Source organism: Oncorhynchus kisutch, linkage group LG26, assembly GCF_002021735.2.
Source record: "Oncorhynchus kisutch isolate 150728-3 linkage group LG26, Okis_V2, whole genome shotgun sequence".
In the NCBI taxonomy this organism is placed as follows: domain Eukaryota; kingdom Metazoa; phylum Chordata; class Actinopteri; order Salmoniformes; family Salmonidae; genus Oncorhynchus; species Oncorhynchus kisutch.
In genome coordinates this window covers 4,820,328-4,964,506 of record NC_034199.2, presented here as the reverse complement: position 1 = coordinate 4,964,506, position 144,179 = coordinate 4,820,328, and the positions used below count along the sequence as shown (strand labels likewise).

Here is a 144,179-nt window from a genome sequence, read left to right as displayed (position 1 = left end):
GTGCAACTTATTATGTGACATGTTAAGCACATTAGGCTTGCCACAACAAAAGGGATGAATACATATTGACTCGACATTTGACTTGCGATTGTTTATTAATTTGAAAATATTTGTAAAAACAGAATTCCACTTTGGCATTATGGGATATTCTGTGTAGGCCAGTGACACAATCTCACATTTTTCCATTTAAAATTCAGGCAGTAACACAACAAAATTTGGAAAAAGTCAAGGGGTGTGAATACATTCTGAAGGCACTATAGGTATGACAAGCTGGGCCAGGGAGAGGTTTACAAATGTCAGTGAAGACACTTGCCAGCTGATCAGTGCATGCTCTGAGTATGCGTCCTGGTAATTGTCCTGGAACCTTGTGAATGTTAACATGTTTAAAGGTGTTACTCACATCGGCTATGGAGAGCATGATCACACAGTCTTTCAGCACAGCTGTTGCTTTTTTGATGGTTCGTCGGAGGGCGTAGAAGGATTTCTTATAAGCGTCCGGATTAGTGTCCCACTCCTTGAAAGCGGCAGTTCTAGCCTTTAGCTCAGTGCGGATGTTTCTTGTAATCCCTGTTCTGGTTGGGATATGTACGTACAGTCACTGTGGGGAGGACGTCATCGATGCACTTATTAATGAAGCCGGTGACTGATGTGGTAAGCTCCAAAATGCCATCGGATGAATCCCGTAACCTATTCCAGTCTGTTCTAGGGAAACAATCCTGTAGCTTAGCAACAACTTAATCGCGTCACTGGTACTTACTGTTTGAGTTTTTGCTTGTAAGCAGGAATCAGAAGGATAGAGTTATGGTTAGATTTGCTAAATGTATGCGTCTCTGTGTGTGGAGTAAAGATAATTGAGAGTTTTTTCGCCTCTAGTTGCACAGGTGACATGCTGGTAGAAATTATGATTTCAGTTTCCTTCACTAAAATCACAGGCCACAAGGAGCGCCGCCTCTGGGGGAGAGTTTTCTTGTTTGCTTATGACACTATACAGCTGGTTGAGTGCGGTCTTAGTGCCAGCATCTGTTTGTGGTGTCAGTAGACAGCTACAAAAAATATAGATGAAATAGTACGGTCCACAGCTTTTCATGAGGTATTCTAACTCAGGCGAGCAGAACCTTGAGACATTCTTAATATGCACATGCTGCCGTTCTGTCTTGCCGATGTATAGAAAGAACAGCTGAGTTTATATTTTCAGCCACAACTCGGAGAATCGTTGAATATTACAGTTCTTAAGATCACGTTGATAGGATAGACTTTAATGGAGCTCATCCAGTTTGTTCTGCAGTGATTGCACATTCACCAATAGGACAGAGGGTAGAGGCTCAGCCAAAGCAGTCTTGTCAGGTATCCTGCACACTGGTCTCTATAATGCTGCCTCTTCCTCCTTTGAATGTCAGGGATTTGGGTCTGAATTGCTGAATTGTTTAATGTACCAAATCAAACATTAAACCTCAAACATTTCATGGTAATTCATGGTAACCTCAAACAACTAAATTAGACCCAACGTTTATTTAAAACAGTCATTTATTTGCTGAAATGTGTGCCATTCATTGCTCGGCTATTAAAAGGGACAGGTGGCTCTGTGATTCATTTAAGTTTTACAGTACAGGATTTTCTGACACAATTGCATAGTTCACTGCCTGTAAATACACAGTATAAGCAAGAACAATGTGAATGTCTTCATCCAGTTCCTGCACAGGGTAGGCCCAGGACATCGACGTCTGTTGGCTTGTCATTGGTACCGCTGTGAGGAACGCAGAAGATTAAGACGGGTCTTCCTCCATGTAAGCCGACAGCGTCTGATGACCTTCAAGGCTGAAGGCACGCCGACTTCTGCCTCCTGGTCCGAGAACAATGGAGGAGCATAGCCAAACTGACTCTCGTGCGGGGACATACCAGTGGAGGAGGAGCGCAAGGTGTTGTGCTCGGCCCAAACAATGAAGGACGACCATGTGGACGGGTTGTTGGAGGCCATACATATGAGGGCGGTTTCCAGCTCTTGATTCATCCTCTCGGTTTGGCCGTTGGACTCCGGGTGGTACCCTGAAGATAGACTGGCAGTGGCCCCTATGAGTTGGCAGAAGGCCTTCCAAAACCTTGAGGCGAACTGGGGACCTCTGTCGGAAACCATATCTTGAGGAATGCCGAAGACTCGGACACATGGTTAATTACCAACTCAGCCGTTTCCTTGGCAGAAGGTAACTTAGTCAAGGGGACGAACCTGGCCGCCTTAGAAAACCTGTCGATGATGACTAAGATAGTAGTATTACCATGGGACGGAGGAAGGCCAGTAATAAAGTCCAACGAGATATGGGACCAGGGTCGATGGGGAATTGATAAAGGGTGAAGGAGTCCTTGAGGGCGGAGGTGAGAAGATTTGCCCTGGCAGCACATGGGACAGGCCTTGACGAAAGTGGCAACATCTTCTTTTATGGTGGGCCACCAGAACTTTCGCTGGATGAACTCCAAGGTGCGACCTACGCCCGGGTGACAGGTGAGGCGAGAGGAGTTCCCCCACAGAAGGACGTGGGTCCTCGCTGCCTTAGGGGACAAAACAACCGATTGGCAGGACCTCCTTTCTGACCCGGTTCAATAGCTTGAGCTTGTCTCACGGCATCCTCAACTTGCCACGAGATCGGTGCCACGATCTTAGCGGCAGGAAGGACAGGCTTGTCGGTATCTTCTCGAATGGCAGGAGCGTAGACTCGGGACAAGGCATCCGGTTTGAGATTCTTCGGCCCGGGCTGATAGGCGAGGATAAACTGGAATCGATTGAAGAAAGAGACCATCGAGCTTGTCTAGAGTTCAACCGCTTCGCCTGCTGGATATACTCCAGATTTGTGTGGTCCGTAAGCACTTGAAACGGTTGAGAAGCCCCCTCGAGCCAGTGTCTCCATTCCTTCAATGCCATCTTAACCGCTAGGAGTTCACGATCCCCCGCATCGTAGTTCCTCTCGTCCGGGGTAAGCCGGTGTGAGAAGAAGGCACAAGGGTGGAGCTTCTTGTCTTCACCCCTCTGAGACAGGACAGCTCCAACACCAACCTCTGATGCGTCTACCTCCACCACAACAGGTTAATCCGCAGTCGGTAGTGTCAGGATGGGAGCAGAGAGGATGCGCTGCTTGAGTCCTTGGAAGGCCGTCTCAGCTTCTTTTCCCCACAGAAACCTTGCGTTGCCACCCTTGGTTAAGGCTGAGAGAGGGGCTGCCACTAAGCTGAAGTTCTTGATGAACTTGCGGTAAAAGTTTGTGAAGCCCAGGAAACGCTGAACTTCCTTAAAAACCTCTTGAGGATAGGGAGACGCTAGCGTCTCAACAGGCCAATTGCCTGGGGAAATGGAGAGCGCCAGATTCAAATAAAATGCTATAAAATTCAAACTTTCATTAAATCACACATGTAAGATACTCAATTAAAGCTACACTCGTTTTGAATCCAGCCAACATGTCAGATTTTAAAAATGCTTTTCGGCGAAAGCATAAGAAGCTATTATCTGATAGCCTGCACCATATGCACCAGCAGTAAACAAAGGAGCTAGCGTAGCAGGCGCTACACAAAATGCTGAAATAAAATATAAAATATGCATTACCTTTGACGAGCTTCTTTTGTTGGCACTCCAATATGTCCCATAATGTCCCGTTTGATCCATAAAAAAACAGCTTAGAAAAACGCAACCTCACTACAAAATATTTCAAAAGTTGCCTATTAAACTTTGCCAAAATATTTCAAACTACTTTTGTAATACAATGTTAGCTATTTTTAAACGTTAATAAGCGATCAAATTGTAGACGGGGCAATCTGTATTCAATACATGAACTAAAAGACGTCCCTGCACGGGACAGTGCGTTTCCCTGGAGCCCAGGAGACGTGGAGCGGAAATGGCCCAGTTTGCCGCAATATAGACAGCATCGCTCCCTCATCCGGCGGTCTCTTTCAGCCTGGGAGATGCGTCCAATCTGCATGGGTTCCTGTGGAGCTAGCGAGGATAAAAGTGGGGACTCGGAGATGGGACCGATAGGAGCTAAGGGCGAGAGGTCTACGGTTGAGTTCTCTGTCTCTCAGACGCTGGTCTATGCGCGAGGCCAATTTGATCAGGGACTCGAGGTTGTCCTGTGGTTCCCGAGTGGCCAGTTCATCTTGGATGGTGTCGGAAAGCACACTGTGAGGGCCTCATCGTTCCAGCCACTCGCTGCTGCCACCGTGCGGAACTGGATGGCACAGTCCATCACGCTGCGCTGACCTTGGCGGAGAGTCAAGAGATGTTTGGTTGAGTCAGGGCTGCTGGTAGGACCTTGAAACACTCGCTTGAATTCCTCAGGAACGGCAGAGTAGCTGGCACAGCAGGGACTTTGGGCATCCCACACAGCAGTAGCCCAGGCCAGGGCTTTTTCCAACAGCAGGGTGATGATATATGCGATCTTGGACCGGTCGGTGGGAAACGACGAGGGTTGCAGCTCGAAGGAGAGAGAACATTGGGTGAAAATCCCCTTACAAGCACTCGGATCACCTGAGAACCGGTGGGGAGGCGGAAGACGAGGTTCAGCCAGGGGGTTAACTGCCAAGGGCACTTGAATCTGAGGTACTGGGGCGGGAGCGGTTACCGGGGGAAGTTGATCAGATATCTGCTTTATGGAAGTCAGCATCTCCAACAGAAGTTGAGAATGTCAGCCATTAAGGCCTCTTGCTGAACCAGAGTGGCTTTGTGGCATTGGACAGTCCCCTCATGGTGGGACAGCGTGGCAAAAAGGTCCTGGGAACTGGCTGCCTCTGGGTTCATATTGGCTCTGTGTTTCTGTCAAGACCCGGTTGCGAACTCGGGTCTCCGGTGTGAGAAACAGTCACTTAGCAAACTGAGCCACTAATAGTTGGCAGAACCCAGAAGATGAGGCAGACACAGCAGTACATGAGATGGTGTTTTAATAAAGTAAAAAGTAAAGTGCTTCAGGCAAAAATATAAATCCACAACGTCAAAAGTAATTCCAAGAGAAAAAGATAATCCTCCAAGTCAAAAGGTAAATCCACAAGGTGGTAGGTACAGCAGAAAAAAGCCTCAAAAGATAATCAAAAATAAATAAACGAGAACAAAAACAGAGTACCACAAGAGAGTCCAACTGGAGCAACAAATGTTCACAGCATCGCTGGGGCTGGGTGCTAACATTCAAACACAGAGCAAAGAACTGAAGAAAACTAGGGGTTTAAATACATTCAAGGGAAACGAGGCACAGGTGCAAATAATAACTGGAAACTAGGGAAAACAAAAGGGTCAAAAAGCACAATGGGGGCATCTAGTGGCCAAAACCGGAACAATCCTGGACAAATCCTGACAGCTCTACTACAAAATATGAAGAACATATTAGTGTCAGTGGATTTGTCTGTTTTTATGGAGATGCTTTCTGTTAGTTTGACCAAACTGCGCCGCTGTTCTTTACATGTGTGTTAATGAATGCATGCATTTTGGAATTCCAAACTTTTTAGAGGGGATGTTGGCGCTTGAAAAAGCCATATCCTCAATATTTAAGTTTTTACATGTATTTCTATAGCGAATGAAAATTACAACCTTTTCGGAAATAGGCTACATTTTCTTAGATCAACTACCATAGAATGTGGATAACAGTCCATGCATAAGATATTTAGTATGTTGATCATGTCTTTAAGATAAACATTTCATTTCAAGTCGGTTGAGAATAAAAAATTTGGAACAATTGGATAAATAAGTTAAGATTTAGTATTTTTTCGGATCATTAATTAGTTGCTGTTGAGGGATCGGCTACTCCTCCTGGGGTCCAAACACGAAACAACATAATATACATAAATATACATAGCACAACATTTATATTACAATTTTGCCATTTAGCAGATGCTCCCATCCTGAGCGACCCATGGCTAGTGCATTCGTTTTAAGACAACCATATATCGCATACATAATACAATGCAAAACATACTGAACAAAGATATACGCAATATGCAATAATTTCAAAGATTTTACTGAGTTACAATTCATAAAAGGAAATCAGTCAATTGAAATAAATGTATTAGGCCCTAAACTCTATGGAGTTCTCATGAGTGGGAATACAGATATGCATCTGTTGGTCACAGATACCATAAAAAAAGGTATTTGTGGATCCGAAAACCAGTCGGGAAAATGGTATGACCACCATTTGCCTCATGCAGCACGACATATCTCCTTCATATAGAGTTAATCAGGCTGTTGATTGTGGTCTGTGGAATGTTGTCCCACTCCTCTTCAATGGCTGTTTGAAGTTGCTGGAAATTGGCGGGAACTGGAACATACTGTTGTATACGTTGATCCAGAGCATCCCAATCATGTTCAATGGGTGACATGTCTGGTGAGTATGCAGGCCATGGAAGAACTGGGACATTTTCAGCTTCCAGGAATTGTGTACAGATCCTTATGACATGGGGCCTTGCATTATGCTAAAACATTAGGTGATGGCGGCGGATGACTGGCACAATAATGGGCCTCAGGATCTCGTCACTGTATCTTTGTGCATTCAAATTGTTGTCCGTAGCTTATGCCTGCCCATACCATAACACCCCCACCACCATGGGGCACTCTGTTCACAATGTTGACATCAGCAAACCGCTCGCCCACATGACCCCATTCACGTGGTCTGCGGTTGTGAGGCTGGTTGGACGGTACGTCCAGATTCTTCAAAATTACATTGGAGGCGGCTTATGTTAGAGAAATTAACATTAAATTCTCTGGCAACAGCTCCCTCAAAACATGTGACATTTGTGTTGTGTTTGTGTTGTGTTGTGTGACAAACTGCATATTTTAGAATGGTATTTTATTGTCCCCAGCACAAAGTGCATCTGTGTAATGATCATGCTTTTTAACCAGCTTCTTGATATGCCTCACTTGTTGGGTGGATGGATTATCTTGGCAACTGAGAAAAGCTCACTAACAGGGATGTAAATAAATGTGTGCACCATATTTGAGAGAAATAAGCTTTTTGTGCATCTGAAACATTTCTGGGTTATTTTATTTCAGGTCATGAAACATGGGACCATTGTTGTGTTTTTGTACAGTGTACAATACAAAATCATAAAAATGTCTGTGTCTCTTCACAGTCACCGTTGTGCCATAAGGTGTTCTTTTCTTTGTTGATGTAATCTGATTTTATTGCTAGCTTGAGGTGGCAGAGAGCTCCATTTAGTCATGGCTCTATTTAATACTGTGTTTAATACTAGCCTCTGTTCTGGACCTGGGAATTGTTGCATGTCTTGTATGTTACCGATGAGTGTCCAAACTGTGTGCTAACTGCTTGAACAGACAGTTCGGTAGCTTCAACACATCCACACCTTGCACAAAGACCAATAGCGATGCAGTCCCTCCTTAACTTTGAGCAAAGAGAGATTGACATGCATGTCATTGACATTTGGCCTCTGTGTACATTTAAGTGCAATATGTGCTGCTCTACATTTTTTATTTTTTTATTTAACCAGGCAAGTCAGTTAAGAACAAATTCTTATTTTCAATGACAGCCTAGGAACAGTGGGTTAACTGCCTGCCTTGCCAGCTCGGGGGTTTGAACTTGCAACCTTCCGGTAACTAGTCCAACGCTCTAACCACTAGGCTACCCTGCCGCTCCCACATTAAGGGTGTCAGTAATTTATTTTACTTTTGCAGCCGACGTGTATGCTGAGTTATCAGTGTACATGGACACACAGGTTTTATTCAAGGTCAGTGGAAGGTCATTAGTAAACACAAAAAACAACAATGGTCCAAGCCAGCTGGCTACCCTGGGGTACAACACACTCATCAGAATTTGCATTAGAGAGGCTTCTATTAAGGAAAACCCTCTGTTCTCAAACGCTTTCATGTTTGGGAGTAAAACCTGCTATTTTCAAGCCTTTAGCAAGTCCCTCATACTCACTTTTCTGCTTTTACCGGGATTCTACCCAAGATTGTGCTGTAAACAATGACAACAGATGTTCATTTGGGGTAAGTAAAACAGAATAGAATATGTTTCTACACTAATGTGGATGCTACCATGATTACGGATAATCCTGAATGAGGGTAAAAATCATACCCCCGGGCCTCCCGAGTGGCGCAGCTGTCTATGCATTGCAGTGCTTAAGGCATCCCTACAGACCTGGGTTCGATCCCAGGCTGTGTCACAGCTGGCCGTGACTGGTAGACCCAGGTGACACACAATTGGCGCAGTCGTCCAGGTCAGGGGAGGGTTAGGCCGGCTGGGATTTCCTTGTCCCATTGCACTCTAGCTATTCCTTGTGGCAGGCCAGCACCTGAAAGCTCAAACTTCGGTCTCCAGCCAGTACAGTGTTTCCTCCGACACATGGGTGCAGCTGGCTTCTAGGTTAAGCGAGCAATGTAATAATTTTTGTAACTTGTTATTAAACCAAATCTCTTTCTCTGAGCAATTGTATTAGTATAAAATAATTTCCCCCTTTTTTGCATACAATATAGCTCAGTATTTGAATGATTTATTTTCCTCATTCATTATTGCGCACCTTTATCAACGCTGTCAATAATTTCAGACCTCTGAAAGCACAGTTTTGTGTTTCCCCCAGGTCTGCCCGAGTGGAAGGTTTTGTTGAATTTTTTGTTAATCATAAAAAAGCCCCTGCACATCCGAAGTGAAACTGTTTCCATGTGGGATGGTGAGTCATAGGTTACACTGAGACTGGGACCACAAAGAGTCCAAGAGGATGTGGGAGATTGGAAATGGAGAGATGAGAAAAAAAAGAATGTTAGAGAAAAGAAAGGCTAGAGTTAGGAGAGAGAGAGAGCAAAAGCAGTGGGTGGAAGAGGGGGAAAGATGGATGAGTGGCGAGAGGGAGGGGAGAACATCACTGATTGGAATGATGGAAGGGGAATGAGAGATGGAGAGAGAGGGAATGGGAGTAGCAGGACTTCATTGGCCTCAAAGTTGTAACTGGGTCCATTTTATATGGCTGTAATCCGAGGGAGCTGTTGGTTCTGGCTGGGGAAATTTGTGCACTGTGTGGAACAGGATCTTTGAAGTGTTCCACTTTAACCAATGCAGATGTTGCACAAAGCAAAACTAAAATAAATAGTTTTTAGCCAAAACGGCTATGCCTTGTTAATTTTGTTTTACTAACATCTGTAGTCATTGTTTACAGGGTAACGGAGCACAATCTTGGGTAGAAACCCGGTAGAAGCACAAAAAGTGAGTATGAGGGACTTGCTAAAGGGCCTTGAAATACCAGGATATACTTCCAAACTCTTGAGAGTGATTTTCACTAAAGGGACATTTTTTATATATAGTTTTTGTCATTACAGCATAGAGGTAACTGTCAAAATAATGTAAACAAAGTCTACTGAAAGCAGGCGATTCCACACAGGTTTGGTTTCTGAGTTGATTAAGCAATTAACCTCCCATCATGCTTAAGGTCAGGTTAGCTCAGTGCTGACACCCCTCATTGAGTAACTCAAGTTGAAGACCAACCAGGGGTATTGCAGGCTGCCATTAGCAACTAAATTATCCTCATAACTTCTTCTGTGTGCGATTAAACATTTAAACGGTTCAAGGACGTACAGTATTCACAGCACTTTTTCCACATTTTATTGTGTTAGAGCCTGAATTTAAAATTGTTTACTTTTTACTCCATACATTTTCCCTGACACCTAAAAGTACTCCTTACATTTTGAATGCTTAGCAGGACAGGAAAATGGTCCAATTCATGGGTGAATCAAGAGAACATCCCTGGTCATCCCTACTGACTCACAAAACAGTGTTGGTGCATGCCCCTGGCTAGCTGTAAATTAAAAAAAACAAGAAAATTGTGCTATCTGGTTTGCTTAATTTAAAGAATTTGAAATCATATATACTTCAACTTTTGATACTTAAGTATGTTTTAGCAATTGCATTTACTTTTGATACTTAAGTATATTTAAAACCAAATACTTTTAGAGTTTTACTCAAGTAGTATTTTACTTGGTGACTTTCACTTGAATCATTTTCTTTGAAGGTATCTTTACTGTTACTCAAGTATGACAATTGGGTACTTTTTCCACCACTGGACATTTGAATAGCAACTGAAGATGAGTAAAAGCTGCGAGTTGCTCACTGAATTTCTACGGTTCATGGATATGAAGGGCCTGGTCTGCTCTTAAAATTCAACATTTCTAACAGCATCCCCTTATCAGCATCCTATCTTGAATGAAAAAATGTGCTACTGTATTACATTTGGCTAAGTATCTTTCTGTGTTTAAGATGGGACAGTGACCTCTTCTCCATCCTCCTCTTGCTCCATTTGATCCCCCCCTTCATCACAAAGCAGCAAAAGACCTGGCAAGGTGTCTGACTCTCAAGTTGAGAAGCATCTTGTCATATACAGAAAGGTTTGCATTGATCTCCTTATCTGACAACCCAGTGTCATGGTTTATTGAATCCAACCCACTATACTATTGGTGAATTTGAAATAATGGTTGTTTATTTAGTTGTTTTTGTCTCGAATGAACCTGTCACACGCTGATCTGTTTCACCTGTCTTTGTGATTGTTTCCACCCCCCGCTTCCCCATTATCCCCTGTGTATTTATACCTGTGTTCTCTGTTTGTTTGTTGCCAGTTTGTGTTGTTTGTCCAGTCAACCAGTAGTTTTGTCTCAGCTCCTGCTTTTCCCAGTCTCTCTTTTTCTTGCCCTCCTGGTTTTGACCCTTGCCTGTCCTAACTCTGAGCCCACCTGCCTGACCACTCTTCCTGCCCCTGCTTCGTGGTTTTATGGAGGGAGTCCAAACGTTGGGTGAGCGCCATGACCGGGCATTGGACATGCTGCTGGACAAATTCTGCGGGTTGTCTGGGGGCAGCCTTCCACGGTGGTAACCCCACCGCCCATCAGTAACTCGCCCCACCGGCCATTTCACCTTCTCAGGAGCCCCGTTTACCTCCCCCGGAACGCTTTAATGGAGAGCGAAGCACCTGTCGGGCGTTTTTTAGCTGTGTGCCCTCATTTTCGAGCTTTAGCCCTCCTCCTTCCCCTCGGATCGCTACAAGATAGCCTACCTCATCATGCTGATGTCTGGGAGGGCTCTCACCTGGGCTACTGCCATATGGGAACAACAGCCGGCCATGTGCGTGAGTCTGGAGGGGTTCGTGGGAGAGGTGAGGAAGGTTTTTGATGCCACATTCTCTGGGAGAGAAGCTGGAGTTACCGATGAATCTTGACTCCCTCATTACTTTGACCATCCGCATCGATGGGCGGTTGCGGGAATGACGGATGGAGTGGAAATTCGATTTTGTTCTCTCGTCCAGCAATTCCACCTCGCCTCCGAGTCATCCCCGGCGGTCCCGTTGCCAAGAACGACGAAGGTTTCCTGACCTTCCTCGAGAGTTACCCAAGACAGCCGAGGCACTGTTTCCCAAGCCTATGCAACTAGGCAGAGCTGGGCTGTTTCCAGTGGAACGGCAACACAGGATCAACACAAGGAGCTGTCTGTATTGCGGGACATTTTGTGTCCTCTTGCCCGGTAAAAGACCAGGCTCACCGGTAGGAGCGAGTACTCTGGTGGGCCAAATGGAAAAGTGTTCTGCTTCCATTACTCACACCCCTTTTCGTGTCATTGCTGTGGGGAAACCAGTCCAAATCTCTCTGGGTCTTCATTGACTGGGGCCGATGAGAGCTTTTTGGACGCCACACTGGCTTCCGAGCTGATCATCCCCACTCAGTCCCTCTCAATTCCATTGGATGTTAGAGCGTTGGATGGGCGTTCTATAGGTTGGGTCACCCATGACAGCACTCCCATCAACCTACGTGTGTCAGGGAATCACAGTGAGACCATTCAATTCCTGCTCATCAAGTCCCGCCAGATTCCTGTGGTTTTGGGATTCTCGTGGCTCCAGCGACACAATCCCCTCATCAACTGGTCTACGGGTGCTATCATGGGTTTGGGTCTGTTCTGCCACGCCCATTGTCTGAAGTCAGCGCAACCTGGCCCAGGACATCTTCCTGGGGGCTTGGAAGTTGCTCTGGACTTCTCCGCGGTGTACCAGGACCTACAGGAGGTTTTCAGCAAGTCCCGGGCCACTTCACTTCCGCCGTACCGCCCCTATGACTGCGTGATTGAACTTCTCCCTAGCACCACGCCACCCTGGGGACGTCTGTACTCTCTGTCGGGACCAAGGCTACATTAGGGACTCTCTAGCTTCAGGATCTATCTATCTCTTCTCCTCTCCCGCTTGGAACAGGGTTCTTCTTCATGGAGAAAAAGGACAAGATCCTGTGCCCGTGCATTGACAACCGGGGACAATGACATTACTATGAAGAAACGTTGTCCGCTACTACTAATTTCCTCTGCCTTCGAGTCGCTCCAGGGGGCCACTGATTTATCCAAGCTGGATCAACGAAACGCCTACCACCTGGTGCTGATACGAGAGGGGGACGTGTGGAAGACCGCCTTCAACATGGTCAATGGCCACTATGAATATCTGGTCATGCCCTTTGGCCTCACCAACGCCTCTGCCGTGTTCCAGTCTCTGGTGAATGATGTTCTCCACGACATGTTGAACCGGTTTGTCTTCGTCTACATTGATGACATCCTCGTCTTCTCCCGCTTCCCCCAAGAACACGTGCTCCACGTCCGACAGGTTCTCCAGTGCCTTCTGTCATAAATAATCAATAATATTTCAACAGGACAAAAGCTTCGTCAATAGGAAAGGAGAAACAAGAAGGTGCGTTCACGATCAGGGCGCATGGCTGATGAATGGACATTTCCACTGGCCACTGATTGAAAGTGCTGTAACTCCCTCATTTTACAGAGTAAAAGCCTGAAACAATGCCTAAAGACTGGTCACATGTTGAGGAAGCCATAGAGCATGTGAACTGGGTCCTAAGTTTTTGTATGGGGGATAGGCTTTCAATGTAAAAACAGCCTTTCAAAATAATAGTTCTTCCTGGTTGGATTTTCCTCAGGTTTTCACCTGCCATATCAGTTCTGTTATTCTCACAGATATCATGTTAACAGTTATGGAAACTGTAGAGTGTTTTCCATCCGAATCTATTAATTATATGCATATCCTATCTTCTGGGACTGAGTAGCAGGCATTTTAACTTGGGCACGCTTTTCATCCGAAATTCCGAATGCTGCCCCCTACCCTAGTGAAGTTAAGCTGCATCCCTGCGCCTCAATGCCATGGAGAGGAACTACGATGTGGGCATTGGAGGAATGGAGGCACTAGCTAGAAGGGGCAGAACATCCATTCTTTGTGTGGACAGACCACAAAAACCTAGAGTATCTCCGCACCACCAAGCGCCTCAACTCCAGGCAAGTGAGATAACCAGGTGTTTGTGCCTGACGCTGTCCGCGCTGCAGTCCTGGAGTGGGCCCATTCCTCCAGGCGTGCCTGTCATCTGTCATCCCAGCAACTGGTATGTGTTGAGTACGCCAGCAACACCCTTCCTTGCTCTGCCACGGGTCTCTCGCCCTTTGAGTGTTCCATAGGATATCAGACTCCACTCCACCCAGAGCAAGAGGAGGAAGTCAGCAATCCCTCTGTCCAGATGTTCATCCACCGCTGTCGCCGTACCTGGAAGAGAGCCTGGGCCGCTCTTTTGCAGACCACTTCCAGGTATAGGCGACAAGCGGATCGCCACTGGACTCCTGCTCCACACTATCGGCTCTGGCAGAGTGTATGGCTCGCAGAGGGTATGGCTCGTCCCGTAAACTTTCCCCCAGTTTCATCGGCCCGTTCCCCATCTGTAGAGACATTAGCCCCACTGCTGTTCGTCTTTTGTACCCCATACCCTCTGCATTCACCCTACTTTCCATGTGTCTAGGATTAAGCCCGTGTCTCAGAGCCCTTTGTTTTCTGTTTCCAGAACCAACTCTCCTCCCTGTGACATGAATGCCCATCCAGCGTACACGGTGAGACACCTTCTGAGTGTTCATACCTGATAGAACTAGTATCCAGGAACAACTTTCTGCCATTGTCCAAAGTAGTCTACATCCTTGCTGTCGGGACCAAAAGGAGCAGCATCCATAATTACTTCATCATCCTGGACAAGCACGCTCTGCCATGCAACTCTACAAGCACTCTTGGTGCCTTTGATGAGCTCTTCAAGACACACTTTGTGTTTGGGACCTCTTACAATCTGATGCTGCACAGGATGCACACTTTCATACAGACAACTGTGTACAAGATACATTTTGAGAGGTTAAGGACAGTCCATGTGTTGCAGAGCTTAGAGATAGATTTATACACTAAAGCAGAAATATTGAGTTCAAATATGATTTGTTTTATTTGTAATACTAGTCATGGGAGTAGTAACTTGCTTATCACTAGCTCTCAAGTTGATTCATGGACATTGCCGTGGTAAAAAACTTAAGCTGAAATGTGGTCAAATAGGTTGTTGTGTTTATTTGGTACTTTTTCAGGCTTAATGCATGGTGGTCTTTAAAAGTGCTTTCCTCACCATCTTAAATAAGCATTCCCCATTCAAAAAATGTAGAACTAAGAACATATATAGCCCTTGGTTCACCCCAGACTTGACTGCCCTTGACCAGCACAAATACATCCTGTGGTGTTCTGAATTAGCATCGAATAGCCCCCGCGATATGCAACATTTCAGGGAAGTAAGGAACCAATATACTCAGTCAGCTAAGGCTAGCTTTTTCAAGCAAAAATTTGCATCCTATAGCACTAATTCCCAAAAGTTTTGGGACACTGTAAAGTCCATGGAGAATAAGAGCACCTCCACCCAGCTGCCCACTGCACTGAAGATAGGAAACACTGTCACCACCAATAAATCTACGATAATCAATCATTTCAATAAGCATTTTTCTATGACTGGCCATGCTTTCCACCTGGCTACTCCTACCTCGGCCAACATCGCAGCACCCCCTGCAACAACTTGCCCCCCCCCCTTGATTCTCCTTCACCCAAATCCAGAAGATAGCTGATGTTCTGAAAGAGCTGCAAAATCTGTATCCCTACAAATCAGCTGGGCTAGACAATCTGGACCCTCTCTTTCTAAAATGATCCGCCGAAATTGTTGCAACCCCTATTACTAGCTTGTTCAACCTCTCTTTCGTATCGTCTGAGATCCCCAAAGATTGGAAAGCTGCCGCAGTCATCTCCCTCTTCAAAGGGGGATACACTCTAGAACCAAATGGTTACAGACCTATATCTATCCTACCCTGCCTTTCTAAGGTCTTCGAAAGTCAAGTTAACAAACACATCACCGACCATTTCGAATCCCACCGTACCTTCTCCACTATGCAATCTGGTTTCCGAGCTGGTCATGGTTGCACCTCAGTCATGCTCAAGGTCCTAAACAATATCATAACCGCCATCGATAAAAGACAATACTGTGCAGCCATATTCATTCATATGACCAAGGCTTTCGACTCTGTCAATCACCACATTCTTATCGGCAAACTCAACAGCCTTGGTTTCTCAAATGACTGCCTCGCCTGGTTCACCAACTACTTCTCAGATAGAATTCAGTGTCAAATCGGAGGGCCTGTTGTCCAGACCCCTGGCAGTCTCTATGGGAGTGCCACAGGGTTCAATTCTCGAGCCGACTCTTTTCTCTGTAAATATCATTGATGTCGCTCTTGCTGCTGGTGATTCTCTGATCCACCTCTACCCAGACGACACCATTATGTATACATCTGGCCCTTCTTTGGAGACTGTGCTAACAAAACTCCATGTTAGTAAAACTAAGTGCATGCTCTTCAACCAATTGCTGGCCGCACCCTCCCGCCCGACTAGCATCACTACTCAGGACGGTTCTGACTTAGAATATGTGGACAACTACAAATACCTGCCCAATATTTACGGATTTCTATAAATGTGAGTGAAATATTTTCCCCTGCATCATTCTTTGTTGGAATATTGGGTGGGTATATACCAGTCATTACAAGAGACTGTCTTTGAGAAGGCGTGGCATGAAATATATGGGGTATTCAGTTGTTTGTTTCAGGGTGGCTGCTTCATGTAGAAAAATAATAGACCCTCTGCTGGACGCTCCTCAATTACCCCAACACAAATATTGCCGACCACAAGAAGTGAAGTAATACTGTGCAAAGGCTGTCACGTGACCTGAACTTGTCAGTTTTTCTTCCACAGGAAATTTGACCTTCTAGCTTTGTTCTTGCCGGGTTAATCAAAACAGTTCCTTGTTGCTTGAAACAAGCCAGGACTGACATACTCCTACTCTTGTTCTTGCCCTGTCTGCGATTTTTGAATTATGACATTTTCTAGATGTTTGAGTAGATGGAAGACCAAGACACTGACCAGAATGTTTTATAGTCCTTTGGCTGTTATTCTGCACTCACATAAACATGATGTCCATATAAGAAAGTAGTCCTCCCCTACTTCTGAAGCCAGAGAATGTTTGTTTGTCACCTTTTAGAGTGCAGTTTCATTTCGCTCCAATTTCTGTGTAAGTGATTTTCTCACGTGATCAAACCAACCCGGACTTTTACTCACTCTCGGAGTGCCTGCGACAATGATTCCTAAACATACTCATTACCCCAACTCATAATTTATAAATTTCGACCATAATAACGAAAAACACAAATTTAAATGTGTGCTCAACTCTCAAAAGCTTTCAAAAGTGTATTCTTTCGGACAGAGTTCTCACACTTAGAATGTATGTCTCACATTCGGATGTTTCCAATCCATTCATTCCAGCATCTCTTTGAGGTATTTGAGGTCTATGTTTGCATGGTCAGACAGTTTGTCTGGATACGCATTGGTGGTGTTGTTGATATTGTTGTCATCGTCAAATGTTCTGTCTCTGTAATTGTCGGGGTGTCTTGGTGGTCGTTAAACGCTTCCATTGATCTGTATGCCATGATACTGTCTCACTCTCCTCTCCTATTCTCTGCTCTCATAAACCACCCAATGTAATCTTGTAACTGTTGTTGAGACTGAAATCTCACTATACTAGCCCAACAAACTTAAATGGATTTATAGTAACAGGTGGATCGGAAAAAACATCCTCAGAAATGGTTACGTCTAGGTCTAATGCATTTAGAATGGACCATGAGATTGTAGGGTGCTAACTTTGCATTAAAGTACATCATTATGCATTTCGGAGAGACTTTAGTCACAGTGGGAAGGCAACATTCACCTTCATGATGAAACTATTTGAAGGCAATTACAGAATACATAAATCGTCACTTGGCCATGTTTTTCGAGGCCATATGAGTAATGTTTTTTTTTGTAAACCTGACTCATTTGCTTAAAGTGAGGAGCTTTTTAACGGGGGCTTTAGAAATGCTTGCCGCAAGGGCTACTCTCGAGTTGGAGTGTGCTTGAGTTAATTTAAGTTCAGAGGAGAGCAATTACATGCAACCATGGCCTGACAAAGATCCTCTCGGTTTAATTGAAAGGAATTTTCAAATATTTAAAGTCCCAATGCAGTTGTTTCTTATTCAATATCAAATCACAGATTTTTCTATATACAGTATACAGTGCCTTGCGAAAGTATTCGGCCCCCTTGAACTTTGCGACCTTTTGCCACATTTCAGGCTTCAAACATAAAGATATAAAACTGTATTTTTTGTGAAGAATCAACAACAAGTGGGACACAATCATGAAGTGGAACGACATTTATTGGATATTTCAAACTTTTTTAACAAATCAAAACTGAAAAAATGGGGAACGGGCAGGCCAGTCCATAGCATCAATGCCTTCCTCTTGCAGGAACTGCTGACACACTCCAGCCACATATGAGGTCTAGCATTGTCTTGCATTAGGAGGAACCCAGGGCCAACCGCACCAGCATATGGTCTCACAAGGGGTCTGAGGATCTCATCTCGGTACCTAATGGCAGTCAGGCTACCTCTGGCGAGCACATGGAGGGCTGTGCGGACCCCAAAGAAATGCCACCCCACACCATGACTGACCCACCGCCACACTGGAGGATGTTTCAGGCAGCAGAACGTTCTCCATGGCATCTCCAGACTCTGTCACGTCTGTCACATGTGCTCAGTGTGAATCTGCTTTCATCTGTGAAGAGTACAGGGCGCCAGTGGCGAATTTGCCAATCTTGGTGTTCTCTGGCAAATGCCAAATGTCCTCCACGGTGTTGGGCTGTAAGCACAACCCCCACCTGTGGACGTCGGGCCCTCATACCACCATCATGGAGTCTGTTACTGATTTTTCTAACAAGTTTTTTATTTTCTAAGACAAGTTTGAATTGAGGTGTGTTCCGCCTCATTCATTCACATAAAAGTAGTCATTTTTACTTTTGCGGACCAATAAAGTTTTTTAAACATTTCTGACCCGGACAAAATTCCCCAAACACTTCCCAATTGTTTGTGCAGTTCAAGTCTGCAGACATTTTCTTATCTCCTGTCCTGCACACACGTGTTCCAGATTTCCATCTGTTGCCTTCATCGCAGTCATAGTTGTTTTCATTACCAATAATAACTTAGGAAATGTGTGTGTTTCTATCAAAGTAAGTTCCGTTTTATGTTATAATAGTTTCTGCATGTCGTGTTATGTTGTTTCTACTGTAGCATAATATTTTCGTGTATATTCCTTTTACCGCGGACACGCGAGGTAACGTTACTCATTTCATAACCTTTATGGTGTTATACTCAATGCTTAGGTAGTTAGCTACATTCTTCTATTAGCTCTGGAAAACAATGCTAATTGCGTCAGAGAAGTATTAGCATGTGTTATATTTTGAAGCTACCATGGCCTTGTGACTCCCAAGTGGCACAGCTGTCTAAGGCACAGCGTCTCAGTGCTAGAGGTGTCACTACAGACACCCATGTTCAAATCCAGACTGCATTTCTATCAAAGTAAGTGCCTTATTGTGTTATAATAGTTTCTGTATGTCGTGTTATACTGTTTCTACCGTAGCTCACTGTGTGTATGGAGCATAATATATTTGTGTGTATGGAGCATAATATATTTGTGTATATTCCTTATAACCGCGGACACGCAAGGTAACGTTACTCATGTAGCTAGTTACATTCAACTATTAGCGCTGTAAAACAATGCTAATTGCGTCAGAGAAGTATTGGCATGTTGTATTTTGAAGCTACCCTGGAAAAATGGAAAAATATCTTCTTATACCACTTGGTATAAGCACTTGGAGTGCATTCCACAAAGCTGTTTATCATGTCCGTCTTATCCACTGCCCCCATTTTGAGGTTATAGTCAAACACGCAGTCTGGTTTGATATTTCTTTCTCCCGTCAAGTGGTCCACCTTCCCTATGGCCGACATGGTTGCTGTATGGACAGTGGGGAGGACATGGATGTCTCGTTTGTCCTGCCACTTTACTCTTAGCTGTTGACATTTCTTATTTTGTTTAACAGGTCATTTAGGATGGCAGTAGCATTGTTGATTAAATGCAGTCATCGCAGCAGAACTAGGAAGCAGACTTGGGAGAAGAGGGTGGCAAAGAAGGGAGTTGCAAACATAGGATCTGTGCTCCAGTATTCTCTTAGGGAGTTCTTCTTTACTATCCCCATGAGAAGGACTGTCACCAGGAAGGTATACAATTCACTAATTGTGGTTGTCCCCCTCACTCCTGGCTCTCTCTTCTCCTGTAGCTCCAAGGCATAGCGATTGGTCTCCTCTACTGTGTCTCCCACCAGCTCCTCTGTCAGAAACATCTTGAAGCACTCTGTGTCAGATGGAAATGGCAAGGGGCATTGCACTCCAGACTGAGATTCCTCAAAGCAAACCGCAGGGCCAGGAGGGGTGAAATGGCTGGCAGCCTTCCAGCTACCACAGAACTGCTGTACTTCATCCACTGTCGGTCTGCCTCCATCACCACCAGCATCTTCAAAGGGAACTGGGACTTTGCCTGTGGACAAGGGGTCCTCAGATTCAGGGTTCTCACGGGCTGGGGGGAAGCTCCTCACTGTCACTGTCAGAATCTGATTCCTGACTTTCAGACTCATTGTCAGAATTTTTTAAATCTCCAGAATTTCCGCATTTGTGAGTTGTCTCCTTTTGAAAGACATTGCTAATGTTACAGCTTAGCTCACTAGCTACATACTAACAACACCACTGAATGGCTCAGAGTGGGAGTTAGAGGTTACGTGATTGACTGCCTGCACGCATCATTTGTATCAATAAATCACTATCAGAAAATGTCTTATGTGGTAATTATTGATATGTTTACTGTTTTATTCACGTTTTTCAATTACCTTTGATAAATCATGCATTCCGATTCTTGCAGAGATTGTAATGGGTACGTACTATGTGTGTAAAATACTTTTTTGAAGGTTGTACTGATTATGATGAGCTAAGCTAATTCCAGCTATATGTGGAGCCATGTTTGTTGACATACAATGCATTCTGGGTTTCACGTAATCGTCTGTCGGACCAAAGATGCTATAACAAAATTCACTGATTTTTTGAGAACTTCAGAAAATGAATGGTGCATGGTGGGATGTGAACATGGTAGACAACACACCCCTTCAACATTTTTGATAATTATAAAAAAGCCCCTGCACATCCGAAGTGAAACTGTTTCCATGTGGGATGGTGAGTCATAGGTTACACTGAGACTGGGACCACAAAGAGTCCAAGAGGATGTGGGAGATTGGAAATGGAGAGATGAGAAAAAAGAAAGAATGTAAGAGAAAAGAAAGGCTAGAGTTAGGAGAGAGAGAGAGAGAGAGAGAGAGAGAGAGAGAGAAAGCAGTGGGTGGAAGAGGGGGAGAGATGGATGAGTGGCGAGAGGGAGGGGAGAACATCACTGATTGGAATGATGGAGGGGGAATGAGAAATGGAGAGAGAGGGAGTGGGAGTAGCAGGACTTCATTGGCCCCAGAGTTGCAACTAGGTCCGTTTTATATGGCTGTAATCAGAGGGAGCTGTTGGTTCTCACTGGGGAAATTTGTGCACTGTGTGGAACAGGATCTTTGAAGTGTTCCACTTTAACCAATGCAGATGTTGCACAAAGCAAAACTAAAATAAATAGTTTTTAGCCAAAACGGCTATGCCTTGTTAATTTTATTTTACTAACATCTGTAGTCATTGTTTACAGGGTAACGGAGCACAATCTTGGGTAGAAGCCCAGTAGAAGCACAAAAAGTGAGTATGAGGGACTTGCTAAAGGGCCATGAAATACCAGGTTATACTTCCAAACTCTTGATAGTGATTTTCACTAAAGGGGCATTTTTTATATATAGTTTTTGTCATTACAGCATACAGGTAACTGTCAAAATAATGTAAACAAAGTCTACTGAAAGCAGGTAGTTCCACACAGGTTTGGTTTCTGAGTTAATTAAGCAATTAACCTCCCATCATGCTTAAGGCCATGTATAAAAATGCTTGGCAGGCCATTATTTTGGCTACCATGGCTATGCCACAATGACTGTATATATGAATGGACAAATCCATTGATCACGTGACACCATTCATTCCTATGTGAAGACTCAATAGCACATTGAAGCCAATGAAGTCGGTTAAGATGGCGTCTCATGGAGACATAACATTCGCAGTTTGAGCTACTTCAGGAAGTGACATTGCAGGTTAGCTCAGTGCTGACCGCTCTCATTGCGTAAGTCAAGTTGAAGACCAACCAGGGGTATTGCAGGCTGCCATTAGCAACTAAATTATCCTCATAACTTCTTCTGTGTGCGATTATAAATATAATCGGTTCAAGGGCATACAGTATTCACAACACTTTTCCCACATTTTATTGTGTTACAGCCTGAATTTAAAATGGATAACTATTTACTCCATACATTTTCCCTGACACCTAAAAGTACTCCTTACATTTTGAATGCTTAGCAGGACAGGAAAATGGTCCAATTCATGGATGAATCAAGAGAACATCCCTGGTCATCGCTACTGACTCACGAAAACACAAATGCTTCGTTTGTAAATGGTGTCTGAGTGTTGGTGCATGCCCCTGCCTAGCTGTAAAAAAAAATGTAAAAAAATTGTGCCATCTGGTTTGCTTAATTTAAGGAATTTGAAATCATATATACTTCAACTTTTGATACTTAAGTATGTTTTAGCAATTGCATTTACTTTTGATACTTAAGTATATTTAAAACCAAATACTTATAGACTTTTACTCAAGTAGTATTTTACTTGGTGACTTTCACTTGAGTCATTTTCTATGAAGGTATCTTTACTGTTACTCAAGTATGACAATTGGGTACTTTTTCCACCACTGGACATTTGAATAGAGATGGAAGATGAGAAAATGCTGTGAGTTGCTGACTGAATTTCTACGGTTCATGGATATGAAGGGCCTGATCAGCTCTTCAAATTCAAAATTTCTAACAGCATCCCCTTATCAGCATCCTCTATTGATAAAAAAAATGGAGTTTGATTGCTTTGGCAGTTTCATAACTATTGTGCTACTGTATTACATTTAGCTAAGTATCTTTCTGTGTTTAGGATGGGATAGTGACCTCTTCTCTATCCTCCTCTTGCTCCATTTGATCCCTCCCTTCATCAATAGGCTGCAACAGACATGGCAAGGTGTCTGACTCTCAAGATGAGAAGCATCTTGTCATATTCAGAAAGGTTTGCATTGATCTCCTTATCTGAGTACCCAGTGTCATGGTTAATTGAATCCAACCCACTATACTATTGGTGAATTTGAAATAATGGTTGTTCCTTTTTTTTTTGTCTTGACGAATGAACCGGTCACACCCTGATCTGTTTCACCTGTCTTTGTGATTGTTTCCACCCTCCTCCAGGTGTCGCCTATCTTCCCCATTATCCCCTGTGTATTTATACCTGTGTTCTCTGTTTGTTTGTTGCCAGTTTGTGTTGTTTGTCCAGTCAACCAGTGGTTTTGTCTCAGCTCCTGTTTTTCCCAGTCTCTCTTTTTCTTGCCCTCCTGGTTTTGACCCTTGCCTATTCTAACTCTGAGCCCACCTGCCTGCCCACTCTTCCTGCCCCTGCTTCGTGGTCTTATGGAGGGAGTCCAAACTTTGGCTGAGCGCCATGACCGGGCATTGGAAATACTGCTGGAGCAATTCCGCTGGTTGTCTGGGGGGCAGCCTTCCACGGTGGTAACCCCACCGCCCCTCACTAACTCACCCCACCGGCCATTCCAACTTCCCAGGAACCCCGTTTACCTCCCCCGGAACACTTTAATGAAGAGCCAAGCACCTGTCTGGCGTTTTTAGCTGTGTGCCCTCATTTTCGAGCTTTAGCCCTCCTCCTTCCCCTCGGATCGCTACAAGATAGCCTACCTCATCACGGTGATGTCTGGGAGGGCTCTCACCTGGGCTACTACAACAGCCGGCCATGTGCATGAGTCTGGAGGGGTTCGTGGGAGAGGTAAGGAAGGGTTTGATGCCCCATTCTCTGGGAGAGAAGCTGGAGTTACCCACAAATCTTGACTCCCTCATTGCTTTGACCATCCGCATCGATTGGCGATTGCGGGAATGACGGATGGAGAGGAAATTTGATTTTGTTCGCTCGTCAAGCTATTCCACCTCGCCTCCGAGTCATCCCCGACGGTCCCGTTGCCAAGAGCAACCGAGGTTTCCTGACCTTCCTCAAGAGTCACCCATGACGGCCGAGGCACTGTTTCCCAAGCCTATACAACTAGGCAGAGCAGTGGAATGGCAACACAGGATCAACACAAGGAGCTGTCTGTAATGCGGGACATTTTGTGTCCTCTTGCCCGGTAAAAGACCAGGCTCACCGGAAGGAGCGAGTACTCTGGTGGGCCAAATGGAGAACTTTTCTGCTACCTTACTCGCACCCCTTTTCATGTCATTGCTGTGGGGAAACCAGTCCAAATCTCTCTGGGTCCTCATTGACTAGGGCCGATGAGAGCTTTTTGGACGCCACACTCGCTTCCTAGCTGAACATCCCCACTCAGTCCCTCTCCATTCCCATGGATGTTATAGAGCGCTGGACGAGCGCTCTATAGGTTGGGTCACCTATAACACCACTCCCATCAACCTACGTGTGTCAGGGAATCACAGCGAGACCATTCAATTCCTGCTCATCAAGTCCCGCCAGATTTCCGTGGTATTGAGATTCTCGTGGCTCCAGCGACACAATCCCCTCATCAACTGGTCTACGGGTGCTATCATTGGTTTGCGTCTGTTCTGCCACGCCCATTGTCTGAAGTCGGCGCAACATGCCCCGGGACATCTTCCTGGGGCTTGGAAGTTGCTCTGGACCTCTCCTCGGAATACCAGGACCCCCGGGAGGTTTTCAGCAAGTCCCAGGCCACTTCACTTCCGCCGTACCGCCCCTATGACTGCGGGATTGAACTTCTCCCTAGCGCCACGCCACCCTGGGGATGTCTGTACTCTCTGTCGGGACCAAGGCTACATTAGGGACTCCTTAGCTTCAGGATTTATCTATCCCTCTTCCTCTCCCGCTGGATCTGGGTTCTTCTTCGTGGAGAAAAAGGACAAGACCCTGCGCCCGTGCATTGACAACCAGGGACAATGACATTACTGTGAAGAACCGTTATCTGCTACTACTCATTTCCTCGGCCTTCGAGTCGCTCCAGGGGGCAACTGTTTTCTCCAAGCTGGATCTACGAAACGCCTACCACCTGGTTCGGATACGAGAGGGGGACGAGTGGAAGACCGCCTTCAACATGGCCAGTGGCCACTACGAAATATCTGGTCATCCCCTTTGGCCTCACCAATGCCCCTACCGTGTTCCAGTCTCTGGTGAATTATGTTCTCCACGGCATGTTGAACCGGTTTGCCTTCGTCTACATTGATGACATCCTCGTCTTCTCCCGCTTCCCCCAAGAACACGTGCTCCACGGCCGACAGGTTTTCCAGTGCCTTCTGGAGAACCAGTTGTTTGTTAAGGTGGAAAAGTGTGAGTTACATCGCTCCACCATTCCCATTCTGGGCTACATCATCTCTGCTGGGAGTGTCCAGATGGATCCCGAGAAGGTAAGAGCGGTGGTGGATTTCCTGGGGTTTGCCAAATTTGATTGGCGCTTTATCCTGGGTTACAGCATCCTGGCCTCCCCCTGTCTGCACTCACCTCTACCAAGTTTCCATTCACGTGGTCCTCTGCCACTGACCGGCGTTCCGGGACCTTAAACACAACTTCAGAACTGCTCCTATCCTGGTTCATCCTGAGCCTTCCCGTCAGTTCGTTGTGGAGGCCGATGCTTCAGATTTCGGATTGGGGGCTGTCCCGTCCCAACGTTCTGCCCTGGACCTTAAACCTCTCTGGTAGCGTCCCACGCTAGCGTTCCACTTCGACAACAGCCAGTGAAATTGCAGGGCGCCAAATTCAAAACAGCAGAAATCCCATAATTAAAATTCCTCAAACATACAAGTGTCTCATACCATTTTAAAAGACAAACGTCTTGTAAATCCAGTCACAGTGTCGGACTTCAAAAAGGCTTTACTGCGAAAGCACACCAAATGATTATGTTACGTCAGTACCTAGTCACAGAAAAACACAGCCATTTTTCCAGCCAAAGATGGGAGTCACAAATAGCAGAAATAGAGATAAAGTTAGTCACTAACCTTTGATGATCTTCATCAGATGGCACTCATCTGGCTTCATGTTTACACAATACATGTATGTTTTTGTTCGATAAAGTTCATATTTATATTCAAAAATCTCAGTTTACATTGGCGCGTTATGGTCGAAATGCATTCTCTCAAACAAACATCCTGTGAAAGTGCAGAGAGCCACATCAAATAACAGAAATACTCATCATAAACATTGATAAACGATACCAGTGTTAAGCATGGAAATATTGATAAACTTGTCCTTAATGCAACCGCTGAGTCAGATTTCAAAAATGCTTTACCGCGAAAGCACACTATGCAATTATGTTAGGTTAGCTCCTAGCCACAGAACCAAAGCCATTTTCCAAACAAGGAGAGGTGTCACAAAAGTCAGAAATAGCGTAAAAATGAATCACTTATCTTTGATGATATTCATCTGGTGGCACTCTCAGGTCTCCATGTTAGACAATAAATGTTTGTTTTGTTCGATAATGTCCCTCTTTATGAGCAAAAACCTCCTATTTGTTTGCGCGTTTTGTCCAGTAATCCGAATGCAGAAGGTGCGTGCACTAATTCGACAATTTAAGTTAGTACAAACATGCCAAACGATGTTTAAATCAATCCTCTGGTTGTTTTTGTCATAATAAATCATATTTCAACCGGACTAAAGCTTCGCCAATAGGAAAGGAGAAGAAACAAGAAAGGCTCGTTCACGATCAGGGCGCAAGCCGGATGAATGGAAATTTTCACTGGCCACTGATTGAAAGTGCTGTATCTCCCTCATTTTTCAGAGTAAAAGTCTGAAACAATGCAAGACTGGTCACATGTTGAGGAAGCCATAGAGCTCGTGAACTGGGTCCTAAGTCTTTGTATGGTGGATAGGCTTTCAATGTAAAAACAGCCTTTCAAAAGAATAGTTCTTCCTGGTTGGATTTTCCTCAGGTTTTCACCTGCCATATCAGTTCTGTTATCCTCACAGATATCATGTTAACAGTTTTGGAAACTGTAGAGTGTTTTCCATCCAAACCTATGAATTATATGCATATCCTATCTTCTGGGACTGAGTAGCAGGCATTTTAACTTGGGCACGCTTTTCATCCAAAATGCCCAATGCTGCCCCCTACCCTAGTGTAGTTAAGCTGCATCCCTGTGCTTCAATGCCTTGGACAGGAACTACGATGTGTGCATTGGAGGAATGGAGGCACTAGCTAGAAGGGGCGGAACATTCATTCATTATGTGGACCAACCACAAAAACCTAGAGTATCTCCGCACCACCAAGCGCCTCAACTCCAGGCAAGTGAGATTATCGGGTGTTTGTGCCAAACGCTGTTCGCTCCACAGTCCTGGAGTGGGCCCATTCCTCCAGGCTTGCCTGTCACCCGAGCTCCCGTTGGACCCTGGCCTTCGTGCAACAACACTTTTGGTGGCCCACTATGGTGCCGCATTTGTCGCCGCCTGCACAGTCTGTGCACAGAACAAGACTCCACGGAAAGCTCCGGTTGGTCTTCTTCAAACACTGCCTGTCCCTCACCATCCCTGGTCCCATATATCCCTGGATGTCATCAAGGGTCTCCCCCCATCTGAGGGCAACACCAAAGCCACCCACTTCAATCCTTTCCCCAAACTACCACTGGCCAAAGAGAAGGCCCAGCTTATGGTGCAGTACATCTTCTGGATCCACGGACTCCCGGTGGACATGGTCTCTGACCAGGGTCTGCAGTTCTCATCCCGGTTCTGGAAGGCGTTCTGCACGCTCATTGGGTCGTCAGCCAGCCTTTCCTCCGGATTCCACCCGCAGTCCAATGGCCAGTCGGAGTGAGCCAACCACCGACCATTTTGAATCCCACCGTACCTTCTCCACTATGCAATCTGGTTTCCGAGCTGATCATGGGTGCACCTCAGTCATGCTCAAGGTCCTAAACGATATCATTACCGCCATCGATAAAAGACAATACTGTGCAGCCATATTCATCCTATTCAACCTTACAGTTTACACATATGCACAGACCGCCCCTCCTCGTCTTACCGGAGTGTGCTGTTCTATCTAGCTGGTGCAGTGTATATCCCGCTAGCTGAATATCCATGTCGTCATTCAGCCACAATTCCATGAAACATAGGATATTACAGTTTTTGATGTCCCTTTGGTAGGATATTCGTGATCGTACCTCGTCTAGTTTATTGTCCAATGATTGCACGTTGCCGAGTAGTATTGATGGTAACGGCAGCTTTCCCACTCGCCTTTTCAGGGTCCTGACCAGGCATCCGGCTTTTTGTCCTCTGTATCTGCGTTGCTTCCTTTTGCAAATAACAGGGATGTTGGCCCTGTCGGATGTTTGGAGAATGTCCTGTGCATCTTACTTGTTGAAGAAAAAAATATTTGTCTAATCCGAGGTGAGTGATCGCTGTCCTGATATGCAGAAGCTCTTTTTAGCCATAAGATACGGTAGCAGAAACATGATGTACAAAGAACATGAAAAACCCTCACATAATAGCACATTGGTTGGGCGCTGCTGCCATTTCTTCCGGTGCCATTTTAACATTTAAATCCTTTAGTCATCGTTTTAGTCAAAGTATGATATATTTGGGGTTAAAGTGGGAAATCTGTGTCAATCCTGTGTGTTTTCCCCTATGACATGATGTGGTAATACTTTTCAGTCTGCCTTTCTTTTCAAGGCTGGATTTTATTTGAATGTTACCACCCACCAGCATGGCATTGTTTATTCATCAGAAATACCTGCAAAATTCTTCCTGACGATCCGGCTGAGGCCCGACGTGGGATAGGCGCCTTAGGAGCCAACCGGGGCAAGGAACTGACAAATATAGGGGATGTAATAAACAGGTGATTGAGTCCAGGTGAGTCCAATAATATGCTGATGCACGTGACGGGGAAAGGCAGGTGTGTATACTGATGGTGGAAGGAGTGCATAATGCTGGGGAGCCTGGTGCGGGAAGGAGAGCAGGCGTGATAATTTTGGCATCTTAAAAGGCAGAAATTGAGTTATGCCTTATATGGCAATTCATATTATTTTTCCAAAACGAATTATTGTTACACTAAAAAATGCTAGCTTAAAAATAACCCAATTTGGGTAATTTTGACAACCCAGCACTGGGTCAATATTAGACTAATTCAGCATTGGGTTAAATAAACCCATCAGGTCTGGGATGTGCTTTTAACCCAGTGCCTTGGGCTGAGCGCTTGACCCAACGGCTTTGTAAATTAGACTATAATGCTAGGTTAAAACAACCTAGTGTGTTCAGTTGTGACATAAACCCAGCACATTGGGTTGAGGGATGGACCCAGCAGCTGGTTAATTAATATAATCCTTGGGTTATTTTCAGTGTCATCCTATTTTCAATTCAATTAGCATATTTTTGCCTTCTCCACCACCCCCACCCCCCTTTCCTACACACACAATCAAGATACAATGTTGTGTTTCAAATAAAGATTTATATTGCCTGCATTTCAGAACATACATCACGTCAGTGTTACGGCTGTCATCGAGAGACCAAGGTGCAGCGTGGTAGGCGTACATTTTGAATTTATTAAATGAACACCAAAAAAACAAGAAAGATAAACGACAGGTAAAGTATTGTAGCGCTAAACCAGCAACTAACAAAACCAAGATCCCATAACAGAAAGTGGAAAAAAGGGCTACCTAAGTATGATTCCCAAACAGAGACAACGATAGACAACTGCCTTTGATTGGGAACCATACTCGGCCAAAAACAAAGAAATTGACAACATAGATTGCACACCAAATCACAAATCACAAATAAAACGGCTCTCTAAGGTCAGGGTGTGACAGTCAGAGAATGTACAATATACAATTTCTTTGAAATAGCACATTGAAACAAAGCCCTATTGTCTAAATGTGTATTATTTCACAAGATAAGATTTCATCAAATAGGTTTGAACATAAGAATTTATTAATATTATTTCATAATATCTGATTGCCATCTGAGAAAAACAATGAATGCGTGTGTGTGACACTGTCTGTCTCAAGTGTTATTCACACAGATCCTTCTATCCTTCTAGACCGTGTCAGAGCTAGATATTCACATTCACTGACACACTTCGGCTATCTTAGGTGACAGCACACACAAACACACCATGCTGTTTTGCTATACAATAATGGTCTACATGTGGGGTGAGTTAAAACATTGTTACACAGAACAAGTGTAAAATTGTACATTTGAAGGTCACGCTAATAAGGACATGGACTAACAACTCATTACTTAATTCTTAAAGCACATTTTACAATCTCCAAAATGTCATATTTGTATTTAAAATAATATGGGGACTTGCGCAATGCATGGAGGCACTATGGTAGACAAATTACAAGATTATGTTAAAATACTGTTTATAATATTGAATGGTTGTTTTATGCAATAGAATAGGGTTCTTTAGAACCCTCTCATATGTGTCTTTGTGAACTCACCAGTGAAAAGGTTCAAATGTATTTAAAAAAGAATAATTTTGCAGTCAATAGAGGGGCCTCTAAAATGCTTTGCCTCGAGGTGGCCCCCCATCCAAATCTCAGTTGGGGCCACCAAAAGGTTAGAGCCAGTCCTGAGTGTAACGAGACCTTCCATGCCTGGATAGAGGTACTGTACGTTTTCAAAACACTTCACTTGAAGTTCCCGAGGAGCACATTTATTGGCATGTGTTCATTACGATTAGAAGGAAGACCATTCCATTTAGTTGTAATGTTATCGCTAGTGTCTGTCAACGCCAATTCATACAACTACAATCTGTACAATATAAGAAATAGAGTCATAGAAATGACCTGACAATGGCACGTGATTTAAGTTGTTCCTTGAAATTATAATGTTATCCTACTAAACCACATCCTGTAAATGTCGAGTGGAGAGGACAATCAACAAAAAAAGTAAACAATCAAGCAAATGCATGACATATTATTGTCAATGGTCCTGAAACCTGTCCTCCCACTCACATAACATACTAACTCGCCTACTCATACTGTACAAGGTTACCATGGATACAGTGGAAACATTGCCGGTCTGCATCAAGAGCCCAGTTCACTGCTTTAGCCAGACCTGGGTCCTTCAGGAAATTTCTGTGATGAAAAAAGTGACCGCTCCCTGACTTACCTCACCAAATAGTGGAAAAATGGAAAAGAAAATCAACATAGAAGTGTTGGCTGTTTTTCAAATGATCCTGCTCCAGTATAACTCCAGGGATGTGTTAATTTAGGGCACACCCTAGCAAAATGTTTTGCAACGGAAAACAATTGTTTCTTATTGGAAAAGCACATAGTACTTTCCCGTTTCACTCCATTGCAGAGAGTTATCTTCCATTACGTGCCTACTAATCACATTCCAGTATAATATGATCTGCCCTTTTGTGCTTCTCTACTTCTATGTCTCTACAGTCAGTGTAGTAATAAGCTGGAACTGAGACAGAACTGACCAGTACAGAGGCTATTCATCTGAGGGTCACAGCTCATCGCCTGCTCTGTCACTTAGTCCTGGACACTGGGCAAGTCTGTCAATTCCTAACAGCTGGAGGTGGCTGAGGTAATGCTATCCTGCCGGTAGAGAATTCCAGCAAAATAAAGGAAGAAAACAGGTTTCAGTTGAGGAATGACAGGTTCATTCCAGGTAGAGACTGCAAGGTTCAACCTAAAAAAGATGATTGTAACAGTAGTATACTACGACTATAGAATATATGTTACCATCACTATTGCTACGTTTTGTAGTTGAGGTTGTTAATGGTGTTAGTGGTGCAGTAACACTGGTGGTACCATAGGAAGTGGTAATGATCGGAAAATTAGTTTTCGTGGCTGTTGTGGGGTACACTTAATCTTTGTCTGGGAAACTGGCCCATAAAGTGTATAGAGTGAACCTTCTAACTGCATTCTATCACAGTATTATACAGTAAGTGTTAAGTGCTAGAACCAAGTTAATGTTCTGTAATCATGTCTGGAATACAGAGAAGTGTAGGGCACAACATCACCCAATAAACTCAACAAGCCCTGTACAGTGCATGAACCTACATACGACCGTACAGTACAAATACATGTACATACACATTTAGGCCTACAGTATGCCTTCTTATGATTGGAAAACTGTCATACTTACGATATGCTGATATTGTGATTATCGATATTGTAGCGATACGATATGCTGGTTGATTTTGTTGGAGTACTCTGACCACCATGATAAAACAAGTCACTCATTCATCCACAGGTATACGTGCTACAGTTACCTCTATTTTCTGAAGCAGTGTAGTATAACGCTGCATGATATGGTCAAAATATCATACTGTATCACAATATTTTTCAATTCTTTGACAATATTTTATGTTTTTGAATAATAAAAGTTCTAAATATGCTTCATGAGTATTGTATTACCTTAGGGTGGCAACACATATATTAGGAGTTAAATCCAACTTCAACCCAAAATTATTTTCGGCGTTTTTCATAAATTTATGCATGTCCTGCACTTTTGTTATGATTTCCACACTGTGCCAGGGCTGCATGATACGGGCAAAAAAATCTAGGCCTAGATAATTGGTAAACTGTTGTGTAAGGGATTTCCGCCTCTTCGGAAGAAGAGGAGAGGCGAAAAGGATCAGAGGACCAAAATGCAGCGTGGATAGTTTTGTGCATCTTTAATAAAGATGAAAGTACAACAATCTACAAAACAAGAAACGTGAAAAAACCAAAACAGTTCCATCTGGTGCCACAAACATAAAGACAGGAACAATCACCCACAAAACCCAACACAAAACAGGCTACCTAAATATGGTTCCCAATCAGAGACAATGACTAACACCTGCCTCTGATTGAGAACCATATCAGGCCAAACATCGAAATAGACAAACCAGACACACAACATAGAATGCCCACCCAGCTCACGTCCTGACCAACACTAAAACAAGGAAAACACTCACGAACGATGGTCAGAACGTGACATGTTGGAATCATGGAAATAGAATGATTATTAAAATTATATAGTGGGAAGCACCTTGAATGCATTTTTGTTTGACATGACAAGGAATATCATCACGGTCACTGTCATGTCGTTGACTATCATTAAATGTGAAGACTGTATATTAACAAATCAATTCGTAACCTGATCCTTCAGATCGTCACAGAGGAGTTATGACTGTCCCCCTCTGGTGGGTTCAATCTTGTAATTATCCTGCAAATTGCAAACCAACATAATAATAAAGGCCATGTGATGTCCTGGTTGTGGACCATTGTTGCAGTCCCCCTCTGGGGGTTGACCTTGGGAGGCTCTCTGAAAGCGGAGCAGTCCGCCACAAGGATGGGCAGTAGATGTCCGGTTAGTGATCCCCGTTGCGGTCCCACTCTAGTGGTTTACCTTGGTAGGTTTCCTGGAAGCTGCAAAGTACCACAGGAATGGCCAGGGATGGGCAGTGGATGTCCGGTTGGTGATCGCCGTTGCAGACCCCCTCTGGTGATCGACCCAGGTAGGATTTCTGCAAATAGAGCAGGCCGCCACAAGGATGGGCAGCAGATGTCCAGATGTTAACAACGCATACACACTCACGAAATACATAATTCGATTTCTTCTCAAATAAGAGGTGTTGTGGCGCTAAGTGATGGTTGTATGGGGACTTTGTTTCTGTCTCTATTGCTAAGTGGCAAAGGAAATTAAATGGAATAAAAGCATAAACAAAAGATAGCGTCCCACATTAACGTCCCACCTGGCCAACATCCAGTGAGATTGCAGAGAGCCAAATTCAAATACAGAAATACTCATTATAAAAATTCAGAAAAAAAAACATATTTTACATAGGTTTAAAGATGAACTTGTGAATCCAACCACGGTCTCAGATTTAAAAAATGCTTTACGGCGAAAGCATACTCTACGATTATTTAAGAACATAGCCAGGCAGACAAATCATTACAAACAGTAACCAGCCGCCAAGTAGAAGAGTTACAGAAGTCAGAAATAGAGATAAAATTAATCTTACCTTTGATGATCTTCATGTGGTTGCACTCAGAAGACATTCATTTACTCAATAAATGTTCATTTTGTACGATAAAGGCTCTTTAGATGCAAAAACCTCTGTTTTGTTCACACGTTTTCTTCAGTGATCCACAGGCTCAAACGCAGTCAAAACAGGCAGACATAAAAATCCAAATTGTATCCGTAAAGTTCATAGAAACATGTCAAATGATGTTTATATTCAATCTTCAGGTTGTTTTTAGCCTAAATGATCTATAATATTTCAACTGGACAATAACGTTGTCAATATAAAAGGTAAACAAGAAAGGCACTCTCTCTGGGCGCGCGCATGAAAAAGCTCTGTGACATGGCAGGGTCCACTCATTCAGACTGCTCTTACTAATTTTTCAGTACAAGCCTAAAACAATTTCTAAAGACTGTTGACATCTAGTGGAAGGCATAGGAACTGCAATTTGAGTCCTAAGTCAATGGATACTGTAATGGCATTGAATAGAAAACTACAAAACCAAAAAATAACCTACTTCCTGAATGGATTTTTCTCAGGTTTTCGCCTTCCAAATCAGTTGTGTTATACTCACAGACACTATTGTAACAGTTTTGGAGTGTTTTCTATCCCAATCTACCAGTTATATGCATATCATATCTTCTGGGCCCGAGAAGCAGGCAGTTTAATTTGGGCATGCTTTTCATCCAAAATTTCGAATGCTGCCCCCTACCCTAGAGAAGTTAATCATCTAATTGGACTGTATTCTACATACGATCAAGGTCTTGGCAAAATGACCCTATCATGGCATTGTTTAATGTCCTATCTAGGGTGTTCCTAATTTGCAGTGTGTTGCCTAGGCCAATATCCTAAATCGATAACTTCATGATAAGTCTACAGCTGCAAGGCACCAGCTTTTGTGCAGTCTACAGGGATGACCTATTGACCTCTGTGGAGATACTGGTGAGTACTGTAGCTGTAGAGTCAAAGGCCTCAAAGTACATTTTCAACTTTACTAAGGCTGGTATTTTGCTCGGACCCTTAAGTGATACAAGCATGAATCCTCATTAAAAGTTATGTTGTACATGTGCGTTTATGCTTACATAAGCGCACATGTAAAGGGAAAGAAAACCAAGTATCCTGGTAGGCTGCAACCTGTTCAGAATGAGTCTGACGTCATCAGATCATTTCCAGGTCAATGCCTGGAGGTCGGTAAGAGTTTATGTCGACCTCAAGCAATATGTTGGGGACCTGTAGTAGTTTTATTACACGTCAATGTGTCTTACACCATTGTAGCTGTGGTAGGTATGAAGGAGTCTATTTCATAGCTATGTTAACCTCACGAAGGAAGTACTCTCTAAGCACTGAACCAGTCGTAAGCGTTGTGATCATGGTTCATGACTTCTAATAACTGTTCTCCTGAATGGAGGGTTCTATTTATTAGTGGCATGTGTATTGTCCATTACACGTGTTGCAATCTGAGTGACTACTAACTCCTTTGTCGCAGTTATCAATAGCAATTTGACTTGTGAGGTCTCTAATCCTCTTACTGATTGCTGCTGGACTGACTGTGCTGACATTGTTACTGGTACTAAAGGGGACCAGTTATCCTACCGATTTATTCTGAAATATTATCCTAATTGAACAGATGATTAGAGCACTTTACTAGTTGTATTGTAGTTGAACCTACACTTGGCAAGGCATTACTATTTTTGCCATTTGTTTTGGAGGTGTAAGTCCCCTGGACTTCTTCTACGACCAGTGTGGTAGACCCCAGTAATATCTTAGAAGTGTTCTAAGATTATCCCTGTCTAGGGGCCTATCTGCTCCTGACTGTTCTCATAGGGGAGTTTACAACTAAATTTGTTTTCTGCTCTGGCGGCCTTGAACAGTGTTGCACGTAGTCTCAACACCCCACCGGCTTCGATGAGGCTCATCATGAGTCTGGGCTACTATTCCCCCCTTTGTGTCACGGGAGCCCCCCTATCAGCGGTTGGTGTTGGTATCCGAGGCACAAACGAAAAGGTCGAACCCTATGTACGAGTTGTGAGTGGCCACGTTATGAGAATGGCTGTAACATTTCAACCAAATCTCCTGGTGTTTGTGCTTCAAAACGCTCAGTGGCTGTCGAGGCCTGTCAGTCACCACCGCGTCTGCGTGTGGCAATCTCTTCAGTACCTGCGAACTGAGACTGGGATATCTGTCTGTGATATTGCAAGGTGTTTCACCAGTGGGAATTATTGGGTCAGTTGCGAGACTGACGCCATTAGTCTCATTGTAAGGGGTGACAGTCCCCACCCCAAAGCGGAAGTAGAGTATACTCTGCGCATCAATGTTTTTCTTGCTGTGACGGCTGCAGTGCTTGCGGAAGTGTCCGAAAGGGCACGAGAAGTTCATCTCAATTACAGTATTGCACAACTTCAAGGAGGAGGTTGCTCATTCACAGAGACAGCTGTCTCAAAATCATGAAAATAATGGTCAATCAGGTTAGCTGATGAAATGTGTCGAGATATCGTAATATCTCCTTGGATCGGAATCTGCACCAAGAGGTTACGAAACGTCTTTTTCCCATGGGGTGCTTTTGATACCCCTCGTGAATGACTGCATTGCAGCTAGCATTAGGGGAAGACAGTGTGGTCAGTGGAAAAGGCACTGTGACCATACATGGTTGGTTTTCCTATCCATCAGTGGGAGTAACCGATCCATCAAGTCTGCTCCGAGTAGCAGGGGTTTAGATTCGAGGCTGGTAACATACATAGGGTAAACGAGCGATACGTCCTGGAAGTGTAGTTTCAGCATGATTCTCAATGTGAGAGGCGACGTAGTCTGAGTGAAACCTCGAAGTGTAGTTTCACATCGTTCCACTTCAAAGCCATTTTGAGATCATTGAACAATGTTTGAGAGATGAGCGATATTGTCATGCCCAATTAGCACATGACAAGTTAAGCAGTCTTCCAGGACTGTTTCCAGGTATGGCCGCTTAGATTTGCGTTTAGTGAACATATTCCCCACAAAGTGGAGTGGTTGTTCGTAACGACGTGATGTACCAGTTCTGTTCAAGTTGAAACAGATCGACGTTCAGGATTTTGACTGGGCTTGGCTTTAGCGAAGCTTTTGACCTTTTTCTTCGCAACCTTTGTATCAGTGTCTATAGACAAAAGCCTGTGGGCTTGTTTCTTGATCGAGCAGGCCCTGTATAGGGTCTCGAATGAGAGAGGGAGGAATTCGATTTTTAACGTCCTTGCTAAGTGTGTTAATTACTGTGGACCTGGTGTTTATCAATTCCCTGTCCAGTTCTTGTGACTAATCTTTTACCCTTTTCTAATTTTTTTTCTGTCTTTAGTTCATCACGTAGAGGGAACTTCTAGAGGACATTGGTATCCATTTTGATCGTCCTTTAACCCTTCGTTACTCTTGTGCTTTGACACTTTGTATGTGTCGGGTACAGGAACGTGGCGAACAGGTAGTTTATAGCGGTAGTCATTTCGATGGCGCTTTACAGTTGTTGCAAGCTCTTTGAGTTGTAAGATAGGCAAGCCAACGTGGGCTGTAGGGCCCAAGTAGGTAATGAAGATGGGATACATGTTCGACATGCTGTAGCTCGTGACCGTTCTGGAATTCCACCAGATTGTACCTAAGGATGGTATTCTGCTGCAGAGACTGGATCAATCCGGCTATTGTGATAGGGAGTTTGATGGTGAGGCATATATCTGTACATGAGGAAAATACTTTGTGTTTTCCTGGGGCAAAAAAATCAGGATATCACCAGGTTGCTTCCCGACGGCTCTGTGTCTGTCACAAATCAGGATATCACCAGGTTGCTTCCCGACGGCTCTGTGTCTGTCTGTCACTGTGTCTGTCATCTGGGACTTACACTATCATGGTTCAAGTGGGGTTGAATTACATCGTGAAGTGCAGCTCAGAACAGCTGAATATAGATTTTAAAGAACTGATTGGGTCACTACTTGACACCAACAAATGTCCCATAATATCTGGCCATCTGCCCTCCCTAAATCGTGGAATTGAACAATTCAGCAGACTTTTAGCATTCCATAACTGGCTACAAGATGATTGCAGCTCTGTTGGTGTAACAATTATTGACAATTTTGATACCTTCAGGAAGAAAAGCACCCATTATAAGGATGATGGGATCCCTCCAGTCATTTGGGTTCCTGGATCTTTTCACAGCATTATAAGGCTGTGTTGAGACAATAACTTATATAACTCTACCATAGTGTCGCTGAGTTGTCATTATGCTTCAGCAAAAGTACATTATCCCAGGGCTGTTGGAAGACACAATGTAAGTAACCTACTGCCCTAATTGCCTCTCCTGATCCTACTAGTAGTGCCTGCAACCTGCAGTGATCATATGCCTATGAACCAGTGTTATACTGTTAGCACTGAGGTGGTGTGCCCTAGCAGGAAGTCCACTGTGTGCAGCTCACCCTGCACTAATATAGATAACCTGAGCATGTTTACCTCTGCTGATCTTACCAGTAAAGCAAGAAAAACAATCAAGCATTGCAGAGAAGTGTTATAAATGGCCCATGTTAACCTATGTAGTTTAAGAAACAAGGTTCATGAACTAAATAATTTGCTAGTTAAAGATGACATTCATATTCAGACAATCTCTGAAACTCACCAAATCCAAGATAAAACCTTGGATGATACAGTGGTAGCAATACATGGTTATAAGATCTACAGAATAGACAGACATGCAAAAGGTGGAGGTGAGGCAGTAAATATGCAGAACCATATTCCTGTAAAGATTAGAGAGGATCTCATGTTAAATACTGTTGAAGTAATATGTCTACAGGTTCATCTGCCTCACCTAAAGCTCATTCTGGTGGGAAGCTGCTATAGACCACCACGTCCTAACAGTCAGTATCTGAATAACATGTGTGAAATGCTTGATAATGTATGTGATATCAATAGAGAGGTATATTGTCTGGGTGATTTAAATATTGACTGGCTTTAATCAGGCTGCCTACTCAAGAGAGAGCTTCAAACTGTAACTAGTGCCTGCAACCTGGTTCGGTTTATCAATCAATCTACCAGGGTAGTTACAAACAGCACAGGAATGAAATCGTCAACATGCATTGATCACATATTTACTAATGCTGCAGAAATGTGTTTGAAAGCCGCATCCAAATCTATTGGATGTAGTGATGACAATATAGTAGCCATATCTAGGAAAACCATAGTTCCAAAGGCTGGGCCTAATATAGTGTATAAGAGGTCATACAATACATTTTGTAGAAATTCCTATGTTGTTGTTATAAAGGATATTTGTTGATCCGTGATGTGTAATGAGGAGGAACCTGACGCTGCACTTGACACATTTATGAAATTATTCCAGTTGCTAATAAGCATGCACCCATTAAGAAAATTATTGTAAAAACGGTTAAATCCCCATGGATTGATGAGGGGGAAAAAATGCATTGTTGAGACGGATGAGGCAAAATAAATGGCAAATAGGTCTGGCTGTACAACCAATTGGCAAACGTACTGCAAATTTAGAAAACATGTGACTAAACTGAATAAAAAGAAGAAGAAACTACAGTTTGAAACAAAGATAAATGACATAAAGAATGATGGTAAAAAGCCATGGAGCACCTTAAATAGAATTTTGTGCAAAAAGGCAAACTCAATCGTTCATTGAATCAGATGGCTCATTCATAAGCAAATCCCACTGATATTGCCAACTACTTTAATTATTATTTTCATTGGCAAGATTAGCATACTTAGGCATGACATGCCAGCAACAAACGCTGACACTACCCATCCAAGTATATTTGATCAAATTATGAAATACAAGCTTTATTATTTTGAATTCCGTTAAGTAAGTGTGGAAGAGGTGAAACAATACAAGCCACCGGGGTCTGACAACTTGGATGGAAAATTACTGAGGATAGTAGCGGACGATATTGCCTCTCCTATTTGCCATGTCTTCAATTTGAGCCTACTAGAAAGTGTGTCCCCTCAGGCCTGAGGGGACACAGGCCAAAATATATTCCCCTACCGAAGGATAGTAAAGCCCCTTTTATTGGCTCAAATAGCCAACCAATCAGCCTGTTACCAACCCTTAGGAAACTTTTGGAAACAATTGTGTTTGACCAGATACAATGCCATTTTACAGTAAAAATAATTGACAACAGACTTTCAGCACATTTATAGTGAAAGACATTCAACAAGTACAGCACATACACAAATTACTGATGATTGCTGAGAGAAATTTATGATAAAAAGGTTGTGGGGGCTGTTTTGTTAGACTTCAGTGTGGTTTTGACATTAACGATCATAGTCTGTTGCTGGAAAAACGTTTGTGTTATGGCTTTACACCCTTGCTATATTGTGGATAAAGAGTTACCTGTCTAACATAATACAGAGGGTGTTCTTTAGTAGAAGCCTCTCCAACAAAATCCAGGTCAAATCGAATTCCCCTGTCTTACTATCCGTCATGTTTGGGTGTTGCTTGTTTTCGTAATATTTGTCGATACATTTCTCTAGTCTTAAGATTTGTTTTGTGTTGTTATCCAGATTGAAGGTTATCACCCACCAGATTGTGTAGTGCTAATATTTAGTCTAATTTACTGATATTGAATATTACATTTCAATCTTGAGGTGCTCTACATAACTACATTCAGTCCACCATCTTCAGTCCGCCATGGTGGTCTGATTTAAGTTTCCCTACATTAAAGTCCCCGGCCACTAGGATGAGCGTTTTCCTGTTTGCTTTTGAATACAGCTCATTGAGTGTGGTTTTAGTGCCTGCCTCGGTCTGTGGTGGTATGTACACAGCTACGAAAAATACAGATGAAAACTCTCTTGGTAGATAGTGTGGTCTGCAGTATATCATGAAATACTCAACATCAGGTGAGCAAAACCTTGAGACTTCCATAGATATCGTGCACCAGCGGTTGTTTACATAAATGCATAGGCCCCCGCCCCGTTTCTTACCAGAGGCTGCTGTTCTGTCCTGCTGATAGAGTGTATAACCCGCCAGCTGTATGTTCTTAATGTCGTCTTTCAGCCACGACCTTGTGAAACATAAGATATTACAGTTTTTAATGTCCCGTTGGTAGGATATACTTGCTTTCAGTTCAGTTTTTTTCCAACGATTGAACGTTAGCTAGCAGAACGGAAGGCACGGGCAGATTAGCCACTCGTCGCCTGATCCTCACAAGGCATCCTGATGTCTTTCTGCAAAACCTACACTTTCTTTCCAGCAAATCACAGGGATCTGGGCCTGGTCAGGCGTCCGTACTATATCCCTCGTGTCCGACTCATTGAAGAAGAACTCCTAGTCCAATTTGAGGTGAGTAATCCCAGTTCTGATGTCCAGAAGCTCTTTTCGGTTATAAGTGACGGTAGCAGCAACATTATGTAGAAAAAAAGTTAAGAACAATGCAAAAAGACAAAAAAAATAGCATGGTTGGTTAAGAGCTGACACTGAGAGCTAACATTAATAATATGCATGTCAATCTCTCCTGGCTCAAAGTGGAGGAGAGATTGACTTCATCACTACTTGTATTTGTGAGAGGTGTTGACATGTTGAATGCACCGACCTGTCTGTTTGAACTACTGGCACACAGCTCAGACACCCATGCATACCCCACAAGACATGCCACCAAAGGTCTCTTCGCAGTGCCCAAGTCCAGAACAGACTTTGGAGGTTGCACAGTACTACATAGAGCTATGACTACATGGAACTCTATTCCACATCAAGTAACTCATGCAAGCAGTAAAATGTATTTTAAAAAACAGATACAAATACATCCTATGGAACAGTGGGGACACTTTGTGAAGCAACACAAACATAGGCACAAACACATGCAAACAAACACACGATAACATACACACCGCACACACAAATGTACACATGGATTTTGTGTTGTAGATACAGTGCCTTGCGAAAGTATTCGGCCCCCTTGAACTTTGCGACCTTTTGCCACATTTCAGGCTTCAAACATAAAGATATAAAACTGTATTTTTTTGTGAAGAATCAACAACAAGTGGGACACAATCATGAAGTGGAATGACATTTATTGGATATTTCAAACTTTTTTAACAAATCAGAAACTGAAAAATTGGGCGTGCAAACTGGAGCTTTGCTGGAGCGAAATTGGAGTAGCCAAGAAGGCCGAGGCTCCAGCCTTTGGGAATCTCGCTCCACGCTCTTGTCAAATTGGGCACGCTCCTCGATCTGCTCCAGCTCCACTCCAGCTCCCTGTAGCTAACATATTCATACTTTCCCTATTTCTCTCTGATTTACAGTAGTATACAGACAGTCAAATAGACAAATAGTGTAATTATAGAATGCTTGTGGAAACCAGCATGTCACCAACATCTTGTTGCATCTATCTACCTCCAGAAGGCAAAGTCAGTACAGGTGCATCAAAGCTGGGACCAAGAGACTGAAAAACTGCTTCTATCTAAAGGCTATGTTCAATTGCCATCATTAGCACAGAGAGGCTGCTGCCTACATACACAGAAATCATTGGCCACTTTAACAAATGGAACACTAGTCACTTTAATAATGTCACTTTAATAATGTTTACATATCTTGCATTACTCATCGCATATGTATATACTGTTTTCTATACTATCTACTGTATCTTAGTCTATGCCGCTCTGACATTGCTCGACCATATATTTATATATTCTTAATTCCATTCCTTTACTTAGATTTGTGTGTATTTGGTATTTGTTGTGAACTTGTTAGATATTGCTGCACTGTCGGAACTAAAAGCACAAGCATTTCGCTACACCCACAATAACATCTGCTAAACACGTGTAGGTGACCAATACAATTTGATTTGATTTGATCTGACAATGCAGACTGCAGAGTAAACGGCAAGAAAGTGCTCCATGGTGACTCCAACTGCTCTCCTTGAGTGACAGGGGGCAGGGCTTGGTTTGGGAAGCAGCTAGCAGCAGCAGGAGCGGGAAAAGATGACTCAAGTAGCAAACAGAGTAAACTATAAACACTGACATTACATGTGCCGGAGTTACTTATCACATTTAACAAACCAAATATTGAAATACCGTTATAGAAGATCAAGTAAAATCCCAAACCGGTCTGTGCATCAATAGCAGTATATAGTAAAATACAGTACACTGCCCATCTCTAGTGGTCTAAATCAAATCAAATCAAATTGATTTATATAGCCCTTCGTACATCAGCTGATATCTCAAAGTGCTGTACAGAAACCCAGCCTAAAACCCCAAACAGCAAGCAATGCAGGTGTAGAAGCACGGTGGCTAGGAAAAACTCCCTAGAAAGGCCAAAACCTAGGACGAAACCTAGAGAGGAACCAGGCTATGTGGGGTGGCCAGTCCTCTTCTGGCTGTGCCGGGTGGAGATTATAACAGAACATGGCCAAAATGTTCAAATGTTCATAAATGACCAGCATGGTCCAATAATAATAAGGCAGAACAGTTGAAACTGGAGAAGCAGCACGGCCAGGTGGACTGCGGACAGCAAGGAGTCATCATGTCAGGTAGTCCTGAGGCATGGTCCTAGGGCACAGGTCCTCCGAGAGAGAGAAAGAAAGAGAGAATTAGAGAGAGCACACTTAAATTCACACAGGACACCGAATAGGACAGGAGAAGCACTCCAGATATAACAAACTGACCCTAGCCCCCCGACACATAAACTACTGCAGCATAAATACTGAAGGCTGAGACAGGAGGGGTCAGGAGACACTGTAGCCCCATCCGAGGACACCCCCGTACAGGGCCAAACAGGAAGGATATAACCCCACCCACTTTGCCAAAGCACAGCCCCCACACCACTAACTTCACGCCTCTTCAACCACCAACTTACCATCCTGAGACAAGCCCACAAAGATCTCCGCCACGGCACAACCCAAGGGGGGGGGGGGGGGTGCCAACCCAGACAGGAAGATCACATCAGTGACTTAACCCACTCAGGGTCTACAGTGTTGGCGGTAAAGAGTCTCATGGAGATTAGCTGAGAGAACACTAATATATATCAGATTAAACGGTACTGTCGAGCTGGATGATTTTGACAGGATTTGAGGCCCTGTGAAACGAACTACTGAAAACTCATCCAGCACATGCAAACCAGCTCCCTATTTTGGTGGGGAATAGCTCTGTAGTGGGGAGGAAGAGGAGTGGAAAATATTTTCAGAGCTTGTGAAGGTTTTCAATATCCATCACCCCCCATACTCTATCTCCATTGATCACCTAACGTGACGTTTCTCAGTCCTAGTCCTGGGGATCCCAAGGGGTGCACATTTTGGTTTTTGCCTTAGCATTATTACGTTACACCTGATTCAAATGAACAACTCATCATCAAATGTAATTATTTTAATCAGGTGTGTCGTGCTATGGCCCCTGTTGGGGGTTCCTCAGGAACTGAATTGGGAAACTCTGACCTAACCCAATCTCATGTATATCAAGGCTGAAGCGTCTGTGTTAGTCGGCACTCGGTGGAAGTCTAAAGGAGAGGTGGTGAGTCATTTATAAGGTGCGTGTGTAATTTAGTGTGTAATTTATGATGTGCTGTATCTGTAACATATTTACTTAACTGCATCCTGCTGAGCTTATCTGATTCTGTCCAACACATGAAAGAAGCAATGGCACACCTTCAGCTTTGAATGCTTTGTTTTGATTAAATTTTAGTAAACATACATTCGTTTTTGGTAGTAGGCCTACACCCCCATGTTTCCAGTCATATGAACTTTAAAGGTTTTTCAATTATGGCCAACCGGACATATTCTTGTCATCTTTTGCAGGCTTTTGTTGAATATCTTTATTTTCCATAACTCTTTCAATGCGTCATCAAATACAGTCGAGCTGGATGGTAGGTTCCTATTCACAACCGATGCAATATCTATGTCCCTGCATCAGAAAACAATTATATAGATGAGGAATTCTGAGTGAATAAAGAAATAATCACAAAACAAATCTAACTGTGCTTGCTGGTCATGTAAGAATCGGAAACTTATAAGACTACAAAGACTATGGTTCCTCTCTGATCAAGGGCATTTCCACCCACATGAATAAATAATATTGTCTTGATGATCTACGAAGAGCCTTGAGGCAACATGACCTTGCACTTATCCAAGTTAAAATGTAAAGACAGAGCCGCTGGAAATTGTGTGACGAGACAACATTTGCCCTAGTACTTTTCAATCTGGACTGCCGCCGCTGCACCACTTTCAAAGCAGCAGCACAGAACAAGTTTACCAGACATATTCATTAGTTCATGTATTGCATTGTGAAAGAAAGCAGGCATTTCTTATTGGACAAGTTATTATAGTACCTCCCCCAATTTCAGCCCGTTTTCCTCTGTTTTGTCTAATGAATGCAACCCTGATCCTGCGATTTCACGCGGTAACTCCCACACTGGATGAAACAGATGGATTCACTTGTCAGTCACAGTTATCTTCTAGCTATAGCCTACAAAACCTCATCAACAATACCTATCAAGAACTATGTTTGGTTGCACCAACATCTCGTTGTTTGACTCTGCACCTGGTTTCTTTCTTCGCTCACGCTCCTCTACTGCATGTCTGTTGAGAGAGCGACACAAATGTTAATGGGAAACAAGGTATGTGTAAATAAAAGCAGCTTAGTCATCCTCTAAAACTAGCTAGAATGAGCCAATCTATAGCTAGCTAACAAAACTACTAACATTGGCTAGCTAGTTAGGTTGATGCAATCATGCAGCCAGCAGCTAACATTAATAAATAAGAATCACTGAATAAATGTCTTTGGCGTGTTGCTGCTACCCAAGGCCAAGGGATTTGGAAGTTCCTGAAAAGGTTAGTTAGCCAGTTTGTTAGTCCAGTAATGTTGACACATTATTATTTTATTTCCACTGCAGGTGATTATGCGTAAATGTTTGGGGTGAAAATTCCACCACAGAGTCATCTACGCAGACAATATTAACACATTTGTGTAACTGTAAGATGTATGGCTAAGGCAGAAAGAGATAATTTATTAATTATATCCCTACAATAACTTTCACAAATACAGAGACAAGCAGCCATCATGGAGTCTTTTTCGACTAGCTAGTGCATAGTGACACCTACTGATATGAACTGGTAATGAAGGTTTGGTTAGAATAGAGTGTAATATAATGAGTGACACTCAATAAAATCTACTTCATGAAAAGGGGGGTATTATTTTCAATGAACATTGGATAACATGTAGTTGATTTAACGATTGAGTATATGGATTTTACAGGCAATCAGTTCCTACATTGAGCGCCAGGGAACCAACCCAGAACAACACAAGGTTTATTTTCTTTATTTTATTCTGTTATTCTGTTATTAATTTTTTTATCTTTATTGAAGAAAAACACATGTACAGTTGTGTCAATGTGGGCATAATTGGGACAGTTTACCATAAGTACAAGATAAATATTAACAAGCAAATGAGAAGAAAAAAATCAATAATAACAAAGGTTGAAGAATAAAATAACATTTCTTTACACTTTTGTTCTGATTCCGTAGTACACTGAGATCTTTGGGACCAAGGACTTTATTTAGTCATTGCTCTCCTGCTACCCCCTGCTATCTGGTGTGGGGCCACTGTGCTGTAGATCACATCATCTGGTTCTGCTGCATTTATTTGTGTTTTGTTCTTGGTGACCACGGTGCTGTATGTCACTGCATCATCAGGAAATGGGTGCTGTTCAAGTCACTGGGGCTTTCATGGTTTAGGGCCTGTTGTGCTGGTCCTCTAGTGTGACTCACAGTGCTGTAGGAAATGTCCTGCTCAGGGTCAGCCGGCTGTACTTACCCTAACAACACAAGGTTAGAGGTTTTATAACTTACACATATAAAACATGTTGTTACAAGTCTACTGCCTATCAACAGTGTTAAATGTAACCCTGCCTTGTAATAAAGTCTACTGTGTATAGTGCTAAATGTAACCCTGCCTTGTTACAAAGTGTACTATGTATAGTGTTAAATGTAACCCTGCCATTAACTGTAATCAGATGAACAAATAATAGGTTTTATGACATACAATTTAAATACTTTTCTACATTCAAAACCTATCATCTTTATTATTTTTCAAAGTCCACTACTTAACATTGTGTATGTATAGAGTGAAATTAGTATTTAAAGGTCCAATGCAGTCATTTTTATCTCAATATCAAATCATTTCTGGGTAACAATTAAGGAAGTTCCTTACTGTGATTGTTTTTTAAATGGTCAATAAAAACATGAATTGCTTCTTAACAAAGAGCAATTTCTCATGCAATAATTTTTCTAGGACTGTCTGGGAGTGGTCTGCGGGGAGGGGAAAACATGAAACTAGCTGTTAGTGGCGAGAGGTTTGGAACCATAGAGATCCTAATCCTATGTTTGGAACTCTCTTTCTTATTGTTGTGTTAACTGGTGATGTCACCAGGTAGGTCAAAACTACATCTCACCAAAACAGGTTGAAATTTTAGGCGGTCTTTTCAAATAGCTCTTACACTAAAAGGGCATTATCAGAATGTATTATTTCAACTTCCTATTGTGTAAATATATATAAAAATGTGGGAAAATAATGTTTTTGATTGCACTGAGCCTTTAAAGACAGTGTAACCATTCTTTGCATCATGCTCAGCCCTGCAATAATAGTTCACTATACTACCGAGTATGTTTTCCATTGAAGTTGTTTTCTCTGGCTCTTTCAATATCCGATTCAGGAATGGTTTGATCCACCTTAGGCCAGGAGTGTTTCCAATTCACATGACCTGACTAGAAAAACCCCAGCCGTATGCTCATAGCACAGATGAAAAGGGAAGAGATGTCTGGCGATTATGCCTGTTTTACAGTCGGCATTCCATTTCCTCCCAAAGGTGTTTGATGGGGTTGAGGTCAGTGGCTGTGTGCAGGCAAGTCAAGTTCTTCCACACCATTCTCGACAAACCATTTCTGTATGGACCTCACTTCGTGCACGGGAGTATTGTCATGCTGAAACACGAAAGGGCCTGCCCTTTCCACAAAGTTGGAAGCACAGTATCATCTAAAATGTCATTGCATGCTGTAGCTGTTAAGGCTCTCGTTTGTGGAATGACCGGACCAAGGTGCAGCGTGGTAGGCGTACATCATTATTTTTATTGATGACACCAAAAGCAAAATAACAACGACAAAAACGAAAGCGCACAGTTGTGTAAGGCAAAAATAAACTATACAGAAAACAAGATCCCACAAAACCCAAAAGGAAAATGACAACCTATATATGATCCCCAATCAGAGACAACGATAGACAGCTGCCTCTGATTGGGAACCATACTCAGCCAAAAACACAAAGAAATAGAAAACATAGATTTTCACACCCTGACCTAACCAAACATAGAGAATAATAAGGATCTCTAAGGTCAAGGCGTGACAGTAGCGTTAATATTTTCCTTCACTGGAACTAAGGGGCCTAGCCCAAACCATGAAAAACAGCCCCAGACTATTATTCCTCATCCACCAAACTTTACAGTTGGCACTATGCATTGGGGCAGGTAGCGTTCTCCTGGCATCCGCCAAACCCAGATTAGTCTGTTGGACTGCCAGATGGTGAGGTGTGATTCATCACTCCAGAGAAAGCGTTTCCACTGCTCCAGAGTCCAATGGCGGCAAGCTTTACACCACTCCAGCCGATGCTTTGCATTGCACATGGCTGCTCGGCCATGGAAACTCATTTTATGAAGCTCCCGATAAACTGTTCTTGTGCTGACATTGCTTCCAGAGGCAGTTTGGAACTTGGTAGTGAGTGTTGCAACCGAGGATAGATGATTTTTACGCGCTACACGCTTCAGCACTCGGCGGTCCCGTTCTGTGAGCTTGTGTGGCCTACCACTTTGAGGCTGTGTCATTGTTGCTCCTAGAAGCTGAGCCATTGTTGCTCCTAGAAGTTTCCACTTCACAATAACAGCACTTACATATGACTGGGGCAGCTCTAGCAGGGCAGAAATCTGACAAACTGACTTGTTGGAAACGTGGCATCCTATAATGGAAATTGAAAGTCACTGAGCTCTTCAGTAAGGCCATTCTACTGTCAATGTTTGTCTATAGAGATTACATGTCTGTGTGCTCGATTTTGTACACCGTCCGGAATGGGTGTGGCTGAAATAGCCGAACCCACTAATTTGAAGGGGTGTCCACATACTTTTGTGTATATATAGTGTATATCTCATAATACACATTGTACTATGAATATCCTATGAGCTAACATGGCTGTTTTTTAGTATTGTTATACTAACAACAATTCTTCCAATATTGTCCCTCTGATGAGAGGAGATACGAATTTATCAGATTATCTGTGTCTGGTTATGTCTTCAATTTGATTAAAATCAGGTCTGAGGATGCTTGTAAACCCTTGGGTGACTCAGTCTGGAAGGAATGCTAAGTAGGTCTCGTTCCCTTACAGAACCTCGGGTTTGGGGTAAAAACACAGACCTATGATGTGGGTTTATAGCTTTTGGATGCGCCTGGATCAGCATTTCTGATTATTAGGGTCAGAAAATGTACGTGGAATGGATTCAGCTGAAAATAAGCATTGTATATGCGTTGAAAGGACCCTACACCCCCTTTATTAACAAATTCTTCAACACCAGCCAACATCCATTGTCATTAAATCTTCTGTCTACTAATATTCATAGGCTGTACAGTTTGTGAATCTTTTCTAAAATAATTCCACATTTTAGGTAATATTTCAGGTGGTCTGATGATAAGAATAACATTTGAGTGGAAACATTTGAGCTTCTCTCAGGAGACACTGCAGAATGTAATGAGTAATGATTTCCTCCTATCAGAATGTGTTTTTAAACTCTTTCCCTGGCTCTAGAGATTCAGCAGGATTCTTCCCTAGATGACAAGATATGATACCTTAGTTGAAGCTCAAGGTACTTCAATGATAAAACTTGCTATGGTTGATACAATTCCCTCTCTTTCTCTCTCTCGCTGAGCTCTACTCAACAGGTGAATGAATACCTGTAATTTTGGGGCAGTACACTGTTTCAAAAACCTAAGGGAATACTTAACCTGCCATGGTGAAACTCTCAGGATGAATATAATGAAGAACAGACAAAACATCTGTTCTTCAAGTTTTTGAAACAGTGTACTGCCCCAAAATCAGGGGTGAGCAAAATTGCAAAAAGTGTCACGGTTACATATCATTCCAGGTGTATGGTTGCATTGTGTTTATGCATATATTATTACTATTACAAAGTTGTATGTTCACAAAGGAATATAGCATTCCTTTTCTCTGTATAAAGTTTCTAATCAGAATCTTCTTTCACTTGACTTTTAACAGTACAGTGGCCCTCACTGCCTCGTTTGTCTCAGATCTCCAAGCCCTCCCCACATCTTACTGTTTTTCTTGGCAGAGTTATGGCAGTGGCCAGTCCTGGGAGTTTTGCCGACTTGCACACTCAGCATCGGGGAAGTCCAGGAGGAGAATGGCGGCTGACCGACTGTTTTTGGTTGTGCCACAGGATGCCTGCCCTCAAGGGGATCGATGAGAGAAAGAAACAGTTTGGAGTCTAGAGAGAGTTTCCACTGTGACTCAGCCCTGCAGATAAATTAAGTGTATTTACAGCTAGGCTGCTCAATGTGAAACCCATTAAGGGTCCAGGCTTTTATGGCTCCTTTGGAAAGATGGCGAGCCAGAGGAATGAATCACCACCGACCGTTGTAGCTTTGGCATGTGTGGTGCTGCTGAGCATAGTGGTGGAGAGCTATCTCCTCCTTTCTTTATTTCTCTCTTTCCCACTCCCACTCAACCACAGACATTACTACCAAGGCAGAAGATCTCTTCCCACACTCTCAGTTTAACCTCGACACATTCATCATCTGGAGCACGGACTGACACTGACATACCACAAGTGCACGAGGACTTTTACCTTGATGCTGCACGGTATTGCTTAATGGCCTTTTGACGCAATTTCCTTCAGTGCAAAGACATTGCTTCTTTCCACTTCTGAGCCCTAGAGGAGTGTTATGTGGATGCTCCAGCCTCAATCAAAAAGTTGAGGAAAGACACTGATCGAACCTTAGGTTTGCACAAGTCACGCAACCTTAGAGAACTGCTTCAGTACTGTAAGTTCTTGGCCCATAACTGAAATATCATTGACCCTTCCTCTAACAATGTCTACACAGTCTCATGACACTCTATGACTCATCAGGCTGAGCAGAGGGGAACAGACCACTGTGTTGGCATAGCCAGCATACTGCAGAGCCAACAGAGTCAGTTTGAGGAGATCTCTCTTATACTCAGTCTAAATGGTTTCAATAAAGAACACATCTGTCACGGTGAACAAAGGGAAAACGACACGTGCAGACAGAAAACTTGAGCACTGAGCATACTTATATTTAGGTGCCATAATTCTTCCTGGTCAGGTCACATGGTCAGGAAAAAATTGGAACCATTGCTTATACATAAAATAATTCCCTTTCTTCAACTGAATGACTAATGTCATTTATTTGGTTCAATTTGTGAGAAAGCCCTGTCCTTTCCTAGTCTCAGTCATGTGACGTCACACGTTGAGCCACAAGCCTTCAAACACAACATAGTAATGAGGCAAATACAAGTGGTTCACAAACCCAGAAATGTTGTTCCACTGATCAGCGCTCTCTTTACTTGACTTGAGTCTGTTCATGCCAGGTTTGTATCATTACAGGACTTGCCTAGCTACTGCCTCTGTTGATTAACCAATAGGTTGGTAACTACTTAGTAGCCTAGTGTAATTTGTCCCCTACCAACATTAATCACAGCCTTTACCAAATTACCAAAATGTGGAGCTCTGTGACAGCATGAATACACACCTACCTTTCAAAATAAGGTTAACAGTAGTATAACATGGTTTTAGACATAATTTATTTAACTAAATGTATGGTTTTAGACAGGGTTCTTTGTGACCCCTGTCACATTTATTGTTAAATGGAAACCAATACCATGATTTGTGTGGTAAATGTAGTTAATTAATTCGGCAGATGGTGGTATCATAGTGGCAAGGAAAGGGACGTTTTCTTTGGCCCATGCTGAATGCCCTGCAGTACGCCACTTAGTCACTCTTCGTGCCCAAAGGAAACTCTGACACAGTTGGTGCCAGTCTGGCCTGGCCCTCGTTTCTGTTGTACATGGATGGCTGACAACTTAGAAGTTTGCACTGCCAGAGTTCTTCTCTCCCAGGATGAACCACACCTCTTGGAGAATCATGGAGAAGCTACCTAACTCGGCTGTGGCAGCAGAGGAGAAGGTGTTAAAATCCACACGCCGCTTATCAAGTTCACATAACCGCACTGGGAGCCATGTTAATGTTAAACTGTGTGAGCCCCTCTTAGATATGTGATACGAGGTGACACTTGGAATGTGTGCTGGTTATTTATCACAGCTTAAAGTGTTAATCAATGCAAACAGTGGATTGCAGGTTAATGGGTTGTAATTGTGATGGGGATGGATATGTTGTGATCGTTTTACAAACAAAGAGCATGCCGAGCAAGCATGAAAAACAGAATGGAGCTTGTATCCAGTATGTGTATATGTGTCAGAGTGCATAACGGTTTTTGTGAGTGTTCGTGTATTTGTGCAAGTCTGATTCCATGCCATTAGAATTACACACGTACAGCCAAATACATTTAAACTCAGTTTTTCACAATTCCTGACATTTAATCCTAGTAAATATTCCCTGTCTTAGGTCAGTTAGGATCACCACTTGATTTTAAGAATGGGAAATTAATGCTTTAATTTCAATTAGTATTTGGTAGCATTACCTTTAAATTACCTTTAAATTGTTTAACTTTGGTCAAGTGTTTTGGGTAGCCTTCCACAAGCTTCCCACAATAAGTTTGGTTGAATTTTGGCCCATTCCTCCTGAGCTGGTGTAACTGAGTCAGGATTGTGGGCCTCCTTGCTCACACACGCTTTTTCAGTTCTGCCCACAACTTTTCTATGGGATTGAGGTCAGGGCTTTGTGATGGCCACTCCAAAACCTTGACTTTGTTGTCCTTAAGCCATTTTGCCACAACTTTGGAAGTATGCTAGGGGCCATTGTCCATTTGGAATACCCATTTGCGACCAAGCTTTAACTTCCTGACTGATGTCTTGAGATGTTGCTTCAATATATTCACATACAATTCCTCCTCATGATGGCATCTATTTTGTGAAGTCCACCAGTCCCTCCTGCAGCAAAGCACCCCCACAACATGATGCTGCCACCCCCGTGGGCAGTGTCTTTGGGACAATTAGGCGATGTCCTGACAACTGAAATGTGTCTAGAACATTAATATCGACAATATGTTCTGAGATCATGGCAACTATGTTCTGTGTATGTTTGGTGGGGTGTCGATGGAATATTCTCCCAACCCACAGAAAACTGGACACATGACTGTTCTTGCAACGTTCCCGTGAACATTGATATCGTTCTAGAACATTAATATCTTAAATTCTGAGAACATGGTAACCGTGTTCTGGATAAGATGTATTTGACATTAAGGGGATGATCTCTTGGAAACATTCCAAAGATAGCGTTATTAAATGACCTACTGTAATGAAATTCCCTCTTAAGGGAATGTTCTCTAAAGTTATGGAAATGCTTCCCAAAAAATGTATTTACTCACTGTCCCACAAAATCATCCTGTTGTCCCACATTCAGGTAGTCTAAATGTGGTCATCCTAGTCAAAAATCGTAATCAAACATGGGCTTGTCTTGAGAGTCTTGCATGGCCCAATCAAAAAAGCGGTTATCTTTTGATATAGCAAATACTCCCAAAGGGGTTCAAGGAACGTTCAGTCAAAAAGTTGGGACGCTGTTGCTTGTTGATTCGAGTTAGCATGGCGATCAACATTAAAAAGATTGGGGTAGTTAAATGCTTTTCCCTCCCTCCCTGATCCAAATGTCTCATTTGCATATGACTTTAGGAACGTAGTTGTGAAGGGTACAGTCCTGTCTTGGCCATCAAAACTACTGCAGAGGCAGGACATCTGGAGATACTGTGCTGAGTTGGAGAAGGGGGCCATTGACCCCTTAACAGTACTAAGTCCAAATCCATAATTCACCTCTTCCTCCACAGTCCCCGGAACAGTTTGAGCTCCTTGGACGTGACTTGTGAATGTTCAGGGTATTCTTTGTAGCCAGCATGAAAGTGCAAGACAAAATGTGCAGACTTTACAGTGTTTCAAAGGTGAGAGGCTCACTGTAAACTATTTGGACAAGGCCACCATTATCCCTGCCTATGACATGAAAGGGTCAGTTTCACTTTTATACACACAAAGGGATACTTTGGGATTTTGGCAGTTTTGATCTACTTTCCACAAGTCAGATGAAGTCGTGGATACCACTTTTATGTCTCTGCGTGAGGATTACTAACTAGCATTTGCGCAGTGACTGGAAGTCTATGGGTATCTGCTCATTGCGCTAATGCTAGTTAGCATTAGCTTGCGAAACTACCTCTAACTGGACATACATACCTTCATACTGGACACAGAGACATAAAAAGTATGGTGTACCAGTCCTACCTAGCGAGACAGGTCAAGACAAGTTGATGTTGTAATGAAGATCAATAATAGACCACAGATAAATACTTTCTCGTCACAATGAACGTGAATTTGATCACTTAGAAGATGAATGCATCAACTTAATGAGTACAGTAGTAAGCCAATCATACCACGGCAATTCTATTTTCAACAGTGGAATATAATACTTAAATGGTGCTAGTAGTCCCATCTCAACTTCTTTACTGGTTAGATGATCAATCCCTAAACTCAAGTGACTTCTGTAAGTGCTTTGCTGGACCTTTTCCTACTCCTCTCACAAATTATACAAAATTACCCTATGTTGTGTCAGTATCAGGTGCACACACACATACTGTCAGTACAGGATCTCTCACTCTGTTAAAGATATTTGTATAATTTCAGAGAGTCGTTTTGAAAGTGGTGCTCACGAGCCAAAACTAGCACTACACCATTCATTTGGTGTGATATGAATGTAACAATTTGTATGATATCATACAAATTTTGCAATTTGTGTGATATGTTACAAATTCAATTCATGCAATATGCTAGAATTTGTTGTGCTTAAGATCTTCCTTTTTCGCTTTTGGCCTTTGTCTCTTTCTTGGTCACTCTGACATTTCACAGGCCCCAAGGAACAGTCAGTACTTTACAAGGGCTTTGCTCTCAAACTGAGTAATGTACCAGATTTCCTTCAGCCTTACAGCCCAGACCCTGAATTTCCTCTTTTACACAGTCCTGTCCATTTGATTCCCATGTTCAAAAATAGAGTTTCATTGGTTTAATTCCTTCCCTCTGCATTTTCTCCAGTCTTCTGCTCTTTGATTCTATGTTTTGATGTTAGATACACAGCGTGTTGCATAGTTGGTGATTCAAGAGATCAAAAAGAAGAAATTCAATGCTCGAGTTTATTAGAAAGTCTAATTCATTTTTATTTCCCCCGTTCCCAGATGAAACACAAAGTTTAGTAAAACAAAACAAAAAACAGCTTGACAAGTACATTCCATATTCAAAAACTGGAACATGTGTTTGAGGCAGTGGTTCCAGAAGTGCATTGACGTTACATGATGAATTCCTTTTGACGCTGAGAAATTGGTTTAACTCATTATATACACACTGCCAGGTAGGATTTGTGTTAGCATCAGCGTGAACTCTGCAACTAGGAGAGTATTTGGCATGGTGAGGGAAAGTAAATTGGGGGATATATCAAATCAAATGTTATTCATCACATGCTTTGTAAACAACATGTGTAGATTAACAGTGAAATGCTTACTTATATAGTGAAGTAAAATAAACCTATGATGACCCTTTCAAAGTCATTGTGGACCTGTGTGTGTGTGTGTGTGTGTGTGTGTGTGTGTGTGTGTGTGTGTGTGTGTGTGTGTGTGTGTGTGTGTGTGTGTGTGTGTGTGTGTGTGTGTAAATAACGATTTATTGATAATCTCTGTCCCAAGATGGTCATACGCATACATTTTAATTATAAAACCTTATTCTCATGAGTTTATTATTTTATGTTAATAAACATATGGTGTAACTGTTGCAGAATTTTTTACATTACAAACACTGGATGTACTCTGCAACTCCATCAGAGAACTAAAAAACACTATGTAGCACCAGTAGGAAAAATCATGCAGCAAATTGTGTTGCTTTCATTTTGTGAAAAAGACTACTTCAAGATTGTTTTTGATCAAATCCTGTTCATGGAATCCAGTGCAGCCACCTTTCCTTTGGTATAGCTTTTCTTTGGCCATTTGAATTGGTTTTCTTCCGAATCTCAGAAGAGGAATATGTTGACAATGAATCAATGTCCTCCTATGTTCGTATTGCGGCAATGACTCCTTGGTTGACAGGTGCTGTCGGTGAAAAGCAGGAAAGAAGACAAACATGGTTTTAACATAACACCAATTCTCCCTGCATTTTGGAGTTTCCCTTATTTGATCTTGTTCTGAGGGCAGGTCTACCTCGAGGGCAGAATCAAATGTGATTGGTTAACGTTAGTCATGAAATGTGACTGGTTAAGTTTAGACATGTAATCCCAATTGGCTAAGGTTAGGGTTAGGTGTTGGGTTAAGTTTATAAAATAAATGTTATTGGTAAAGGTTAGGGGTTGTGGTAAGATTCGAAAGAGCAACTTTACATATAGAAACCTTTGTGACGCCCCCATTCTACCACCAACCTACCACCTAGCGAGCCTTTTCTTCTCTTTCCTTTCATTCTCACTCGTCGCTGTGAGTGCCGCTCGGGGCTTGCGAGGCTTTCATCCAACCAATCCCATGCCTTTTGCCCTCGAGGCAGAGCTGCCCTCAGGACAAGATTGAAGGAAAACTCCACTGAGCATTTATTTACACATACAGAATATTTGCAATAGCATGTCTGTCCCTGAGAAATTAGTTTTAGGTGGATTGACAGATGGAACATGGAACAGGTTTTTAGTAAGGCTATTCTACTGCCAATGTTTGTCTATGGAGATTACATGGCTATGTGCTCGATTTTATACACCTGTCAGCAACGGGTATGGCTGAAATAGCCAAATCTACTAATTTGAAGTGGTGTCCACATACTTTTTTATATATAGTGTATATCTAACTACAAGGAGGTGAGTTGACAGCTGACAGTTAGATTACTAGATAAATACACAGAGTATACGAAACATTATGAACACTTTCCTAAAATGGTGTTGCATTTTGGGTGGTGGACCAGTCTTGATACACACGTGAAACTGTTGAGTGTGAAAAACCCAGCAGCGTTGCAGTTCTTGACACAAACAGTTGCACCTGGCACCTACTACCACACCCGGTTCAACGGCACTTAAATCTTTTGTCCTGCCCATTCACCCTCTGAATGGCACACACACACAATCCATTTCTCACTTGTTTCAAGGCTTAAAAATCCTTCTTTAACCTGTCTCCTTCCCTTCATCTATACTGATTGAAGTGGATTTAACAAGTTCTTAATGTTTTGTATACTCAGTGTATACAGACCGATGACTAAATAGATGGACATATCGACAGTTCGACAGACACCAGCAACTAAATATAATTATTGTACAAATAGACAGACTAGATGAATGAATGGAAAAATAGATGGACAGGCAATAGCAGAGACAGACAAAGACACACACAGATATGATGACTAGCTAGACCCACCTGCTTTTCCACAGGTCTTCTCACACTCCTCTTGAGTTTCGAAGCGATTCTGGTTGCCGCCACAGCCTCCGTACCAGAAGCGTGTGCAGCTCTTGCCGAGTGCATCGTAGTGCCACTTGAGAACAAACTTTGCGCATGCGCCTTCCTCTTTGGGGAGCAGACAGATTTCCACTCCTGTCAAGGCCGCTGTGAGGGGGGCGAGAATAGGCAGGCCAATGAATATGTGTCCGACATGGTTCGAAAACCAGGGTTAAGCCGTTTAGCCAAAGCCTATGCATTGTGCACATAGGAAAGCAAGGACACCGCAGAACACTCTGCTCTGAAAAGGTACACTGTTAGGATATAATACAATGGTGTAGCTAAGGACATGTTTTTGCAGGTGTAGTGTGTACAGAACATGCTTCATGCAGTGGGAATGAACATCGAATGACATCCAACGTCAATAAACATGTTGTCAGTTTTTGTTAGTGGAGACATGTTGGAATTCATTTCAGGATAACACAAAACAGGGACATCTGTTATCCATTGACATGACATCTGTTTATGTTGAATATTTGTCCACGTGTTTTTGGGGATGCCTGTATGATCCAATAGTTGATCCAAATGGATATTAATTGTAACATAATAGAGGTGAATATGATATACAACTTGAGAGAGAGCACTGCCCACCACAAGCCATTCCTTCTTCAAACTCAAGATCTCTAATATAGTTTACAGTACTACAGATCATAATAAGAACTCTCTGCTGCCCATCACTCATTCCATACTTCATTCAGAGGCAATGGAGGGTTTATAGCCAGACACAAAGGGAATCTTTTTTTCCAAAGTGAACACAGACCGAGGAAATTGTGTTACGCAATGTATATAACCTGCTACAGTAGAGATTATATATCACTGTTTTCAACGGATCTGGGCAAGAGGACTGAATTTAAATCATGTTTCAGTTGAGAGTCAGAGTTGTCTGCCTGAAACCTAGACATGTTGGTTAGGAGGAAATGCTTTCATGTTTATGTCAGCTGAACCGCAAAGCATTTGGATGACGCACTCAACAGCGATCAAAGCCGGTCATATGTTCTACAGAGGTAGTTGGAATGGATCAGGCTGTAATGTATTAAGATGAGACCACAACTAAATGTGAGGCATGTTTTTTCCACCATAGTCTGAGAATAGTGGTCCTTTGTAGCTCAGTTGGTATAGCATGGTGCTTGTAATGCCAGGGTAGTGGGTTCGATTCCTGGGACTACCCATGTGTAAATTTTATGCACTAACGACTAAGTTGCATTTGATAAAAGTATCTACTAAATGGCATATATGTACAACACATTAGGAATATTGAGTTGTACCCACTTTTGGCCTCAGAACAACCTCAATTCATCGGGGCATGGACTCTACAAGGTGTCAAAAGCATTCCAAAGGGATGCTGGCCCATGTTGACTCCAATGCATCCCACAGTTGTGTCAAGTTGGCTGGTTATGGATCTCTACTCCGAATAGCTCGTTCCATCTCATTCCACTAATGCTCAATTGGATTGAGATCTGGTGACTGGGAAGGCCACTGCAGTAATCTGAAGTCACTGTCATTTTCGTGGAACCATTCCTGGACAATCCTAGCGTTGTGGAATGGGGCATTATCCTGCTGAAAAAAAATCTATTTGTAGATGGATACACTGCTGCCGTGAAAGGATGCACCTGGCAATGATGTTCAGATATCCTATGGCATTCAAACGTTGCTCCACTTTTATCAAGGGGCCCAATGTGTGCCATGGAAACATACCCAACACCCTCACACCACCAGCCTGCAATGTCGACATGCGGAATGATGGATGCATGTACTCATGTGGTTTTCTCCATAGCCTAGTCCTCCCATCAGCATGAAACAGCAGGAACCGGGATTCATCAGAACAGGCAATGTTTTTACAAACCTCCATGTCTAGTGTTTTCGATCCACTGCAACTGCAATTCCTTGTTTTTTGCTGGAAAAAAGTGGCACTATGTAAGGTTGTGGGCTGCCATACCGCTTTTGTGTAAAGATATTATTTTATGGGTCTTTGGGCACCAATGTTGTACTGGACTGTCAGTTGACTAACTGTAGCCGGTCTGTTGCTTTGTCAGCCTCTTTTTTTCCTCTTTCATCAATTACCCTCTTTGACTACTGGCCTGCCATTAGCTGGGTGTCCTTTGGGTGGAGGACCATTCTTGATAGCAGATGGGAAACTGTTGAGCGTGAAAATTGGCAACTCAAAAATGTCCACCAGAGCTGTTGCCAGGTAATGTATTTTTAATTTCTCTACTATAAGCCACCTCCAACATCATTTTAGAGAATTTGGCAGTACGTCCAACTGGCCTCACAACCGCAGACCATGTGTAACCACGCCAGTCCAGGACCTCCACATCCAGCTTTTTCACCTGTAGAATGTTTGAGACCAGCCACCTGGACAGCTGATGAAACTGTGGCTTTGCACAGCCAAAGAATTTCTGCACAAACTGTCAGAAACCATCATATGCATGCTTATAGTCCTCACTAGGGTCTTGACCTGACTGCAGTTTGGCGTTGTAACCATCTTCAGTGGGCATATGCTCATCTCCGATGGCCACTGGCATGCTGGAGAAGTGTGCTCTTCACAGATGAATCCCGGTTTCAACTGTACCGAGCAGATGGCAGATGTGGGCGAGTGATGTGGGCGAGTGATTTGTGCCCCACGGTGGTGATGGAGTTATGGTATGGGCAGTCATAAGCTACGGACAATGAACACAATTGCATTTTTTCAATTGCAATTTGAATGCACAGAGATACTGTGACGAGCTCCTGAGAACCATTGTCGTACCATTCATCCACTGCCATCACCTTATGTTTCAGCATGATAATGCACAGCCCCATGTCGCAAGGATCTGTACACAATTCCTGGAAGCTGAAAATCTCCCAGTTCTTCCATGGCCTGCATACTCACCAGACATGTAACCCATTGAGCATGTGTGGGATGCTCTGGATCGACGTTTATGACATTGCCTTCACAACCGCCATACCAGAACTGGGTACAGATCCCATTCTTTCCAGTTCCCGACAATATCCAGTTCGCACAGCCATTTAATAGGAGTGGGACAACATTCCACAGACCACACTCAACAGCTTGATCAACTCTATGTGAAGAAGATGTGTTGTGTGCTGCATGGTTTTCTGATCCATGCCCCTACCTGTTTTTTTTAAGGTATCTGTGACCAACAGAAGCATATCTGTATTCCCAGTCATGTGAAATCCATAGATTAGGGCCTAATTCATTTTTTTTTTTATTGACTGATTTCCATATATGAACTCTAACTAAGTCAAATCTATGGAATTGTTGCATTTATATATATTTTTTTCAGTGTATATTAATGGCTTTACTTACCGGGAGCTGAAAGGATCTCAGTCTGAAGCTGTTCCACTTGTTGCTCAGGTTCTGGTGATGTAGAATAAGAAAAAAAAGAGTTTCTGAAGTCAACCTTTTACCAACTGATCTACAACCACCCATAACACTTTAATTGAACTATATGTCATAGAGCTGTTTTTACAGTGTGATAGCATGATATAATAGATGTTGTGTACAGTCATGATAGGTGACTTTGGTGTATGTTACATGAAATAACACTCAAGTAACAATATACAAAAGTACCATGGTTAGCTTATCAGCTAGCTAACCAGGTAACATAATATACATTTGCTTTCAAAAGCATGACATGAGCTATCAGGACTGCTTAAAACAGCTGTTATTAAGCAAAAGACAGTCAACAATTGGCTACTTAGTTAGTTTTGTCAAAGTAGACCAGTCAGGTGCAAAGAGCCTCTATAAGCTTTCAGAAAACCTGGCAACAAGGACCACTCACCTGACCTCATGCAGCGTTTCAAGCACTGGGCTTCAGTCTCGAACCTATTGCCATTGCCTTCACAACCACCATACCAGAACTGGGTACAGATCCCATTCTTTCTGTCAAAGAACCACTTAGCCTGATGGTTTTTGCACGCCAATCCAGGGTCAAAGTCAAGAGAGCATGGGTCTGTGAGCTCGTTAGCTAGAACATGCAAAAACAAGACCAGTCACAAGAGGGGTAAGAGAGAGGAGAGAGGTATTAGTATGGTTATGATGAACATCACCCATCTAAAAGCATATTTGAGTTACTGTGAGCCAGTTGTCAGCCATCACTAAACAGTAAGTAATTGATATGTAATGAAATTGTTAATGGCTAGAAGTGTTTGAAAAGTGCTGGTAAATGAAACTCGTGAAAATCAATTAGTAGGACTATTGCACATTACAGTGGGTGAACCTCTGCAAGTAATATTGTGAGTAGTTTTGAACAATAAATTGTTCATTGTGAGTCGAGTGGAAAAGGTAGAAGTTGTACAGTAGCATAGGTTTCTATTGGTGAATTGTTGAGATGAAAGAATAATAGCCATATTCAATAAACTGCTCTTCCATTAACGATGTTGCTATCAGAGTTAATACATGTTAATGTTAGTACATTTTAGTAATTTATTAGGTCTGTGGCTGTGTGATCTCCGTGATATGCAGCGAAACCACCATCTGTACCTAATTCTGTTGAGCCAACTCCACAAGTACCTCTCAGGTAATGCTGAGAAAGTACATGAATTGATCCACAGTCTTGGACTCAAGCGAACCTGTCAAAACCACGCTACGATAAAGTCCTTTCTGCTTTGCACATTACATAGTGCTAGTATAGCATGTTCCTATTGACAATCAGCACAACAGTTTTCAGCTGTGCTAACATAATTGCAAAAGGGTTTTCTAATGATCAATTAGCCTTTTAAAATTATAAACTTGGATTAGCTAACATAACGTGCCATTGGAACACAGGAGTGATGGTTGCTGATAATGGGCCTCTGTACCCCAATGTAGATATTACATAAATAATCATCAGTTTCCAGCTACAATAGTCATTTACAACAGTAACAACGTCTACACTGTATTTCTGATCAGTTTGATGTTATTTTAATGGAGAATTTCTTTTCTTTCAAAAACAAGGACATTTCTAAGTGACCCCAAACTTTTGAATGGTAGTGTATTTATATAATATATACAATATATATCATATGAACATAGATCATGAATATATACAGTATGTGTATAAATAAAACATCAGCAGTCACTATGACAACTATTGTAGATGACCTCACCTCTTAGCTATTACTACCTTATATTTCTACCATAAGGGAGCGCTTGCAGTGGCCTCACTCCAAGGCTCAACATGTGAGCAATAAATCTTCATCAATGAAGTTATTTTCCACAAGACATGTTAGACTTTGTAGGTTTTACACTGAAAAATAGACTGCAGATATTGCAAGTTTACAGCTCTGATGGTCCTGCAACCTACTTATTTTAAGACCGTTTTCGGTCTCTCACTGTAAAAGCTAAAGGCACTAAAATAATACTGAAGATATTGTCTGTCAGTGAACAGTTCTGTTGTTTATTAAGTAATATTCTCCTCTGGACTTCTTGGCTCCACACTGAGTATACTAAATATTAGGAACACCTGCTCTTTCCATGATATAGACTGACCAGGTGAAATCTATGATCCCTTATCGATGTCACCTGTCAATGACTACAACGCTCCTAGGTTTTTCATGCTCAACAGTTTTCCATGTGTATCGAGAATGGTCCACTACCCAAAGGACATCCAACCAACTTGGCATAACTGTGGAAAACATTGGAATCAACATTGGCCAGCATCCCTGTGGAACGCTTTCGACACCTTGTAGAGTCCATGCCCCGACGAATGGAGGCTGTTCGGAAGGCAAAAGGGGGTGCAACTCAATATTAATGTTTTGTACATTCCGTGTATATTAAAAGCCCATTTGTTATTTTCTTTAAGGCCCACTCTGGGATATTTACAGACATATTTCATATTTTAAACTAATTATATATGAGTGGGCTTTTAACTTGAAAATAATGGAGCATCATGTGTGATAAATTAATGTGCTTTGAAGAGTGATGCTGCTCCATACTGTTGGATTAATTGTAGTGACAACAATGCTGCCAATTAAAATCCAAACACAATGAATTCTCATTAGAGACCATTAGATAGAAACAAAGGGGAAAGCTTCTCAAAAGTAGAGGCTGGCTCTTTTAGAGTTTGAATTGCAAGTTCCCATGGGACAAATCAATTATCCTCAATGCCTAATAAATCAGCTAACTGTTTAAAGAAATCCTGGTTTAAATTACGCCAACCATCTTTCTCGCTCGCTCGCTCGCTCACACACACACAAATACACACACGACAAGTGTCACTCACCAATCTCTGGTTTGTCCAGTGGTGTAGTGGCTATGATACCAGTCACCTCCATGGGAGCAGCGATCTTATGCTCTGCTGCTGCTTCTGTCCAATCAGGCATTACATAATAATGGTCAGTGGATTGGCTTTGTCTGCCAACAGGTGACTTGTTTTGTTTTGTCTTACATTAAAAATAGGTACCAATGAAATATATGAATGCCAAAAAGATATTGACGAAACAGGAAAAGTCCCTTTAATCATTGCTTGGATGTTCCACAACAATAAACCAATAGTTATTTAATTATCATAATAACAATCATTTTGAAATCTTATTTTTCAGAATAATAAAGGCCTACTGTACAGTATACACATAACAATCGATCGCTCTGGCGAAACTGTGATCATTGACTATGGATTTCAGGTTGACATCACCATTGCAGAGTAAAACAGGTAACCTAAGCACACCAGACAATCACTGTGGTGTGTTCATGGACTTACTGGTGGTAATAATGCCTTTGTGTGTGGCCGCAACATGGCCCTGGGCGGTGCGTGTGGTCACCACGGCGTGGTAGGTCTGGGCGCTCTCCAGGCCGCCTACAGTGAGCTCCGTGCCTGTCACATTCCTCCTCAGCACCAGTGTGTGGTCGCGCAGGCGCGTCACCACCACCTCGAAGTAGGCTATGAGCTTGGGGTCCGGGCTGGCCCAGCGCAGGGTCAGGCCACTGGAAGTGGTGTTGGCTACGTGCAACTCCTCTTGCTCTAGTGGTCAAACCGGGTGGTATTAACACACACGCAAAAATAACACACAAGCAGACAATAAAATCACAGTCAATAAACAAAAGACACTTGATTAGTCTTTGAACCACCACAGGAAATGGGGATTGATTTATTGAACTGGATGTAAACCCTGCTATTTCATTTTATATTTCATGTCTTACCTTTGTGCTTTCTTGGATGGACTGCCTGGTGATTTTCGTGGTGTTTTTGATGTTTCCTACACATAGAGTGGATAATTGACACAGAATATATAACATTCTACCAGTGGAGGCTCCTCAGAGGAGCAAGGGGAGGACCATCCTACTCAGTGAATTTCTGAAAAATGTAATATAATGAAACCTTAAAGTTATCCTTTAAAGATAAAACTATACGAAATATATGTTGCCAAATACCTGATTAAAAGACACTGTTTTGAAATGAATGTCTACAGTAGTCCTCTCTAGGTTTCTTCCTAGGTTTTGGCCTTTCTAGGGAGTTTTTCCTAGCCACCGTGCTTCTACACCTGCATTGCTTGCTGTTTGGGGTTTTAGGCTGGGTTTCTGTACAGCACTTTGAGATATCAGCTGATGTACGAAGGGCTATATAAATACATTTGGTTTGCTTTGCTTTGATTTGAGTAGTCTCAACAGCACCCTCTAGGTTAGCACCATGTTGTACCCGGAGGACAGCTATTTTCCATCCTCTTCTGGCTACATTGACTTCAATACAAAACATATATTGCTCATGCTGCTCACCCCCTTCCACAGACCTATGGTAATTAGGATGACTTCCAGACGACGTCCTCCAACCAATCAAAGCCTTTGCAGTATGAACTGACATGTTGTCCATCAGAGAGTGAACTTAGTACTATGTATGTGTGGTTTAGAAGCTTGGTGAGTTGGTGACATTGTTGGACAGATTGAGATTGAGAGTTGATTTTTGGGGGGATATTATTCAATTCAAATTAGGAGATGGAGGTAGATTATATATTGTTTTCTTAGTTTTTAAAACAATTTTTTTTAAACTTTAGTAGCAAGCAGGTAGTTAGCTAGCTAGCTACCAGAGTGCAGTTTTCTCTGCCAGAATGGCTAGCTAACGCTAATGACAGATCCCTTTCGTGCCAGATCCATTTCAAGCTTCTGGAATAAACCTGCATTGATCATGTGATGGATGAAGGTTTGCATCTTCAAACTGCGCAACACAACAAGAAGGTCAGAAGAAACAGGGATACAGCATTTTGGGCCATGTAAGTGTTGGCCATTGTAAACAATGGCTCATTACAGGATGAAGCAAGGGGGCACAATAAGAGGGAAAGTTCCGCTAACAAGGGCAACGATAAGGAGCTTGCAAAGATAATTGCACATTACAATGCTTTACTTGGTGAACATACGGACATTTCTACAGTCTTCTCTGGACTTTCAAAATCAATTCAGAATGATTTGAAAGCTTCCCATGCATCAACTATTGAAAGTGGCAAATGGATGAGACCACAGACATCACCTGTCACTCACAGTTAGTTATCATCAAGTATGTGGATGATCAGGGCTTCATCCAGTTTGTTGGGCTACTTTCAAGTGTCAAGTGGGTGAAATGACTTTGTTAATTCTTAAATGTCTGCGTTTAACTTCATGGAGAATCGTGTTGCCCAAACCTATGATGGCACTACTGCAATGGAATTAATCTTCTATTTGTATTTACTTCTAAGTTCCTCCTGTTCCCTGATTAAGAGGGCATGACCACTCCACTACCAGTGTCAACTCTTTGTTATGAACAGAAGTCATTTCTCATATTACCTCTCATCCACTAGCACATTGAATGTTTCCTTTCCAAGCCCTGTGACTAGCCCTGTCATTTTTCTCTCATTACTGTACGTAGATTCAATCACATAGACAAACACATTCACATTATTACACATCAATGCGAGACACTTCAGAGGATCATGCCTGTCTCTTGGTGCACCTGTCTGTCTGTCTGTATATTTGTCTAATAAACATTTTAAAATATAGTTGTTTGTTCACCTAATCCTTGTATCCAGCATTTCCACACCTTGGGGAAATTCATGATTCCTGACATCATACACATCAATGATTTTACTCCTTGCTTGGACATACTCATTCTTAGCTCTTTTGTCTAACTGTGTTGTGTTATTGTTGTTTGTCTTCTCAGTCAAATCCTGTCCTGCCCTCAGTGGAAGAGTTGAGCTCTCCTCCAACACCGCCCATCCATGATGAGCCTGTCCTGCACTGAAGCCTCAACACCTCAACCCCTGTCCTGCACTGAAGTCATGCCTCTGAACACCAACTCATGCCTAATACCCTCATTAAATCACCTCTGTAATCCCTTCCCAACACTGTAAAAGGAGCCTTCTCATTCCCTTTCCCCATTATATTTGACTACAAATGTCTTTATTAAATTAGACGATTTTTGAAACACACTTTGTTGTCTCCGTGTGGTCCGTGCCTATGCCGTGGGTCTCCAGCCTCTGAATTCTACCAATACATAAACTATAGTGATTTACATGACAATCATGATGAGCAATGTCATAATATGATACAAATGTATCATGTAACATGATCTGAATACTCACTCTTGGCTGTGGTGTGATTTGGGGAAGGGGAATTTGGGGAATGGCTGGTCACTCTGGTACCAATGACAGTTTTTGGAGACTTCAGGGGACATGTAGAAAGCGTTCTCAACTGCAGACACAAGAGGAAAAGGACAATCTTCACCTATAGTGTCAACCTGACTAAAAGGCCCTTGCAACGTGTTTGTAAGTGGTTTCCACAATGTCAACCTGAACCACTGTCAATGTGTTAACAAGTATGTGCATTCAAACTAATTATTGAATTAGCTTTTTCTATGAAAAACCTGTTATCAGTAAATAAAAGGTGGACATTAACAGGTACTCAAAATACGGCAACAGTGTGAAATAAAGCACTTACTGCTGAGATACTTGGGCAGCAGTCGGCCAAAGTTCTGAATGTGCTTGTCGTAGAAGTGTGAGGTGCTGGTCAGCCTCTTGAAGAAGACGTCAGAGGGCTCACTGGCCATGCGCATCATCACACGGGCGTCCCCAGCACTAAGTTTCTCGCCAACGCCCAGGATGACTAAGAAATAGCCCTTGCACTTGGCATCGGTGGCCACGGCAACCAGCCGCTCCTCATCCTCCTCCACTGGGCCTGTCACGAACAATGTCAGCACCTTGAGGTCACGCTGGTGGGGCGCCCTTTCAAACACCTGCTCCACCGTGTGCTCGATGGCTGCCGCCAGCGCCCGCCCACCCTCCAGTTGGGGCGTTTTGTCCAGGAGGAAGTTGCGGATGTCTTGGGCCGAGCGGTGGTCGGTCAGACCCACGTCCACGCGGATCGGAGAGCCGCTGCTGTTGCGCAGGAACTCGTAGGGTGCCTGCTGGATCACAGCCACACGGGCGTGGTGGATGGATGCCATAGGGTCTGACGAGACTTCAAGTTGCTCTACAATGTGAGCAACATAGCGTTTAATCTCAGTGAAGACAGTGGGGTAGGTGGTCTCTGAGCTGTCCATGACGAAGGCCATGTCAATGTCCACGTCGGTGGTGGAGGACCTCCTGTCTCTCGACTGCTGAGGGGGGACGTAGTCACACATTTGGTCTGGAGCACAGGAGTCTGGAGAATAAATGAACACAGAAATTGTCTCAAGCGTTTTGACTTGTTATGGTTTTCATTATGTCTTACTGGATTTGTTTGGAAAGCTATTTTAGTTTTGTATGTAACTGTCAATGGCACCAAGAGGCAATGTGCATCCAATAAGCTTACAATAGAATAACTATGATCAGAAAGAAAGTGTGGACAAATCATAAACACCATCATAAATAAATAAAAAATGTAGAACACAAGAGCGCACAATGTCTTTGGTGTTGAATATAAATATAAATAACAATTCAATGCAGCATTTGTGTGAAGTCAATCTTTGAAGATATGAGAAAAGCTCTTACCCAGGCAGATGTGGCAGCTCATGACCTTTTGGATAGCCGAGTTGTACTGTGCACTTCCGGGATTAGGCAGTACGATCACCTGACCCAGTGCTGACCCAGTGTTGTTCATCTGACACACAGGGAGGAAGCAATGACAATTCAAAAACATGGCCAGGTCAGCTGACAATAAGACAGCTCTGTAAATTCATTTTTAAGTGTTGTACACTGCTTTCAATAGCTACATTCCAATATCTATACTTCCACATTGCATGCCAACACTTTCTTCTAAATATTATGGTAGTGTAGATAATGGAGCAAAGCCAAAATTATTCCCTACTTTGTGTTATGGTATCAGAGCAAAACTTTACCCTATGGAAGAGGGGTTTATTTCGGCATCATTTACATTACCTTCAGGGCTCTGGTAAGCTGGCCATCCTCTTTGTTGACCAGAAACACCGAGGCGATGCCGGAGTCATAGAGACGGAGGGCCGCGGCGCTGACTGCCCGCTGATCCTTCACTGGCCCGTTGACAAAGAATATGGCCACCTTCCTCATGAGGAAGCCGCTGCGCACCCTCTTGAAGGTGTTCTGCGCCAGGAAGTTCATGGCCGTCTCCAGGCTGCGCTGTTTGCGCGTCTGTAATGCCTGCAAGCCTTCCACGCGCTGCACCAGGGAGCGGCGCTTCAGCGCATCGGCAAAGCGGATCTCGGTGGTCACCTCGTTGTTGTAGAGGGTGAGGGCCACGCGGGCACCGCGTGGGCAATTGCTCTCGGAGATGGTGATGTTGCCGACCAGGCGGAGCACGGCATCACGCATGTTGTTGAAGGCAGGCCGACCCACGCCGTCTGAGGCATCCAGGGCGAAGGCTAGCTCAGTGGGGTAGAGAGGGCACTCCTGTTGACCATAGCAGCAAGCTGAGAATAAAATGAAAAAGAAAAACAAGTTTAGGGGCATTCGTACTCATATGTCAATAAATGTTGACGTTTTGGGGCTAGTGAGGTCGGTTATGCAGTGTGTATCTGAGGTGGTTTTACACGACATACGGTTGTTGATGCCCCTACCGCCCCTTCTACTGCCAATTAATACATTAAATATGGTATATTACATGGTGATCAGTGTAAGCATTTTGTACTTACGACAGTTGTCTCTGATTTTCTTCACAAGGTCACATTGCTAAGGAGAAAACAGACAATTTCAAACCGATGTTAAGACATTGTACAGTACATATTCCACACATGTAAACTTTGGTCAATTTTCCTATACAAAATGTCTTCTGTCTGATAAATGGATTCCTACCACAACGCCAGGTCCTCTCGGTCCTTTCTGGCCCTGTGGGAAGACAAACAGCAGAGTTGAACAGATGGACACAGCTGGAAGGAGACAAAGCACTAGGCTACTTTCTCAGGCCTGGCACCGCTCCAGATAACAACACCATTATTTGTGTCCATTATATAAACAGTGAACAGTTTGTAATGACGTTATATACAATACATATACTGCTTGGCAAACCTCCAAAGACTGTGAATGTTACAAAATTACGTATGGAGATTTTATAATGTGACATTATGTGGGAGGTCAAGATATTTCATTTTCTGGGTAAATATTGATAGCCTCTTCCTAGAGCTGAATTAAACTGCTAGCAATGTCTTAGACTATAAAGTCATGACTATGAATATCTATACAGTTATGGATTATTATGCAGGGCCAAGGAGAGAATATAAGGTTTATAAAGTGTTGTGAACACATGCGGCTGGTTTCCTGGATCCAGATTAAGCCGGGACTAAAACGCATTATAAGTGGAGAATCTCAATTGGACGTGCTTTTTAGTCCAGGACCATGATTAAATATGGGTCTGAGAAAGGGACCCACTGTAAAAGTCAGTACTTACATAAGGCCCGGGGTATCCAACCTCTCCCTTTTGACCCGTAGTACCGATTTCACCTGAAACACCCTAGAAAAAGCAATACAACAGCGTTAAAAGTCAGATTTAAAAGTTGTATGATTTCATTCCAAATGTATGCATCAATTTACCCATACTGTATGGTACACTCTACCTTGATATTTTTACATTTCTATTTGGCAATTTAGCAGACACTCTTAGCCAGAGTTACTTATAGTCAGTGCATTCAACTCAGTTAGGTAAAACAAACACATACCACAGTGGTTGTTTTAGTTATATTATCAGTTAAGAAACACCCATTGCACACAGCACCCCTCATCCCAGTCTCCCGCCCCAGCTAAAGCACTCACCCTCTGGCCACGGTTTCCTATGGGTCCTGGTCCGCCATTGTTTCCTCCATCACCTGCCGCCCCCTGCATGGTGACAAGAAACATCAGTGTGGGAACTGTCACATGGAACAATAAGACAGACACCTATCTGAATTTGACCAATATGAAATTGGTGATGTTGAAAATGTTATATTTCCACCTGAGATCATTTGAATGAAACAGTGCGCTTCATTTCAGCAATCCTTGAATTGAACTGAGTAAGCTGTGACGGTGATGATGTACTTGACATTACCTTTGGTCCTGGGAATCCTGGGAAGCCCTCATCACCCTGTAAGGAAGACATTTGTCAGTGCATTTGAGCATGGGTTGATAATGGCAATTTAACATCATGCAAGCTCGTTATAACATCGAACATTGATGTATTGGTTGAATTTGTTGGATATTAGTGATTGCATTAATTATGTAGGTGCAGATTGGACTAGTACAGATGAATATGAGGGACAAACACACATATTGATTATTTACCTTTCTTCCTTTGGGTCCTGCGATACCAAATCCATCTCGACCATCTTCGCCCTGTAAGAAGAGAATACTGAGTTTAGCGCAAAGCGAATGACCCAATCTTAGTTAACAGTACCATGTGTGCTAAACAATGAACAATGTCACTATGTACAGCTGACCGGGGTTCAAATACTTTAGCTGTGCTTGATTGAGCTTGCCTGGCACAAAGGAACGGTCCAATGGTATGGTTCCAAAAGTTCAAACCCCACCCATCTGGCACTCCAGGCAGACACAAGCAAACACTCCATATATTTGAAAGCTGTGAAATACTATTTGAACCCAGGTCTAATGTACAGACTGAGATAATAGTTGAGAAGTAGAACTGTATGCACTGATCTAAAATGATCATTCCAGTACCAGGACACTATGCACTAGTACCGTGTACTAAGTCACTGCATTGGGACAGATCATGTATGAGGCTAATGAAATGAGACAGAACGTACGAGCACTTCAGCAAAATGATACCAGTTAAGAGATTAAAGACACATGCTCCAGGTTCTAAGAAGTGAGAGGAGTTCAGATACAGACATAAATCTTGCTGCTCTTTGAACTGGCCGTGATGATGATGTCCAGATTGCCATCAGAAAGCCCAAGAGACTGGAGCATGTCTAAAGTTGACTACTTGCACATTCCCTCTCATGGATTTAACACTGGACCGTGACCAGGTTAACAAAACCAAAGCATGGATTTCTGTCTTACCTAGTCCATAGACTGCTTACAGTGTAAATAAACCAATATATATACATTTGTAATTTGGGTGAACTATCCCTTGAACATTGATGGACACTCCCTACAACCAATGTTTATTCCTTACTTACACTATGCTCAAATCTGTAGTGGGGAGTGTGCAAGTGCACACTTCACACTGTCACAAGCCTGGGCTGATATTAATAAAATGTCATAGGGCTACAATAGAAACAATTAATCTCAGAAATGTATCCACTAAATAGGATAAGAATGGGAAAAGATGATTCGAACTCCAATAACATACTTTAAATTATGATGTATTGCACGTGTGTAGTCTACGATCTGATTAATAGTCAGTCTGTTTGTTAATCTTCCCTAGGTGTCAATTGCGTTTAGCTGACAGAATGTGATGTAATGACTTACAGGCTCACCACGAGGTCCCAGAGGTCCCACGATGCCTTTTGGTCCGGGCTCTCCTGGCTCACCCTATAATGCAGATATACAAGGAATGAGAAGCAGAGAGAGGGAAAGAGAGAGAAAGAGAGAGAGCACACTTCGAAAAAAACATTCCTTCTGAGTCGCGCAGAGATTTCCTCCAGATTTAATTGCATTCACCCCCGTTACTTGAAGTAAATGTGACACAGGGCCTGGACTTTTGTTAGGGATCATTCTGTGTTGACTCTAATAGGCCGTGTATGTGTGTCCAGTAACGGGAGAGTGGGAGGCTTAGGCCGTTGTGAATATACTGTAACCTAAACAAGGCTGGGATGACTGTGAGGCATAGGCTAGACTAGAGCGTTGCCAATGATGATCAGTTCTGTACCTTGCGACCCAGAGCTCCTCTCCTGCCCTTGTCTCCGGGGGTTCCCTGGGCTCCTCCTGGACCCTGGAATAAAACAAACAAATCTGAGAAAATCTTCTCACCATTGACACCATGGCACTGTCAGGTTACAGAGATGCTGAAGCAACGCGTGTTGTCGTATGTCATGATTACAAAGCAGATTCACTCCTACAGACCCTACATGTGAAATGTGCTCTTAACAGTGTCAGCATTTTTTTCCTGTATGTCAGCTGCGAGGCACATGCATTCATTTTGTCTGCGTTTCCTACAGAACATGTGTTACTTCTTTCCAACCGCACATTGCTTGTGTTTACTGTGATTCCCAATTAGATGCCTTTTCATCAAGTTATATGGCGCTGTGCAGTACATCTCAAAGTCCAAACTTAAATGTCAACAAACAAAAAAACGTCTAATATCAAAGAGGACACGAAACCCTATGGTAATTCATCACTCTGTGGCACAAACAATTAGGTTAAAGATTAATGATTAGATAGATCTACTATAACTAGGACCAAAGTTTTAGGGGTTAATATTGGCACTGTTCCTTTGAGAAGCCTACATATGTCCAATCTTCTGTTGTTGAGAATTTTTACATTCGTAATTAATTTGCCCTAACGACAAATGTTTCAACCCCTACAAAAAATGTCCATTAATTATAATCCACATAATAATTCACATTTCCTGTTGCTAAAGGATTATTTTTCTGCTGTAGCAAACTGACTCAAATTAAGATCCTACATCTATCTGTATGTCTTGATACAAAGAAGAGACTGAGGTCTTAACATGCTGCAGAACCTTCAATATCAGAAGTGTGCCACATTTAAAATGGCGCTGGTAGTTCACTTACCCTTGGTCCAGGGTTCCCGTCCTCACCTCTGGTTCCAGGTGCACCGATTGGTCCAGCTTGGCCCTGAATAGGACAAAGCATCACAAACACACGTCTACATCAGAGACGGGTCTCCTGTAGAATCAAAGTGACCAATAGATTTGGTGGATAAAAAATTGTGTTTAGTTACAGAGTGAGTGTGATTTGAATCTGAAGTTCAACTGCCTGTTGGACTTAGTTCAGCCCCTTAGCTTCTGTATATACATGGCTACTATGAAAGCCCATGTAATGACTGATACCAATAAAAGTGTAATGACAGTAATGGATTTTTTGGCAAGGGACGATAAACATGCACAACGCAAACTACACAATGTTCTGTCAACAAGTCTAGAAACACAGTGTATGGAGGCACTTACTCTGGATCCTCCAATACCAGGCTCTCCCTGCACACCATCGCCTCCGGGTTTGCCAGGGTTTCCCTATGACACAGGAGAAACCCATGTCTCGGTTAAATACGATATGTGATTAGACCTCAGTAAACATGATCAGTTTATTGAGATTAGATGAAGTGAGTTTACTGTAGATAATTGAGTAGCGTATTTAAAGGACAGTCGCTAGCTAGATATGCTAAGTTTGATCATAGAAAGTAATGGAGAGGGGGATGCTATGTCTGCTAATTATGGTGGCCCCACACTATAGTACATGTATGTGTATTATGGTGGTGTCGGGTTCACCTAGGGGTCATGATAAGGGTTGTACCAAAATGTTTGATGTATTAGAATAATTGATTATACTTATGTTGTATTAAGGGTTATAAAACCCCTCTCTCCTTACATTTATAGGGTCCTAGACTACAGATTAACAATACATATACATTGAGGTTTTAATATTTTTCCACAGTTGTTTTCATATTCTCTCTCTCTGCCTCATTATAAAGAGGTCCCTCTGAGAAATGTGTGACTGTGAAGAAGGAGCTCTGCAGGGGAGTGAAAGAGATAAGACTAGTCAAACATTCCACAATAAATCAACTTTGGGGAGTGGACGTTTACTGCTAAGTTTTTAGATAGCACTAAAAGCCATTGTTTGGTAGGCAGGGTTTTGTTCTCAGGAGTAAAAAGGTAGTGACCACCAGGCTAGACTGAGGGTTTAATAAAACAACTGGAGACCTTTTGTTTGATGCAGAACTTACTCTTAAGCATGCGTGCTATGTTCCTGATTGTCAACTTCTGTCTGCAATTGCATTAATAAAGGTTTTTGAATGATTTAATTAAAGATCTTGACATAATGCTAATTTCACCAATGAGCCAATAATGATTGACAAGGACGAAAGGAACAAACCCTAACAGTGGCCATGATTTAAGTCTGATGACTGCATGGGAAGTGCTGTCAATGTGCACATGGCAATGGGTCATTGGGTGTGGAAGGGCTGGTTACCCTGATATCAGGCACAGCAATGTAGCCTGGTTATGCAACATTAGGCTTGCTAATGCAAGGCATCAAGACTGGGTATGTTCAGAGGTAAGGTTCAGGGTTCACTTACAGCTTGTCCAGGTGGGCCTCTTCTACCATCAGAACCCTAATACAATCCAAACAGGGAAAAATACATTATACAGACACAGTTATTACTGAGTTCCCTCATAATGTGGTGGTGCATAGATAAATGAACTATTCGGTATAAAGAAATATTAAGTCAAATATCAGATAACACCGCTTTTAGTAATAGAGAAGAAGAGAGAGAGTAGTCATACCGTCCTGCCTGGTTCACCGGGGCCTCCCTTCTTACCATCCTCCCCTGGCTCTCCCTGGGATTCAAGACAAAGTACATCAATGACAATAACAGGAAGTGACACCAGTGAAAGAAACAGAGTGATGGCTTAAACAGGAAAGGAGGTGTGAAGATGCTCACTCCTACTCACTGTGCAATTGCAAATCAGCACACAAAACATTAAGAATAGAAGGTTACTTTATGGGTAATTTCCTATTCAAACACTGTAATCCCCACAGGCAGTTAACACACTAGCTTGGTGAGAGGAAGACATTACCACTGGGCCGACATCGCCTGGGTCTCCTTTAGGTCCAGCCACATTGTTATCTTGACCTGTGGTTCCCTAGCAAACAGAAAGCAAATGGAATCTGATTCAGAATCAGTTTGGCTGTTAATGATGTAGTACAAAATACTTTGTTGACAAATTTGGTTGGTTTCTCTGTTATATCTACCATATGAATCCCAATGATTGGGATTCCTGCTATCATTATAAGGTAACACCAACTGAAGACTGAACCAGTATCAGTTTTCCCATCCCTGGCCCTGAACTAAATCATTCTGTAATGAAAACAAGCACTGATCTGTTGAGCAAGGCACTTAAACCTAATTGCTCCTGTAAATCGCTTAAATTACTGAAATGTAAAATGTAATCTGGAATAAGGCTGTACTGTATTTCAGATGTTAACAGATACTTACAGGATCTCCTCTGATTCCTGTATCCCCGATGTCTCCTGCATGTCCTTTAGTTCCTTTGGGTCCCTGAACACAGAAACACACATTTGTGAGTGGTAAGCACATCAGAATAATTTAAATGAATGAATGCATGGAAAAGTAGCCAGAAATGGATGTTTATGAGGTTGCAATGATCACATGAGGACTCACCCTTCTCCCAGGGTGCCCTCTGTCTCCTGGGGGTCCAGCGACTCCACTCTTGCCCTGGTGGAAAGCAATACATCAGTCAGCCACACATTCAAGAGTGGTCTAAAAGTCAATCAGAAGTCATTATATTTGCCTTTACTACTGTGGGTCTGTCTTGTAAGCGTAAGCATTCAAAGCTAGATTTACTGTACATTTTGCTTTGTAAAGTCGTGGATTAAAGGGAGGGTTTCAAAAGCACTTCTGACATGAGGCCAATATGTCAAAAGCTGTAACTGTACACGTAAAGTTCTGTATGACCTTCTAACTTTAGGATACATTTTCAGCAAATGCCATAGAAAAACAAATCTTATTGTAAAATAAATTATGTTTTTCTTACCTCTTCTCCGTTTATGCCATCCAGGCCGATCTCTCCATATTCCCCCTGACAGAAGACAAGTGTTATTGAGGGTAATGCGCATCACTAACATTTAAACAAAGCTATTATGTGATCAATATATTATCTATTATCAGGTGAAGTAAAGTATTGATTTTTATATTTTAAAACTCACCTTTTCTCCAGAGTATCCACGACCACCCTGATCAATTGAGAAAAAGGAGATACATTCTTACATATTTTATGAAAAAAGATATTACATTCTGTTTTGATTTCACATCAGCTAACCTTTTGATTGATACAGTAGTGCTAAGTGGGTACTTACCTTGATGCCCCTCTGTCCAGGACAGCCCTGGAAACCTTGCGTTCCATTGACACCAGGAGGACCTCTGTCTCCCTGTCACAGGATGAGAAGAGAGAGAGAGATGACCTGTTACACAACATTTACACTATATTGAATAGCATTGAGGTTGATGATGGTTGCCGTTCATCACCCTAAGGTGCTACACATTGGTGGTGAAATGTGTAGCAATGTGTTACAGCACTTTGAGCACCGGAAAGGCTCTATATACTGTAAATCCAACTATTATTATTTTTAAACTTCAGAGCAGGTGCATAGTGTCGCCTGAGGGTACAGTCTTACTAAAGAAGGCAGGAAGAAAGCTGAACAGATATTTGTGAGGTTAAAGTTGTTTCAGATATGAACAGAAATCTGACTTACGGGTCCTCCCTCGTCTCCGGGATGTCCTGCTCCGCCTGCTCCACCTGGGCTGCCCTGCAAGATAAGAAGCGTATTATGCATAAATCTGCACTGTATAACTAACTCATCACAATAGTCTTTCACAAGGCATTTATATTTCCCAATACATTTTTACACACTTAAGTACACTCTTCGAAAAAAGGTACATTTAAAACCAATAAGGGTTCTTCTGCTGTCCCCATTGGAGAACCCTTTGAAGAACTATTTTTGGTTCCAGGTAGAACCCTTTTGGGTTGAATGTAGAACCCTTTCCACAGAGGGTTCTACATGGAACTCAAAAGAGTTCAACCTGGAACCAAAAATAGTTATCCTATGGGGTCAGCTGAAGAACCCTTTTGGAACCCTTTTTCCTAAGATTGTGTATTAGTATACTGTAGTTAAGTTCAAGTAATAATAACAAAGCACATTAGTAACCTTGGATCCTCCAAGCCCGACTGCTCCTCGGTCTCCCCTTGTGCCGGTGCATTTACATGGCACTGCACAGCACTCCCTCTCAGCAATGTTGTCCTGTAAATTGGAATAAATATAAAGTTGGAATTTAAGATGGGACAAAACATTTTCTGTGTTCAGCCAAAATTGGTTGATTATCCACTCAATCCAAAACTGCATATCTGTGACTTGACTACGACTTCAAGTATCTTCCTAATGTTCAACGTGGTCATACTGTACAGTAGATTAGTCCTTAGACTTTCTCCAGGTTCATTCCTAAAAGCATGTGTGTGGCACAGTTGGGTTACATGGCTGAGTTGGACTGTATGGTACAGGTACAAGTACGAGAACCGTTTCTGTAGAGAGTGACAGTGACAGCACTCACCAGTTCCTCCAGAAGCTCGTAGTCCAGGTCCATGACATTGACTCGGAGGGGTCTGGTGTACCTGAAGCCTCGGCCAAACTCCAGCAGCACAGCCTCCTCAAACCTGGGTACCCGCTCCAGACCCACCAGGATGAAGCTGTTCACACCTAACATGGCACAAAACACATATTTAATTATCTTTGTCCAGGATCTTTCTCAGTAGTTTCAACAGCCATAGCAATCCAATAATCCAGCCATAAGACGTATCCTCACCTGAAATCTTAAGTTCTTCAACTCCTCTCTTCATTTCGTTATACTGGCCATCCAGACCATCAGTCAGATGGATCACAACCTGTGCGTGGTTGGGGGGGAGGCAATCATACAATTTAATTTTACTAATAATGAATGGCATTTATTTCAATAAGTTTGCTTCACTCTCAAGTCGAACTTAACCAAAAAAGATAAATTACAGACTTCAATCTACTCTACTCACACCGTTCCCTGTGTGTGAAGATATTAATTAAATTTATTTAAAAAAGAGACAGGCAGACACACCTTGACTGCGTCTGCGGCTCGGCTTTTGAACCTTGAACCGTATGCGGAAATGGTCTTGGCATTGAGGACATAGGGGCCGCGATTGCGCAGGGCCCGGAATGCCTCAAACAGCATGTCGGCGTTGTCCGTGAACTCCAGGTGGACAGGTTCCGAGGCGCTATCCATGGCCAGGATGCCCACCTGGATCGAGGGGATCTGTCCTGATGAGCAACTGATGCCCGTCATCTTGGTGATCCTCTGGAGGATGGCACCCATCTTGGACTCCAGGATCCTCTGGGCCTGGAAGATGTTCTGCGAGGACACGTCGAAGCCCACCAACACCTCCAGACTGCAGGCTGAAAGAGAGAGAGAGAGAGAGAAGAGGTTGATTGGTGGTTGGTGTTTGGAGCTTCTCTGTACTATGTTTTGTAATGTAGATGTTTACCAGATGTTTACAATCCATATGCGGTCTGCTATTACCTGAGTCATTCTAAAGCATAGCAATTTTTTTAAAATCAATGTTCTATATGAAAGTAAAGGATTTAAGTAAAACAAGCAGGAGGAATTGACATAGATCTGACAAGATATGTCCTCCTAACACCAACACTAGGGGAAAGATAGGGTCAAATATCTGTGATCCTCACCTTTTGAGGGTTCCTGGCTCACACCAGTGCACAGCTTGATTCCCTTCACCTCGTCGTCCAATGTTTCCAAGATCTGCTCGTTGAGCTCAGAGAGCTCCATGAACGTGCTCGCCCTGGCCACCGTGGAGGCCTCGCTTGCCAGGTTGTTCAACTCGTCCTCAATGTCGCCCACACCAACGGCGTAGATACGGACACCGGTGGCCTTCAACCCCAGAGCGGCAGTCTTGCCATCGTCGGATGACTTTCCACCAGTGACGATCATCAGGATCTGGGGGATGCCCTCATCCTTCCTGCTGCCTTTATATTTGATGAAGTGGTTCTCCTGCACGTGGCGAATGGCAGCACCCGTGTTGATCCTGCGGCCCCCCTTGTACTCTGTGCGACTAAGGGCGCTGATGATGTCATCCTTGGTCTTGTAGGTGTTGAGGTAGAAGACGTCGGTGACGTCGGTGGCATAGTGGGCCAGGCCAATCTGCAGGTTGTCACGCTCGGTGAAGAAGAGGTCTACAAGGTTCAGGATAAACTCCATCACTTCCTTGAAGTTGTCCTTGCCAAGGTTGATGGAGCCATCCACCAAGAACACGATGTCAGCAGCCTTGGCTTTCGGGAGTCCTGAAGCTGAGAGAAAACAGAGAGAGAGAGTGACGGAGAGGGATAGAGTGAAAGAGAGGTGCCATGTTGAATCCTATTCACAGTATTTATTTGGCTATTATTCAATATTTATCAGTACATTTATTATACAGAATAAGGCGAGAATTCATTCTTTGTGGTTTCACTTACTTGGGTCATCAGTTTCTGTAGGGGCCTCCTCGGGGATTGTCCCATTGAGCCTGGCAATGAACCTCTCCTTAATGGTAGGCAAGCCGGGGAAATTAGGTACCTGAAGAACATCGGCAGAGTTGGTGGCAATCTGGTTGAGCTGCCTGGAGTCTGCTCCGCCAGCCCCAATGCCAATGCAGTTGACCCGAGAGCCTTTGAGCAAAGGGCCATACACAGACACGTCAGTGGGGGACCTCCCGCCGGTGAGGACCACTAGGTGCTGGGAGGCCTCCGCAAGCCGGACACCCGCTGAGGATTTCAGCTCGTTCCTGATCACATACTCGATGGCTTTGGCTAAATCGGACGATCTGCCACCCTGCTGGCGTAGTCTTTTGATGGCAGAGAGCACAGCTGGCTTGTTGTTGTGGGAATTGAGAGAGAAATCCGTCTTGACCTTGTCAGAGTATTGGACAACAGCGACCCGAACCTGGTCAGGTTGCACATCCAGCTGCTGAACGATGTTGAGGATGAAGTCACGGATGTGGGCGATGCCACTGGACCCTGTGGTGTCCGAGCCGTCTATGAGGAAGATGATGTCCTTCCTCCCCATGTTGAGGTTAGCTGAGAAGTAGAACAGAAAAAAAGGTCAAGCAAGTGGGGTTTTACTTTTTATGTTGGCAGAAAAGTATTTAAAAATGTAAACAAAGGGGATTGTAACAGTTGAGGCGATACCATACAAAATATAAAAACAGGTTTCCATCCAACCTTTTTATTCAGGGAAAAGTACATGTTGGATAAAACATGTCACAACAGGCCTGATGGAAACAGCTATTTTATCGGTAGACTTTCCAAATGTTGACAAAACAAAATACACTAGTCAGGGTGGGATCTTTCTGTGTCTGTAAAATGAATTATTTGAGAAAAGGAGGTGGAAGTTGACCTTTACGCGCAAGTATTGATATAACCATCATACCAAAAGTAAACTTGGAGTCACGCGATTATATGTTGTGTAGTCCTTCCACTATGACTCGGGAAAGCATGTAGTTTATTAAGCTACAGATTAAATTAATTATGATGAACTTCACATGGTGGTGAAAGTACACAGTGATGAGCTTGATGCTCCTTTCCAATAAATATTGAGAGTCTTATTCTGGTGACATGATGATCGAGGCTTGGCTGCCATTTGAAAAATATTCCCGCACTGTATCTGGGAGCTGTTGGCTAGAGCACACGTGCCAAGACCAAAGAGGGCACATTCACTATATAATGCATTTTGTTTTGTTACAAAACAATACAGCCTAGGATCGAAACAGGGTCTGTAGTGACGCCTCTAGCACTGAGATGCAGTGCCTTAGACTGCTGCGCCACACTCGGGTGTGAACATTTTCATATTGTTTTATGCAGATTTGAGAAAATTCTAATCTGTCACCAATTGGATGGAAACTTAGCTACATTCAAAAATATATTTGATGGGTCAGCACTATTTAGAAACTGCATTGGGTTAAATAATGTAGAATCTCTTACCAATATCCAAAACAGGAGGAACAAAACTACTGGAGATGTCAGTGGTGGTCATGGTGTTGACTGAAGCAATAAGCTGCTGCTCCACTGTTGGAAGCTGCCCAAAGTTGTTAATGGAGTAGGCAAATTCTGGCTTCAGGGAGATTTGCCTCAGTTCGTTGGGGTCGGCATTCTTTGCCCCGATGGCAAGAGGGGCAACCAGGTTGGTCTTCAGCTGGTTGGCTGGTCCAGAGACGTCGTCGTTGGACTTTCCCCCCGTGACTAGAATGAGGAACTGAGGCACACCCTCCTCGATGCGGCTACCGGCTGATCTCTGATAGATGTTCTTGGAGACCCAATCGAGGGCACGGCCAGTGTTTAGACGGTTTCCACCCCTGCTCTGAATCTTCCTCGTGGCTTGGCGGACCTCATCTTTGGTGGAGTGCTCGTTCAAGAGGAACTCCGTTTTGGCATCGTCGCTGTACTGCACCACTGACACCCTCACCCGATCCAGACCCACGTCCAGCTTTTCCACGACCCTCCCGATCATGTCACGGATGGCGGGGAACTCGCTGCGCACAGCTGTTGTGCCGTCAATGAGGAAAACCACATCCCTCTTTTCTCCGCCAGTGGGTACTATGACTGTGGGAGAAGACAAGCACATCAAATGTGTTTGTTAGCAACACAAATTGAGCTGCATTAGGGCATAGATATAAACCAAATTCGTTATGATGATATTTTATGTTCTAATTGTACTTCATAATAACTATGTTTTCACCTTGCATCGATCCTTTTGACTACTGATCTGTTTTAAAAAGTTAAAAGATATAATCTAGTTTTAATCTATCATTAATGTTAATAATACATTATTATTGGTAACATTTGAGAAACAGTTTTAATTGATATTCAACTAGACTACAGTATCACAGGTGGTGATGTCGATGACTGAATCCCATTAACAGTGAATCCGAATGTAAAACAGCTAGCTCTGTAGTGCTGTTTTGACAAACTCCCCAGTAAAATAACCTGTTGTTTTCCATTTTAACCCACTGGTAGCTAACATCAATCAAAGCTGTAAACACTCTACCACATGAGCACATTTAGCAGAATTGTTGTTTTTGGTCTCTGGAGACTGCATTGCCTTCAAGAAATAGTATTGTACCAGCACTTTGTTTGGTTGAACTTGTGTGTTAGCTAAGAGATAATTATTTTTGTGCCCCTGCCGATACCTCATGAGCCCGTTCTAAACAGATAGCTATCCTGTCCAGAACAAAGTGGCGCCATGTGCAGTAATTAGTGGATTAGGGTTTCCCATGCAAAAATGTAAAACCTCCTCAACTGACCACCTTGAAGCACAATTATTCACCTATATTTGCTATACCGGGATAGAAGTCAATAGTATGTATTATGAAGTTATGAGTGGTGGTAAAAAAAAAAAAGAATCACCAAATGGTGCAAATTTCTGTACTACTCCATGCATGAATTTCACTGTGGCGTTGGCCTCCTCTGTCCGACATGGAATAACAATACAGCAAAAGACATAAGTAATGCTAAAGTCAGTGTAGGTCCATTTAAACCAGTTAAAATGTAGCATGGATGGTGACATCATTTTGGGGTGTAGTACCACTACTATCCCCTGGAGGGCAGCTAAATTGTATTAATTCAAAGCACAAGACCCAGGTATTTCCAATAATACCTTATACACTCAGATGTAAAGTGTTTGTTTAATTGCAAAAAATCTAATATACAATATATATATAATTGGGCACTCGTCAATTCAGTCAAATCAAATTGTATTGGTCACATGCACCGAACACAACCCAAATACAACACCTGTGGACTTTACAGTGATATGCTTACTCATGAGGTGTTAAATAGGCCTCTTCTCAAGAAAGTTTGAAAACTTGGCATAAAACATGTTTGATTATGTACAATCCATCTAGCCTATTCATAGAAGCTAACTTCCTTTAGCGATTATTCATGAAGACATCTTCTGACCGCATCGTTTGCAGTACGGTTTTGGAAACATAAGGAACGTATCTTTCATATCATTGAGAAATAATCTTTAAAAAACAAAATACTAAATTACACTTTTATAGGTTTAGTGTTCCCACACTGCCATGTTACAGCGTTTGTTTACGGAAGACAGATGGAAGACAGAGACAACCACCTGTGCTAATTAGTTATCTAGCATGCTCAAACACCTGTGTGTAAGTGTAACTGGGGAGGAAGTGTAGCGGAAGTGTAGTTTTTCGGATGGAGAGAGACAGCCGTATGGATCTGTGCAAAGCTGCTAAAGTAAGTGTATCTTTTTATTTTAAAGATTATTTCTCACTGATATGAAAGATACAAATGTTTTAAAAACTATCGCAAGTGATGATTATTGATGTTTCTAAATAAGAGTCAGGATTGTTGCTCACATGGCCCCACCGGTAAGAGGTGCTTATAGCTGAGAACCCTTGGGATAAGGCAGATTGCTTTGGGTTCATGAGAGCAACAATCAATCATGATGTTTTTATGACAATTTGACACATACGCGACCTGGTAATTAGCCAACCACTGGCCACTACTGTGAAGTGTTGTCCAAATATTCCATAAAATGTGCAAAAATATTGTGAATGAAATTCAAACAGACATTAATCCTATAAAACACATTAATGACAGCAAGAGAGGGCATTACCATCCGGAGTTGGGAAAACAGGACGTAGCCTGGCAATGTCGTCATCGGACATCTCTGTGAGCGTGGAGATCAGTTTGTCCTGGACTGTGTACAGGCCAGGGAGGTCATCCACAGTGTATGCAAAGTTGGGAACATAGGAAACAACCTGAAGCTCCTGAGAGTTTACATCTCTGGTCCCGATGCTGAAGGGCAAAACGCCTGACCTCTTCAGTGAGGTCGCAGGTCGACGGATATCATCTGTGGACCTTCCACCAGAAACGACAATCAGGAACTGTGGAACACCCTCCTCCTTCCTGCCGCCACGTCGAACATTCAGCACTTCACTGCTGACAAACTCCACTGCCTGACCCAGGTTACGTTCCCGGCCGCCTCGCTGCCTCAGTCCCTTGACAGCATTCATAACACTCTCCTTGGTTGAGTGGGAGTTTAGGTAGATATCTGCATTGGGGGAGTCGCCATACTGCACCACACCAATCCTGATCTTGTTCTCGCCCACATTGAGGTTCTTCACGATTGAGCTGATGAACTCCTGGATGATGGGGAACTCCCTTCCGACGCCATCTGAGCCATCAACAAGGAAGACGATATCCTTCTTGGGACCCTGAGACTCAGCTAAAAGGAAGGGAGAACAAACATTTTTAATAAACCACTGCTCCGTTTGTAGTAGGTGGGCTAATACATTTCAAAAGTATTTTTTAAAACAATGTTCAATATCCTTTTGCAAACAATGATTGAACACTTCAGCTGAAGGACTTTGCTTCTAAGTGTCTTACCTCCCGAGCTAATGAATATGGTAGGATCAGGATACCTGGCTTTGACAAGTCTTGACAAAGCAGAAAAGAGCTCTGTCTGGATGTTTTGGAGGTTCCGCATGTCACGGACAGAAAATGTTTCATTAGGGGAATAAGAGATTGACTGCATCTCCCTGTAGTCAGCATTTCTAAGGCCAATACTGACAGGGACCACACCAATACGCTTTAGCGCGATCGCTGAGCGTTCAACACTATCACTAGACTTCCCACCACTAATCAAAATTAGTATTTGTGGAACACCCTCCATGTGCCTGCTGCCAGAGGAAGAGGTAAAGACATTGTCCCTGACAAACTGAAGAGCTGCTCCAGTGTTAAGGGGTCTCCCTCCTTTAAGTGTGATGCCTCTGATTGCATTCATAACCTTGTTTTTGGATGCATAAGTGTTGAAATAGAAATTGACCATGGCATCCTTGCTGTACTGGACCACAGAAATTCGGTCTTTGTTCTCATTCACATTGAGCTTCTCAACAGCTCTCAGTATAAAGTCTTGTATAACTGGGAACTCATTTATAATGTCATCAGATCCATCAAACAAGAAGACAACATCCTTCTTGGTGGTTTCTTCAGGTTGAGCTATACATTACAATAAATATAGGCTGTGTTTTGCATAACGACTCATGTTTTATTTTCAAATTAACTCATTGACTAACTTTCGATTATTCCATAGTTCTTTGGATGTCACCAAATTGTCTTTCCAATATGAAGAGAATAGACAAGTGACACTTAGAAAAATAAGGTTACTTACCAATACGAGTGGTATGCTTTAAAGTGAACAGTACATCTAATAAGATGTCTGGAAGCTCTCCAAAGTCAGTGATTGGAAAAACAAAATTATGAGCAGTGGTGGGAAGACCAGCTGAGTCTGTGCCAATACTAAAGCTCAAAATGCCAAGATCTTTAAGTGTTGAAGCCGGCTGCCTAGCACTATCGCTGGAGGGTCCTCCTGTGAGCAGTATCAGTACTTGTGGAACACCTTCAAGATGTCGGCTTCCAGAGATGGTGCTAAAGACATTGTCCTTAACATACTGTAGAGCTGTCTCAGTGTTGCGTGATTTTCCTCCCTTATGTCTTAATGATCGTATCTTGCTGATGACAGTGTCCTTGGATGAAAAGGAACTCAAGTAGAAGTACACTACAGCGTCACTGCTGAACTGGATCACTGCTACTCTGTCTCTGTCTTCGGCAACGTCAAGGTTTTCCACAACTCTTCGTACAAAGTCTCGCATAGCAGGAAACCCACTCCGACTGCTGTCTGAGCCGTCGATGAGGAACACAACATCACGTCGTCCAATCCGCGATTCCACTAGGGAGAATAGTACATGTGGATTTAACAAGATGCAACTCGTCATATCAGTACTAAAGGGGGACAGGGGGTTGACATGCTATAACCATTTGGCATAGCAAAAAAAGAACCAGTGAAACAAATGAAGAAATGTTTTTTTTCCAGCATAGAGTGGTGAGAGTCAATCGAGGATTGACACTTTAAAAGATGTGATGCACGAATCTTAAAATACGCAGCATTTTGTTTTAAAATGCAGCAAAAAGTCAAGCAAATAAGAAAGGAGCACAGATGAATTACCATCACATGCTATATATTGCAGGCGAACAGAGCACATTGTCCTCTGTGTTGAGGACAGTGGCAAATTAAGTCTCTAAATACACCACCAAGATTCTACAATCTTGTTTTGTCTTAGGGAAAAGTGATATCATCAAAAGAAAATAAACAATTTGAGCCTGCTTTTCCTAAGGAGAAGAAAATTACACATTGTTCTTACGTTGGAGAACAATGCCAATCAACGGCGGGGCAATTACATTATTCACATGGGATTCACGAGTTTCAATAAGTTATTATCTGAAAAGTGTTTCTGACATCCCTTACCCAAAATGCCAGAACATTTCAAAGTTGTGATTCTCATTGAGGATAAAAGCTGATTCTCCAGTCTATAAAGATCAAAGTATTCTGAAAATGTAAATGCCAAAGAAGGTTTGAAAGAAAGAGTTTGCAGCTCATCGATTTCTGTAGCTGTTGAACCGATGGTGATGACCATGATACCCTGTTGTTTCAGAGCATGAGCAGCATTGCTAATTGGGTCTCTGGATCTTGCTCCACTTAAAATGACTAAAACCTGTGGAACACCAAGCAAGCGTCTACTTCCAGCTGAAGCAGTGAAAACATTGTCCTTGATGTACTGTTGTATAAGTGTTTAGATAGAAGTGGACCTCTAGATCTCTGCTGTACTGGACCACCGAAACTTGATCTTTGGTTTCCTCCACATTGAGTTTGTCCACAACTTTTTGTACAAAATCACGCATCTCTAGGAATACACTCCTGGTGCCATCAGAACCACCCAGAAGGAATACAATGCCTCTTTTTGGTACTTTACTTCAAGTGGGGAACAGATATTCAATGAATGTAAATAGAACTTACGAAGGAATAATGATTTTATAAGATAATACATTAATATACTATATCTCTGGTAAACAACTGCAGCTGATTGAAGCGAATGCATTCCAGAGAGTTGAAGTAAATTCAATTGCTGCAAAAAAGAGACCCTTAGTAAAGACTATGCTGAAAGAATTTGAGGAGAACAATGAAATAAAGAATGAAAAAGTTTTCTAGAAAAAAAGGTGGTAATAATACCAAGCATAAGCATGAATGCAAAGTGGAAGGATTCACTCTGAATATTCAAAGAAAAATCTTTAAAAGAAAAATGTAGAAGCAAAAATGAATGAGAGAGCAGTATGAAAGAAGGGTTAATCAAGATGTTGTAGGATTTGACAAATGAGGTGAGGATGCTATCAATCCATGGTCACCCATTTTCATTGATGACACTTTAATGAATGAGCAGCTTCAATACTTCTAAAACTGTTAAAATATTTCAACGCATTATTTTGTAGAATGTAGCAAACATCTTGCTAGGAAAGAGTAGATGACTATACCAGTAGATCTAACAGATTTTAACATCACAGAGCAATCAACTGGTTAAATAGACTGAGAGAACAAAAAAAAGTTTTACCTATCAAACCAGGACTGGAAGCCTGAGCAATTGATGATAAAAGCTCCAGATGCATTGCTGACAGATCTGAAAAGTCTCGTGCCACAAGGATGAGCTGTGGATCAGACGTAATTGACTGCATTTCTCTAGTGTCGGCCTGTCTGATGGCAATGCCAACACTCTGAATTCCTTGACCTTTCATATCAAAGGCAGCTTGGCTAACAGCATCATTTGACTGTCCACCACTCAGCAAAATCAATATCTGAGGGACACCTTCATAACGTCTGCTTCCAGAGGTGTCTTTAAAGATGTGGTCTTTAACGAACTGGAGTGCTGCCCCTGTGTTGAGGGGTCTACCGCCTTTGTGCCTCAGATGTCTTATGCTGTCAAGAATGTCCTCCTTTTTGGTGTATGTGTTCAGATAGAAATGTACCTCTTGATTTCTACTATACTGAACCACGGAAATGCGGTCTTTGTTTCCTCCCACATTGAGATTCTCCACTACTTTGAGTACAAAATCACGCATTGCTGGGAATCCATTCCTTGTGCCATCAGAACCATCCAGAAGAAATACAACATCTCTATGTCCCATCATAGTTTCTCCTAGTAAACATGAATAAAGAAGTTATTTCTAAGGATTACATTTGTGCCTAATGAAACAAACCTTGATATACGAGATAATAAAATATTTATGAATAGCAATTATGATCTTAAACTAAAGATTTTAAAAACAAAAAATAGCAGTGTGAGGTATTAATAGTTTAATATATGCAGTGAATTTTGACCATTTTAAACAGATTCCCTAGATTATTATTTCAGAAAAATACATTTGGTATATTTTCCAGAACTATTAATATTGCAACTATGAATTTGGCTTCATGTTCATTCATTTAATGAATCTTACCCATAAGACTAATATTGAAAGTTTCCACTCTTGTGAGTAGCTGCTCTTGGATGTTTGGAAGTTCACTGAACTCAGACACTGAAAGAGCATAACTTGGATCCAAGGAAATGCGTTGTAACTCATTAATGTCTGAGGCTCGAGATCCAACACTGAATATCATAACTCCTATTTTTTTCAGAGCAGAGGCTGGTGTATCAACATTATCATTGGACCTCCCGCCACTCAGCAGTATCAGCATCTGAGGGACACCCTCTTGGCTTCTGCTTCCTGAGGAGTCAGTAAAGACGTTGTCCCTTACATACTGGAGGGCTGCCCCAGTGTTGAGGGGTCTACCTCCTCTGTGCCTCAGACCTCTGACGATGTCAAGAATGTCGCCCTTCGTGGTGTATGTGTTCAGATAGAAATGAACTTCTTGATCTCTACCGTACTGGACCACAGAAACGCGGTCTTTGTCTCCTTCCACATTGAGTTTCTCTACTACTCTCTGAACAAAATCACGCATTGCTGGGAATCCATTCCTTGTGCCATCAGAACCATCCAGAAGGAATACCACATCCTTTCTGGCGGTGTCATGATCAACTGAGAAAATAAATAGATTATGTCAATCAAACTGATCAAATGTGGTGTTTTTGGCCAAATGATATAGGCGTTTCTAAGACTCTGCGGCCATTTTGCTAACACATCCTGACTCTTAATTCACAGTGATAACACATACCTAAAACTGTTGGTGATTCTGGAGTAACATCAATAACCACTGCCTCCACCGATGACAGAAGTTGCTGCTGGATGCTCGGAAGGTCAGTAAAGTCTGAGACAGACAGAGCGTAACTGGGATCATGTGATATCCTCTGCAATTCTCTGCTATCAGAGCTCCTTGTTCCAATTCCAAAGACCAAAACCCCAAGCTCCTTCAGAGCAGAGGCTGGCGTGTCAACATTGTCAATGGACCTTCCACCACTCAACAGAATCAGTAGCTGTGGAACGCCTTCCAAGCGTCTGCTTCCGGAGGAGGCAGTAAAGACATTGTCCCTCACGTACTGGAGAGCTGCTCCAGTGTTGAGAGGTCTCCCGCCTTTGTGTCTCAGACCTCTTACAGTGTTGAGAATCTCTCCCTTTGTTGTGTATGTGTTCAGATAGAATTGGGCGGCTGGATCTCTACTGTACTGGACCACCGCAACGCGATCTTTGTTCTCATCCACACTGAGTGTCTCCACCACTCTTTGAACAAAGTCACGCATGGCTGGGAATCCACTCCTAGTGCCATCAGATCCATCCAGCAAGAACACAACATCCCTCCTGGGAGCCTGACTCTCAACTAGGGAATGTGAAGGTTCAAATAAAGAGTCATATTACATGTGGCATAGGTAAGGGAAAATAGGACAAAGCTGCTTCTGTCACATGAAAGTCATCCCTTTCACTTATCACAAACAACTATTCAAAGAAAGTGACAATTGGTGCATTGCCCTGAGTTATATTATAGGGAACATTGGTACAGAGGTATGAAATGAAACCACATGAAAGGCCTCAGGGGAATCTACACAAGTGTTCTAAGCTATCAACTACTCTATCCTAATGTAAAAGAGGAAATGGAACAGATCAAAACCATATTTTTCTTACCTAGTATTGTTGGTATTAGTGTTGGTGTCATGGTTGTGTCCTGTATAACGGCAGTGTTCATGGCAGAAAGAAGCTGCTGTTGGATGTTGGGGAGGTCAGTGAATTCAGACACGGAGAGAGCATAACTGGGGTCATAGGATATCTTCTGTAACTCTCTGCTATCAGAGCTCCTTGTTCCAATTCCAAACACCAAGACACCAAGCTCCTTGAGAGCAGAAGCGGGTTTATCTACATTGTCAAAGGACCTTCCACCATTTAGCAGTACCAGAATCTGTGGAACACTTTCAAGGCGCCTACTTCCAGAGGAGGCAGCAAAGACGTAGTCCCTGACATACTGGAGAGCTGCTCCAGTGTTGAGGGGTCTCCCTCCTTTGTGCTTCAGCCCTCTTACGGTGTCAACAACCTCTTCTTTTCTTGTGTAAGTGTTCAGATAGAAGTGGACCTCTGGTTCTCTGCTATACTGTACTACAGAGACTCGATCTCTGTTCTCCCCTACAGTGAGTTTCTCCACTACTCTTTGAACAAAGTCACGCATTTCTGGGAAGCCATTCCTAGTGCCATCAGAACCATCCAGCAAGAACACTACATCCTTTCTGGCGATGCTTAGGTCCACTAAGAGTATCAGAAACAAAACAGAAAACGTATGTCAACATTGCTTCATCAAACCTGAAATATGTGTTTGTTGCTTTAGTTTTCCAAGATAATGCATCTGGTCTTACCTATGACTGTTGGCGAAATGGGTGTGGCGCCAACGTGCACAGTAATGAGTGAGGAGAAAAACTTATCCTGGACGCTGGGTAGATCCGAGAATTCAGAAACAGACTGGGAAAAACTGGGGTCAGAGGCAATCCTTTGAACCTCTTTGCTAGAATTTCTGTTTCCAATGCCAAAGATCAAGACTCCGCTCTCTTTGAGGGCAGAAACAGGTATATCAACGTTATCATTGGACCTCCCGCCACTCAGCAGTATCAGCATCTGAGGGACACCCTCTTGTCTTCTGCTTCCTGAGGAAGCAGTAAAGACGTTGTCCCTTACATACTGGAGGGCTGCCCCAGTGTTGAGGGGTCTACCTCTTCTGTGCCTCAGACCTCTGACGATGTCAAGAATGTCGCCCTTCGTGGTGTATGTGTTCAGATAGAAATGAACTTCTTGATCTCTACCGTACTGGACTACAGAAACGCGGTCTTTGTCTCCTCCCACATTGAGTTTCTCTACTACTCTCTGAACAAAATCACGCATTGCTGGGAATCCATTCCTTGTGCCATCAGAACCATCCAGAAGGAATACCACATCCTTTCTGGCGGTGTCATGATCAACTGAGAAAATAAATAGATTATGTCAATCAAACTGATCAAATGTGGTGTTTTTGGCCAAATGATATAGTCGTTTCTAAGACTCTGCGGCCATTTTGCTAACACATCCTGACTCTTAATTCACAGTGATAACACATACCTAAAACTGTTGGTGATTCTGGAGTAACATCAATAACCACTGCCTCCACCGAGGACAGAAGTTGCTGCTGGATGCTCGGAAGGTCAGTAAAGTCTGAGACAGACAGAGCGTAACTGGGATCATGTGATATCCTCTGCAATTCTCTGCTATCAGAGCTCCTTGTTCCAATTCCAAAGACCAAAACCCCAAGCTCCTTCAGAGCAGAGGCTGGCGTGTCAACATTGTCAACGGACCTTCCACCACTCAACAGAATCAGTAGCTGTGGAACGCCTTCCAAGCGTCTGCTTCCGGAGGAGGCAGTAAAGACATTGTCCCTCACGTACTGGAGAGCTGCTCCAGTGTTGAGAGGTCTCCCGCCTTTGTGTCTCAGACCTCTTACAGTGTTGAGAATCTCTCCCTTTGTTGTGTATGTGTTCAGATAGAATTGGGCGGCTGGATCTCTACTGTACTGGACCACCGCAACGCGATCTTTGTTCTCATCCACACTGAGTGTCTCCACCACTCTTTGAACAAAGTCACGCATGGCTGGGAATCCACTCCTAGTGCCATCAGATCCATCCAGCAAGAACACAACATCCCTCCTGGGAGCCTGACTCTCAACTAGGGAATGTGAAGGTTCAAATAAAGAGTCATATTACATGTGGCATAGGTAAGGGAAAACAGGACAAAGCTGCTTCTGTCACATGAAAGTCATCCCTTTCACTTATCACAAACAACTATTCAAAGAAAGTGACAATTGGTGCATTGCCCTGAGTTATATCATAGGGAACATTGGTACAGAGGTATGAAATGAAACCACATGAAAGGCCTCAGGGGAATCTACACAAGTGTTCTAAGCTATCAACTACTCTATCCTAATGTAAAAGAGGAAATGGAACAGATCAAAACCATATTTTTCTTACCTAGTATTGTTGGTATTAGTGTTGGTGTCATGGCTGTGTCCTGTATAACGGCAGTGTTCATGGCAGAAAGAAGCTGCTGTTGGATGTTGGGGAGGTCAGTGAATTCAGACACGGAGAGAGCATAACTGGGGTCATAGGATATCTTCTGTAACTCTCTGCTATCAGAGCTCCTTGTTCCAATTCCAAACACCAAGACACCAAGCTCCTTGAGAGCAGAAGCGGGTTTATCTACATTGTCAAAGGACCTTCCACCATTTAGCAGTACCAGAATCTGTGGAACACTTTCAAGGCGCCTACTTCCAGAGGAGGCAGCAAAGACGTAGTCCCTGACATACTGGAGAGCTGCTCCAGTGTTGAGGGGTCTCCCTCCTTTGTGCTTCAGCCCTCTTACGGTGTCAACAACTTCTTCTTTTCTTGTGTAAGTGTTCAGATAGAAGTGGACCTCTGGTTCTCTGCTATACTGTACCACAGAGACTCGATCTCTGTTCTCCCCTACAGTGAGTTTCTCCACTACTCTTTGAACAAAGTCACGCATTTCTGGGAAGCCATTCCTAGTGCCATCAGAACCATCCAGCAAGAATACTACATCCTTTCTGGCGATGCTTAGGTCCACTAAGAGTATCAGAAACAAAACAGAAAACGTATGTCAACATTGCTTCATCAAACCTGAAATATGTGTTTGTTGCTTTAGTTTTCCAAGATAATGCATCCGGTCTTACCTATGACTGTTGGCGAAATGGGTGTGGCGCCAACGTGCACAGTAATGAGTGAGGAGAAAAACTTATCCTGGACGCTGGGTAGATCTGAGAATTCAGAAACAGACTGGGAAAAACTGGGGTCAGAGGCAATCCTTTGAACCTCTTTGCTAGAATTTCTGTTTCCAATGCCAAAGATCAAGACTCCGCTCTCTTTGAGGGCAGAAACAGGTATATCAACGTTATCATTGGACCTGCCGCCACTCAGCAGTATCAGCATCTGAGGGACACCCTCTTGTCTTCTGCTTCCTGAGGAGGCAGTAAAGACGTTGTCCCTTACATACTGGAGGGCTGCCCCAGTGTTGAGGGGTCTACCTCTTCTGTGCCTCAGACCTCTGACGATGTCAAGAATGTCGTCCTTCGTGGTGTATGTGTTCAGATAGAAATGAACTTCTTGATCTCTACCGTACTGGACTACAGAAACGCGGTCTTTGTCTCCTCCCACATTGAGTTTCTCTACTACTCTCTGAACAAAATCACGCATTGCTGGGAATCCATTCCTTGTGCCATCAGAACCATCCAGAAGGAATACCACATCCTTTCTGGTGGTGTCATGATCAACTGAGAAAATAAATAGATTATGTCAATCAAACTGATCAAATGTGGTGTTTTTGGCCAAATGATATAGTCGTTTCTAAGACTCTGCGGCCATTTTGCAAACACATCCTGACTCTTAATTCACAGTGATAACACATACCTAAAACTGTTGGTGATTCTGGAGTAACATCAATAACCACTGCCTCCACCGAGGACAGAAGTTGCTGCTGGATGCTCGGAAGGTCAGTAAAGTCTGAGACAGACAGAGCGTAACTGGGATCATGTGATATCCTCTGCAATTCTCTGCTATCAGAGCTCCTTGTTCCAATTCCAAAGACCAAAACCCCAAGCTCCTTCAGAGCAGAGGCTGGCGTGTCAACATTGTCAACGGACCTTCCACCACTCAACAGAATCAGTAGCTGTGGAACGCCTTCCAAGCGTCTGCTTCCGGAGGAGGCAGTAAAGACATTGTCCCTCACGTACTGGAGAGCTGCTCCAGTGTTGAGAGGTCTCCCGCCTTTGTGTCTCAGACCTCTTACAGTGTTGAGAATCTCTCCCTTTGTTGTGTATGTGTTCAGATAGAATTGGGCGGCTGGATCTCTACTGTACTGGACCACCGCAACGCGATCTTTGTTCTCATCCACACTGAGTGTCTCCACCACTCTTTGAACAAAGTCACGCATGGCTGGGAATCCACTCCTAGTGCCATCAGATCCATCCAGCAAGAACACAACATCCCTCCTGGGAGCCTGACTCTCAACTAGGGAATGTGAAGGTTCAAATAAAGAGTCATATTACATGTGGCATAGGTAAGGTAAAAAACAGGACAAAGCTGCTTCTGTCACATGAAAGTCATCCCTTTCACTTATCACAAACAACTATTCAAAGAAAGTGACAATTGGTGCATTGCCCTGAGTTTTATCATAGGGAACATTGGTACAGAGGTATGAAATGAAACCACATGAAAGGCCTCAGGGGAATCTACACAAGTGTTCTAAGCTATCAACTACTCTATCCTAATGTAAAAGAGGAAATGGAACAGATCAAAACCATATTTTTCTTACCTAGTATTGTTGGTATTAGTGTTGGTGTCATGGCTGTGTCCTGTATAACGGCAGTGTTCATGGCAGAAAGAAGCTGCTGTTGGATGTTGGGGAGGTCAGTGAATTCAGACACGGAGAGAGCATAACTGGGGTCATAGGATATCTTCTGTAACTCTCTGCTATCAGAGCTCCTTGTTCCAATTCCAAACACCAAGACACCAAGCTCCTTGAGAGCAGAAGCGGGTTTATCTACATTGTCAAAGGACCTTCCACCATTTAGCAGTACCAGAATCTGTGGAACACTTTCAAGGCGCCTACTTCCAGAGGAGGCAGCAAAGACGTAGTCCCTGACATACTGGAGAGCTGCTCCAGTGTTGAGGGGTCTCCCTCCTTTGTGCTTCAGCCCTCTTACGGTGTCAACAACTTCTTCTTTTCTTGTGTAAGTGTTCAGATAGAAGTGGACCTCTGGTTCTCTGCTATACTGTACCACAGAGACTCGATCTCTGTTCTCCCCTACAGTGAGTTTCTCCACTACTCTTTGAACAAAGTCACGCATTTCTGGGAAGCCATTCCTAGTGCCATCAGAACCATCCAGCAAGAATACTACATCCTTTCTGGCGATGCTTAGGTCCACTAAGAGTATCAGAAACAAAACAGAAAACGTATGTCAACATTGCTTCATCAAACCTGAAATATGTGTTTGTTGCTTTAGTTTTCCAAGATAATGCATCCGGTCTTACCTATGACTGTTGGCGACATGGGTGTGGCGCCAACGTGCACAGTAATGAGTGAGGAGAAAAACTTATCCTGGACGCTGGGTAGATCTGAGAATTCAGAAACAGACTGGGAAAAACTGGGGTCAGAGGCAATCCTTTGAACCTCTTTGCTAGAATTTCTGTTTCCAATGCCAAAGATCAAGACTCCGCTCTCTTTGAGGGCAGAAACAGGTATATCAACGTTATCATTGGACCTGCCGCCACTCAGCAGTATCAGCATCTGAGGGACACCCTCTTGTCTTCTGCTTCCTGAGGAGGCAGTAAAGACGTTGTCCCTTACATACTGGAGGGCTGCCCCAGTGTTGAGGGGTCTACCTCTTCTGTGCCTCAGACCTCTGACGATGTCAAGAATGTCGTCCTTCGTGGTGTATGTGTTCAGATAGAAATGAACTTCTTGATCTCTACCGTACTGGACTACAGAAACGCGGTCTTTGTCTCCTCCCACATTGAGTTTCTCTACTACTCTCTGAACAAAATCACGCATTGCTGGGAATCCATTCCTTGTGCCATCAGAACCATCCAGAAGGAATACCACATCCTTTCTGGTGGTGTCATGATCAACTGAGAAAATAAATAGATTATGTCAATCAAACTGATCAAATGTGGTGTTTTTGGCCAAATGATATAGTCGTTTCTAAGACTCTGCGGCCATTTTGCAAACACATCCTGACTCTTAATTCACAGTGATAACACATACCTAAAACTGTTGGTGATTCTGGAGTAACATCAATAACCACTGCCTCCACCGAGGACAGAAGTTGCTGCTGGATGCTCGGAAGGTCAGTAAAGTCTGAGACAGACAGAGCGTAACTGGGATCATGTGATATCCTCTGCAATTCTCTGCTATCAGAGCTCCTTGTTCCAATTCCAAAGACCAAAACCCCAAGCTCCTTCAGAGCAGAGGCTGGCGTGTCAACATTGTCAACGGACCTTCCACCACTCAACAGAATCAGTAGCTGTGGAACGCCTTCCAAGCGTCTGCTTCCGGAGGAGGCAGTAAAGACATTGTCCCTCACGTACTGGAGAGCTGCTCCAGTGTTGAGAGGTCTCCCGCCTTTGTGTCTCAGACCTCTTACAGTGTTGAGAATCTCTCCCTTTGTTGTGTATGTGTTCAGATAGAATTGGGCGGCTGGATCTCTACTGTACTGGACCACCGCAACGCGATCTTTGTTCTCATCCACACTGAGTGTCTCCACCACTCTTTGAACAAAGTCACGCATGGCTGGGAATCCACTCCTAGTGCCATCAGATCCATCCAGCAAGAACACAACATCCCTCCTGGGAGCCTGACTCTCAACTAGGGAATGTGAAGGTTCAAATAAAGAGTCATATTACATGTGGCATAGGTAAGGTAAAAAACAGGACAAAGCTGCTTCTGTCACATGAAAGTCATCCCTTTCACTTATCACAAACAACTATTCAAAGAAAGTGACAATTGGTGCATTGCCCTGAGTTTTATCATAGGGAACATTGGTACAGAGGTATGAAATGAAACCACATGAAAGGCCTCAGGGGAATCTACACAAGTGTTCTAAGCTATCAACTACTCTATCCTAATGTAAAAGAGGAAATGGAACAGATCAAAACCATATTTTTCTTACCTAGTATTGTTGGTATTAGTGTTGGTGTCATGGCTGTGTCCTGTATAACGGCAGTGTTCATGGCAGAAAGAAGCTGCTGTTGGATGTTGGGGAGGTCAGTGAATTCAGACACGGAGAGAGCATAACTGGGGTCATAGGATATCTTCTGTAACTCTCTGCTATCAGAGCTCCTTGTTCCAATTCCAAACACCAAGACACCAAGCTCCTTGAGAGCAGAAGCGGGTTTATCTACATTGTCAAAGGACCTTCCACCATTTAGCAGTACCAGAATCTGTGGAACACTTTCAAGGCGCCTACTTCCAGAGGAGGCAGCAAAGACGTAGTCCCTGACATACTGGAGAGCTGCTCCAGTGTTGAGGGGTCTCCCTCCTTTGTGCTTCAGCCCTCTTACGGTGTCAACAACTTCTTCTTTTCTTGTGTAAGTGTTCAGATAGAAGTGGACCTCTGGTTCTCTGCTATACTGTACCACAGAGACTCGATCTCTGTTCTCCCCTACAGTGAGTTTCTCCACTACTCTTTGAACAAAGTCACGCATTTCTGGGAAGCCATTCCTAGTGCCATCAGAACCATCCAGCAAGAATACTACATCCTTTCTGGCGATGCTTAGGTCCACTAACAGTATCAGAAACAAAACAGAAAATGTATGTCAACATTGCTTCATCAAACCTGAAATATGTGTTTGTTGCTTTAGTTTTCCAAGATAATGCATCCGGTCTTACCTATGACTGTTGGCGAAATGGGTGTGGCGCCAACGTGCACAGTAATGAGTGAGGAGAAAAACTTATCCTGGACGCTGGGTAGATCTGAGAATTCAGAAACAGACTGGGAAAAACTGGGGTCAGAGGCAATCCTTTGAACCTCTTTGCTAGAATTTCTGTTTCCAATGCCAAAGATCAAGACTCCGCTCTCTTTGAGGGCAGAAACAGGTATATCAACGTTATCATTGGACCTGCCGCCACTCAGCAGTATCAGCATCTGAGGGACACCCTCTTGTCTTCTGCTTCCTGAGGAGGCAGTAAAGACATTGTCCCTTACATACTGGAGGGCTGCCCCAGTGTTGAGGGGTCTACCTCCTCTGTGCCTCAGACCTCTGACGATGTCAAGAATGTCGCCATTCGTGGTGTATGTGTTCAGATAGAAATGAACTTCTTGATCTCTACCGTACTGGACCACAGAAACGCGGTCTTTGTCTCCTCCCACATTGAGTTTCTCTACTACTCTTTGAACAAAGTCACGCATTGCTGGGAATCCATTCCTTGTGCCATCAGAACCATCCAGAAGGAATACCACATCCTTTCTGGCGGTGTCATGATCAACTGAGAAAATAAATAGATTATGTCAATCAAACTGATCAAATGTGGTGTTTTTGGCCAAATTATATAGTCGTTTCCAAGACTCTGCGGCCATTTTGCTAACACATCCTGACTCGTAATTCACAGTGATAACACATACCTAAAACTGTTGGTGATTCTGGAGTAACATCAATAACCACTGCCTCCACCGAGGACAGAAGTTGCTGCTGGATGCTCGGAAGGTCAGTAAAGTCTGAGACAGACAGAGCGTAACTGGGATCATGTGATATCCTCTGCAATTCTCTGCTATCAGAGCTCCTTGTTCCAATTCCAAAGACCAAAACCCCAAGCTCCTTCAGAGCAGAGGCTGGCGTGTCAACATTGTCAACGGACCTTCCACCACTCAACAGAATCAGTAGCTGTGGAACGCCTTCCAAGCGTCTGCTTCCGGAGGAGGCAGTAAAGACATTGTCCCTCACGTACTGGAGAGCTGCTCCAGTGTTGAGAGGTCTCCCGCCTTTGTGTCTCAGACCTCTTACAGTGTTGAGAATCTCTCCCTTTGTTGTGTATGTGTTCAGATAGAATTGGGCGGCTGGATCTCTACTGTACTGGACCACCGCAACGCGATCTTTGTTCTCATCCACACTGAGTGTCTCCACCACTCTTTGAACAAAGTCACGCATGGCTGGGAATCCACTCCTAGTGCCATCAGATCCATCCAGCAAGAACACAACATCCCTCCTGGGAGCCTGACTCTCAACTAGGGAATGTGAAGGTTCAAATAAAGAGTCATATTACATGTGGCATAGGTAAGGGAAAACAGGACAAAGCTGCTTCTGTCACATGAAAGTCATCCCTTTCACTTATCACAAACAACTATTCAAAGAAAGTGACAATTGGTGCATTGCCCTGAGTTATATCATAGGGAACATTGGTACAGAGGTATGAAATGAAACCACATGAAAGGCCTCAGGGGAATCTACACAAGTGTTCTAAGCTATCAACTACTCTATCCTAATGTAAAAGAGGAAATGGAACAGATCAAAACCATATTTTTCTTACCTAGTATTGTTGGTATTAGTGTTGGTGTCATGGTTGTGTCCTGTATAACGGCAGTGTTCATGGCAGAAAGAAGCTGCTGTTGGATGTTGGGGAGGTCAGTGAATTCAGACACGGAGAGAGCATAACTGGGGTCATAGGATATCTTCTGTAACTCTCTGCTATCAGAGCTCCTTGTTCCAATTCCAAACACCAAGACACCAAGCTCCTTGAGAGCAGAAGCGGGTTTATCTACATTGTCAAAGGACCTTCCACCATTTAGCAGTACCAGAATCTGTGGAACACTTTCAAGGCGCCTACTTCCAGAGGAGGCAGCAAAGACGTAGTCCCTGACATACTGGAGAGCTGCTCCAGTGTTGAGGGGTCTCCCTCCTTTGTGCTTCAGCCCTCTTACGGTGTCAACAACTTCTTCTTTTCTTGTGTAAGTGTTCAGATAGAAGTGGACCTCTGGTTCTCTGCTATACTGTACCACAGAGACTCGATCTCTGTTCTCCCCTACAGTGAGTTTCTCCACTACTCTTTGAACAAAGTCACGCATTTCTGGGAAGCCATTCCTAGTGCCATCAGAACCATCCAGCAAGAATACTACATCCTTTCTGGCGATGCTTAGGTCCACTAACAGTATCAGAAACAAAACAGAAAATGTATGTCAACATTGCTTCATCAAACCTGAAATATGTGTTTGTTGCTTTAGTTTTCCAAGATAATGCATCCGGTCTTACCTATGACTGTTGGCGAAATGGGTGTGGCGCCAACGTGCACAGTAATGAGTGAGGAGAAAAACTTATCCTGGACGCTGGGTAGATCTGAGAATTCAGAAACAGACTGGGAAAAACTGGGGTCAGAGGCAATCCTTTGAACCTCTTTGCTAGAATTTCTGTTTCCAATGCCAAAGATCAAGACTCCGCTCTCTTTGAGGGCAGAAACAGGTATATCAACGTTATCATTGGACCTGCCGCCACTCAGCAGTATCAGCATCTGAGGGACACCCTCTTGTCTTCTGCTTCCTGAGGAGGCAGTAAAGACATTGTCCCTTACATACTGGAGGGCTGCCCCAGTGTTGAGGGGTCTACCTCCTCTGTGCCTCAGACCTCTGACGATGTCAAGAATGTCGCCATTCGTGGTGTATGTGTTCAGATAGAAATGAACTTCTTGATCTCTACCGTACTGGACCACAGAAACGCGGTCTTTGTCTCCTCCCACATTGAGTTTCTCTACTACTCTTTGAACAAAGTCACGCATTGCTGGGAATCCATTCCTTGTGCCATCAGAACCATCCAGAAGGAATACCACATCCTTTCTGGCGGTGTCATGATCAACTGAGAAAATAAATAGATTATGTCAATCAAACTGATCAAATGTGGTGTTTTTGGCCAAATTATATAGTCGTTTCCAAGACTCTGCGGCCATTTTGCTAACACATCCTGACTCGTAATTCACAGTGGTAACACATACCTAAAACTGTTGGTGATTCTGGAGTAACATCAATAACCACTGCCTCCACCGAGGACAGAAGTTGCTGCTGGATGCTCGGAAGGTCAGTAAAGTCTGAGACAGACAGAGCGTAACTGGGATCATGTGATATCCTCTGCAATTCTCTGCTATCAGAGCTCCTTGTTCCAATTCCAAAGACCAAAACCCCAAGCTCCTTCAGAGCAGAGGCTGGCGTGTCAACATTGTCAACGGACCTTCCACCACTCAACAGAATCAGTAGCTGTGGAACGCCTTCCAAGCGTCTGCTTCCGGAGGAGGCAGTAAAGACATTGTCCCTCACGTACTGGAGAGCTGCTCCAGTGTTGAGAGGTCTCCCGCCTTTGTGTCTCAGACCTCTTACAGTGTTGAGAATCTCTCCCTTTGTTGTGTATGTGTTCAGATAGAATTGGGCGGCTGGATCTCTACTGTACTGGACCACCGCAACGCGATCTTTGTTCTCATCCACACTGAGTGTCTCCACCACTCTTTGAACAAAGTCACGCATGGCTGGGAATCCACTCCTAGTGCCATCAGATCCATCCAGCAAGAACACAACATCCCTCCTGGGAGCCTGACTCTCAACTAGGGAATGTGAAGGTTCAAATAAAGAGTCATATTACATGTGGCATAGGTAATGGAAAACAGGACAAAGCTGCTTCTGTCACATGAAAGTCATCCCTTTCACTTATCACAAACAACTATTCAAAGAAAGTGACAATTGGTGCATTGCCCTGAGTTATATCATAGGGAACATTGGTACAGAGGTATGAAATGAAACCACATGAAAGGCCTCAGGGGAATCTACACAAGTGTTCTAAGCTATCAACTACTCTATCCTAATGTAAAAGAGGAAATGGAACAGATCAAAACCATATTTTTCTTACCTAGTATTGTTGGTATTAGTGTTGGTGTCATGGTTGTGTCCTGTATAACGGCAGTGTTCATGGCAGAAAGAAGCTGCTGTTGGATGTTGGGGAGGTCAGTGAATTCAGACACGGAGAGAGCATAACTGGGGTCATAGGATATCTTCTGTAACTCTCTGCTATCAGAGCTCCTTGTTCCAATTCCAAACACCAAGACACCAAGCTCCTTGAGAGCAGAAGCGGGTTTATCTACATTGTCAAAGGACCTTCCACCATTTAGCAGTACCAGAATCTGTGGAACACTTTCAAGGCGCCTACTTCCAGAGGAGGCAGCAAAGACGTAGTCCCTGACATACTGGAGAGCTGCTCCAGTGTTGAGGGGTCTCCCTCCTTTGTGCTTCAGCCCTCTTACGGTGTCAACAACTTCTTCTTTTCTTGTGTAAGTGTTCAGATAGAAGTGGACCTCTGGTTCTCTGCTATACTGTACCACAGAGACTCGATCTCTGTTCTCCCCTACAGTGAGTTTCTCCACTACTCTTTGAACAAAGTCACGCATTTCTGGGAAGCCATTCCTAGTGCCATCAGAACCATCCAGCAAGAATACTACATCCTTTCTGGCGATGCTTAGGTCCACTAACAGTATCAGAAACAAAACAGAAAATGTATGTCAACATTGCTTCATCAAACCTGAAATATGTGTTTGTTGCTTTAGTTTTCCAAGATAATGCATCCGGTCTTACCTATGACTGTTGGCGAAATGGGTGTGGCGCCAACGTGCACAGTAATGAGTGAGGAGAAAAACTTATCCTGGACGCTGGGTAGATCTGAGAATTCAGAAACAGACTGGGAAAAACTGGGGTCAGAGGCAATCCTTTGAACCTCTTTGCTAGAATTTATGTTTCCAATGCCAAAGATCAAGACTCCGCTCTCTTTGAGGGCAGAAACAGGTATATCAACGTTATCATTGGACCTGCCGCCACTCAGCAGTATCAGCATCTGAGGGACACCCTCTTGTCTTCTGCTTCCTGAGGAGGCAGTAAAGACATTGTCCCTTACATACTGGAGGGCTGCCCCAGTGTTGAGGGGTCTACCTCCTCTGTGCCTCAGACCTCTGACGATGTCAAGAATGTCGCCATTCGTGGTGTATGTGTTCAGATAGAAATGAACTTCTTGATCTCTACCGTACTGGACCACAGAAACGCGGTCTTTGTCTCCTCCCACATTGAGTTTCTCTACTACTCTTTGAACAAAGTCACGCATTGCTGGGAATCCATTCCTTGTGCCATCAGAACCATCCAGAAGGAATACCACATCCTTTCTGGCGGTGTCATGATCAACTGAGAAAATAAATAGATTATGTCAATCAAACTGATCAAATGTGGTGTTTTTGGCCAAATTATATAGTCGTTTCCAAGACTCTGCGGCCATTTTGCTAACACATCCTGACTCGTAATTCACAGTGGTAACACATACCTAAAACTGTTGGTGATTCTGGAGTAACATCAATAACCACTGCCTCCACCGAGGACAGAAGTTGCTGCTGGATGCTCGGAAGGTCAGTAAAGTCTGAGACAGACAGAGCGTAACTGGGATCATGTGATATCCTCTGCAATTCTCTGCTATCAGAGCTCCTTGTTCCAATTCCAAAGACCAAAACCCCAAGCTCCTTCAGAGCAGAGGCTGGCGTGTCAACATTGTCAACGGACCTTCCACCACTCAACAGAATCAGTAGCTGTGGAACGCCTTCCAAGCGTCTGCTTCCGGAGGAGGCAGTAAAGACATTGTCCCTCACGTACTGGAGAGCTGCTCCAGTGTTGAGAGGTCTCCCGCCTTTGTGTCTCAGACCTCTTACAGTGTTGAGAATCTCTCCCTTTGTTGTGTATGTGTTCAGATAGAATTGGGCGGCTGGATCTCTACTGTACTGGACCACCGCAATGCGATCTTTGTTCTCATCCATACTGAGTGTCTCCACCACTCTTTGAACAAAGTCACGCATGGCTGGGAATCCACTCCTAGTGCCATCAGATCCATCCAGCAAGAACACAACATCCCTCCTGGGAGCCTGACTCTCAACTAGGGAATGTGAAGGTTCAAATAAAGAGTCATATTACATGTGGCATAGGTAAGGGAAAACAGGACAAAGCTGCTTCTGTCACATGAAAGTCATCCCTTTCACTTATCACAAACAACTATTCAAAGAAAGTGACAATTGGTGCATTGCCCTGAGTTATATCATAGGGAACATTGGTACAGAGGTATGAAATGAAACCACATGAAAGGCCTCAGGGGAATCTGCACAAGTGTTCTAAGCTATCAACTACTCTATCCTAATGTAAAAGAGGAAATGGAACAGATCAAAACCATATTTTTCTTACCTAGTATTGTTGGTATTAGTGTTGGTGTCATGGTTGTGTCCTGTATAACGGCAGTGTTCATGGCAGAAAGAAGCTGCTGTTGGATGTTGGGGAGGTCAGTGAATTCAGACACGGAGAGAGCATAACTGGGGTCATAGGATATCTTCTGTAATTCTCTGCTGTTAGAGCTCCTTGTTCCAATTACAAAAACTAACACCCCGAGCTCCTTGAGAGCAGAGGCTGGTGCATCCACATTGTCTCTTGACCGTCCACTACTGAGGAGAATCAGCATTTGTTTCACACCGTCCAATTGTCTACTCCCAGAGGATCTTGTGAATACATTTTCTTTCACAAACTTAAGAGCTGCTCCAGTATTAAGAGGTCTTCCCCCTTTGTGTGAGAGTCCCCTCACAGAATTCAACATGTCATTCTTTCTCAGAAATGAATTCAAATAAAAGTTTGCCACTGCACCGTCACTAAACTGAACCACAGCCACTCTGTCATTCTTTTGTTCCACATTGAGATTTTCAATGATTTTGTGGAGGAACTCCTGAATAGCTGGGAATCCTGTTCTGGTGTTATCTGATCCATCCAGAAGAAACACGATATCTCTCCTACTTCCATCACTTTCCACTGTCCAATACACAATAACAAAATTAATATGTGTAAAAACATATGACCTGTTATGTCAATAAACTATCTGGTTCTTTATTAATAATTCTAGTCGGAAATCAACATTTCCAGTATAAAAGTGTAATATTTTCTTACCAACTCTAGTTACCTCCTGTGGTCTTACTTGAGCAAGATTTGTCTCAAAACTCTGCTGGATGTTTTGAAGGTTTGCAAAATCATGGACTGAATAAGAATAATTTGGAAGAGATGATATTGATTGCATTTCTTCCAAATCGGTCATCCTTGATCCAATAGCAAATGTTACAACCCCCAAAGTCTTGAGGGCCCTGGAAGGACCTCGAGGAGAATCTCTAGATCTGCCACCAGTCAGAAGCACTAGGATCTGTTCAGCACCCTCATGACGTCGACTTGCAGCATTATTAGTAAAGACATTGTCCTTCACAAACTGGAGGGCCGTGCCAGTATATAGTGGCCTCCCACCCTTTGGCCTCAGATTTCTGACTGCTGAAAGCACATCATCTCTTGTCTTGTACGCATTCAGGTTAAAGTTCACTGCTGCACTGTTGCTGTACTGCAGAACAGCAACTTGATCTTTTCCCTTGTCTACATCAAACTTTTCCACCAGTTTCGCAACAAACTCTCGTATATCTGTAAATCTACTCCTTACATCATCAGATCCATCAAGGAGGAAAACAATGTCTCTTTTCACACTGGAGCCTTGAACTAGGATGAAAATTGAACTAAATCAGCTAATTGTGCATGGTACATTATACACATTTCAAGCTACAGTATAAGCTACATATTTTGAAAATGATTGAAAAATATAACTTCTCTTTTATAGATATTTTCAATTAAATTGCTTATTAATTGTACTCTTTTTCACTCACCTAAGCCCGGTCTTACTGTGTCTTTATGAGAGACAACTGCTGAGAGCAACTGTTGTCTAACAAGAGAAAGGTCCGAAAACTCTCTTAGCAAATATGCATGATTAGGACTGTATGCAATGCTCTGCATCTCCGCTCCGTCTGCATATTTGACCGCAACAGTCAAAAGCACTATTCCATCTGCCTTCAGACTCTCAGATGGAACCAGAACATCATCTTGTGATTTTCCCCCACTTATCAGTATCAGTATCTGAGGGATGCCCTCTTGGCGTCTACTTCCTGAGGAGGTATTAAAGACATTGTTTTTAACATAATCAAGAGCTTCCCCAGTGTTGCGGGACCTTCCTCCTTCAAGATTGATATTGCGTACTTCTGCCATGATATCAATCTTCGATGAGTACGTGTTCAATAGGAAATGAGTGGTAGGTTTGTTACTGTACTGGATCATAGCAACTTGTGCTTTGTCTGGGCCGATGTCAAGATGTTCAACAAATTGGCCAAGGAAATCACAGATTGATTGGACACCTTTTTGCACCTCATCAGATCCATCAAGTAGAAATACAACATCAACCCCATCCACCCTCTGGATATCTGATGTCAACAAAGTGGAATTGTCTGAAATGAGCAAAAATAATAATTGCACAACCAACAGGTCCATATATACTGCACATCTGTACTGAAATCACAATTTTGTATTCAATTGTATGACAACGCTGCCCTCTAATAGTAAGATTGGAATATATTCTCAGTGAATGTCTGTGAATTTGTGATTTTAAAAGGCCTTAAGTGATATAAACTTTTATCTTAATAATCTTACCAATGACAGTTGACATTTCAGGTGTTTCCTGAACACCATTTATTACAGCTGTCACTGAAGAGTGTATGCTGTCAAGGTTGTTAAAATTGGAAACAGAAAAAGAGTCTCCTGGTTTAAAAGATATCATTTGTAACTCCAACGTATCAGCATTCTTTGTTCCAATGCTAAATGTTCTTACTCCATCCCCTCTCAATGACTGTGCTGGTCCCATTACATCATCACTAGATCTCCCACCACTGAAGACAAATAGATATTGAGGCACACCCTCAGCACGTCTGCCTCCAGCTGAAGCTGTAAATACGGTGTCTCTTACAAACTGCAGGGCTGTGCCAGTGTTGAGAGGTCTTCCAACTGTGTGCCTCATGGATTTTATTGAATTAAGCACATCATTTCTAGAAGAGTATGAATTCAGATAGAAATTGGGTGTGGCGTTCCCACTGTACTGAACAAGGGCCACCCGGTCGCCATTTTCCTCCACATTAAGAATCTCCACTACTTTCTCTGCAAAGCGACGAATCCCCTCAAAACCAGTTTTAGAGTTGTCAGATCCATCAATGAGAAATACAACATCCTTTTTGTCAGATTCTGAAATGAAGGTAAAGAAAAGTTGCAAAGGGAAAGGAAAGGCACTTTTTTTCAGAGTGCACAGAAAGCAACTGCAGTGATATCAAGGTCGTTGCTAGCATAAAACCATTGTCCAACTGAAATTTCAATAATCGTATTCTCTAAAGATGAAATATCTTGGACGCAAGTATATGGTTTCTTCAAAAGACATGCAATAACATAGATAAGATAATTTACCAAAATGCAGAAAACACGTGACACTACAGCAAAATACAAATGGCCACAGCTTACCAAAATGAATGGTCGGAGCAGCTGGCTCTGGATGATGGGATGCTTCTGTTAACAATGACAGCAATTCTTTCTGAATTGTGGGGTCTTCAAAATCAGTAATGGAAAGAGCATAATTGGGTTCATGAGATATTGTTTGCAATTCAAGTGTGTCTGCATCTCCTGTGCCAATACCGATTGAAATGACTCCCATTTCTTTGAGCTTTGTGACAGGAGTTCTGATATCATCTGTAGATCTTCCACCACTCAGCAGTATTAGTATCTGTGGAACACCTTGCAGGCTTCTACTTCCACTGGAGGCAGTAAAGACATTATCCCTCACATACTGGAGAGCTGCTCCAGTATTTAGAGGGCTTCCTCCTTTGTGCCTCAGACCTCTAACAGCATCAAGAACATCATCTTTTGTTGAATGCATACCCAAGTTGAAATTAACCTCTGCTGTGTCACTGTACTGAACCACAGACACATGATCTTTGTTCCCATCTACATTGAGTTTCTCCACTACTCTCTGCATAAAGTCTTGAATATCTGGGAATATTCTTCGGGAATCATCGGAACTATCAAGTAAAAATACAATGTCCCTCCTGTTGTCCGTTGTTGCATCTATAACCATTCATAAAATGGGTTAATGGTAAAGAATAACTTTTAAAATATACATATAAAGATTTCAACAAACACCTCTGTGTTTTGGGAAATGAAATACATCAATAAAGTGCTAACTCAAATGACCAACTACAGCATAACTGTTGCCATGATTGCATTCTTACCTATTAGTGTTGTTGGCAAGTTAGGAGTAGTCATTGCAACTCTCTGAACAGCAGAGAACACTTGCTGTTGAATGTTTGGGAGATCATTGTAATTTGGAGCATAGAAAGCATAGCTGGGATCATCTGAAATAGTTTGAAGCTCAAGCATATCAGCATTCCTCATTCCCACCACTATTGCCATCACATCAATTGCTTTCAAGTTTTTCACTGCATTTCTGACATCATCATTGGACCTTCCCCCACTCAATAAAACCAGAATCTGAGGGATGCCCTCTTGGCGTCTACTTCCGGAGGAGGCAGTAAAGATGTTATCCCTGACATACTGGAGAGCTGCCCCAGTGTTGAGGGTGATCCCTCCTTTGTGCCTCAGTTGTCTTACAGCGTCAACAATGTCTTGCTTTGTTGTGTAAGTGTTCAGATAGAAGTGGGCCTCTGGTTCTTTGCTATACTGCACCACAGAGACTCGATCTCTAGTCTCCTGCACCGTGAGATTCTTCACTACTCTTTGAACAAAGTCACGCATTGCCTCAAATCCATTTAGAGTTTCATCAGAGCCATCCAGTAAAAATACAACATCAAGTTGTTTGGATTCAGTGTTATCTAGAAATGCACATGAATTAAATGAAATTCTCAGGTAAAATGATCAAGAAAGATTGTGTATATTTGTGACTAGCAAATGATACCAACATATTTCAAAAGGCATGCATAAAGCAGTATCATGAATGTGCTGAATTTTCAGCAAGAATGTAGTAACCTGAAATGTAACAGATTAAAGTGCATAATGAAGAGAGGTAGAAATATTACTCCTTACCTACTACAGTTGGTTGATACACTCTTGACTGACGAGGGACCCTTTTAACAAATGACAAAAGCTGCTGTTGAATGCTTTCAAGGTCATCAAACCGAGGGACAGAAAGGGCATAGGAGGGAATATGTGCTATCATTTGGAGCTCTAGAATGTCTGAATTCCTCGTACCAATACTGAATGGTACAATTCTGTCCTGTTTCAAAGCAGCAGCAGCACTTCCAACATCATCTTGAGATTTGCCACCACTTAGCAGTATCAGTATCTGAGGGATGCCTTCTTGGCTTCTGCTTCCCGAGGAGGCAGTAAAGACATTGTCCTTTACGTACTGGAGGGCTGCCCCGGTGTTGAGGGGTCTACCCCCTTTGTGCTGTAGGCTTCGAATAGAACCTAGAACACTTTGTTTTTCTGGATATGTGTTCAGTAAGAAATGGGCCTCTGGAGTTCTGCTGTACTGAACCACAGAAACTCGATCTTTGTTCTCTCCAACATTGAGGTTCTCCACCAATCTTTGAACAAATCCACACATGGCTGGAAATCCACTCCTACTATCATCAGACCCATCCAATAGGAACACTATGTCTCTCTGTGCAGCATCTAATTCAACTAAGAAAACATTGAAGGATCTATTTAATAATAAAACCACTAAATATATGCATTAATGCATTCACAAGGGCAGCATATCAATAGAATGTTGTAAAGTAGACCAAAACATTGCAAAATGGTCTGAAATATTCTCCATAATATATTTTAACTACGATGACTATCACGTCATTACATAGCTCTATGCAACATGCAAAGAAATAGTAAGTGAAAGTAAAGTGAGTTCAAATGGTCTCAAATGTCAAAACATTTAAGAAAGTTTGTAGATAAAGAGCTTGAGTTTTAAGAAAAAAAATTGAGATGTGAAATCAAACACTCCTTCCATGAAGAAAGGAGAAGATTGTATGCTGAGATGAGAATCTAAACTAGCTTAAAATAACTAGACAATGATGTACTGTATCATTGGCTCAAAAAAGAGCTTAAGCTGAAAGGACCAGAAAAGCATAGTTTCCTGATTTTAAACAATCAAGAATAGAATTACATTTCTGGAATGTGGAACAAGAAAGAGAGGATATGGCATTGTTATGCCAATAGAAATGTATTTGATGCAAGTAAGAACAGTAACCATCCCAGCACCATCTCTGGTGTTTTGTTCATAAAAGTAGGATTATATAGCGTAATCATTCAAAGATGCTGGCCTCTATTCAAAGCAGGCAATTTGAGGGAATGTAAAACTGATCCATATACTTTCTTCAAAGAATGGCGCAGTTACATAAGTAATCAAACCAGTCAAGACCAATATTTGATAGAAGAAAAATTAATGACATCTGGGAAAGTCAACTTAATTGTTGACGCAGAGTCATGGTGGTTCTTACCGACAATAGTGGGGGGCTCAATTCCCATTTTTGACTGGACAAAGGCAAGGATCTCTGGCTGTATGGACAAAAGTTCACCAAAGACTGGTAGGTTGAAAATAAATCTGGAAGAGTAGGCAATGCTCTGCAGCTCCTCTTGCCTGACATTTTTCATCCCAATGGCAAACGAAAGAACCCCAAGGCGTTTGAGATCAGATGCAGCAGCTGTGACGTCATCACTGGACTCTCCACCAATTAACAAAAACAAAATCTGAGGAACCCCTTCCAGATGTCGACTCCCGGACGAAGCAGTGAAAACATTGTCCCTAACATACTGAAGAGCTGCCCCGGTGTTGCGGGGTCTTCCTCCTTTATGCCTTAGGCTTCTAACAGCGTAGATGACAGCCCTTTTTGTTTTGTGAGCTTTCAGGTGAAAGTACTCCGCAGCGTCGTCACTGTATTGCACAACAGCAACTCGAACATTGTCCCCATCGATGTCAAGTTCATTTGCCATTCTTCGTATAAACTCTCTAATGGCAGGCAATCCATTTCTGGAGTCGTCTGAACCATCAAGGAGAAACACTATGTCCCTTTTGCTGCTCACTGTATCCACTAGGTGATGAAGATAGATAGAAATGGGATACATTGACTAACAATTATATTATAGAAAATGAATGTAAAATGTAAAAAACAACCAAACATTGTTAAGAATGTTTGAAGCTGAATATGTACACAAGACAGTGAAAAAATATCAATGACAGAATAAATTAATCCAAGATTATGGTTGTGGTTAGTTGTCTGTATTAATACATATTTGCATGCATATCTGCAAGGGTGAATGAGAAGCTGGAACACTGTAGGCAGGTTTTGGGAGTGCCGTTCTGAGATAGTATCATCACAAGCAGAACAACATGGAACCATCTTTTCAACAAAAATATGTGAAGTTTGGCATAGTTTATCCATACATGGTTGAGGTAAGAGAGGAATAGAGTGAATAGAGTGAAATAGGGGGAAATTATTTTGTTTTAAGAGAATAAAAAGCCAATAAATGCTCTGAATCAAAGGTTTTCTCAACCATGCAACTAAATACTAGAACGTTTCTACCAAAATGCACAATGTATCGACATTGTAGGAAATACTCTACTGAGACTATGTTGACCAAAGTCTTAGGCATCCATGTATTTCTCATGCTTCAATTTCAGCATTGTTCCAAAGAAAAAGAATACGGTATGTTTCTTGTATTTAGCATACTCATATCCAAGTTGGAGTTCTTACCTACTAAATCAGGAATTCCATGAGTCACAGGAGCCACAGCTCCTACTTCTTCTGTGTCTTTTGACAGTCTTTTAAGAAGAGCAACAAACTGTGGATGGATTGAGGGCAACTCAGACAACTCAGAGACCTGGAATGTGAAACCAGGTTGGAAGGAAATTATTTCCAACTCACGGAAATTGGCGTCCCCAACTCCGACCCCTATTGACACAATTTCCAGATCTTTAAGAGCTACAGCAGGGCCCGTAACATCATCTCTGGATTTCTTGCTAGTCAAAAGGATCAGGACCTGGGGTACACCTTCCAGTCGTCTACTGCCAGAGGAGGCAGTAAAGATGTTATGTCTCACAAACTGGAGAGCTGCCCCAGTGTTTAGGCTCCTTCCACCCTTGTGCCTCATATTACTTATGGCGTGAATAACGGCATCCTTTGTTTTGTGCGAGTTCAGATAGAAATGGGCCTCTGGTTTGTCAGAGTACTGAACCAGAGAAACTCTTTCTCTGTTTTCCTCCACAGAGAGTTTATCCACTACACTTTGAACAAAGTCTCGCAATGCTGGGAATCCACTCCTTGTGCCATCAGAACCATCCAGCAGGAATACAATATCTCTTTTCACAGCATCAGCATGAACTGAGGCTGAGACACAACAATAAGGCACATTTAGAAGAAACAAACAGCACAGCACAAAGAGCATCATCAAGGGCAAAGACAATGACAGGCGTGTCACACAACATAGAACATGAGAAAAGCTTTCGCTTACCTTCCTCCAAGACGACCTTCAGCTTTTCCTTGGAAAGGCTCACATAGCTATTGAGCTTTTGTTGGACCGTACTGAGCTGGCTGAATTCCTTCACGTTGAAAGCAAAGGATGGGTTGTGAGAAATAGCCTCGATTTGCTTAGGGTCTGCATCCTTGACACCAACGCCAAATGGTACCACTCCATCGGTCTTTAAAGCACCAGCAGACTCCTTCACGCTATCCTTAGACTTGCCTCCGGTCAAAACAATCAAAAACTGGGGTACATTTTGAGCCGCCCGACTACCATGAACTGGGGACAGGATGGTGTCCTTCATGAATTTCAAAGCCATTCCGGTGTTCAGACTCCGTCCACCAGACAGTCTTAGATCATTAACAGCCCTTAAAACTTCAGCCTTATCCTTATATGTATTCAGGTAGAAATTGGGAGCTGGCCTCTCACTATGCTGGACAACTGAAATCCGCACTCTATCTTGTCCAATATCAAGAGGCTCAATGACTTTGATGATAAAGTCCCGGATGTAGGGGAAATCTGCTCGGACATTATCAGAGCCGTCAATCAGGAACGCAACATCCCTCTCGCCTCCAACGACTGCTGCAAGAAAAGAGGAAAGGGAACACCACCTTCAGTTCTCTCAGTCAATAGCATTATTATGCAGTTTGTTCTATTTAAAATGTTTTTATATTTAATATCCACTGTTTAACCCAACATGTAGCAACAAAGCTAAAATACAACATAAAGCTCACCAGGTTCCTCAGTTATTTCTGTTTCTGTGATGTCTGTATCTCCAACCACAGTAGTCAAAGGAGTCATGATCTGTTCAACAACACTTGGCAGGTCAGCAAATCTGCTTTCATGGTAAGCCAAGTTTGGAACAAAAGCGACCGTCTTCAAGTAGTCCTCATCTGCCTGGCCAGCACTGACTGTGAAGGTCAGTACACCCGCCACGGCCACTTTGTCTGCTATCCTTTTAACCTCATCCTGGGATGGGCCTCCAGTGATCAGGAGAAGCACCTGTTGGACACCTTGCCTCTTACGTGACCCAGTCGAGGCCTGGAACATGTTGGTAAGTGCGTAATCCATTGCCGCTCCCGTGTTCAAAGCAGACCCTCCCATTAGCCTGAGCTCACCCAGGCTAGCCAGCACATCTTGCTTTGTGTTGTGCGTGTTCAGATAGAATTCAATCTTTGGGTTCTCTGCGAATTGCATGAGACCGATGCGCACCCTGTCGGGCCGCACGTCCAGCTGGTTTACCACACTGGCAATGAAATCCCGCACGTACGGAAGGTTGGCACCCCCAATGTAGCTAGAGCCATCCACCATAAAGACGATGTCTCTGACTACTCGCTGGGTCTGCACTGTTGTAATTTCAACCACTGAGGAAAACAGGGGAGGGAAAAAACATCATTACATCTATTCTAATGTTCAAGTCACAAATATTAGATGTCAATGATTTTTAAATGCCTTATGGAGTCTTGGGATAAGAAAATATCACCTTACATGTTCGGGGTAAATTACATTTAAGTAGCTAGTATCAAGCATAGTGACGATAGGATAGGAGCATTACCTGGCTCTGTCGGTCCCTCAATCACCACAACCCCCGATAGAGTGGAGAGGGGAGAGACAATCAACTTGGGGTTGCGGATCAATGCGCGGAAGTCCTTCAGCATGAACACCAAGCTCTCATCAAAGGCAATCTGCTTCAGCTCCTGCTCATCGGCCGTCTTAGAGCCGGCAGCCAGGGTCAGAACCCCCATGCGCTGCAGTGCCTCAGCAGCCTGCCCCACACTGTCGCTGGACTTCTTACTGGTCAACAACAGAACCAGCTGGGGCACGCCCTGCTTAATACGACTCCCCTTGTCAGCCCTCAGCGTATTGGTCCTCACAAAGTCCAGGGCCGCCCCGATGTTCACCATTTGTCCTGGTCTTGGCTTGAGTCTGCCCAGGGCTGCACTCAGGTCTTCCTTGGATCCATATGCGTTCAGCTCAATCTCATCCCTGGCAGTGTTGCTGAACTGGGTCACACCCACTTGCACTTGATCCGGTCCGATCGGCATGGTGTCAACAAACCTTTTGATAAACTCACGAAGAGAGTTGATCAATGTGGCACCCATAGTGCTGTCAACGAGAAAAATGATATCCCTTTTTCCCACTTCCAAGGCTGAAAGAGAAAATACAGTAACGTGTTAGAATAATCTATGTAAAAGCTAGCTACTATTAGCTAAATAAAGCTACTAAAGCTGTGATACTCTCTTGATGATCGGATGAATAGCATCTGTGCTTAGCCTCTTACAAATGTACTTAATTAATAATTAATGCCAAATTTAACATGACTGAATGCATTCACAAAGCATTCCATGTTTAATAAAGGCACTAACAAATTACTTATTTTTAGGACAGTTATTCATATTAGTAAAGTTGTAACATCTGAAGAAGTATGAAATGGCATCTGAATTGCTGCAAATTATACAAATACAACTGTGTGACATTCTGGGAATTAGAGAATGGTGCCAATTTGGAGGTGTTGAAGATTAATTGCATTTTATAATACTTGTTTAGGAGAAGGGGGTAACTGTATGCAATAAAATGATGTTCCTGCTTCACAGGAAGAGATGAAAAGATTAATAGTAAATCTAGAAAACCGTAGACACAGACATCTACATATAAGTAAGACAGCAGGATAACAAAACTATACCAAACCTACTATATCAGGTTGCTTTTTTGTATGTCAGCAAATTTCATGTAGGCAAATTTAATAAACTATTTTCAAGTTTTCAGTTCATTTTGTTAGTTTTGTAATGCTTGTGCACTTGTTAGGTATGTTAACAAGCTGGTTAATGTTAGAAATCAGGTCAAGATGCTATCTTGTCTTTCTATTGTTATAACTGTCCTCACAATGCATAATCCTCACAACATATTTGTGAAATGTTAACCATTTAAATACTAATACAGTATTATATTGAACTATTAGATTGAGATCAACACTCAACCCCCAAATTTCAAGCACGTGCTGTCTTACAATTAGATTAAGTACAATGATTTATTAACGCCTTACTTGAAGAGGGTATACACCTGTATTCATAACGACCAAAACATTCATAACACATCTATGCAAGATGTGTTTTTAAAAGAAAAGTCCATTTCCATTACAGTACAAAAATATTTTTCCATCAAAATAGATGAATCAATAATGAGAACCAAAGTGTGTCAGGTAGCCTAAAACCAGTAAGTAGAATGTTGATGGTTCAAATACAATGGCTAATAGGAGATCTTGTGGAAGTGAGCCAGATGTTTGTAGATGTTATATGTGTGCCACATTTGGGACTATTCTCTTGGTTCCATTTTGCCAGGATAGCTCAATCAAGCACAACAAAAATATTTGATACATTTAAATATCCATTATTCAACTTTATGTAGGACCTGACAGACTTCAGATAGAAATGTGAGTTAATCTGTCATTCTCATTGAAAGCAAGTCTGATGAGCAGTAGATCCGTTCCATGTGCAATATTTTAAACTATTTTTGTCTTTTTACTGTTGGTTTATACACCAGCTTCAAACAGCTGAAAATATATTTCACAGCAGTTAAGATATGACAATGATTCCCTACACTATATACACTATACTATATTGCTTGTTTTGGCACAAACTGAAATCAAGCTAATTTTAGCAACCAGGAAATGGCAGGGCTATGTCTACATATTACACCTTTAAATTACTATTTGTTGTGTTGCCATTTGTGGCCTTGAGCAAAGCAATATCAACGGGCAGCCTAATGCTCTGAAGCTGACCCTGTGCTGCTCTCAGCCTGTTGTGTGTGTGGTGCCAGGGGGTTGGGCACTGCGTCGGTCATTTTGAAAATGTCTCTTGAACAATGATGAATGTGTAATTAAGGTGTTATGAAAGTATCACATATACCCCCTTCAAATTAGGTGTCAGCGATGTATTATTCTTACCTCAAGCATGGAATCAGCTAGAAGACACACTTAATCATTTTTTTCATGAATCCCCCACCCAATCCTACCTTGCATTGAAGTTACCTACCTTCTGTGAATTCATTCTGAATGACAATGGTGCGCTGGGCCACTGCATTAACATATGGTAGCAATTGGTCACCCAAGCTTGCCACTGCCCTGAAATCGGGGGCTGACAGAACAAAGCTCTTGTCTGTGGCGATAGTCTCCAGCTCGGCTGTAGCCTCGCCGCCGACCACCACGCCAAACGTGATAATGCTCGCTGCCTTAAGAGCCCTGTCACCCGCACTGAAATCGTCATTGGACGGCCCGGCACTGATCACCACCAGAGCTTGGGGCACCCCCTCCTCTGCCCTGCCCCCTGATGCCGGAATCAACAGGCTCCCAGCGACATTCTCCAAGGCGGCTCCAAGGTTAGCCTCATCACCGCCTGTGAACTGAAGGGCCTTCACAGCGTCCAGGACAGCGGCTTTGGTGTCATAGCTATTTAGAAAGAACTGAATCTCTAGGTCCGCGCTGTACAGAGCCACAGCCACCCGAATTGTGTCCCTGCCCACATCGAGGCCCTCAATGACTTTCATAGCCAAATCGCGCACGCGGGGGAAGTTGGCCGCTCCAACGTTCTCAGATCCGTCAATTAAGAGTACAAGGTCAGCTGACTCTTGTGCTTAAAAGGGAGAGAGAGAGAGAGAGAGAGAGAAACAAAACAGAAACAAAATGCAACGTGAAAGCGTTAAAACAGAGAAAGAGAGAGAAAGAGAAAGTGCTGGCGCATCATTGCATGTGACATTCATGATGAACACAATCAATCATTAAAAAAACATCACAAAAGCACATTATACTGCATGTAGGCTGAACCAAGGAGTGATTAGATCTGGAGCTCAAAGGATGATGGATGCAAATTATTCTGAGCATGACCCTGTAGCTTGCTAAAATACCCCACAAATGTATTTTTCTGCTAAATGTGTTATTGATGATTATCTAAAAAAAAACTGAAGACCGGTGTGAAAATGAACTACACCAACAGAATATTACCAATTTAGCACTGTACTCATAATATACTCATAGTGTTTTTTTTAACATATGTATAACACAATGTATAATGTGTATTGTAAAAATGTCAGTTTCTCCTTTTATCTGTCTTATATCAGTTTGGGTTCTATGATAATGCACCTAAACATAACCTCCTGCCAACTCCATTGAGTTCAGCCACCCCATGCAGACTCATGTTACAGACCTCAGAGATAATAAGTACCAGTCATGACCCTGTGGCCCATCCTTGATGCTTAAGAGCCCTTACCACTAATCAAGAGAATAAATAACTATTCTATAACATTTGTTTCATAAATTGTGCTAAGCTGTTATCTTTTAAATCTCTCGATCTAGGCTCTGCTGCAAGTCAAGGATGAGTCCAGGGCAGGTTCATCACTGTTTCAGTTGTAGAATAGTAAGCACATATTTGACAGTTACTGATAAAACATAGCCTAAACGCAAACAAACATTAACAAGACACACAAGCAGTGGGTGGGTGGTTAGCCATTGTTAAAAGCTGCGCCGTGTTTCAGGAGGCCGTATTGGAACAGCTTGTCACCACTATTGATTCGCTTTTTCAAAGATCTAAGCTATAAGGCGCTGATACTTGGAGATTTGTTTAAAATCAGACAAAAGCATTTGTGATTTTTGTAGGGCAAATATAATGGACTGAAGGTGTTTTGCATATCTGTCTTTATTTGATTATAGAGAAAAAAGAGATTATATAATTAAATATCCTGTTACTGTGTCATGTAAATAGATGATAATCCTTCTGTAGCAGTCTATCGCGGACGTTGAATTGTTTGAATATCCTGCTTGTAACTGTTACATAGTCAATGTTGTTGTAACAAACTAAACTGGCAAATGAAGAGCGATATGTCTTTACCATATCAAATAAGCAATGGATATTCCCATTGACTGAGATGGCATGTTCTCAGTTCATGCGCAAGCTTTATAAATTTGGTCAATCTGGCTTGGAAGAGACATAGCAGCCATCAGAAGCCCTCTTCTGAGAAGCATTCAGTGTCAATCACATGCAAACCTGGGTGGTGATCTTAAAGTGTTACGGGCAAATAAAATATGATGAGAAACAGTGATGTTAATGGGTGCTGGACAGTGGATGATAAATGAGGGTTATCGTGTTAAATACCCCTTAATTGTGTTAATAGAGGACTCGATCCAGACATGGCCACACATGTGTAGCTACTTTCTTCTCTTATGATGATGTGGGCATTAGTATGGTAGTGACACAGGCCCCCTGTTATTACCTGTCACGTCTCGAGGCACTTCTTTGGCTTCGACAGCCATCGGGGCGCCCCCGGCCTGAGTGACTGCGCCGCACAAGCCCACCACTAAGTCCTGGATAATACCCTTCAGGGCCTGGAAAGAGTCTACGCTGAATATGTGTATGTCCTGTGGCACACTAGCCATCTCCCTGAGCTCCCAGTCCACGGCGTCCTGCACCCCCACCGCAAACATGCTCACCCCTGCTAGCCGCAGCACCTGCGCCGGCTCAGCCACGTCATCCTGGGAGCGCCCGTCTGTCAGGATCACCACCGCCTGGGCCACACCCACGCCAGCGCGGCTACCAGCCGCTGCGTTCAGGTGGGCCCGGATGAGAAAGTCCAAGCCCAGACCCGTCCGGGTGCCACCCCCCCGGTACGCCATGGCCCGGATATGGGCCAGGGCCCCCAGCGGAGATGGGTATGTGTTCAATTGGAACTCAGTTTTGGGCGAGCCGCTGTACTGGACGAGGGCGAACTGAAATCTGCCACCGCCACCCTCGTGCAGTGCTTTAACCACGCTGTACAGAAACTGTCGGACGTGCTCAAAGTTCTCTTGTCCCATGCTCCAGGACGAATCCACAAGAAAGTATATATCGGCAGCCAGGCCTTGTGCGCAATCTTCAAAAGAAGAAACCTGGTTTTGAGGACTCTCACGTGCCCAGACAGAGGCAAGTCCAGTGGTATGGCTGTAACCTATTAATGTACCGAACAATAGTACCACTGGAAACTAGGCCAATTAACTTGTGCTAAAATATTACACCTTAGTTCACCTCACCTGCCAAAATGCTACCATAAACTAGGCAGAACTGTGAGGCCAGGGCTCCAACATGACACTGGACTTGCGTTCTAAGGCAACAGTGATTCCTGAGTAGACCCCTTTTTTCATTCATGCCATGAAAATCCCTCTGAGTTCCTGCAGGGAACTAGACACTTTTGACTTGTTCCCAAACGTTTATTGTTTCAAGGAAGGCGGAAACTCAACCCATAAATATCAATACAACTCCAGCTTAACAGCAATATTAGCATTGTCATTCCTACTTTTCGTTAAATGTCTGAAATGTTTTGATAATTTAATTATTTGTGCTGAAACCAACAAGGATGATCCGGTAAAAAGTACCCCCAAAAAATACAAAAATAAGTAGGCCTTCCAGGTTCTACTAAGATTAATGGATATCTGAAGTGTGAAATAAAAAACAATACTGAGCATGGCTAACAAAACATAATTTTTGAAAAGGGCTTAAGAGAGAGCACCACAACGGCCTGCAAGTTGAATTGAAGAAAAAACAGTGAGTCAAGCTTACCTTCCTGACCCTGGGCATCAAGTTTGGGCAGAAGTCCTGCGAACAGGACACCCAGAAGAGCGCACAGCGGTAACAGCCGGTGTTTTCTCATCTTCTACCTAGCACCAAAAAGAACACCTGCAAATGAATTAGAACAGAAAATGTTTATGCTCTTTTCAGCATCACAATAGGTAACAGTATCTATGGCAGGTATAATTCTGAAAATAATTTCTGTAGGGGAAATGAAAGGGAAGGGAAAGTAGGGAAAGCAATGAAAGACTTGAATGTTGCAATTAAAAAAGTAGTGCTAAATGTGTCCGTTTCCCTTTAACATTTCCATCATCAAAATTTTATAACATCGGTATTAATTCATGAAATACAATGCAACATAATCATCCATCATCATTGTGAAATGGGCATATATTTCAAAATGAAAGGACTTATAAAGGCAAATGATTTTATTTTAATTCTGACAGGGACATTATAAAGCTCCTTGAATACTCTAAATTAAGTTGTGACCTTTAGGTCTGGCATAGACCACTAACTCACACACAAACTCTGACACGCACATACCATCCCAAATCAGTTTGATTTGGGACAATTAAGGCTTGTCTGCACTGCAATTGAAGCAAACTAAGTGTAAAGTAGTATTTCAGATGAAATCCATTTTGCCAGCAAATCCAATCTTCCAGAATTCTGGAGTTGCTCCAAATATCTGTTTTCCTTCTTGTTTTCGTTCTCCACCCTTTCCCACTGTCATCACATGGTTTGAAGTTAAATTCCCAATGTCAACAGCATGTTTAGAGTTATTTTTACTCTTTAACACACCATTGGAGAAAAAAATACCTCATACTACCATCACATGGAGCTATATGCAGAAATATGTGATCCACTGCTACCACAATGTCAGCTAGGGCTTGCCAAGACTCTAACATTGGCGTTTTCAATGGCTTTCTCCCTTAACCACATCAACAACAGGCACTTGCCAGCAAATACCTCCAGTTCAGGGTTCAAATCAACAGCCACAGCTTATGTCTCTCTCAGAGTGCTGTCATTGGTGTTTAATTTCTCTCTGTCCAAATAAGTAGCAGCATGGGCGATATTGAGCTCGAACTGGAGCTTGAACTTTGACTTGCAGAGCCTAGAATGACATGATTGAAACCACCTGTTCAAAAAGCCAGTCCACATTAGTATTGATCTACTGTTGTGTTCATAGGAGAGTTGTTGGACTGGAAAGTCCAGTTTCACTTAAGGGTTTGTGTTTTATATTTAGTCAGCTTTCCCCCTTATTGTGATGCTAACGGAATTGGTGTCCCGAAACCTGGACGGTTGTTGCTAACCTGCGCTAATGTGACTAGAATGACATTGTAAACAACAGCCAACTTTCTGAGACAGACATTTCTTATATAGGCAGACATCGTACATTCTTGTTAATCTAACTGCAGTGTCCAATTTACAGTACCTATTACAGTGAAAAATATCACGCTATTGTTTGAGGAGAGTGCACAACAACAAAACACTTCAATCATGGAAACTGGTTTGATACATTCACCTCTGAAAGTAAATAATGTACTTACATTCAGTAATCTTGCTCTGATTTGTCATCCTAAGGTTCCCAGAGATAAAATATACCATAGCTACATAAAACCAATTTTATATTCAAATGTAGGAACTGGGTTCTACAGTTTGAACCCCTGCTGTCTCTGGCCACACACCCACCCACCCTGCCCGGCCATGTGAAGGTCAGTGTCTTTTCTGTAGGGAAGCTAATTATCCATCATGTATGACATTCCTGTGAGTGTGTAAACGTAACATTTTATTACCATAGCATTTTTGCATGTTCTCTATAGTTATGTACTTGAAAATGTATCAATTGACCAATTTGGCACATTTGGGAAAAATCTTGGCAGACTTGATATAACATAGAACAATAACTCTAACTGTAGGGATGTAATTATTCACTGGATCAGTCTGAAACTTTGTACATATGCTGCTGCCATCTGGCGGCCAAAATCTAAACCACACCTAGACTCCTATCTGAATGTGTGGCCTTTCTCTTTCACGATGAAGAAAAAAAGACGTTTTTTGTTTGTATTATCTTCTACCAGATCTAATGTGTTATATTCTCTAACATTAATTTCACATTTTCACAAACTTCAAAGTGTTTCCTTTCAAATGGTATCAATAATATGCATATTCTTGCTTCAGATCCTGAACTACAGTCAGTTAGATTTGGATATGTCATTTTAGGCAGAAATTGAAAAAAAGGGTCCAATCCTTAAGAGGATACGTAACATCGAGGGAAATGAAAAAGTCACACTGACCGAAACGTTCAATCAAATATTCATAGGAAAAAGTGTGTGCAATGTTCCCTCTAGCTCAATGGGAATGCCATGCAGAAGGAATATCAGTCCACGCAGAGAAGCACGAGATTGACCTGAACATCACTTAACTTTCTAGAGTTTTCCCCATTAGTTAACACCGATCAACGTTTCCCTTTACTGTGGGAATTGTGATCAAGTCAATGCAATATGTCAATTTAGACTCTACAGACTGGTGCGCCATAACCAATCAGATCTGCAGTAGGCCTATATGCAAATAGAAAATTGCCATATATGGATCTGTGCCGTTCACGTTGAACTTGACTGTGTTTACAGCATGAGCGGTCGTGAGTAGATACACATATTTTGAGATCAAAGTGAGAGCTACATGTAGCGACGTGTGCACATTTGTTCATATCCTTTGCTACAGTGCCTTGTAAAAGTATTCATCCCCCTTGGCGTTCCTATTTTGTTACATTACAACCTGTAATTTAAATATATTTTTATTTGGATTTCATGTAATGGACATATACAAAATAGTCCAAATTGGTGAAGTGAAATGAAAAAAAATTATTGTTTCAAGAAATTCTACAAAATTAAAAACGGAAAAGTGGTGCGTGAAGCCCCTAAATAAGATCAATTACCTTCAGAAGTAAAATAATTTGTCAATGTCCACCTGTGTGCAATCCAAATGTCACATTTAAAAACCTGTTCTTAAAGGCCCCAGAGTCTGCAACATCACTAAGCAAGGGGCACCATCAAGCAAGCAGCACCATCAAGCAAGCAGCACCATGAAGACCAAGGAGCTCTCCAAACAGGTCAGGGACAAAGTTGTGGAGAGTAAAGATCAGGGTTGGGTTATAAAAAAATATCTAAAACTTCGAACATCCCACGGAGCACCATTAAATCCGTTATTAAAAAAAATGAAAGAATATGGCACCACAACAAACCTGCCAAGAGAGGGCCGCCCACCAAAACTCATGGACCAGGCAAGGAGGGCATTAATCAGAGAGGCAACAAAGAGACCAAAGATGAACCTGAAGGAGCTGCAAAGCTCCACAGCGGAGATTGGACTATCTGTCTTTAGGACAACTTTAAGCAGTACACTTCTCAGAGCTAGGCTTTACCGGAAGAGTGGCCAGAAAAAAAGTAATTGCTTAAAGAAAGAAATAAGCAAACACATTTGGTATTTGCTAAAAGGCATGTGGGAGACTCCCCAAACATATGGAAGAAGGTACTCTGGTCAGATGACACTAAAATTAAGCATTTTGGCATGGTGGTGGCGGCATCATGCTGTGGGGATGTTTTTCCACCGGCAGGGACTGGGAAACTGAATCAGAATTTAAGAAATTATGGATGGCGCTAAATACAGGGAAATTCTTGAGGGAAACCTGTTTCAGTCTTCCAGAGATTTTAGACTGGGACAAAGGTTCACCTTCCAGCAGGACAATAAGCATACTGCTAAAGCAACACTTGAGTGGTTAAGGGGTCAAATCCCAGGCCTCAATCCAATTGAGAATATGTGGTATGACTTAAATATTGCTGTACACAAGAGGAACCCATCCAACTTGAAAGAGTTGGAGCAGTTTTGCCTTGAAGATTAGGCAAAAATCCCAGTGGCTAGATGTGCCAAGCTTATAGAGACATAACTCAAGATACTAGCAGCTGTAATTGCTGCAAAAGGTGGCTCTAAAACATATTGACTTTGGGGGGAGGTGAATAGTTATGCAGGTTTTGTTGTCTTATTTCTTGTTTTTTTCACCAAAAAATATATTTTGCATCTTCAAAGTGGTAGGTATGTTAAGTAACTCAAATTATACAAAGCCCCCAAAAATCTATTTTAATTCCAGGTTGTAAGGCAACAAAATAGGAAAATTCCAAGGGGGGTGAATAGTTTCGCAAGCCACTGTAGTTAGTGAGTTATTAGCCCTGTTATAGATCATTTCTAGTTAGCAATGGGGGAGTGATTATTTCCTGCAACAGCACAGGTATAGAGTTTTTTTTTGTCTTAAAGGGGCAGTGTGGTATTTTGAGACTGGCAGTGAATAAGCTAAGTAGCCAATATAGAGAGGGTAGCATCATTTGTCTGTCACGCCCTGGTCTTAGTATTTTGTGTTTATATATTTATTTGGTCAGGCCAGGGTGTGACATGGGGTTATTTTGTGTTGTGTTGTGGTATTGGGGGTTTTAGTAGGTATTAGGATTGTGGCTGAGTAGGGGTGTCTAGCATAGTCTATGGCTGCCTGAGGCAGTTCTCAATCAGAGTCAGGTGATTCTCATTGTCTCTGATTGGGAACCATATTTAGGTAGCCTGGGTTTCACTGTGTGTTTGTGGGTGATTGATCCTGTCTCAGTGTTTTGTATTCACCAGATAGGCTGTATATGTTTTCACGTTCCGTTTATTGTTTTTGTATTGATCGTGTTTTGTCTTCATTAAACATGTATCGAATGTTTATTGCTGAAGCAACTTTATCTGGTACAGCCTCAGTGTTCACAGTAAGACTAGCCTTGTTAAGTAAAGGTTAAATATAAAATAAATAAAATAAATAAATTTGGTTCCAGGTAGAACCCTTTTTGGTTCCAGGTAGAACTCTTTTGAGTTCCATGTCGAACCCTCTGGAACTCAACAGGGTTCTACCTGGAACCAAAAAGTGTATTCAAAGGGTTCTCCTATGGTGACATCAGAAGAACGCTTTAAGGTTCTAGATAGCACCTTTTTTTCTAAGTGTATGCGTCTCTAGGCTAGGTCATTATGAAGAGAAGGCGTGACTGCTGTTGTCTTTGTATCGCAGGGCTTAGAAGATTCATGCACACTTGGCTTATCCTTGTGTTTGCCAGTGATAAGTCATCCAGCCACCATTCTGGCAGACCTGGGTTGAAATACTATTTGACATCTTTCAAATACTTTGAGCATTTGCTCTAGCCTGTCTACAGTGCCAGATGGGCGGTGTTTACCATTTTGTAACTATTATATTGGTCCCTTAAGCCAAACAAGTTCAATCAAGCACAGACAGAGTATCTGAAATGATTTCAAACAGTATTTGAACTCAGGTCTGCATTCTAGTAGCCCATCATGGAAATGCCATGGCTGAAGGACATATGCCAAATTGGCTGAGCTCAGGAATTTATTGGATCTCTGAGAATGTGTTTACAAACACAGTAATCATATGCCTTGTAGGCTGCTGACCAACCCGAGATTCACACACGCACACATCCCCCAAGCAGTGGATAACTTCTCAGAGCACTTCCATTCACACCAAGGGTCTCATTTTAGCACCATTCACACAGAGCTGGTGTTGTCGACCCATTACTGTTATTGGCAGCAGGGTAGCCTAGTGGTTAGAGCGTTGGGCTAGTAACCCGGAGGTTGCAAGTTCAAATCCCCTGAGCTGACAAGGTACAAATCTGTTGTTCCAAACAAAAGGGCCCCAAAAATGCTATCGCTTCGGGCTGGCATAGATGGCCCATGACTGGAAAGGTATCCAACATTAACATAATGATGAAGGTGAACGCAGTCATAAGCCCTTAGTTGAGTTCTTTTTACAGTCCTAAGTGCCCTCAGACAGCGCTCTGGCAGCAACTGCAGCCAACTCACATCGGACGGCAGCTGAATGATCCACAGATTACAGATTACAGAAGGAAAAGTGTGCGCGAGGATATTAAGAACAATTGAAATGTATATGGTATATAGGGCAGTTACGAAATAATGGGGCAACATTCAGGAGTTGGGGAATTCATACTTTTCTTTAAGTGTGAAAATTAAGACATTTCAGAAAATAATCATATATTTTAGAAGGTCAAACACTCTCACCCCAATCAGATGTGATTTCTGGTTAAGTCTGAGCAAGTCATTACTGATCCCACTAATCATGGACCGACGCCATCCTGACCAAATGTCCACAGACGCTGATATTTGGTCCTGACCTAATCAAATCTGAACCAATCATAGATTACATTTGACGTATTATGGATGGTTAATTTTTGACGTCATTAATTCTGCGTGGTTAGAGGGTTAAAAAAGAAACGACACAAAGGGTTATGCTTAGGTATTAATTCCAAGTGGTTAAGTCCAAACTACCATCAGGTATTGTCAGTATTCTCGCAGGTTCCTAGAGCATTGAGGACTACTGTAGCACAGTGGTCTCAGCAGTGCTCTCTGGCTCTGAGCATCACAAGTTCACTCCCAGTGCTGGGCAGTTGCTTTTCCTTTTTGTGGTGAGCGCAGAGAAAGGCATATCACAGTTCTCGGGACCATAGAGTACATCACAGTACTGTACATTACGGTGATGAAAAATGTATTGCAATACAATAGAATAATGTACTGTATTGAACCCTACTTTTCTCTACTCCAGGCTTTCTCAAACTTTTTTTGTGCCAGGGACCAGCAAGGCATGACCTTCATCCTCTATGGACCGCTTTGGTAAAAAATAACTGACAATCACGTTTTCTTAAAAAAAAAAAACTTTTACTCCTACTTTCTACTTTATGTATTAGACTGTCTATCTATCTGTCGGTCTGTCTGTTGAACTCATGGTCGGTCTGTCAGGGTAAAAAAACTACAACAACTGAATCTTTATGAACAAATAATCTTTAATTCTTTCAATAGATATATTATGAAAAAAATGGAATAGTACATGATTGACTCACACAATCAATGAGATGGGTGTGCCTGTCTCTTGGACACCATCAGGTCAAATCTCGGAAAGAAGGAGGAGAGGGACACTCTCAAGGTGTTTTCAGCAGCCAGCCAGTCACATAGAGTAAGTAGGTAGATTGAAAAGATATTAACAACTTCGCTGCCATCTCGCGGTGTTGTGGGTAATCTCCGATGCTGAACAGCCAGAATGTGGAAAGCTTGTCTCATTAAAACATGGTCACAGACCATGGTCATAGTTCATTCTCAAGAACCAGCCTGGTCTCATAGACTAAACGTAACATAGTAAATATAAATCCGCATCACTCAAATTAGTATGATACAGTATGTTACATTTGGTATGGTTACATAAGACAGATGGTTACTTAAGGCAAAAACAAAAGTAGGGTGGTTGGTCAAGGTGGAGGGGTTGGATTAAAACAAACCTCTAGTAACCCAAAGGTTGCAAATTTGAATCTCATCACCGACTCTTTAGCATATTAGCTAATTAGCAACCTTAACTACTTTTTAGCTATTTTGCAACAACTAAGAATGTTAGCTAACCCTCCCCATAACCATAACCATTTTAGCAAACCTTTCCTCTAACCCTAACACTTTTAGATAACCCTTATCTTAACCCTTTAACCTAAATCCTACACTAAACCCTAACCCCTAGTCTAGCTAATATTAGCCAACTAGCTGACGTTCACTACCTAGCTAGAATTTGTAACATATCATACATTTTGTAATTATGGAATGTATTTTATGTTTTGCAAATCCGTAACACATAATATGAATTGTAATTTGTAACATATCACACGGAATGGGTAATCCACAAATTAAATGAATACATATCATATGAAACATAACATATCATACTAAATGGTTGTCTCAGATTAACATACAAAATAATGAAAAATGCACTGAGACCAGGTTGCAAGAACAAGATGAAAGTCTCTTCTGTGCTAGTGAATGAATTACAGTTTAAGTCGGAAGTTTACATACACTTAGGTTGGAGTCATTAAAACTCATTTGTCAACAACTCCACAAATTTCTTGTCAACAAACATAGTTCGGCAAATCGGATAGGACATCTACTTTGTGCATGAGACAAGTAATTTTTCCAACAATTGTTTACAGACAGATTATTTCACTTACTTCACTGTATCACAATTCCAGTGGGTCAGAAGTTTACATACACTAAGTTGACTGTGCCTTTAAAAAGCTTGGAAAATTCCAGAAAATGATGTCATGGCTTTAGAAGCTTCTGATAGGCTAATTGACATAATTCGAGTCATTTGTAGGTTTACCTGTGGATGTATTTCAAGACCTACCTTCAAACTCAGTGCCTCTTTGCTTGACATCACAGGAAAATCTAAAGAAATCAGCCAAGACCTCAGAGAAAAAGGTAGACCTCCAGAAGTCTGGTTCATCATTGGGAGCAATTTCCAAACACCTGAAGGTACCACGTTCATCAGTACAAACAATAGTACGCAAGTATAGACACCATGGGACCACGCATCTGTCATACCGCTCAGGAAGGAGACTACGGATTGCAACTGCACATGGGTACAAAGATTGTACTTTTTGGAGAAATTTCCTCTGGTCTGATGAAACAAAAATAGAACTGTTTGTCCATAATGACCATCGTTATGTTTGGAGGAAAAAGGGGGAGGCTTGCAAGCCGAAGAACACCATCCCAACTGTGAAGCACAGGGATGGCAGCATCATGTTGTGAGGGTGCTTTGCTGCAGGTGCACTTCACAAAATAGATTGCATCATGACAAAGGAAAATTACGTGGATATATTGAAGCAACATCTCAAGACATCAGTGAGGAAGTTAAAGCTTGGTTGCAAATGGGTCTTCCAAATGGACAATGACCCCAAGCATACTTCCAAAGTTGTGGGAAAATGGCTTAAGGACAACACAGTCGAGGTATTGTGGGAGGAACTGAAAAAGTGTATGCGAGCAAGGAGGCCTACAAACCTGACTCAGTTACACCAGCTCTGTCAGGAGGAATGGGCCAAAATCCACCCAACTTATTGTGGGAAGCTTGTGGAAGGCTACCCAAAATGTTGGACCCAAGTTAAACAATTTAAAGGCAATGCTACCAAATACTAATTGAGTATATGTAAATTTCTGACCCATTGGGAATGTGATGACATTTTTTTAACCTGAAATAAATCCTTCTCTCTACTATTATTCTGATATGTCACATTCTTAAAATAAAGTGGTGATCCTAACTGATTTAAGATAGGGAATTTTTACTAGGATTAGGAATTGTATCAGGAATTGTGAAACTGAGTTTAAATGTATTTGGTGTATGTAAACTTCCGACTTCAACTATTCACATCCACTGCTTTCCTCAGGTGTGGGGCAGATTGTGATAGAAAGTAATCCTCGAATTTGAGGAAAAGTTTGTCTCAGATGTGACCCAGTCAATTTACGCATGTGATCCATGTCCACATCACCCTCGTCAGCCAGAGTTGAGAATAGGGGGAACATGCCTCTATCTACTAGGTCTCTCCAGATGCCACAATTTATGCTTGAAATTGCCAATTTGTAAGTTTAAAAAAAAAAGTCACTTGCATGTCCCTGCATAGATAGATTGAGTTGGTTGAAATGGTCGAAATTGTCAAGTATATCAGAGAAGTATACCAGTTTCGGAAATCATTCATCATCTTGCATGCAGGTGCAGAGCTAGATCTTATTTCTTTTGGGTTAGAAATGCCTGGATTTCACGCCTCAGTACATAAACCCTGTTGATCAATTTCCACCTGGAAAACCTGTGATCTAATCAAATGTATTAGTCACATGCGCCCGAATACAACAGGTGGAATGTGGACTGCTTACTTACGAGCCCCTAATCAACAATGCAGTTAAAAAAAATACAGATAAGAATAAGAAATAAAGTAACAAGTAATTAAAGAGTAGAAGTAAAATAACAGCAAGACTATATACAGGGGGGGGGTACCGGTACAGAGTCAATGTGTGGGGACACCAGAAACTAGTGTCATGCCTACTCCAATTCCCTTTCTCCAGCTTTCGAGGCAGCTGGTCTACTAACCTCCGGTCCTGGCAACCCACATAACGCACACCTGGCAACCATCATTACGCACACCTGCTACCCATTGTTATGCACACCTGGACTTCATCATTACCTTGATTACTCTCCCTTTATTGAGAAATCAGTAGCCTCTGTTTTCAGGCAGTATTGGTTTTGTTCACATTCAGTACTCTTCTCCTGTTTTGTTTAGCTGCTTATTTTTTGTATTAAACAGCATGCTACCAGGAACAAAAGCGCATCCATCAGATAATGTGTGTGCAGAACCTGAATGACTAAATAGAACGCCATACTAGATCAGAGGGATTAATATAAATGGTGCAATATCAGCTGATGCCAATACTCAGGTTTCCTGTCTTGATTTAATTAAGCATTTCATTGCTGAAGCATGGAAGAATTTATACCTGCAAGCATGAAGCTAAAGAGGAGGAAATTCTGAAGAGAGCAAATAAAGTACCGGAAACTCAAAGTAGGTAATGCGAAGACAGACTTACAGTGGAGCTACTTTTGTTACACAGGAATTTTTATCCTCTAGTTTAGCACCTCTTTCAAAAGGTTAAAATCAGGGTGAGCTAAAGGCTGAAATGCACTTTAAAGAAACACAAAGTAAATCTGGGCTAAAGTCCTGGAAAACACAGTTTCCGTCTTAATTTCTGGACCAAGTTTCCATCCAATCCCACAAAATCTGAGCCACAATTCCATTTAAATGGATTGTAATTGTAAAATAGGCTAAAAGACTCCCTTTCACAGAGACCTAAAGCCTAGGTCAGCAGAGTTTTGAATCTAAGCCATCCACAATACCCGGCAATAAGGAAAGCATAAACACTACCCTCTCATAAAAAAATGCAACACTGAGCGTTGAGGGCAGAATCTGGACGACTTGTTTACACTCAACTTTGCCTACTGTTTATCCAGACCCCACTGCATAGTTGACAGTGTTGTCTAACACTCAGTGTTGATAATGTCAATGCTGGTGAACTGGTCAGGTCCTCAAATTAAAACCCATTTTGTGGTTGCATACACATATTTAGCAGATGTTATTGTGGGTGTAGTGAAAAACTTGTGTTCCTTGCTCCGACAGTGCAGTAATATCTAACAATGCACAATACATATGAATCTAAAAAAGTAAACAAATGGAATTAAGAAATATTAGGATGACCAATGCGTAACGGCTTTCTTCTATCTCCTCCTCGGACGAGGAGGTGTAGCAAGGATCGGACCAAAATGCAGCGTGGCTATTGCAATCCATGTTTATTAAATAATAAAGAAACACTAACTTACAAAAACAATAAACGTAATGTGAAAAGAACCGCCTCAGGCAGCCATAGACTACGTAGACACCCCACAAAACCCCTAAGACAAAAACACACCACAATAACCCATGTCACACCCTGGCCTGACCAAATAATTAAAGAAAACACAAAATACTAAGACCAAGGCGTGACACAATGTCAGAGTCCGGAGTATGTGTGTGTGTATATATATATATATATATATACACACTGCTCAAAAAAATAAAGGGAACACTTAAACAACACAATGTAACTCAAAGTCAATCACACTTCTGTGAAATCAAACTGTCCACTTAGGAAGCAACACTGATTGACAATACATTTCACATGCTGTTGTGCAAATGGAATAGACAACAGGTGGAAATTATAGGCATTTAGCAAGACACCCCAATAAAGGAGTGGTTCTGCAGGTGGTGACCAGACCACTTCTCAGTTCCTATGCTTCCTGGCTGATGCTTTGGTCACTTTTGAATGCTGGCGGTGCTTTCACTCTAGTGGTAGCATGAGACGGAGTCTACAACCCACACAAGTGGCTCAGGTAGTGCAGCTCATCCAGGATGGCACATCAATGCGAGCTGTGGCAAGAAGGTTTGCTGTGTCTGTCAGCGTAGTGTCCAGAGCATGGAGGCGCTACCGGGAGACAGGCCAGTACATCAGGAGACGTGGATGAGGCCATAGGAGGGCAACAACCCAGCAGCAGGATCGCTACCTCCGCCTTTGTACAAGGAGGAGCAGGAGGAGCACTGCCAGAGCCCTGCAAAATGACCTCCAGCAGCCCACAAATGTACATGTGTCTGCTCAAACGGTCAGAAACAGACTCCATGAGGGTGGTATGAGGGCCTGACGTCCACAGGTGGGGGTTGTGCTTACAGCCCAACACCGTGCAGGACGTTTGGCATTTGCCAGAGAACACCAAGATTGGCAAATTCGCCACTGGCGCCCTGTACTCTTCACAGATGACAGCAGGTTCACACTGAGCGACAGACGTGACAGAGTCTGGAGATGCCGTGGAGAACATTCTGCTGCCTGCAACATCCTCCAGCTTGACCGGTTTGGCGGTGGGTCAGTCATGGTGTGGGGTGGCATTTCTTTGGGGGGCCGCATAGCCCTCCATGTGCTCGCCAGAGGTAGCCTGACTGCCATTAGGTACCGGGATGAGATCCTCAGAACCCTTGTGAGACCATATGCTGGTGCGGTTGGCCCTGGGTTCCTCCTAATGCAAGACAATTACGAATAAAAACCCCTCCTGAGGAAATCCTCTTCAGACCACGTGTACCTCGATGGACACTGAGGGAACACCTCAGTATTAGCTAAGGTTGTAATGGTTGTCGAATTGCAAACCATACCATACGTGGAGTATTGGCTACATGGCTGGAAATGGTTAAACTCTGAGACTATCGATCCCTACCGAATAAGAACAAATCATAGATAATAATTACTAGTCTGCAGCTAGAAATTATGTCAACCTGGTATGTGAAGACCGACAACCAGTGAAACATCTATTCTATGAGAACATTTCTGAATGGTACTCTGAAGTATTAATTCTAACCACCCAAGACTTCAGGGAAGCAGAGAGAGAGACGCAATGATGAACGGACTCTCAGCAGACTGACGATTCCAACAGAGATCACAACGACACACTGGGCGTAAATATATATTGATTGCAAATATTCCCGAATGAGTGAGCGTTCATGTGCAAAGGATTAGCATTTCAATTAATATACAGTTGAAGTCGGAAAATTACATACACCTTGGCCAAATACATTTAAATCAGTTTTTCATAATTCCTTTCATCACATTCCCAGTGGGTCAGAAGTTTACATACACTCAATTAGTATTTGGTAGCATTGCCTTAAAATTGTTTAACTTGGGTCAAACGTTTCGGGTAGCATTCCACAAGTTGGGTGAATTTTGGCCCATTCCTCCTGACAGAGCTGGTGTAACTGAATCATGTTTGTAGGCCTACTTGCTCACACACACTTCTTCAGTTCTGCCCACAAATGTTCTATAGGATAGAGGTCAGGGCTTTGTGATGACCACTCCAAGACCTTGACTTTGTTGTCCTTAAGCCATTTTGCCAAAACTTTGGAAGTATGCTTGGGGTCATTGACCATTTGGAAGACCCATTTGCGACCAAGCTTTAACATCCTGACTGATGTCTTGAGATGTTGAATCAATATATCCACGTAATTTTACTTCCTCGTCTATTTTGTGAAGTGCAGCAAAGAACCCCCACAACATGATGCTGCCATCCCCGTGCTTCATGGTTGGGATGGTGTTCTTTGGCTTGCAAGCCTCCCCATTTTCCTCCAAACATAACGATGGTCATCATGGCCTAACAGTTATATTTTTGTTTCATCAGACCAGAGGACATTTCTACAAAAAGTATGATCTTTGTCCCCATTGTGCAGTTGCAAACCATAGACTGGCTTTTTTATGCCGGTTTTGGAGCAGTGGCTTCTTCCTTGCTGAGCGGCCTTTCAGGTTATGTCGATATAGGACTTGTTTTACTCTGAATATAGATACTTTTGTACCTGTTTCCTCCAGCATCTTCACAAGGTCCTTTGCTGTTGTTCTGGGATTGATTTGCAATTTTCGCACCAAAGTACATCCATCTCTAGGAGACAGAATCAAATCAAATCAAATGTATTTACATAGCCCTTCTTATTTTACTGCTTGCGTCAGTTACTTGATTTGGAATATAGTTATTTTTAGTCATGGCTCTATGTAGTACTGTGTGCATCCCATAGTCGTTCTGGACTTGGGGACTGTGAAGAGACCTCTTGCGGCATGTCTTGTGGAGTACGCATGGGTGTCTGAGCTGTGTGCCAGTAGTTCAGACAGACAGCTCAGTGCATTCAACATGTCAATACCTCTCATAAATAAAAGTAGTGATGAAGTCATCGCTTTATTATATACAGACTTCTCCCCATCTTAGCTACTACTGCATCAATATGTTAAGACCATGACAGTTTAAAATGTAGGGTTACTCTAAACAGTTTAGTAATCTCAACTTGCTCAATTTCCACATTATTTATTACAAGATGTAGTTGAGGTTTAGATTTTAGTAAGTGTTTTGTTCCAAATACAATGCTTTTAGTTTTAGAAATATTTAGTGCTAACTTATTCCTTGCCACCCACTCTGAAACTAACTGCAGCTCTTTGTTGAGGGTTGCAGTCATTTCAGTCACTGTAGTAGCTATGGTGTATAGTGTTGAGTCATCCACATACATAGACTCTCTGGCTTTACTCAAAGTCAGTGGCATGTCGTTAGTAAAAATGGAAAAAAGCAAGGGGTTTAAACAGCTACCCTGGGGAATTCCTGATTCTAACTGGATTATATTTGAGAGGCTTCCATTAAAGAACACCCTCTGTATTCTGTTAGGCAAGTAACTCTTTATCCACATTATAGCATGGGGTGTAATATACCTCAGAAATACGTAATATAGAATAGCATATAATAGTAGTATAGAATAGCATACAGTGCACTCAGAAAGTATTCAAACCCCTTGACTCTTTCCACAATTTTATTCTAATATATACAGCCTACACACGATACTCAGTAATGAAAAAGTGAAAACAGGTTTAGACAGTTTTGCTAACTTATTACAATAAAAAAACATAAGTATTCAGAGCCTTTATGCAGTACTTTATTGAAGCACCTACTTAACACGATTTAGTATAAGGCTGTAAAGTAACAAAGAATGGAATTAAGGGTTAAGGGGTCTCAATACTTTCCGAATGCACTGTACATAGTCAGCAGCCTCTAAGGTACAAGGTTGAGTACCGGGTAGTAGCCAGTGAGTAACAGTGAGTAAAGGGCAGGGTACTGTGGGGTACTGTGCGGAGGCCGGTTAGTGGTGAGTATTTAACAGTCTGATGGCCTTGAGATAGAGGCTGTTATTTCATTTAGATCTAAACAGGATCTAGGAATTCACTGTACTGATGGGTAACAGAAAATATGAGTGCTTTGTGATTGATGCTTTTTGCTATACATGCGATCTCACAGAAGTCTAATTTGTTATTGTCCGGTACTAGTGATCAGTCAGTACAGTATTCAACTACAATACATACTACAACTACAGTGTGTTCTGAGGCCTCCAGTCAAAGCAGACAAAGTTGTCTAGACAAGGTCAAACACTTCCAACTGTCTATCCTACTCATCTACTACCTATCTACTACCTATCCACTTCAAATAAAAATACTGAGAAAAAGGCTTATAAACTGCTAGATGGCTGTGCTCTCCATTCATGTGCTGAAGTCTTTTCAGGGTCACTTGAAAGCCACTTCTGTGCCGAGAAGTGTCTCTGCCGAGAAGTGTCTCTGCCGAGAAGTGTCTCGGCCGAGGCAGCTAAGCTGACCAACATGTCATCACTATGGCTTTCACTCTGCCTAGCTGCACAAAGAAAAACATGGAGCACACTCATTTCCATATTGCACAGGTCATCATGAGCCAGAAACACAACAAGCTAAATATAGAGATAAACAGTGTGGGATAGAAAAAATGCAGAATTATTGCCTTCATTCACAAACCAGTTTCCAAACATGTCTCTGATTCATTCTGCCATGAAACCCATTTTTAGTTCAAAACTGATGTTTAGGGCCTCTACAACTTTTGGCTCATACTTTATCTTCATAACCACTTAACTGACATAATCAGATTGCTCAAATTAGCTTTCAATTTGAGATAAGTGCACCGTATTGTGGAGAGCAAATAGTGACCTTTCATGTTTTTCAGGATGAGTCAAACACACCTATTTTTCAGTGGCAATTGACTAGACTATAGACTAACTGACTAAATAGAAAAAACTATAACTAAACAAAAATGGTTTTATTTAATTTTATTAAAAAAGAGTTGAGACTAAATTATCTCTGTGACTAAAATCTGACCATTAAATGAACTGGACAATAATATTTGGAGAGATTGAGAGCTTTACAGTGATAAGCACAATTAATATTAGCAGCACAGATGCGATGTGCAGTTCAGTTCAGCAGAGGGAAGGATCCGACACACAGCCTAGCCTACATCAGCTGGTGAACTGTAGGGGAGCAAGCGATGATTGTGGGCAGACAGGCTCCGTTTCAGCTCTGCCTCTGATTATACACATTGTGCACGCAACTCTCTTGCTTCCCCATAGCTATCCAGTCACCACCAGTCTTCTAGTAAGATTTGCCTGCTTATTAAGAAACACAAGCTGCTTTACAAAATAAAAAAAACATTAAAGATGCACCATGCAGAAATCACTCCAACATTTCCTTGTTGATAAAATTATAATAGTTTGCCTAATTTCAGTTCATGTGACAAAACAAGCAGTCATTGTACCATCTAATCCGCTGTGGAATATATTTAACACAAGCTAAAATATTGTCTATTCAACCGTTTGAAGCTGGTGTACAAAATCGAAAGTAAAAGACGCAAAAACTAAACTTCTGATCGGGAAGAATAAAAATCGCACACACAGATCTACTGCTTCATAGACTTGCTTTCAACATGAATGAAAGATCAATAACTCACATTTCTATGGGAATCTGGCCTGGTCACCCAAAGAAGTTACGTACAGTAATGTAGCTTTAAGTTTAATAGTAAAACAACCGTCTAGCTATGTTTTTCTCCCCTTTTTGAATTTGTAATCTCGCTCAACCCTCGCACTTTCCCCATTGTATTTTGTAGCCAGGTTCTGTAGCCAACGTACTAGCCTAGTCTCCATCTTTCCTCGGAGAAAATGTCTTCAATCTAACTATTACCATAAAAAAAGTTATTACCCATAATACCCGCAATTTACATTCATAAAGCATATCTAAAACTTACTTACTTACATACTAAAACTAGGCTACTTGCAGACCAGCCCATTAGGCTACACCTTTTTCAGTCATGTTACCTCATTAGCTAGCTATAGCTAACAACCTGGGGCTCGTTCAGCAGGATAGAAATATGTAGATAGAAATATGTTATGTAGAACAAACATGCCTTTCTGACATGTTGAATAAGGAATAGTGTCGGCTCTATTCATGGCATTTCTAAAATTAAAGGCCATTTAGTTGACTAAAAGGGCAGACATTTTCAAAACGGTAACACTATTGTGGAATTCAAAAGGACCCATTTTTACAGTCTTTGGTATGATTCCGCTGTGGATCGAACTCCCAAACTTACAATCTCAGGGCAGAAACACCACAATGCCACTGAGTTGGTTCTGTACTAAACTGTGACATGGCCTTTAATTGGTTCCAATTACAGGATTATAAGTTCTCATACCTTTGTTCATGAAACAGGTTGAAAGTAAAACATTCTGTCTGCTAGGCACAGTTCTAACTGAAACACAGCTTGAGAGGATTTTCCACAGCAATTGTGAACTATTCCACCCTAATGGCTGCTATATTCTCCCAGTTACAGCTGTAGTTAGTCCGAATTTGCTCCTTATATGGGCATTGCAAAGTAGCTTTTGTAGCCATTTGTTTACATGCTCATGTAACTGGTAGGATGAAAACCCTCCAGTCTCCTGCTCCATAACCAAACGTCTTAACAATTAGACCCCAAAAATATTCCGTCTTTGGCCGAGGGTGGTTTAAGTCGCAGGCAGGGCTACCTCATCAATAGAACATTTAAACTCCCCTCCGTTACACTCATCCCAGATTTGTTACATTTCACTCTGTACTAATTTGAATATACTCTGTGATTCATGGCAAGAAGTACTGTATATGGCAGAAATATATTACTTTTAAAATCAAACAATTATAGGAATTACTTTTTGTAGATTAAAGGTTTGCAAAATAGTGGCTCAGGTCGCAGCATTTTAGTAAAATAGCTGAAAAGGCCCTCACGGGCCAATCTGTGGTGGCTCCACATATCTGCCTCTGTGCCAAATATGGTGTGTTAATCTGAAAATATGCCTTCTGAACTGCAAATGATAACACCGTCTGTGGCCATTTCATAAGATGACTGCCAAGACCCCCATGGGCCAAATCTCTGGGGGCTCCACATGTCATTTTTTTCAGGCTATATAAATCTACCTACAGGATGTGACAAATTTGGTGTGTTTATCTAAAAAAAAGCCTTCAAAATTGTATTACCAACCGTGGCCGTTTATGGTGTATTAATCTCTAAATATTCCTTCTGAACTGCAAATTATAACACCGTCTGTGGCCATTTCATAAGATGACTGCCAAGGCCCCTATGGGCCAAATCTCTGGGGGCTCCATGTCTAAATCTTTTCAGGGTCCATAAATCTACCTACTGGTCAAATTTGGAGCCTTTATCTTAAACAATACATCTGAATACCAAAATATAGTAGCTGTGTCTGAATACCCATACTAATATACTGTATACTAAATACTAAATGAGTATACACCACATACTATCATTTTAGTATAATGTAAACAAACAGTATCCTTTCAGTTGAGTGTACTAGCGCTTCGCCTGTCTACCGGAAGTAGATGATGTTGCTAGGCAAAATCTTGCTAGCTTGTTAGCATAGCTAATAAATTACCAACTAGACATCTTACAACTTCATTAACAATGTCCATTGAGAACACACAATGAATATACAACTTGGCTATGCTAAGAATGACGTGAATAAACCAGTCAATAAACGTTTGGTAGTTAGTTAGATAGCATATACAGTAGTTACAATACTGTCAAGTTTTATATATTAATAGCCAACTAACGTTAGGTATCTAGCTATATTACCGGAACATACCAGCATTTGCTGTAATGATATGCTATGTAGCCAGCGTAGCTAACAATTGTCAGCCAACACAACATGTAACGTAACTTATTTGAAGTCATTACTTTATTATATTGCTCAACATTTATTTTACATTTGTCATAATTAGTTAAAGCAATGAATTTGTATCCTCTCTCATTGGACTTCGGCTGCATATTTTCCACCATATTCTTCAATCTGAAAATGTTGTGTAGTCATTTTCTGAGGATATGCATTATCGGCCCTAAAAGCACAGCAATAGGGCCCACTGCTTGTTTACTTTGGTGAATGTAGTACGACATCCGGGATCTTTTGGCATACTAACTATATCCATACTATGACCAACAAGCATACCACATACTCAATATACAGCATAAATAGTGCAGTTAGTACGGGTATTTGAACACAGCTCTAGTTACAATTTTGAAAAATTGCGGCCACACCCCCTCTGGGGCCAGATCTGGGTTGGCTCCATATCTAAATATTTTCAGGGTACATACATCTACATTTACAAGTTTGTGCTTTTCACAAAAAAATATGATTGTTTCAGATTTCTGGAGCTAAGCGGCCCACTGGGCTCTATTACACTAAATGGCCATGATCTGTGCAATAAAGGGCCTTGCTCCCACATGCTGCTTGTCTCCCACAAATCATGATGCAAGGTCAATGTAACGTGGGGTTCACACATTAACACTACACCAGCAGCTATCCAAATGTGATCTTACTGTATAGAACCTATAACTCTAGGACAGAGCCCCATGCTTAATTAGGCCTATTGGCTACAATGAGTTCTGAGATGTACTCTGCTGGCACAATTGAAAATAAAAACAAGAAAAGTTTCAGGTAGAAATTGAGGGTCTAGAATGGACATTGCTACTTTCGAAATTAAATGTCTTCTCTGCATTCTATTTCTCAACATTAACCTCAAACTGTGCCAACTAAGAACACCTGAAGTCTGTCCCCTGTGAATGAGCCAATCAAATCAAATCAATCAAATCAAATTTATTTATATAGCCCTTCGTACATCAGCTGATATCTCAAAGTGCTGTACAGAAACCCAGCCTAAAACCCCAAACAGCAAGCAATGCAGGTGTAGAAGCAGAATCAAAGGGGCACACTGGCCAAAAGGCCTCTCCAACCATCTGGCAGGATATGACATACAGTATGTGCTGCAGATGAAGTATCAATTAAAGTTAAAAGAGGACAGGCGCCAGGCATGCAGGCAGGCGAGTTTCACACAGATGGTCCCTGTTAGCCTGTCTGACACCTAGCAGATGTGTATCCTAATGCTTCAGGCTTGCTGACTTTGACCCCTTACACCAGCCACTGCTATTGAACAAACTAAGTTTGTACGAGCAATCGTACAAAGTATGATAGAAATAAACAGTCCCAGTAGGTGATAATCACCAAGAAACTCCATGTTCTTTGCACATTGTCAAAATCTGGGCTCGTATTCCCAAACATGTGAGTAGGAAAGCTAATCTAGAACAAGTTATGTTTTATAGAGATCATAATAGATTAACACACCTACTCAGAGATTCTTTGTGAATACAGGCATTGGCAAATGGTTTCTCAAGACTTTGTGATAACTGCAAAGTTTACATTACAATGACACTCCCTTCCACAAGACACAAAAGCACAGCACATGATCTAGAAACTAAGTATAGCTTCAAAGAGTTCCAAAGCATTGATAGAACAACTAATTAGCCACACATGGATCTAGACATTAACCATTCGGATGAGTAATGGCATCAGTTGTAGTGAATCATGAAGTCATGAAACTTGGAGAAAATGCTCACTCTGAAAGAAATTACCCTTGAGGACAAACTCTTTCATATGTGCCCTAAAAATGGCTCCAACCCCCCCCCAAATGTCTGTGCTGCAGCATGGGAAAAAACCTAAGACCTTGTTGGAGAGCACAGAGGAGCAATAAAGTACAGCTAGCCTGATTTACAAAGCAACTCCTTCAAAAATATTTTCCTATTGCTGCTCTGCCAGTGTTTAATGATAAGAGCTTCTCCAAAAGCCTGGCTGTGGGAGTACAACTGTGTAGGGAGTACATTTTCGGGAGTGAAATGGAAAAGATTAAGCACTTACAAAAACATACTCATGACTAACTTCACTGACTTCACTTTTGAAATACAGCAATACGTTTTTTCTTCGTGCCTCTGCTGAAATACATTTTGAACAATATCTTGCTTTTTAAATCACAGAAATGGTAATATCAAACAGTCCTGGTGCAGTAGCGCATAACACAACTATTTATGACTATTTTCAGTGTAACTCAATTCTGCATTCACTTGGGGGAAGGAATCAAATGTATTTTCTGACCATATCCCTCAGCAAATCATAAAACACTGTGAAGGCAGAGCTGAATTCCAGTGTCTACACTTGGACAGCCATGGATGTGAGGGTAAAGATTAATGATGTACACCTGGTTTTCCCCGACTCTAGATTTCATATGGAAGGACCAAACTCCCCCAGGTTTCTCAGTCCATCTGGCTGGTAGTGTGGAAAATGCTCTTTCTTCACACTTTCCACTATCCCATTCGTTACAGAGGGTGTGGTTTGGAGCTGGAGCTGAAAACATCTCTACACTCAACCGCCACAGATCGGTGGTGTTGAATCGCCAGTGTAGGGACACAATCTATTCCAGTAATAGATTGTGAAATGTATTCCAGACGTTTCCATGTCAAGCCAGTTCTATCAGTCTGGAATACAGTGTATTTATTTATACTAACAGCTATTGGAGGACACTTATGTTACGCTAAATGGACAAATGCTAAAATAATATGCATATTAAAACAAGCAAACAATGAACAAGTGACTTTGGGACACTTTGACATGAGCTTCTTGGAGAAGACATTTCATTCAGTGCTGCTATTGTGATATGCCTGTTTACACAGGGCTCCAATAAAGCCTTAAATGAACACTACATTGGAATTAGGTCAAACACTTCTCAAATACACCACACGTCCGTGGAGGAGAGGGTGACTGCCCAACTTTGTGGAATGCAGTCCCTTATATGTTCACAACTCTGGTCTGGTAAATGATCTGCACTTGGATTTCATCTTGATGCAGGTATTTCAGGGTTTTTCCCAAAGTGAGCAACAAAAAAAACAAGTTTGAAACAAGCACTCAATGTCATGTTGCAGAGATTATGCATTTTAGCGGTTCTGGACCGGTTCCGACTGACATTTTGGTGAACAAAGCAATCTGTGAACGTTGTAGGGTCCTGAGCCTTAAAGTGCCAGAAAGATCCATCTGGCTGCTCTCCACTACTACTCTCTCTGCGGAGCAGACTTGAAGTGTCAGGTTTTAGACCACACATTTGCATTGGGAGTGCCATATTTTCTGGCCTATCCAGACAAATAATTGTTTTGCTCTTCCTGTGAGTGATGGAGCCCAGCTTGGGAGACAGCATATGAAAGGTGTCAGTCTAGCAAATCCTGGGATATTCACATCTGGTTCTAGAGCTCTCAACATGAAAAAATACTCAATCATTTCATAGAATTTAAACAAGTTAACTTTCCCATGGTCACAGATGGACAAAGCTTCAGCTTAAAGCTGAAGTTCTAACGAGTCTGCACACATTTGAAATGTGTCTGCTCCACTCAGTGGGCGTTTGGAAGAAAAATATCTGTCAGTTATGTGAAATGGTGCCAATATTGTACTGTCACAAAGTATGATCATATTTATTTTTACAGCTATAAGAAAGGTGAAATCTTATAGTAAATTGTTTATAATTGGAATGTTACTATATTTAGAAAGCATTTCAGTCATTTTGAGACCAATTGCTCCACTTTTGATGAATAGAAAAAAAAATCGAATGATTTTTAAATGTTCATAATATTTGTACTATAAACTTGAGCTTGTGTACTCAAAAGTGACTACACCTCTAATTTAAATATTTTTTTAAAAATACCAGAAAGGTGAATTCCAGACTTTTCTAAAACTATTCAACATTACCAGTTATTGCAGTTATTGTTTATGGCCAGCTCATGAACAATAATTTGTTTGGAATGCTTTTTAAATATAGTAACATTCCAATTATATTTAGACAGAAATCTACATTTTGCCCTATCATTAAAGGGGGAAAAAAATACCCCCCCCCCCCCCCCTGGGCTGTAAAGATTGAAAATTCAAAGTTTCTACTTTTAATTCTACCCTGTGATGTCTCAAAAAAATGTAGGACCTTATCTTTTTGACTATAGATTATAGAAAAGCTCTGTTTCCACATATGCAGACACTGGTTTGGTGCAGGAGATGATGAATATGAGGTTGAAAAGTGACGGAATTGCCCTTTAAGCACTCCTCATTTGCCCCACTGTAACTGCAGCTTACGTTTAAACCTTCCACTCTTCAACCACTCTAAATGTAGCTATCACTCTGCCTTCAAACACATGGTGTCTGATATTTATGAGAGATAAACTCAACATGTCAGACAAAACCTATTATTATGCAAGGCGTGCTTGCATGCTCACATGTTATAATGAGGCATCCTACCATGGCCAGTTTCAGGCAAACACAAGTTCAAAATGATCACTTACCCTGAGCTGAAATAGCTGTATTCCACAGCCTTTGGTAAAAACAAAAATCTGCAAAATGACAAAGGCCTTTAGGTCATTATCCTCCTGGTATTTCCTCTCTGTGCAGCTGGCTTGTCCAGCTCCCCCGAAGGAAGGTGGATGAGCGTGGTGGAGATGGGCTGATAGACCGCAGAGGAGCCTTGGTTATCGGCACACACTGAAACTCAGCACTTCAGAAACAGACTGACACCCTCCCGATCACTCTGCAGAGGAACTGTGGCACTGACTCTAAGGTTGAGATGGAACAAACTCCCAACCTCCTGGAGCACTGCCACCCCTCTTTTCCTCCTCCCACTTTCTCCAAAGAGGGAAAAAATGAAAAGATTGAGGAGGGGTAGGGGAGAAAAAAAGGAGTCTTAAACAAGAACCAGATGCACAGCCCTGTTTGATCTAGATGTGATGTCACAAACCTAGAGCAGGATTCACCCCTCCCCTCCTTCCTTTCTTTTCTTCCTCCAACGCTGCAGGGCCCTTTTGGTTAACCTGGCAACCTGGAGATCTGGATATTTGTTTCAAAAGGAAAAAACAACAACACAAAAACAGCATCATTAAGTTATCACTTTACTCTTTTGTTTTTTCTCTTGATGTCAAAGTTGAGTCAAGTTTGCAAGCAGTTTAAGTAAC

General features: G+C 42.5%; 2 protein-coding genes and 1 long non-coding RNA gene across 6 annotated transcripts; 1 reads left to right on the top strand and 2 right to left on the bottom strand.

Moving 5' to 3' along the window:
- The first annotated feature begins 44,722 nt into the window (after positions 1–44,722).
- On the top strand, positions 44,723–46,450 carry LOC116357740 (uncharacterized). Its single transcript, XR_004205680.1, has 3 exons — positions 44,723–44,929; positions 45,568–45,618; positions 45,837–46,450. It is a non-coding gene; the product is annotated as an uncharacterized LOC116357740 (long non-coding RNA).
- An 8,264-nt stretch (positions 46,451–54,714) lies between these two features.
- On the bottom strand, positions 54,715–104,508 carry LOC109870641 (uncharacterized). Of its 4 annotated transcripts, XM_031805954.1 has the most exons (61): positions 104,223–104,508; positions 103,321–103,920; positions 102,588–103,184; positions 101,869–102,480; positions 100,967–101,566; positions 100,234–100,830; positions 99,515–100,126; positions 98,613–99,212; positions 97,880–98,476; positions 97,161–97,772; positions 96,257–96,856; positions 95,524–96,120; positions 94,805–95,416; positions 93,901–94,500; positions 93,168–93,764; positions 92,449–93,060; positions 91,547–92,146; positions 90,814–91,410; positions 90,095–90,706; positions 89,193–89,792; positions 88,478–89,056; positions 87,595–88,176; positions 83,766–84,377; positions 81,110–81,727; positions 79,607–80,206; positions 78,827–79,444; positions 78,204–78,538; positions 77,922–78,000; positions 77,670–77,815; positions 77,270–77,362; positions 76,817–76,870; positions 76,421–76,492; positions 76,271–76,297; positions 76,099–76,143; positions 75,726–75,779; positions 75,540–75,602; positions 75,121–75,186; positions 74,827–74,880; positions 74,619–74,654; positions 73,495–73,557; positions 73,100–73,162; positions 72,235–72,297; positions 71,835–71,897; positions 70,689–70,739; positions 70,456–70,491; positions 70,185–70,247; positions 69,823–69,885; positions 69,231–69,263; positions 69,071–69,107; positions 68,343–68,848; positions 67,956–68,064; positions 66,925–67,626; positions 66,570–66,678; positions 64,165–64,220; positions 63,725–63,985; positions 63,248–63,331; positions 60,827–61,012; positions 60,352–60,402; positions 56,967–57,152; positions 56,001–56,117; positions 54,715–55,673 (listed from the first exon to the last, which is right to left on the bottom strand). In XM_031805954.1, exons 1-61 carry the CDS (start codon positions 104,491–104,493, stop codon positions 55,633–55,635), a joined length of 19,401 nt encoding a protein of 6,466 aa, XP_031661814.1. In that variant the 5' UTR covers positions 104,494–104,508; the 3' UTR covers positions 54,715–55,632. The 4 variants fall into 4 exon arrangements, with proteins under 4 accessions (XP_031661814.1, XP_031661816.1, XP_031661817.1 ...); XM_031805956.1 differs by lacking the exon at positions 60,827–61,012; XM_031805955.1 differs by lacking the exon at positions 56,001–56,117 and having other exon boundaries at positions 54,727–55,673.
- A 7,031-nt stretch (positions 104,509–111,539) lies between these two features.
- On the bottom strand, positions 111,540–143,793 carry LOC116357725 (collagen alpha-3(VI) chain-like). The gene is given in 8 exon segments (XM_031805958.1): positions 111,540–112,381; positions 112,383–112,979; positions 113,132–113,761; positions 113,953–114,546; positions 116,429–117,025; positions 118,659–119,294; positions 119,978–120,094; positions 143,517–143,793. Coding segments are annotated over 7 exon segments (3,972 nt in total). The 5' UTR covers positions 120,069–120,094; positions 143,517–143,793; the 3' UTR covers positions 111,540–111,554.
- Between the last annotated feature and the right edge of the window lie 386 nt (positions 143,794–144,179).

Coding starts and splice junctions, on each gene's coding strand:
- LOC109870641 (XM_031805954.1), bottom strand. CDS start 104,493: ATGCTGATTCTCCTCAGTAGTGGACGGTCAAGAGACAATGTGGATGCA. Junction 96,857..97,160: donor ACTAATACCAACAATACTAG/GTAAGAAAAATA, acceptor CACATTCCCTAG/TTGAGAGTCAGGCTCCCAGG. Junction 76,493..76,816: donor CCGGAGACGAGGGAGGACCC/GTAAGTCAGATT, acceptor ATCCTGTGACAG/GGAGACAGAGGTCCTCCTGG.